Genomic DNA, 102222 nt, shown 5'->3' with positions numbered 1-102222 from the left:
GTGGCGCGTGCCTGTAATCCCAGCTACTCAGGAGGCTGAGGCAGGAGAATCGCTTGAACCTGGGAGGCGGAGGTTGGGGTGAGCTGAGATCACGCCATTGTACTCCGGCCTGGGTGACAAAACAAGACTCTGTCTCAAAAAAACAAAAAAAGAGGTAGATGGCGGGGAGGGAGAGAGAGGGAGGGAGAGACAGGAAAAGAGAGAGGGGATGTGAGAGAGAGGGAGAGACAGAGGGAGACAGGAGAGAAAGGGAGAGAGAAGTGGAGGGGGAGAAAGACAGGGAGACAGGGAAAAAGAGAGGATTACTCCTCCCCACCTGGGACTCTTCAGCTCCTTATCAGTGTCCCTGGAGGCTGGGCCTCAGGGGTGGCTCCTTGGGGACAGGTGTCCTTTCCCCCACCTTGCCCTTCTCCCCTAGTCAGGACAGAAGAAGAGTTTCTAGTCTGAGTCTTACCGCCTCCTAACCGTGTGACCTAAGACTTTAAGCCTTTGTCTTACCGAGCCTCAGTGGCCTCAGCTGTAACGTGGGGTAACCATGGCACAGGATAACTCTGAGTTACATGGACCACGTGTGGCAGTCCCTGAGCCGGGGCTGGCACTGAATTGGTGTCCAGCGGCCATTTGCCGTGGTCAATAGGATCAATAAAATGCCCGGGGTATCTGGCCGCTCGGTGGAAATTGACCCACGTGGGGCCTTTGCTGGCCACACCGGGCCCCTTGGTGAGGCTGAGGCACGTCACCTTGTCCATGAGTGGACGTGGACATGGACATGGGCTCCTTTGCTGGAGGGAACAGCTCTGTGCTGTGTCCTGGAACTGCTCCCAGCAGCTCCAGAGAGCTGATTAGCACATTTTCAAGAAATATTGCGAGAAGGTTGTTAAACTCAGCCACTGTTTATTTTATTTTATTTATTTTATTTTATTTTATTTTCTATTTTATGATGGAGTCTCGCTCTGTCGCCAGGCTGGAGTGCAGTGGTGCGATCTCGGCTCACTGCAACCTCTGCCTCCCTGGTTCAAGTGATTCTCCTGCCTCAGCCTCCTGAGTAGCTGGGACTACAGGTGCGCACCACCATGCCTGGCTAATTTTTGTATTTTTAGTAGAGGCGGGGTTTCACCATGTTGGCCAGGATGGTCTCGATCTCTTGACCTCGTGATCTGCCCACCTCAGCCTCCCAAAGTGCTGGGATTACAGGCATAAGCCACCGCGCCTGGCCAGCCATTGTTAAAAATGGAATGAAATAAACATACAAAGGTAATACAAACTCAAAATTCATCACTGTCTAATTATTTGACTAGGGTCTGCATTCTCCGGGTTATTTCCGTCCCTGGTACCCTGTAGGATGGAAATGCCAAATGACAGTGTGCTGTGCGGCTGCGTTCTCTCCCCATATCCAAGTCCAGTGATGTCATCTTGGCACCTTGAAATCAACCACGGACCAGTGCCGTGGTTCACACCTCTAATCCCAGAGCCACAGGAAGCCGAGGCGGGAGGATGGCTTGAACCCAAGAATTTGAATACAGTCTGGGCAACATGGTGAAACCTCAACTCTACAATAAATACGAAAGTTAGCCGGGCGTGGTGGCGTGCACCTGTAGTCCCAGCTACTTGGGAGGCTGAAGAGGGAGGATTGCTTGAGCCTGGGAGGCAGAGGCTGCAGTGGGCTGAAATTGTACCACTGCACTCTGGCCCCAATGACAAAAGCGAGACCCTGTCTCAAATTAAAAAAAAAAAGGAAAAGAAAAAGAAAAAATGAAAGATATGAAACAGGAGCTGGGTGCCTGCCTCTAGTCCCAGCTACTCAGGTGGAGGCCGAGGTGGGAAGATTGCTTGAGCCTAGGAGTTTGAATCCAGCCTGGACAACATAACAAGACCCTGTCTCTAAAATAAAAATTAAAAAAAGAAAAGTATGGACAGAATGTATTTGCCTAGCAGTTTTTCCGCTTGATTTATAACTCTTAAGTATGATGTGTGAGCCTTTCATCGTTTGGCCCTCATCCCAGGCCTTGTATATTTAGGGGTAGGTATGACCTCAAGTTCCAGCCTCCATATCTTCTTTTTTTTAGAGACAAGCTCTTGCTCTGTTTCCCTGGCTGGACTGCAGTGGCACAATCATAGCTCACTGCAGCCTCAAACTCATGGGTTCAAGTGATTCTCCTGCCTCAGCCTCCCTGAGTAGCTGGGACTACAGGAATATGCCACCATGCCTGTAGTCCCAGCTACACAATTTAAAAAATTTTTTGTAGAGACAGGGTCTCACTATGTTGCCCAGCCCTGTCTCAAACTCCTGAGCTCAAGTGATCCTCCTGCCTCAGCCTTCCAAAATGCTGGGATTACAGGCAAGAGCCACTGCACCCAGCCTCTGACTATATGTCTTTGTTCATGCTGTTTTGTCTTCTAAAAACACCAGTCCCCTTGGAAGCCTTCCTGGGCTGTCTGAACATGGCTGTGGTTGTTATAATTATGGGCTGTGAGCCTGATGAGGTGGGGATGGGTCCCAAGGTCGAGGCTCCTTGAGGGGGCTGGTCCCAGCCCGCTAAGAGCACGGGTTGGTGAGAGGTGGCTGGTTTGTCCCTGAAGGAGCTTATCTTGGCTGAATTCTCCTAATCCTCTTGCAGGATTAAGGAAACTCAATGCACGTCTCGTTGATAATGCCCTTTAAGGATTTAATAAGCTTTGGGCTTTCCAAGAGAAAGCCTTGGATGAGGAATTTGAAAAACTTGCCTCAGCTCCAGACTTCGCTTCTCACTCACTGGGTGACCTTGATCTGTGGCTCCATTTCTCTACCTGCAAAGAAAAGGGGTGAGTGGTGGCCTGTGGTCCCTGCGCTGTTGTGTGTCTTAGGGGAGGGCTGCACACAACAGCTGGGACTACAGGTGCGCACCACCACGCCTGGGCTGATTTTTGTATTTTTAGTGGGGGAGGGGGGGGTTTCACCATGTTGGCCAGGATGGTCTCGATCTCTTGACCTCGTGATCTGCCGCCTCAGCCTCCCAAAGTGGCTATAGTGTGTATTGGTTTGGGAAACTTCCACCCCACCCGCCCTGGGGGGAGGTAGGGCTGTGAGTCACCAAAGCATCACTGAGGCCAGTCACGGGACAGTATCCATTGGAACACAGAGGTTGGTCAGGGAAGGGCATATGGCTCGAGCCTGGCCTGTCAGAGCCTTCCTTAGAACTTTTATGAGGTCTTCCTGGATGGGTTTATTTTATGGCACCTCAATTTGGGGAGATAAGATCAAGCTGCCGTAGACACCTGTCCGCCATGTGCCCAGCACCTATGTGCAGAATGAAGTTCATGAAGACAAACGGAACAGCGATCAAGCCAGAGCCCTGGCAGCATTACTTGAGACCCTGGATCTAGCCTTACCTGACACCTACGCTGTGGGCCAGTAAATTCCCTTTTTAGCATAAAGCTGTTTGAGTGGCGTTTCTGCCACTTGGAACTGAAGGAGTGTGGATGTACCTGTTTCCAGGAAGAGGAATTGATGGATTTCATCAAATTCTCCTTGATTCCCACAAAGACTAACAAGCCCTGCTATGGTTTGAATGTCTGTCTTCTCCAACACTCATGTTGAAATTTATCCCCAATGCGGCAGTATTGAGAGGTGGGGCCTTTAAGAGCTGATTGGGTCATGCGGGCTCTGCCCTCTCGAATGGAGTAATCCGTTCATTAATTATGGGTTATTATGGGAGTGGGATTGGTGGCCTTATAAGAAGAAGAGAGATTTGAGATAGGATGCTCAGCCCTCTCACCATGGGATGCCCTGTGCCTCCCTGGGACTCTGCAGAGAGGAGTCCCCACTAGCAAGAAGGTCCTCACCAGACACAGCCCCACAGCCTTGGAGTTCCCAGCCTCTAGAACTGTAAGAAATAAATAGTTTTCGTGTTTTTTTTTTTTTTTTTTTTTGAGACAGAGTTTCGCTCTGTCACCCAGGCTGGAGTGCAGTGGCATGATCTGGGCTCACTGCAAGCTCCACCTCCCAGGTTCACGCCATTCTCCTGCCTCAGCCTCTGGAGTAGCTGGGACTACAGGCACCTGCCACCACGCCTGGCTAATTTTTTGTATTTTTAGTAGAGACGGGGTTTCACCATGTTAGCCAGGATGGTCTCGATCTTCTGATCTTGTGATCCTCCCGCCTCGGCCTCCCAAAGTGCTGGGATTACAGGCGTGAGCCACTGCGCCCAGCCGGTCACAGCTCTTTTTTCTGCTATCCCAGGTCACCGTAGTGCCGGGCGATTCTTGACCCCCTGTCCTCCCTCATGTGAACCATGCCTTTGCAAATAACCCTCCTTGAATTACCCTGATCTCAATCTGCTGTTTTCTGTTGGTGTCTCAAAGAGGCAAGAGCCACCAAAAAACTTTATGATCAAATAAAAGGTGGTGGCCCCAGGATGACCATGTAGACCCTGGGGTGGAGCAGAAAGGGTGCTGAGCTGCCAGGAGATGGGACATACTCAGGGTGTTTTTCGGGTGTGCAGAGTCACTCTTGGATACTCTCCTTCATCATCAGTAACATAAAAGTTCACCTAAAACAGCCCAACATCTCTCTGGTCCTAACTCCTACAGCATCCTTTTTTTTATTTTTTATTTTTTTTATTTTCTTGAGGCAGGGTCTTGCTCTGTTGCCCAGGCTGGAATGCAGTGGCACCATGATAGCTCACTGCAGCCTCGACCTCCTGGACTCAAGCGATCCTCCCACCTCAGCCTCCTGAGTGTCTAGGACCACAGGTCCATGCCACCACACGCGGCTAATTGTTGTGGGGTTTGTAGAGATGGGCTTTCACCATATTGCCTGGGCTAGTCTCGAACTCCTGGGCTCAAGTGATCGTCCTGCTGGGAGGATCCCAAAGTGCTGGGATTACAGGCGTGAGCCACCATGCCCGGCCTGAACATCAATTCTTGAGAGCAGCATATTTCATGTTTACAACATTAACTTTATTTTATTTCATTTTTAAGAGTCAGGGTATGGCTGGGCGTGGTGGCTCACACCTGTAATTCCAGCACTTTGGGAGGCCGAGGTGAGCAGATCACTTGAGGTCAGGAGTTCAAGACCAGCCTGGCCAACGTAGGGAAACTCCATCTTTACTGAAAATACAAAAATTAGCTGGGTGTGGTGGTGGACATCTGTAATCCCAGCTACTTGGGAGGCTGAGGTATGAGAATTGCTTGAACCCGGGAGGTGGAGGTTGCAGTGAGTTGAGGTCTTGCCACTGCATTCCAGGCTGGGCTGCAGAGCTAGACTCTGTCTCCAAAAAAAAAAAAAAAGAGTCAGGGTCTCGCTCCGTTGCACAGGCTGGAGTGCAGTGGTGCGATCATAGCTCGCTGCACTGTAGCCGTGACCTCTTGGACTCAAGCTATCCTCCTGCCTCAGCCTCCTGAGTAGCTAACAGGCATGCACCCCCACGCCTGGTTAATTTTTTGTTTTTGTAGAGATGGGGTCTCACTATGTTGCCCAGGCTAAATAACATAAAGAACGTAAGCAATCCTCTGGCCTTGGCCTCCCAAAGTGCTGGGATTATAGCCATGAGCCACCCACGCCTGGGCAGAGGGAAGTTCTTAAAAAGGAAGCCTGGTGAGATGAAGCAATGCACACAATATAACGTTCCGTGGGAATGCAGAATGCGCGTTGCTTTATGAAATGTGTGTAAAAGTCAGGTTTTGTTGGGTGAAATAAATATGCATGTGGGGGAGGGTGGGAAAGAACTCTGTCCTTAGCTAAAAGTTCACCTGTGAAGTCTTGGAGCACTTGCCTGTGCAGCTGAGGTGAGTGTGAGAGTCACATTTCACAGTACCCTCCCCACTCCCCCAAGATGTCAAAGGGACTACCTGGAAACCACTCTGTGACTCCCAACATCTTGTTCTAAGCGAGGTTTGTCGTTATCCCAGGGATGCCAAAACACTGAGAATTCCTGCCTTGTGCCATACGTGGATTAACTCCCCATGAACTTAATGTTTCCTTTTTTTTTTTTTTTGAGATGGAGTTTTGCTCTTGTCGCCCAGGCTGGAGTGCAGTGGTGCGATCTCAGCTCACTGTAACCTCTGCATCCCGGGTTCAAGCAATTCTCCTGCCTCAGCCTCCCGAGTAGCTGGGATTACAAGCGCCCACCACCACGCCTGGCTAATTTTTGTATTTTTAGTAGAGACTGGGTTTTGCTATATTGGCCAGGCTGGTCTCGAACTCCTGACCTCAAGTGATCCACCCACCTCAGTCTCCCAAAGTGTTGGAAATACAGGTGTGAGCCACCACGCCTGGCCTTAATTTTTCCTTTTTAGCCAAAGGTTGTGAGTGGTCTGATGGCTTCTGATCCAGTCCCATCTCAGTTTTCTTGGGCTTTTAAGGACATTTAATAATTGATGGGGTGGCTCCCTTCTGAGCCATCAGGAGCAGAGGGCGTTTTGGATTCTGGTGCTTTGACCTGCAGGAGGAAGAGAGCGTCTCTGGGACTTTATCACCCGGCACCCTGCACTGTATGGCCTTGGGCAAGTCATGCCTCCTCTTGGGGCCTTGGCCATCAAGTCTATGAGATGGGCCATATTGTCCAGGCTGGTCTCGAACTCCTGACCTCAAGTGATCCTCCCACTTCGCCCTTCCAAAGTGCTGGGATTACAGGCGTCAGCCACCACCCACACAGCCACCCACTTTTATCTCCCGGGAGGGCCCAACCCTTCTCCCTTTGGTTTCAATGTGAAAAATCCCAGGGGAGAATCTGATTGGCCCAGCTTGGGTCACATGGTTGCCCGGGGCCAGGAGGGTGGGGCAGCGGGATGGCAGCCACTTGGCTGGGGTGGGGGAGGAGGGGCTCTTCCTGACAAGGGGTGTCTGTCCAGAACAGAGAGGGTCCCAGCTTTTGAGTGATGGAGGGTTGCACTACGGCCTCTAGAGTCTTCTTCAGAGGGAGGAGAGAGTGCGAAGCTTGGGAGAAAAGGCTTCCAGGAGTTAAGTGGGAAACAGAGCTCCTCATCCATTCTTGTCCCTTTGATCCTCAACGGTATTGTCAATTCCATGACAACGGGAGACGCAGGCTCTTAAGTCACAAGTGATTTTCGCAAGCAACAAATTTTATATTTTTATCACTCCGAATCCTCCCAAATGACTGCTTTCTCAAGGGCTGTGTTTGGGGCCTGCAAGAGTCACCTCTAGGATCCACAGTGCCTCTAGGGGTGGGTGACACCCCACTGGTCCTGGGGCGCTCTTGGAATCTGCCTGGTGACGTCATTTCTGCTGCCGGTCGCTGCCTCTGTCTGGTTCCTGCCTCCCGCCCCCTCCGCTCCTGTCTCCTCTGCCTCTTGAAGGACATTTGCAAGCAAATTGAGCTTTGTAGTGGAGAGCGTCAGCCTCAATTTCAGTTGAAACCATCATCTTCAGCTTGAGAGGACACACAGTCACATGAACACGCACACAGTGACACACACACACACACACACCCCCAAAACGCTGTCACACACACAAATGCATATGTGCTTGGACACACACATAGACACACACAGACATATACATGCATGCAAGACACACACACACTGAAGCACACTCAGCCACAGACACACACAGACACATTCAGACACACAGAGGCGTGCACACAGATTCAGACAGGGATAGACAGATGAGCAAAGCAGGAGACAAAGGCGCCGCACAGATGGACAGACCTAGACACACACACACAAAGACACACACACAAAAAGACGCACCCACACACACTCAATCTCACGCAGATGCACGCACTTGTCAGTCAGTGCTGGACTGGTCAGTGTTTAACACGCCCAGCGTTCTGACTTGTAGCAGTTGCTAATTTCCACGGTGTCAACATTCCCACCGGTTTCCAGCTATCATTATGAGGTCAGAGTTGGGGACAGGGCACACGGTCGTCTTTGGAGCTGGGAGGAGTCGGCTCTGACACCCGTGGCCACTGCCAGGCTCACACAGACACTCACAACAATAGACACACACACACGTGCTCTGCTGTAAACTGCCACTCCCCTGGTGTCCCAGCAGTCCTGGATTCAACCCCTGGCTATGCTGTGTGTCTTTGATCACATTTCTCAACCTCTCTGAGCCTCCCATTTCTTGTAAAATGGCAAAAGCCCACCCAGGGCTGATGGAAGGATGGGTGGTCATTCGGGAGTGCCCCCACATGAAGTCTGGTACCCGGTGGTGGCTTGGCCTTGCACAGAAGAGAGACTGCTCTGTGACCATCTGCTTGGCCCTGGGGTCTGGGCACTGGGCTGGCACAGATACCTATTCAGCTGCCAGAGCCCCAGGGCCACAGCGGGCGTGTGCCCACCAGCCCGTCGGCAGCCCTTCGGCACTCTGCTGCTCTTGGGCAAGATGTGGGGTATGTCCCCTGGCCTAATTTAGGGCCCCCACCCTCTGCGACCTGGTCCCTCACGCTTCCCAGGTTTGTGTCTTGGGCTGGTCTCTCTGCCTGGAGGGTCCTGCCTCTGGCCCCTCACCCTTCTGACCATCGGAGTTCATCCTATAGCTGAGCATGGTGGTGCCCATCTGTAGTCCCAGCTACTTGAGAGGCCAACATGGGAGGATCACTGAAGCCTAGGGGTTCGAGGCTACAGTGAGCTGTGATCATGCCACTGCACTCTAGCCTGGGCGACAGAGCAAAACCTTGTCTCTACAGAAAATTTTAAACATTAGCATTAGCCAGGTGTGGTGGTGGTACACCTGTGGTCCTGGCTACTTGGGAGGCTGAGGTGGGAGGATCGCTTGGACCTGGGAGGTCTAGGCTGCAGCGAGCTATGATGGCACCACTGCACTCCAGCTGGGTGACAGAGCGAGACCCCAACTCTTAAAAAAAAAAAAAGAATCGGCTAGGTGTGGTGGCTCAAGCCTGTAATCCCAGCACTTTGGGAGGCCGAGGTGAGAGTGAGTGGATCACCTGAGGTCAGGAGTTCGAGGCCAAGGCGGGTGGATCACCTGAGGTCAGGAGTTCGAGACCAGCCTGGCCAACATGATGAAACCTCATCTCTACTAAAAATACAAAAATTAGCAGTGCGTGGTGGCACATGCTCGTAATCCCAGCTACTTGGGAGGCTGAGGCAGGAGGATTGCTTGAACCTGGGAGGCAGAGATTGCAGTGAGCCAAGATCTCACCACTGCACTCCAGCCTGGACAACAGAGTAAGACTCCGTCTCAAACAAACAAACAAACAAACAAAAAAACAAAAACAAAAAAAGAGGCTGGGCATGGTGGCTCACGCCTGTAATCCCAGCACTTTGGGAGGCCGAGGTGGGAGGATCACCTGAGATCAGGAGTTCAAGACCAGCCTGGCCAAAGTTGTGAAACTCTGTCTCTACTAAAAAATACAAAAATTAGCCGGTCATGATGGGGTGTGCACCTGTAATCCCAGCTACTAGGGAGGCTAAGGCATGAGAATCGCTTGAAACAGGGAGGCGGAGGTTGCAGTGAGCCAAGATTGTGCCACTGCCTTCCAGCCTGGATGACAGAACGAGACTCTGTCTCAGGAAAAAAAAAAAAAACAAAAACATTTACCAGAGAGATTCCACAAACTGTCTCCAAAGGACAGGAGACAAGAGGTGCGCTTCCAGCCTTCCAGAACCTTCCCTGCATCTCCTCACCAAACCTACTTCCCCTCAGCTTTGGGAAGGGCTCAGGGCCTTGCCTGTACCCCAAGTTTACTCTGCATATGGCTGTGATCTGAACTGGGGTGAGGCTGGGGGATGACCCTGTCCCCTCAGTCTGGGCCGGAGCTCCCATTTCCCAGGTTCATGCTTGGTTGTGTGTGGGCCCTGAGGGACCCTTTGGTGGCTGGGTCACAGATACAAGGTCCTGGTCCGTGAGCAGCCTGTTCACCGGCTCATGCAGTACCGGGGCCCTGTGGAGGGGACTTGTTGTCCCCCAGCCCACCTCTCTCTGGCCTGGGAGGAGTCTGGGCAGGCCCCCGCCCCAGGGCCAATTCCATCCTGTGGCATCTTTGCTGATGGAGCCGTCTCTTCCCTCAAAGGGTTTCCTGCTGCTGGAGTGGAAATAATTTCTTCTGAGATTTCAGAGGCAGAAGACATTTCTCACCTTCCCAAGAGCCCGGAGGATGGAGATTAGAATGAGTGGGGTCGTTTCAGGCCCAGGGAGGCCAAGTGGGAACCCTGTGACTGATCCATTTGTCCTGGTTCCTGGGAGGATGTCACCCAGGCAGGGCTCAGGGGAGGAGGTGGAGATTCGGGGGTCGAGGGGCTCCCACAGCCTGGGACTGAACCCCCTGCTGGGCTCCTCCACCTCCCAGCTCTGCCTCTGGAGGAGGGAGAGGCTAATCTTCCTCCAAACACTTCACGCTTCAGGAAATCACAGGCTCTCAGAGTGCAGGGCCCCTCTCGGCCGAGCGAGCGTGATTTTTCCCTGGAAGTGGCTCTTATAAGACTCTCTAAGGGGTCCCTGACCTGAAGAGAAGGTTCAACAGCCCTGCCTCGGAGGAGGAAAATGAACATTCGCTGTGCGTACAAAAATAGCTTACATGCTCAGAGCCTGCGTTTGAGGGGCGCAGGCCCGGCGCACAGGGGTCTGGGTCCAAGCCCCCGCCTCGCTGGCACTCTCAATGAACTTGGGAGCAGGTGCGCCCGTCTCCAGCAGGTTCATTCCCCATCAAGGAGGGAGAAACAGGCCATCTTCATGGGCATGGGCAAGGCAGGAAGGGCTGAGTGCAGTGAGGGCCGAATGCTCGCTCCTCCTGGATACCATGGCCCTGGCAACTGTGGGGAAGATTCAGGGCATATGTGGCCGGGCGGGAGTTGTTTCAGCTCTGCCCCAAGCAGGGAGCTGTGGTGGTGGGGTGGAGGGGGTCCTGGGGAGTCGGGGTCTAGCTGGTCATGTGATGTCTTCCACTCCCAGACTCTAGGAAGCAGGCCCAGCCTCAGGAGGGCAGACATGTTTGTACCGGGCACAAGTGGCCAGGGAATGACCGATGGCAGGTTGCTGTGACCGAAAGGAGGACAGAACTGGGACAGTGGTCTTGGTTCTAGTGGCTGCTGTGACATTGCCTTCTCCTCTCTCTGCTTGTCTCTCTCCCTGTCCTCATCCTGATCCCCACCCTTCCTCTCTCCCTCTCTTTTCTCCTCTGCCCTGGAGCCTCACTCTGTCGCCCAGGTTGGAGTGCAGTGGCACGATCTCGGCTCACTGCAACCTCCGCCTCCTGGGTTCAAGCGATTCTTCTGCCTCAGCCTCCCAAGTAGCTTGGACTACAGGTGCCTGCCACCATGCCTGGCTAATTTTTGTATTTTTAATAGAGATGGGGTTTCACCATGTTGGCCAGGCTGGTCTCTAACTCCTGACCTCAGGTGATCCACCCATCTTGGCCTCCCAAAGTGTTGGGATTACAGGCGTGAGCCACAGCACCTGGCCTAATTTTTGTATTTTTAATAGAGACAGGGTTTCACCATATCGGCCAAGCTGGTCTCAAACTCCTGACCTCGTGATTTCCCTCTGCCCTTTTCTTTCTTTCTTTTTTTTTTTTTTTTTTGTTTTTGAGACAGAGTCTCACTCCGTCCCACAGGCTGGAGTGCAGTGGCGCAATCTCAGCTCACTGCAGCTTCCAATTCCTGGGCTCTAGTGATCCTCCTGCCTCAGCCTCCCACATAGCTGGGATCACAGGTGCATGCCACTACGTCTGGGTAGTTTTTTGTAGAGATGGAGCCTCACTGTATTGCCAGGCTGGTCTTGAACTCCTAGGCTCAAGTGATCCTCCTGCCTCGGCCTCCCAAAGTGCTGGGACTATAGGTGTGAGCCACTACGCCCAGCCCCCTCGGCCTGTCTTGCCCCAAAAGGTGGGTGCCAGCCAACATGTCCTCCTGCAGGTGCCAGTCACCTTCTTCCTGAGGCCATTCCCGGTGCAGGTGCACAGCTGGGGCTGGCCCTAGGAGCGGCCCTCACCCATGATGGGTGGCAGCTGGTGGATAAATTCGGGGTTCCTGGTGCCTGGGTTGGGACAGCCACAGCAGCCCAGGGGCTCCCAAGAGGGTTGAGTTCCTCTTGCCCACCGAGGCTCCAGCTGCCTAAAGAACAGGCTTGCCCAGACCCACAGCCCTTCTCAGGTTGCCTGCACGCTTGCTTCAGGGTTGCTTTGGGGACACCCCCCTTCTGGTGCTTCCTGCTCCCAGATCACTTCTGCTAAGAGGGGTCTCGGAGGCCGGGCGCAATGGCTCACGCCTCTAATCCCAGCACTTTGGGAGGCCGAGGCGGGCGGATCGTGAGGTCAGGAGATCGTGACCATCCTGGCTAACATGGTGAAACCCTGTCTCTACTAAATATACAAAAAATTAGCCGGGCGTGGTGGCGGGCGCCTGTAGTCCCAGCTACTCAGGAGGCTGAGGCAGGAGAATGGCATGAACCCGGGAGGCGGAGCTTGCAGTGAGCAGAGATCGTGCCACTGCACTCCAGCCTGGGCGACAGAGTGAGACTCTGTCTCAAAAAATAGTAATAATAATAAAGACGCGTGTTTGTGGCTGGGAGTGGCGGCTCACACCTGTAATTCCAGCACCTGAGGTCAGGAGCTCAAGACCAACCTGCCCAACATGGCGAAACCCCGTCTCTACTAAAAATACCAAAATTAGCTGGGCATGGTGGCACACGCCTGCAATCCCAGCTACTTGGAAGGCTGAGGCAGGAGAATCGCTTGAACCCAGCAGATGGAGGTTGTTGTGAGCCGAGATTGCACCATAGCACTCCAGCCTGGGCGACAGGGTGAGACTCCGTCTCAAAACAAAACAAAACAAACAAACAAAAAAAGGCATGTTTGTATTGGAGACATTCTATAGCAGGAGCTAGGGTGGAGGCCCAGAGCACCCTGCAGCCACGACTCCTTTCACTCAGCTTACGTGAGCAGCCACTGTGTGCCTGCATCCGTGCTGGGCCCAGGGACGGTGAGATGAGGCAACCGATGACACCTGTCCTCGGGGGGTTCCCAGGGTACTGCAGAAGGCAGGTGGAGGAGCCGGCAGGCCTGAGATGAGCAGGCTCTGTGGGCCGACTGCCTGCAGCTGCATCCAGGGTCTCCTGCTATTGTGTGAGTTAGTACCTCTCTCCATGCCTCAGTTTCCTCATTTGCAACGGGCACGATAAAAGCCTCCTCCTCAAAGGGCCATCGTGAGGCAGAAATGATTCCTGTGAAGCACCTCCGGTGGGGCCTGGACCGTAGTCGGATCTCAGTCGCTGTGAGATGTCAGTGTTAGGAACAGGACATTGAGCAGGCCTGGAGCTGGGCCAGGGACCCCTGGGGAGGGCTGCAGAGAGTGGCCACCAGGCAAGGCCTGGGTGTGGCGGATTGAAGCAGGGTCTCCCTGTGGTGGGGCCTGCCAGGTTCCTGGAGAAACTGCCCTGAGTTGGTGATGAGATAGGAAAGTCTGTTAAAACGAAATGTTTAATTAATTAATTAATGTATCTTTTATTTTACTTATTTTATTTTTTTGAGACAGAGTCTCCCTCTGTTGCCCAGGCTGGAGTGCAGTGGCGTCATCTCGGCTCACTGCAGTCTCCACCTCCCGGGTTCAAACTATTGTTCTGCCTCAGCCTCCCCAGTAGCTGGGATTATGGGCACGTGTCACCATGCCTGGCTGATTTTTTTATTTTATTGTTTTTTTTTTTTGAGGCGGAGTCTCCCTCTGTCCCCCAGGCTGGAGTGCAGTGGTGCAATCTTGGCTCGCTGCAAGCTCTGCCTCCTGGGTTCATGCCATTCTCCTGCCTCAGCCTCCCGAGTAGCTAGGACTACAGGTGCCTGCCACCATGCCCAGCTAATTTTTTTTTTTTTGTATTTTTAGTAGAGACGGGGTTTCACCGTGTTAGCCAGGATGGTCTCGATCTCCTGATCTCGTGATCTGCCCGCCTCGGCCTCCCAAAGTGCTGCGATTACAGGCGTGAGCCACCGCGCCCGGCCTGGTTTTTGTATTCTTTAGTACAGACGGGGTTTCACTATGTTGGCCAGGCTGGTCTCGAACCCCTGACCTCAAGTGATCTGCCTGCCTCGGCCTTCCAAAGTGCTGGGATTACAGGCGTGAGCCACCGCGCCCGGACTAACTCTTGTTTTAGATACTGAGAGCACACGTGCAGGGTTGTTACATGGGTAAATTATGTGTCATGGCGGTTTGGTGTACAGAATATTTTATCACCCAGGTAATAAGCACAGTACCCGACAGGTAGTTTTTTTGATCCTCACCCTCCTCCCCAACTCCACCCTCAAGTAGGCCCTGGTGTCTATTGTTTCTTCTTTGTGCAAATACATATAACAGAGTCTTGTTCTGTCTCTCAGGCTGGAGTGCAGTGGTGCAATCTTGGCTCACTGCAGCCTCGACCTCCTAGGCTCAGGTGATCCTCCTGCCTCAGCCTCCCTGAGTAGCTGGGACCACAGGCGTGCACCACCATGCCTGGCTAATTAAAAAAAAAAAATAATAAGGCCGGGCACGGTGGCTCACGCCTGTAATCCTAGCACTTTGGGAGGCCGAGACGGGTGGATCACAAGGTCAGGAGATCGAGACCATCCCGGCTAACACGGTGAAACCCCGTCTCTACTAAAACTATAAAAAATTAGCTGGGCGCAGTGGCGGGTGCCTGTAGTCCCAGCTACTCGGGAGGCTGAGGCAGGAGAATGGCATGAACCTGGGAGGCAGAGCTTGCAGTAAGCCTAGATAGTGCCACTGCACTCCAGCCTGGGCGACGAGCGAGACTCCGTTTCAAAAAAAAAAAAAGATGTAGAGATGGGGTCTCACTGTGTTGTCCAGGCTGGTCTCGAACTCTTGGGCTCAAGTAATCCTCCCATCTTGAGCTTCCAAAGTGGTGGGATTACAGGCCCGCCTTGGCCTCCAGAAGTGTTGGGATTACAGGGACGAACCACCTTGCCTGACCTGCAATTTTTTTTTTTTTTATAAAAAGAGTGTCTCCCCATCACTGATGCAAACCTGCTGGAGAGCTCAAGATACGCTGCATAGTTTTCCAAAGGAACGTGCTATATTTATGTGTGTCTATTTCTGGGCTTTCTATTCTGCTCCATTGATCCATCTCTGTTTGCTTGCCAATTCCACAGGGTCTTTATTTATTTTTCTTTTAGACACCAGTTCTCACTCTGTTGCCCAGGCTGGAGTGCAATAGTGCAATCATAGCTCACTGCAGCCTTGACCTCCTGGGCTCAAGGGATCCTCCTGTCTCAGCTTCCTGAGTAGCTGGGACTACAAGTGTGTACCACAGTGCCTGGCTAATTTTTTATTTTTCATTTTTGTAGAGATGGAGTCTTGCTGTGTTTCCCAGGCTGGTCTCAAACTCCTGGCCTCAAGCCATCCTCCCATTTTAGGCTCCCAAAGTGCTGGGATTATGGGGGTGAGCCACGGTACTGGTTCCCCCACCTCCTTTTTTATTTTTATTTTTATTTATTTGTATATTTATTTATTTTTTGAGACTGAGTCTCACTCTGTCGCCCAGGCTGGAGTGCAGTGGAGGGATCTCGGCTCACCACAACCTCTGCCTCCTGGTTCAAGTGATTCTCCTGCCTCAGCCTCCCAAGTAGCCAGGATTACAAGCTCCCGCCACCACGCCCAGCTAATTTTTGTGTGTTTAGTAGAGACAAGTTTTCACCATGTTGGCCAGACTGGCCTCGAACTCCTGACCTCAGGTGATCCACCCACCTTGGCCTCCCAAAGTGCTGGGATTATAGGTGTGAGCCACTGCGCCCAGCCCTGTTTTTATTTTTATTTTTTAAGAGATGGGCTCTCTCTGCATTACCCAGGCTTGAGTGCAGTGGCTATTCACAGGTGCAATTGTAGTGCACTGCAGCCTTGGACTCCTGGGCCCACGCCATCCTCCCATCTCAGCCTCCCATATAGCTGGGACTACAGGTGTCCACTACTGTGCCTGGCTTATGCCTTGATTACTGTAGTTTTATAGTAAATATTAAATCAGTCTTCTAACTTTCTTCTTCAATATTATGTTGGCTATTCTGGCTCTTTTGCCTCTCCATATAAACTTGAAAATCAGTTTGTCATTATCCACAAAATAATTTGCTAGGATTTTGATTGGGATTGTGTTGAATCTATAGATCAAGTAGGGAAGAGCTGACATGTTGACGATATCAAGTTTTCCTATCCACGAACATGGAATATCTCTCCATTTATTTGGTTCTTCTTTGATTTATTTCATCGGACTTTTATAATTTTCCTCATATCAATCTTGTATATATCTTGTTAGTTTCATAGGTATTTCAGTTCTGAGGTGCTAATATAAATGGTACTGTGTTTTAAATTTCCTTTTTTTTTTTTTGAGACAGATTCTTGCTCTGTTACCAGGCTGGAGTGCAGAGGTGCCATCTCAGCTCACCACAACCTCCACCTCCCGGGTTCAAGCGATTCCCCTGCCTCAGCCTCCCAAGTAGGTGGGATTACAGGGCACGCATCACCATGCCAGGCTAATTTTTTTGTATTTTAGTAGAGACGGGGTTTCACCATGTTGGCCAAGATGGTATCGATCTCCTGACCTCGTGATCCAACCGCCTCAGCCTCCCAAAGAGCTGGGATTACAGGTGTGAGCCACCGTGCCCGGCCTGTGTTTTAAATTTAAGGCCAATTGTTCATTGCCGGTACTTAGGAGAGCAATTGACCTTTGTAAATTAACTTTGTATCCTGCAACCTTGCTATAATCGCTTATTAGTTCCAGGAAGTTTCTGTGTTGATTCTTTGTAATTTTCCATATAGGTAATCATGTCATCTTGGAACAATAATGAAGTCATTGGCTTTAGAAATATTCGTGTTATTGAAAAATTCAAATTATACAGAAGCCAAGAGAATAAAACAATGAACCTTATGTCCTCACCACCTAGTTTTGGCAATTGTCGACTCATGGGTGATCTTGTTTCATCCATACCTGTACAGGTACACCTGTGCCTCCTCCCCTCCACATTCCAGACTTTGAAAATCCCAGATATCATATCATACCATCCGATTATATATCAGAATCCACTTCTAAAAAAGGATGCTTTTGAAAACCATCCCATAAGGCTGGGTGTGGTGGCTCACGCCTGAAATCCCAGCACTTTGGGAGGCCGAGGCAGATGGGTCGCCTGAGGTCGAGAGCTCAAGACCAGCCTGGCCAACATGGCAAAACCCCGTTTCTACTAAAAAAAAAATACAAAAATTACCTGGGTGTGGTGGCGGGCACCTGTAGTCCCAGCTACTCGGGAGGCTGAGGCAGGAGAATTGACACTTGAACCCAGGAGGCAGAGGTTGTGGTGAGCTGAGATCGCACCACTGCACTCCAGCCTCTGCGACAGAGGGAGACTCCATCTCAAAAAAAAAAAAAAGAGAGAAAAAAGAAAACCATCTCATTATACCATTATCCCCCATTATCCCCCTAAAACAAATTAACAATGTTTCCTTAACAGCACTGACTATGCAATCAGTGCTCAAATGTTTCCAACTGCTTCACGAACTTTACAACGTTTTGTTGTGAAATTTTTCAGTGTCACAACATGTCTAGAAGAACAGCATGATGAACCCCTGCAGGCGCTTCACCTGTTTTCACTAGTTGTTGAGATTGTTACCTCTCATTATTGATGCAAGAGTTTTACTAGTAGGGACACAGTGTTTTTAGCCATTCCAAATGAGTCATTACCCATTGCTTTGATTTCTTTTTAATAGTCAAGTCTTTTTTTGTTTGTATTTTTTGAGACAGTCTCACTCATTGCCCAGGCTGGAGTGCAGTGGCACAATCATGGCTCACTGCAGCCTGCACCTCCTTGGCTCAAGCGATCCTCCCACCTTAGCCTCCTGAGTAGCTGGGACTACAGGAGTGTGCCACTATAACTGGCTAACTTAAAACAATTTTTTATAGAGATGGGGGTCTCATTATGTTGCCCAGGCTGGTCTCAAACTCCTGGACTCCAGAAGTCCTCGCATCGTGGCCTCCCAAAGTGTTGGGATTATAGGCATGAGCCATCGTGCCTGGCCAATAATCAGTCTTTGTACCAATAGGCTTATTCCAATGTCTTGGATTGTTACTGCTTTTTTTTTCCTATAAAAAAGTGGTAAATATTTTCTTTTTTTCTTGTTTCTTTTATATCCCTATAAAATTTGTAATTATTCATTTGTTTAACAAATATTTCCTGAGCCGCTCCAGATACTGTAGCTGTTTTTCATATAAATTGTATTCATTTCATTTAATTGATTACTCAGTGTTTTATGTCTTTGCTGCTATTGTGAGTGATTTCCTGCCAGTCTTGTGGTGCCTCCCCTCCACCACTGTTTTTTCTAATCTATCATTCCTGGCATGTAGAAAATGATTGATTCTGCCAGGCGCGATGGCTCATGCCTGTAATCCCAGCACTTTGGGAGGCTGAGGCGGGTGGATTGCCTGAGGTCAGGAGTTCAAGACCAGCCTGGCCAACATGGTGAAACCCCTGTCTCTACTACAAAAATACAAAAATTAGCCAGGTGCGGTGGTGGGTGCCTGTAATCCCAGCTACTCAGGAGGCTGAGGCAGGAGAATCACTTGAACCCAGGAGGTGGAGGTTGCAGTGAGCTGAGATCATGCCACTGCACTCCAGCCTGGGTGACAGAGTGATTCCGTCTCAAAAAAAAAATTGATTCATGAATATTACTTTCATAACTGGACACCTAACTGAGCATTCTTTTTTTTTTTTTTTTGAGACCAAGTCTCACTCTGTTGCCCAGGCTGGAGTGCAACGGCGCAATCTCGGCTCACTGCAAACTCCACCTCCCGGGTTCAAGCGATTTCTTGTGCCTCAGCCTCCCGAGGAGCTAGTACTACAGGTGCCTGCCACCACACCCAGCTAATTTTTTTTGTATTTTAGTAGAGACAGGGTTTCACCACATTGGTCAAGCTGGTCTTGAGCTCCTGAACTCAAGCAACCTGCCTGGCTCGGCCTCCTAAAGTGCTGGGATTACAGGCATGAGCCACCGCGCCCGGCCTCTTTTGGTTTTAATTGTGGGGAAATATACACAATATAAAAGTGACTGTTGCAGCTATTTTAAGTGAACAATTCAGCGGCATCGTGTGCATTCACGATGTTGTGCAAACCATCTGATTACATAACTTTTTCACCATTCCTAACAGAAGCTCTCCACCCGTGAAGCAAACCCTCCACATTTCAACCTCCCCCAGGCCCTGGCAAGCACCTGAGCTCCCTGGATACGCCAGACATCCTGAGTCTTCTTCAGGAATCTCTCTTGACTGGGCAGCTCTTCAATGATTTGCTTTTTTTTTTTTTTTTTTGAGATGGAGTTTTACTCTTGTTGCCCAGACTGGAGTGCGATGGCGCAATCTTGGCTCACTGCAACCTCCACCTCCCGGGTTCAAGCGATTCTCCTGCCTCAGCCTCCCGAGTAGCTGGGATTACAAGTCTCGGCTAACTTTTGTATTTTTTAGTAGAGATAGGGTATCACCATGTTGGCCAGTCTGGTCTCGAACTCCTGGCCTCAGGTGATCCACCTGCCTCGGCAGCCCAAAGTGCTGGGATTACAGGCGTGAGTTGCCGTGTCTGGCCAGTGATTTGCATTTTGAGCCATCTCTTTTCTTGCATCTCAAACAAATTCAAGGTCAAGTCTCAACTGGAGTGGATATTATACTGCAGCCCCAAGCTAGAGCCTGGATCTGGGGTCCATGCTCCTGGCCCCACGTGCCATAAGACAGCCTTCCTGCTCTCACATTTGAGAATTCGCCTCTCTTTCTTTTGAGCTCAGCCATGTGTTTATAGCTGGGGGATCTGTATCCACCTGGTTCATTTCTGTTGCTAAAACCCTCCACGTTTTTTCTCACCCTCCCACATAACCTCTGACGGCAGCCTTTCCATTTACAGCGCAGAAATAAGGGTGCCTACCTCCCCCAGACGTGAGCTGGGACCGTAGGCTGGTGCGTCGCTTCTGGAAAGTGAATACCGAATGTATTCCAGGTCCAGCTGAAACGCAAAGTCAGGCCACCACTTAAGAAGATTGGAGGGTCGAGCGTGAATTTAAAATGACTGCTAGGTAATCGCACCTTCTCTTAACTGGCCTGCTTCTTTGCTGGGTTTTATTTTAAGTGCTTCGGAGCATTTGTGTTGCTTTTGTGATCCTTCGTTCGTTCGTGGCTCTTTTGCAGCCAAGCCCTCCCCCGGCTTATGCAAATATGAGTCCCCCAGAAGGCAGCCCCCACACCAACTGCGAGGGACAGAGATAGTAAATTCCACAGTCAGGTTCTCGTTTTCGCCACCATCAGGAGAGATGAGGCCTGGAGTTCGGGGCTGGGGGCAGGGAACGAAGCCCCACCTAAAATATCCCCACTGCCCACAGAGCCCCCCGCCCCTCCGCTCCATCAGCTCTTCTGCAACAGACGGCACATGCCTCTGGACTGTTGTTACCAAACCAGAGTCTGCCCGCCTCGCACAGCAAAGCCTAATTCTGACATCAGGGCTGCAGTGAAGAGAAAATGAGGCGTTTCGCGCAGGACTCCAAACAGGGAGAATCGGGCAGCTCAGCTCGTGCTTAAAACCCAGATTCCCCGACGGCTTCCCAGTGGCTTATGGGCAAGGGTTTTTAAAGCTGGGGAGGGTCCGGGCACGGCAGCTGAGGCCTATAATCTCAGCACTCTGGGAGGCCGACGCGGGTGGATCACTTGAGGCCAGGAGTTCGAGGCGAGCCTGGGCGACATGGTGAAACCCTCTCTTTACTGAAAATACAAAAAGTGAGCTGGGTGTGGTGGTGCACGCGCACCTGTAATCCCAGCTGCTCGGGAGGCTGAGGCAGGAGAACCGCTTGAGCCCGGGAGGTGGAGGTTGCAGTGAGCAAAGATCACACCATTGCACTCCAGCCTGGGAGACAGAGCGAGACCCCATCTCAAAAATAAATAAATAAATAAATAAGTAAATAAATAGAAGTGGGATCTCTCAAAGCAGGGACCCACAGGTCATAGGAAGATTTGAAGTGTTTTTTTTTTGATGGAGTCTCGCTCTGTTGCCAGGCTGGAGTGCAGTGGTGCGATCTCAGCTCACTGCAACCTCCGCCTCCCGGGTTCAAGTGGTTCTCCTCCCTCAGCCTCCCGAGTAGCTGGGATTACAGGCATGCACCACCATGCCCAGCTCATTTTTGTACTTTTAGTAGAGACAGGGTTTCACCATGTTGGCCAGGATGGTCTTGATCTCCTGACCTCATGATCCGCCTACCTTGGCCTCCCAAAGTGCTGGGATTACAGGCGTGAGCCACCGCGTCCGACCTGAACATTTTCTAATTTGCAATTGCTTTAAGCAGGCGAAGCTTTGTCTAAAAATCTGGGATCGGTAGAAAAGAATGTTAGCTCTGGCCTGTGGACAGGACCTCCTCCAGGCCCCTCGGGAAATAATTTAGAACAAAGAACAGGGGTCAGAGTTCTGTCCTCAGCTCCCCCTTATCTGAGGTCTACCTGTCAACAGATCGTTTGGTGGGGGGGTCCAGGTTTCTGAAAAACAACTCAGGGACATATGTTAAGATGTCATCTTTGGGAGGCTGAGGTAGGAGAATGGCGTGAACCCAGGAGAGCTTGCAGTGAACTGAGATCGCGCCGCCGCACTCCAGCCTGGGTGACAGAGTGAGACTCTGTCTCAAAAAAAAAAAAAAAAAAAAAAGATGTCATCTTTAGCTGGGTGCGGTGGCTCTCGCCTGTAATCTCAGCACTTTGGGAGGCCAAGGTGGGCGGATCACCTGAGGTCAAGAGTTCGAGACCAACATGGAGAAACCCCGTCTCTACTAAAAATAAAAAATTAGCCGGGCATGGTGGCGCATGCCTGTAATCCCAGCTATTAGGGAGGTGGAGGCAGGGGAATCGCTTGAATCCGGGAGGCGGAGGTTGCAATGAGCTGAGATTGCACCATTGCATTCCAGCGTGGGTGCTAGAGTGAGACCCTATTTAAAAAAAAAACAAAGGATGGGCTGGGTGCAATGGCTCACACCTGTAATCCCAGAACTTTGGGAGGCTGAGGTGGGCGGATCACCTGAGGTCAGGGGTTCAAGACCAGCCTGGCCAACATGGCAAAACCCCCATCTCTACTAAAAATACAAAATTAGCTGGGCTTGGTGGCGCGTGCCTGTAATCCCAGCCATTCGGGAGGCTGAGGCAGGAGAATCGCTTGAACCTGGAGGTGGAGGTTGCAGTGAGCCGGAATTGCGCCATTGCACTCCAGCCTGGGTGACAGAGCCTGACTCCATCTCACAAAAAAAAAAAAAAAAGAAAGAAAAAGAAAAAGAAACAGGGTGAATGCAGATGTAATTAGTTAAGGGTCTTGAGATGAGGTTGTATTGGATTTAGGGTGGGGCTTAAACCCAATGACAGAGGAGAAGACGGAGACACAGAGAGGAGACAGACAGAGCCTGGAGCAATGCAGCCTCAAAGCGAGGAATCCTGGAGCCACGAGAAGCTGGAAGGGGCAGGAAGGATCCCCACAGAGTCCTTGGAGGGAGCATGGGTGGCCCTGGCAGGCACCTCAGTCTCAGACTTGTGACCTCCGGAACAGTGAGAGAATCAAGTTCTGTGGTTGAAGCCACCCAGTCTGCGATACTTTGCCATGGCAGTCGCAGGACATTAACCCAGCTGGCACGTGGTGGCATTGGGATTTGAACTGTGAAGGTTGATCATCTGAACTGGGTCATTCTTGTCATACTCAACTAAAACAGCGTCAAGAGGCCGGGGGGAAAAACTGACACAGAACCCTGCTCCAAAAATGTCATTCTCCGCAAGCCCCAAGGCTGGCACTGCTGCTGTAATTTGAGGCCAGTTTTCTGTACAGCTGCTGAGATAGCTCACTGCAACCCTAGGACTAATTTTGCCCACCTCCATCACCTGTCAATCAGAGCTTCCCAGGTTCCCTTCCTGGGAACCTCACTAGCACCAAGGATCTTTCTCAAAGAGCAGTATGTGCTGGATGTAGTGGCTCACACCTGGTGGCTCCCAGCACTTTGGGAGCCTTGAAGCAGGAGGATTGCTTGAGGCCAGGAGTTCAAGACCAGTCTGGGCAACATAGCGAGACCTCATCTCTACAAAAACAAATAAAATTGGGCCGGGCGCAGTGGCTCACGCCTGTAATCCCAGCACTTTGGGAGGCCGAGGTGGGCGGATCACCTGAGGTCAGGAGTTCGAGACCAGCCTGGCTAACATGGTGAAACCCCGTTTCTACTAAAAATACAAAAAATTAGCCGGGCGTGGTGGTAGGCGCCTGTAATCCCAGCTACTCGGGAGGCTGAGGCAGGAGAATCGCTTGAACCCGGGAGGCAGAGGATGCAGTGAACTGAGATCACGCCATTGCACTCCAGCTTGGGCAACAAGATCAAAACTCCATCACAAAAAAAACAGAAACAAAACACACCCACACACACATGCACACACACACAAAACAAAGAAAATTAGCTAGCGTGGGCCGGGCATGGTGGTTCACGCCTGTAATGCCAGCACTTTGGGAGGCCGAGACGGGTGGATCACCTGAGGTCAGGAGTTTGAGACCAGCCTGACCAACATGGAGAAACCCCCATCTCTACTAAAAATACAAAAATTAGCTGGGCATGGTAGCACATGCCTGTAATTCCAGCTACTTCGGAGGCTGAGACAGGAGAATCACTTGAACCCGGGAGGCGGAGGTTGTGGTGAGCCAAGATTGGGACATTGCACTCCAGCCTCGGCAACAAGAGTGAAACTCCATCTCAAAAGAAAGAAAGAAAGAAAGAAAATTAGCCAGCATGGTGGTGCGTGCCTGTAGTCCCAGCTACTTGGGACGCTGAGGCGGTAGGAGTACTTGAGCCTGGGAAATCCAGACTGCAGTGAGCTATGATTGAGCCACTGCACTCCAGCCTGGGCAACAGAGTGAGACCCTGTCTCAAAAAAAAAAAAAAATTAATTCAAAGAGCAATACGTAACATTTCCCTTGTCTGTCTGTCTGTCTGTCTGTCTCTCTCTCTTTCTAAAACCTCCGACCTCCCTTTTGTTCTTGGACATACCTAGTCAGTGTGGATGCCCTGAATTACAGTTCTGTCTTCCCAAATAAAACATTGTGTTTTCTTTATTTTTTTTTTGAGATGGGGTCTCGCTTTGTAACCCAGGCTGGAGTGCAGTGGTGCAATCTCGGCTCACTGCAACCTCCGTCTCCCGGGTTCAAGCGATTCTCCTGCCTCAGCCTCCTGAGTAGCTGGGATTAAAGGTGTGCACCACCACACCTGGCTAATTTTTGTATTTTTGGTAGAGACGGGGTTTCACCATGTTGACCAGGCTGGTGTCGAACTCCCGACCTCAAGTGATCTGCCCGCCTCGGCCTCCCAAAGTGCTGGGATTATAGGCGTGAGCCACCACACCCCGCCCAAATAAAACATTTTAATTTCAGAGATTCGTCTCTGCATTTTTCTTTCTTTCTTTTTTTTTGAAATGCAGTCTTCCTCTGTCGCCCAGGCTGGAATGCAGTGGCGCGATCTTGGCTCACTGCAACTTCCGCCTCCTGGGTTCAAGCAATTCTCCTTTCTCAGCCTCCTGAGTAGCTAGGGCTACAAGCATGCTCAAGTGATCCACCTGCCTTGGCCTCCCAAAGTGCCTGGCTCTGCATTTTTATCGTGACTTCAAAGAACCCTGATTTACCAAATCAGAGTGGACACAGGTCTTGAGCTCCTCAATACTGGAAAGAAGCCCTAAGAATCGAGCCTCTTACCTCTGCGATGCTGCATGGGAAATTCTCCCTGCTGTTCAAATAGCCCAGGCCCCTCACTGTGTCCCTGGGCCTGCCCTCGGCCTGCAGGCTAAGGCCCTAAGCCTGTGGCCTGGAAGGGGCTGCTCTGGGCAGGAGATGAGGAAGGAAAGCCCTGGCCGCTCCTTCTGGGCACACTTCCTCGACGGTGACAAGGGAGCCGCGTGGCCAGAGGGGCAGGGGCTTAGGCTGAGTGTGTTTTCTCCTTGCGGTTCAGGGCGAGGTCTGGATTTGCCACGGCTGTGACCTGCAGGGCTTGTGGCCAGCGGGCTCCCAGGAGGCCCTGCTGGGTGGTACTTAAGGGAGCGATAAATGAGATGGACTGTCTGCATCGATCCGGCCTGGGCCCCACAGAACGGGAACTGTCGGATAGATACTGTGGCTGTCCGGGAGACGGGGCCTCCTGGGAGCAGCTGTTATCATGGCTGCAGCTGACTCGGCCCCCACCACTCAGGCGGGCCTTGGCCACGGTCATGGCGGGGAAGCACCCAGGCCCTGTAGCTCAAGGGCTCCAGGCCGCCCACCCGGATCTGCGTGATCAGTTTCGCAGCGGCCCCCGGCTCCTCCTCCCGGGGAAAGGCTGGAACGCAGCAGCATCTGCTGACTTAATGGATTTGGCGGGGGGCCCTGCTCCACCGGGTCTAGGATAATCCTCTCCAAGCAGGACCAAGGCCAGGAAGTGTGTTCGTTTACTTCTCACTCTCTCTTTTCAAAATGGCTTTATTTAGGCCTGGCGCGGTGGCTCACACCTATGATCCCAGCACTTTGGGAAGCCGAGGCTGGTGGATCACGCGAACTCAGGAATTCGAGACCAGCCTGGCCAACATGGCGAAACCCCTCCTCTCCTAAAAATACAAAAATTAGCCGGGTATGGTGGCGCACGCCTGTAGTCCCAGCTACTTGGGAGGCTGAGGCATGAGAATCGCTTAGACCCAGGAGGTGGAGGTTGCAGTGAGCTAGGATCGAGCCATTGTACTCCAGCCTGGGTGACAGAGTGAGAACCTGTCTCAAAAAAAAAAAAAAAAAAGGCTTTATTGGTCAAGCACAGTAGCTCACACCTGTTATCCCAGCACTTTGGGAGGCTGAGGTGGGTGAATTCCTTGAGGTCAGGGGTTCGAGACCAACCTGGCCAACATGGTGAAACTCTGTCTCTACTAAAATTGCAAAAATACAAAAAAATTAGCCGGGCGTGGTGGTACATACCTATAGTCCCAGGTACTCGGAAAAATGAGGCAGGAGAATCACTTGAACCCAGGAGGCAGAGGTTGCAGTGAGCTGAGATCATGTCACTGTATCCCAGCATAGGCGACAGACCCAAACTCTTAGCTCCAAAAAAAAAAGACAGAGTCTCATTATGTCACCCAGGCTGCAGTGCTGTGGTGCAATCACAGCTCACTCCAGCCTCGAAATCTTTGGCTGAAGCAATCCTCCCACCTCTGCCTCCTGAGTAGCTGAGACTACAGGTGTGCACCACCATGCCCGGCTAATTTTTGTATTTTTTGTAGAGATGAGGTATCGCTATGTTGCCCAGGCTGGTCTCAAACTTCTAGCCTCAAGTGATCCTCCCGCCTCAGCCACCAAAGTGCTGAAATTACAGGTGTGAGCCGTCATACCTGGTCTGCACTTGAAGCTTTTGAACTGTTTACTGCTTGATATCCAGAAATGGCCAGATTCTTAGTATTGGTGCTTTTGCTCTTGTCACTTTGCCACCTCCTCTTCCTCTTGGTCGTCTTGGGGACTTGAACACAGGACAGAGGAGCCACGGCTGTCTTCCTGGTTCACACACTTTCCTTGTCAGGGGGCAGTAGGCTGTGTATTTGAGTTGCTAACCGCTAAGAAGGAATACAGCAATGACGGGAGGGGGTCCCTGAAGACTTAGCTAACACAGTGAAGCTGGCCGGGCACTGTGGTTCATGCCTATAATCCCAGCACTTTGGGAGGCCGAGGTGAGCGGATCACTTGAGGTCAGGAATTCGAGACCAGGCTGGCCAATATAGTAAAACCCTGTCTCTAGTAAAAATATGAAAATCAGCTGGGGATGGTGGTGTGCACCTGTAATCCCAGCTACTCGGGAGGCTAAGGCCGAAGAATCACTTGAACCTGGGAGCCGGAGGTTGTGGTGAGCCGAGGTCATGCCACTGCACTCCAGCCTGGGCAACAGAGTGAGAGACTCCATCTCAAAAAAATAAATAAATAAAAAATAAACACAGTGTAGCTGCGGAGCACGGCGGGGAACTCACAGGGAAGCAAGAGCCCCCAAGGCCTATTTCTGCAGTAAGGAAGGTGTTGGCCTAAATGGAAGAGACAGAAAATCGCCAGGTTCCCTGGGAAATGACTGTGTTCAAAATCAAACAAGCAATCTTGGTCAAAAAGACAGGGGAGCGCCTGATAGGGTCAGGCTTTGGGAGGCTGTGAGAATAGTGAGTTCAGAGTTTGCATGAGCAAAATGGTTTTACACAGTTCTGCATGGCAGATGATGGGAATTTTCTGAACAACCCAGGAGAAAATTATATTTAGATGTCATATTCTAAATACATCCTCTGGGATCCTGTGACTGTGTCTGCAAAAATGAACGAAAAATCTTTTATTTCCTTCCATTCACGGGTCCTGTCAAATATCTGTGGATCGTAAAGTGTCCCACGCTCAAGAAAACTGTGGAGTGGACCTTGAAGGGCTTCCCCACCTGTGCAGGAGGGAAGATTCGGGACAAACCGCAGGGTGGCCAGAGAGAGGAAGCACCCCACCAGGCAGGAATAGGGTGTGAAGGAACAATACAGTATGCCCTTTAAAACATACATTGGCAGGGCTTGGTGCAGTGGCTCAAGCCTGTTAATCCCAGCACTTTGGGAGGCCAAGGTAGGAGGATTGCTGGAGGCCAGGAGTGCAAGACCAACCTCAGCAACATAGGGAGATGCCCTGTCTCTAAAAAATTTTTAAAAATTAGCCGGGGGTGGTGGTGCACACCTGTAGTCCCAGCTACTCAGGAGGCAGAGGTGGAGGATTGCTGGCCCAGGAGGTTGAGGCTGCAGTGAACTATGATCATGCCACTGCATTCCAGCCTGGGTGACAACCTGGGAAGTGGAGGTTGCAGTGAGCTGAGATCGCACCATTGCTCTCCGGCCTGGGGGACAAGAGCAAAACTCCATCTCAAAAATAAATAAATAAATAAATAAATAATAATAAACAAATAAAAAATCCAATGTCTCCAATGATCAGGACCTATGATGACTCCACGGACATTAGCTCAATGGCCACATTAATGCAGGATATAGCCTGCTTGGCTTCTGCATCCATCCATCCGCAGCCACACGGCCACTTAGAGCCCAGGCTGGAATCCTGGTCTGGGACAAAGGCCAGTGATCTTTCCAACACTGCGTGCCCAGGAATCACACACGTCTACACACATGTGCACACATGCATGCAAGTGAACATGCCACCCTGGCTCCACGCCGTCCTCCATGCTTGCCAGCAGGGTGGGCATGGTCTTGCATTCAGACACCCTGCTCTGTGGTCTCCAGACTTTATTTTTATTTTTATTTATTTATTTATTTTTGAGATAGTCTTGCTCTGTTGCCAGGCTGGAGTGCAGTGGCGTGATCTTGGCTCACTGCAACCTCTGCCTCCCGGGCTCAGGCGATTCTTCTGCCTCAGCCTCCTGAGTAGCTGGGACTAATGGCACCTGCCACCACACCTAATTTTTTTTTTTTTTTTTTTTTTTTGAGACAGAGTCTTGCTCTGTCGCCCAGGTAGAGTGCAGTGGCGCAATCTCGGCTCACTGTAAGCTCCGCCTCCCAGGTTCATGCCATTCTCCTGTCTCAGCCTCCTGAGTAGCTGGGACTACAGGCGCCTGCCACCACGCCCGGCTGATTTTTTTGTATTTTTTAGTAAAGACGGGGTTTCACCGTGTTAGCCAGGATGGTCTCAATCTCCTGACCTCGTGATCTGCCCGCCTCGGCCTCCCAAAGTGCTGGGATTACAGGTGTGAGCCACTGCGCCCGGCCTGTTTCAAGCCTCTCAAGTACCTCCTGCATTCCTATCACTCAGCATGCACCCTTTCCAGGCAGCCTCTTTTGTCCAACACACAAATGTGTTGTCAGACAATGGATTCCAATTTTGGGATTGGAAAAAAAAGATTCCCATTAGTAACGCAGGGAGAACACACAATCATTGTGGGGCTACATACTAATGTGAATAAATCAGCTCCTAACAGGCTCTCTCTGTTAGAAAAGTCACCAGAAGGAAACACACAGCAGTGTTAACCCCAGGTTAGCTCTGGCACTGGCAGTTACAGGTGATCTTTCTTTTCTTTTCTTTTCTTTTCTTTTTTTTTTTTTTTTTTTTTGAGATAAAGGCTCACTCTGTCGCCCAGGCTGGAGTGCAGTGGCATGATCTCAGCTCATCACAACCTCCGCCTCCCAGGTTCAAGCGATTCTCCTGCCTCAGCCTCCCGAGTAGCTGGGATACAGGTGCCTGCCACCATGCCCGGCTAATTTTTCTATTTTTAGTAGAGATGGGATTTTGCCATCTTGTCCAGGCTGGTCTTGAACTCCTGACCTCAGATGATCCACCCACCTTGGCCTCCCAAAGTGCTGGGATTACACAGGTGTAAGCCCCTGTGCCTGGCTAGAGACTGGTTTTTGTTGTTTTGTTGTTGTTGTTGTTTTTGAGACAGGGTCTCACTCTATCCCCCAGGTTGGAATGTGGTGGTGCGATCATAGCTCACTGCAGCCTTGATCGAGACCCTGGGCTCAAGTGATCCTCCCATCTCAGCCTCCCCAGTAGCTGGGACTACAGGTGCGTGCCACTATGCCCAGCTAGGGGCAGGGACAGTTTGTGAAAAGAGCCACTTGCTGCCATGTAGGACGAGCTCTCTCTCTCCGATGACCCCATCCAAATCCTTCTGGAGGACAGGGCCTGGGGAGGGACCCGTGCTCCGAAGCCCCAAAGCCCTCTCTGATGGAAACTGCCCAGTGATGGGCACAGCTCTACGTGTCTTCATCTTTCTAGGAGCCCAGAGGTTCTTCCAGATTTGGGGTGCCTCCTTAAGAGGGACCCCCAGAACACTGACACAGTCTGACCCCTGGAGTCAGGGGGTGGGGACAGGAGCTGATCCCTTGAACTTCCTCAAAAGGAGCAGAAAGCTGAAAATAACCAGAAAAGATGCTCCCCAGAGCCTTAAGCAAAGGAGCTCGTCTGAACAAATTGCGGGTTTTTCTCCTTTGCCGGCAACACGGCAGCCACAGCCCTCAGCCCTGCCTGCGGTGCCCACCTGAAGCAAACAGAGTGACTTTGCCAACCACAGTGACGTTCTGCATTGGTGTAGGTTTCAGGACAGAATGGAGCAGCCTGGGCGCTCCCACGAAGGTCAAGAAGGACATAAATGACAGAGCTGGCCAGCGGCCAGGACGCGGGGCCCATGGTGGGTTCTGGGGCAGTGGCCAGGGACCCTCCTGGGGGCCATTTGTCAGCACCAAGGAGGCTGCAGGGACCTGACTGCGAGTCTGTCAAGAAGAGGGCCGCAGGCAGCCTGGGGCATGGTGCCATGGTCTGGGCTTGGGGGTGGATGGTGGCCAATCCCAGAACGCATCTCTGCATCTCAGAAGGGGCCCAGGGAAGCCAGGGTGGGGTGGCTGAGGGTGGGGAGCTATGCAGATCCTGGCTCTTCAGACAAGGACAGCAGGGGCCTCCCCCGGCCCTGTTCCCTCAGCCTCTGCCAGGAGCAACTGAACCCTGTCCTGCCCTGTGCCACCAGCTGGGATGAGTTACCTTGCCCAGGAGAGTCTTCTATTTGGGGAGGGGTGTTTTGTGAGCAAAGTGCCCTGAAGCCAATGGGTCACTGTGCACACCATGAGGCGTTTCTTTCATTCTAAGGTGTCACTTAGTTACGGATTTCCAGGGGACAGGTGGCCAAATTAATGACCCTGGGCTGTGAAACACTCCAATTTTCTTTCTTTCTTTCTTTCTTTCTTTCTTTCTTTCTTTCTTTCTTTCTTTCTTGCTTGCTTGCTTGCTTGCTTGCTTTCTCTCTTTCTTTCCCTTCCTTCCTTCCTTTCTTTCTTTCTCTCTCTTTCCCTTCCTTCCTTTCTTTCTTTCTCTCTCTCTTTCTTTCCCTTCCTTCCTTTCTTTCTCTCTCTTTCTTTTCCTTCCTTCCTTCCTTCCTTCCTTTCTTTCTCTCTTTCTTTCCCTTCCTTCCTTCTTTCCTTCCTTCCTTTCTTTCATTCTTTCTTTCTTTCTCTCTCTCTTTCTTTTCCTTCCTTCCTTTCTTTCTATCTTTCTCTCTCTCTCTTTCTTTCCCTCCCTCCCTCCCTCCCTCTCTCTCTCTTTCTTTCTTTCTTTCTGACAGAGTCTCACTCTGTTACCCAGGCTGGAGTGTAGGGGTGCGATCTTAACTCGCTGCAATCTCCGCTTCCTGGGTTGAAGCGATTCTCGTGCCTCAGCCTCCTGAGTAGCTGGGAGTACAGGCACGCACCACCAAGCCTGGTTAATTTTTGTATTTTTTAAAGGAGACGGGGCTTTGCCATGTTGGCCAGGCTGGCCTCGAACTCCTGGCCTCGAATGATCCACCTGCCTTGGCCTTCCAAAGTGCTGGGATTACAGGCGTGAGCCACCGTGCCCCGCCCCTAACACTCCAATTTCATAAACACCACCACAGGGAAGGAATGGTCTTAGAATGAGTAGGTGGCTGCGTGTGGTGCCTCATGACTGTATTCCCAGCACTTTGGGAAACTGAGGTAGGAGGACTGCTTGAGCCCAGGAGTTTAAGACCAGCCTGGGCAATGTACCGAGAACCTGCCTCTACAAAAAGGCATAGTAGTGGGCACCAGGAGTCCCAGCTACTTGGGAGACTGAGGTGGGAGGATCACTTGAGCCCAGGAGGTTGAGGCTGCAGTGAGCTGTGATCCCACCACTGCACTCCAGCCTGGGTGACAGAGTGAGACCCGAACTCTAAAAGAAAAAAGAAAGAATGAGGCTGGGTGCAGCGGCTCATGCCTGTAATCCCAGCACTTTGGGAGGCCGAGGCAGGCGGATCACCTAAGGTCAGGAGTTCGAGACCAGCCTGGCCAACATGGCGAAACCTCATCTCTACTAAAAGTACAAAAATTACCCAGGCGTGGTGGCACGTGCCTGTAATCCCAGATACTCGGGAGGCTGAGGCAGGAGAATCGCTTGAACCTGGGAGGCGGAGGTTGCGGTGAGCTGAGATTGTACCACTGCACTCCAGCATGGGTGACAGAGTGAAACTCCATCTCAAAAAAAAAAAAAAAAAAGGAAGGAAGGAGGGAGGGAGGGAAGGAAGGAAGGGAGGGAAAAAAAAGAGAGAAAGGACCATGTATTGCCCAGGCAGAGCCTTATGGTTTACACTCACTGCTCTCGAACCTCACTCCCTGTACCTGCTGTTATCTCCGTGGGATGCAGGGAAGCCAAGGGCCTCTCTAGCACTTTCTCCATCCTGAGGTGCTGGGCAGCTCTCTCCTCAGGCTCTCTCGGGAGCTGTCTGTGCTTGGCCACCCTCCTTCCCCGGGGACATATCAGACTACACAGTGCCTGCTTCAGAGCAGACAGCGTTTGCTGGTGCGGGGTGTGTGTGTGTGTGTGTGTGTGTGTGTGCGCACGTGTCTATGTGTGTGTGTGTTGGGAGAGCCTCTGTCTGAAGGCTGAGGTCAGGAGCTCAGAGTCAAGCCGTCTGGGGGTGATGCTCCGGTCGCCCTCTCTAGATCTGACTGGCTTTTTCTTTTTCTTTCTTTCTTTTTTTTTTGACATGCACTCTCACTCTGTCGCCCAGGCTGGAGTGCAGTGGCGCGATCTCGGCTCACTGCAACGTCCGCCTCCCAGGTTCAAGTTAGTGTTCTGCCTCGGCCTCCTGAGTAGCTGGGATTACAGGCGCCCGCTACCATGCCCAGCTAATTTTTGTATTTTTAGTAGAGACGGGGTTTCACCATGTTGGCCAGGCTGGCCTCAAACTCCTGACCTCAGGTGATCCGCCTGTCTCAGCCTCCCAAAGTGCTGGGATTACAGACGTGAGCCACCTCGCCCGGCCTGACCGGCTTTATCGATTCACCATTTTAAATGGTGATGAATCGGCTCTCCCGCGGGGGAATGGCATGATTAGGAAACAGGTCGTTGAGAGGGGAGGGGTGGCCAATAAGAAGGCAGGCGGCCAGGAGGCCGTGGGGCTACAGACAGGGGAGGGAGCTGCCGCTGGAATGGAGTCCCACTGTGGCAAGGTCACCCTCTCCCCGGAGGGAGAGGCGCCCTCCGAGACCCACATTCATCCACAGGCGGTAACGAGAACAGAGTGAAATTCCCATTGTCGGAGGAAGCCAGGTTTCTCCACGGCCTCTGTTTGCCATTTTTGCATTGGGAGTTCATTCAAACTAGCACATTGGCGAAGCTCCCGGGTGCGACCGCCCAGCCCCCAAGGACACAGTCTGACCAGGGCACCCTCCCCCACAGCTCGCCAACCCACCAGCCCCGCAGATGTCTGCACAGTTGGGAGACTTCCACCACCTAGTGGCCGTGAAGAAAACCATCCACCCTCCTCAGAGCTCGGGGTTGGGAGGAGACTCAGGCGGCTCCTGAGGTCCTGATGGTCTATCCGTCTGTGTCTCGCAGCGTTAGGGTCCAGAGAAACACAGGAAAGGCAGGGCGGGGGCGGGGAGGGGTGCAGGGGAGCTCACCTGGCCCGGCCTGCCTCCCTTGTCTACCCAGCTTGCAGGGCCTCAGCAGCTCCAGGAGTCTGACAACAGCGCTCTGGGGAGGAAAATCTTACCAAGGAAGAGTTTGTAACTGTAGCATGCTTGTAAACTAGAATATTATTATTTTTTTTTTTGGTAGAGGCTGCGGCGGGTCTCAAACTGTTGCCCAGGCTGGTCTCGAACTCCTGGCCTCAAGTGATCTTCCTGTCTCAGCCTCCTGAGTAGCTGGGCATATCAGCCCACCTGGCTAATTTTTTTTTTTTTTTTTTTTTTTTTTTTTGAGCTGGAGTCTCGCTCTGTCGCCCAGGCTGGAGTGCAGTGGCGCGATCTCGGCTCACTGCAAGCTCCGCCTCCCGGGTTCACGCCATTCTCCTGGCTCAGCCTCCCGAGTAGCTGGGACTACAGGCGCCCGCCACCACGCCCGCCTAAGTTTTTGTATTTTTAGTAGAGAGGGGGTTTTACCGTGTTAGCTGGGATGGTCTTGATCTCCTGACCTTGTGATTCTCCTGCCTCGGCCTCCAAAGTGCTGGGATTACAGGCGTGACCCACCATGCCCGGCCACACCTGGCTAATTTTTTAATTTTTCGTAAAGACGGGGGTCTTGCTCTGTTGCCCAGGCTGGTCTTCAACTCCCAGCCTCAAGCAATCCTCTCACCTCGGGCTCTCAAAGTGCTGGGATTACAGGTGTGAGCCACTGTGCCTGGCCCCTAGGATACTATTTTATATTTCTAAAGATATCTGCATTATTTATTTATTTATTTATTTATTTTTGAGACAGAGTCTCACTCTGTCGTCCAGGCTGGAGTGCGGTGGCGCCATCTCGGCTCACTGCAACCTCCGCCTCCCGGGTTCAAGCGATTCTCCTGCCTCGGCCTCCCGAGTTGCTGGGATTACAGGCACGCGCCACCACGCTCAGCCAATTTTTTTATATTTTTAGTAGAGATGGGGTTTCACCACGTTGGCCAGGCTGGTCTCGAACTCCTGACCTTGTGATCTGCCTGCCTCGGCCTACCAAAGTGCTGCGATTCCAGGCGTGAGCCACCGCGCTCAGGCAATTTTTTGTATTTTTAGTAGAGACGGGGTTTCACCATTTTGGCCAGGCTGGTCTCGAACTCCTGACCTCGTGATCCGCCCGCATCAGCCTCCCGAAGTGCTGGGATTCCAGGCGGGACCCTCTGCGCCCACCGGGTGCTTGGCTTTAAAGGTGACTTGTCCTCCCGCCCACGCCATTCCTCAGAGTCACTGCAGGACTGAATGAATGGCGAGGGCAGGCGGGCAGGAGGCTCCAGGACTTCCTTCAGAGCCCGTTTCATTTTACTTAGGGCTTCTGCTAGTTAGTACCCGTGTGCTCTGGGATGCTGGTTTAAGCAGAAAATCCCAGCTGTTATTTCCAAAGCTGGTGGCGGAGTTTAGAAGTTTCTCGACTTAACATGCACCGTGCCTCCTCACACCGAGCGCAGATCCGCGCCCTGCAGACAGAGCTGTGCGCGCCAGGGAGCCAGTTCCCCAACCCTGCCGTTCTGCGGCCCTCGGTGGACTTCGGTCCGAACTCTCCCAGGTCCCCAGGCTCAGGCACAGGCTCAGCACTAAACGCACCAGGGAAGGTCAAGAGGAGGGCGCTGAGGGGACCTCCCCGAGGGAGAGGAAAGGCAGGGAAAAGTCTTCAGATTCCCTTGAGGAAAGGTGCTTCGCCGTCGCAGGGAGCCCAAGCACATTTCTGCGCTGACCCACTAAAAAGTAATGTCGCACAGGAAGAAAAAGCCACTTCTAAAAGCAGCAACAGGGCCGGGCGCAGTGGCTCACGCCCGTAATCTCAACACTTTGGGAGGTCGAGTCGGGTGGATCACCTGAGGTCAGGAGGTTTTTTTGTTTGTTTGTTTGTTTGTTTTTTGTGACAGAGTCTTGCTCTGTCGCCCAGCCTGGAGTGCAGTGGCGTGATCTTGGCTCACTGCAACCTCCGTCTCGCAGGTTCAAGTGATTCTTCTGCCTCAGCCTCCCGAGTAGCTGGGACTACAGGGGCGCACCACCAAGCCAGGCTAATTTTTTTTTCTTTTTTAGTAGAGACGGGGTTTCACCATATTGGCCAGGCTGGTCTCGAACTCCTGACCTCAGGTGATCCGCCCACTTCAGCCTCCCAAAGTGCTGGGATTACAGGCGTGAGCCACCGCGCCCGGCCGAGGCCAGGAGTTTGAGAACAGCCTTGGAAACATGGTGGAACCTCGTCTCTACAGAAACATGCAAAATTATCCAGGCTTGGTGGTGCGCACCTGTAATCCCAGCTACTCCAGAGGCTGAGGCAGGAGAACTGCTTGAACCTGAGAGGTGGAGGTTGCAGTGACCCAAGATCATGTCATTGCACTCCAGCCTGGGCTACAGAGCGAGACTCCCATCTCAAAGAAAAAAAAAATAAAATCAGAAGCAGAAGCTGTAACAGAAACAGAAATCAGCACAGGGAATAGTGGAGTCTTGTGTGTGTCCGAGGGATGACACGATGCTCAGCGTCTGCTCAGACAGACGGTGGCTGTGAGAAGCCCTGATGGGAGAGCTGCCAGCCTGGACAGCCGGCTGTGAAGACTCCACGCCAACCAACGTCCCGCAGGCCGCACGGAGATGGGCAGGACCGAAACACACAAGGCTTGGCCTTTGATGAAAAGGAACTCCCCAAGCCAGAAGGAAGTGTGTGATGAAGCAATTCAGCTCAGAGAAGGATGTGCTTCTAGAAGAATCGCCGCATCAGCACTATGTTTAAACTCACATGCTAATCCAAACATGGACCGGCAAGAACGCAGGCGGAACAGGTCCACCGTGTCCTGGCCCACGCACAAGCGGGCCAGCTGTTCCACCAACGCAATCATTCAGCTGCGGCGACACCCGGAGGGGCTCCCCTGTGTAATGCCCCCCACCCTGGGAGAGCTGGGTTTCTTTTTGTTTTCTTTTTTCTTTTTCTTTTTTTTTTTTTTGAGACGGAGGCTCACTCTGTCGCCAGGCTGGAGTGCAGTGGGCGATCTCGGCTTACTGCAAGCTCCACCTCCCGGGTTCAGGCCATTCTCCTGCCTCAGCCTCCCGAGTAGCTGAAACTACAGGCGCCTGCAACCACGCCCGGCTACTTTTTTGTATTTTTAGTAGAGACGGGGTTTCACCGTGTTAGCCAGGACTATCTCGATCTCCTGACCTCGTGATCCACCCGCCTCGGCCTCCCAAAGTGCTGGGATTACAGGTGTGAGCCACCACGCCTGGCCGAGTTGGGTTTCTTTAAAAGATTTTAGTCAGGCTTCTGGCATTTTGCTATAATATTCTAGGTAGAATTATAGGGCAATTTGGTACAAATTAGATGTTTAAGGCTGGGCTCGGTGGCTCATGCCTGTAATCCCAGTACTTCGGGAGGCCGAGGTGGGTGGATCACGAAGTCAGGAATTCGAGACCAGTCTGACCAACGTGGTGAAACCCCGTCTCTACTAAAAGTACAAAAATTAGCCTTGCGTGGTGGTGGGCACCTGTAATCCCAGCTACTCAGGAGGCTGAGGCAGGAGAATCGCTTGAACTTGGGAGGCAGAGGTTGCAGTGAGCTGAGATCGCACCACTGCACTCCAGCCTGGGTGACAGAGTGAGACTGTCTCAAAAACAAACCAAACAAACAAAAACAAATGAGATGTTCAGCCTGTGAGTAGGCAACAAAAAAATAGAACACAGGTTTTAATTTTAAGAGAGGGGGTCTTGCTATGTGGTCCAGACTGGCCTTGCCTCAAATTGCTGGTCTCAAGCGATCCTCCTGCCTTGGCCTCCCAAGAAGCTGGGATTATAGGTGTGAGCCACCACGTCCAATTCTTTAGCGTGTTATAAAATGCTGATAGCAATGGGCTTTCAGTCAGATTTGGTGGGGGAATGTAATCAGTATGTTCACCTGAAGCTCAGGCAGGCACACACACACACACTCACAGACACACACACACACACACATGCACGCACACTGGCAGCACCAAAAACAGCTTCACCTAAAATGAAGTGTTAAGAGGAATCTATTTACATTATAACTAACTATAGAAAGAAACGATGTAGAGGTGAGGAATCAAGACAGTCTCTTCACATTCTGAACTTTAGAAAGATTTCATTTTTCTTTTTTCTTTTTTTTTTTTTTGAGACAGAGCTGTGCTCTGTCACCCAGGCTGGAGTGCAGTGGCATGATCTCTGTTCACTGCAAACTCTGCCTCCCGGGTTCAAGCGATTCTCCTGCCTCAGCCTCCTGAGTTGCTGGGATTACAGGCACATGCCACCATGCCCATGTATTTTTAGTAGAGACGGGGTTTCACCATGTTGGTCAAGCTGGTCTCAAACGCCTGACCTTGTGATCCACCCGCCTTGGCCTCCCAAAGTGCTGGGATTACAATAGGCATGAGCCACCGCGCCCGGCCTCATTTTTCTAAATTAGAGACTTTCCTAGCTGGTTATTAGGGAAGGGTAAGAACTGGTCACATCTCAAAACCCTGAGATTGGTTTTGTTTTGTTTTTGTGCTTCAGAAAAACCCACAGATTGAAAAGGTATGACATAGGTGAAGGGTTATGACCTGGGTCAGAACTAAAAGATACGTCAGAAAAACCCTATCTGCTTGGCCAATGATTATCATGATATATTTTCAGTAAGAAATAAGTCATAAAAAAGAGAATTCTATGTAAAGCAGGGAGGCGACCCAAACAGAAGTCCCACGGTTTCCCTGCACGTTCTTTTTACATCTCCAACACCACAGAGCTGAAGCCGAACGGTCCCGCCTCTCTCTTAAGTACGCTTGTAAAATAACGCATTTGGATTTCCTGCTTGCTGGCCATGGTGTCACATGTCCGTTTCTTTTTCTTTTTCTTTTTTGAGACAGTCTCACTCTGTTGCCCAGGTGAGAGTGCAGTGGCATGACTCAGCTCACTGCAACCTCCACCTCCCGGTTTCAAGCAACTGTCCTGCCTCAGCCTCCAGAGTAGCTGGGATTACAGGCACCCACCACCACGCCTGGTTACTTTTTGTATTTTTAGTAGAGACAGGTTTTGCCATGTTGGCCAGGCTGGCCTCGAACTCCTGACCTTAGATGATCCGCCCGCTTCTGCCTCCCAAAGGGTTGGGATTACAGGCATGAGCCACCTCATGTACATTTCAAACAAGTGACTCGGTCATTCCCTGCATGCAAAGGTCTGGTCTACAAAGATGTAGGGCAGGGGACACACGAAACAACAAGCCTGGCCCATCCCCACCCTTTGCCAATGTGGTTATGAAAACCACGAGCAGCGGGGCGAGGTGGCTCATGGCTATAATCTCAGCACTTTGGGAGGCCGAGGCGGGTGGATCACTTGAGGTCAGGAGTTCGAGACCAGCCTGGCCAACATGGTGAAACCCGGTCTCTACTAAAAATACAAAAATTAGCCGGACGTGGTGGTGCGTGCCTATAGTCCCAGCTACTTAGGAGGCTGAGGGAGAATTGCTTGAACCCAGGAGGTGCACGTTGCAGTGAGCCGAGATCGTGCCACTGCACTCCAGCCTGGGCGACAGAGCGAGACTCAGTCTCAAAAAAAAAAAACCACAAAAACCCCCAAACAAAAAACTAAACCAAAAAAACCAGACGAGCAACAGGGATGAGCATGTTTTCTGCCACCCCTTGTCCCGTTTCCTTGGCTAAGCTGTGGCCAAAGCACTCCCGGCCTTTTACACATGGAGCCCACTGCTGGTTGTGGAGGTAGGAAGACTCCCTCTCTCCCCTCTCCAAATGAAACCGTGCGTGGGAAGAATCACCCAGTTCTCTCTGTGGCAGGGAACGGCAGCCATGGAGCTCCTGGGTCCCCTGACAGGGGCAGGGCCTGCTGTTCCAGGGCGCCCACCACCTCCCAGACCAGCTCGCACCACCTGCCCGTTAAGCTTGGTGTTGAGAAAAGGCGGGGATGAAAGAGACCCACGTGTAACCTCCATGTGAATTACACTTTTTTTTTTTGAGACAGAGTCTTGCTCTGTCGCCTAGGCTGCAGTGCACTGATGCAATCTTGGCTCCTGGCAACCTCTGCCTCCCAGGTTCAAGCGATTCTCCTGCTTCAGCCTCCCAAGTAGCTGGGATTACAGACGTGCACCATCCCCCGCCCCACCCCCCCAGCTAATTTTTGTATTTTTAGTAGAAATGTCGTTTCACCATGTTGGCCAGGCTGGTCTCGAATTCCTAACCTCAAGTGATCCGCCCACCTTGGCCTCCCAAAGTGCTGGGATTACAGGTGTGAGCCACCGTGCCTAGCCTCTGAATTACACTTCTTACCCGTATTGTCACCTCCCTCCCGCCTGGCTTATTCAAAAACCAGAACTGAATAAAAATCGTGTTTAATTGCAGAAGACACATTTATGTTGTAGCGTTTATTGGGTGCCCACCGCTGGCTGGGCACCGAGCTGGGCGTTTGCAGGACACGCAGTCACACAACACCTCACAACAGCCCTGTGAGGTAGGGATGAGTCCCATGGAACGGTCCAGAAAACGCAGGCTCCCAGGCGCCCTGCCTGCTCCCACAGCTAGGCAGGCGGTACAGCGGGGACTGAAGCAGTTCTTTTTGACTCCAGGTTCCATCCAGCTCTTGGTCCCATTGTTTTAGAGATTACAGAAGGTTTGGTCCCAGAGTCCACTGAGCCCATTCACAACGTTTACAGGTTTTGTTTCCTATCCCCCACGCTCATCGTCCTTTTTGAAGTTTGGAAAAATACAATTTAAAAATGAATATGAGTGTACAGTTTGGAGTTCGGAAAATTAGCACACGTTCTGTTTGGTTCAGGGTCCCTCTCCACCTGGGTCACTGGCGCAGCAGTAAGAGTTCTAACGGGCAACTCAGCGGCCTCCCTCTGTCCCCGTCACTCCTGAGCATGTCTGAGGCCGCCAGTGAGGCTGGGACTCATAGGTTCGAGCAGAGGAAGAGGAGCTGGTGGCAGTGAAATGGGCAACGGGAAAGTGGAGGCGGGTAACCCTCCACAATGGCTGCTCAGCAAACACAGAAATCCTCTTCATTCTTCTCGACCAAGAATCTGCAGTCCTCCTCCCTCCTCTAGGGCGCACAGCTTAGCCCTGACCCAGGCAAGCACAGGGCTTCCCGTGGTCTGCAGGGAACGCACCTAGCCAGCCCTGCCAGGGCCACCCAAGGGGGAGTGTGGGCCGAGGGTCACAGGACGTCCGAGGCCTCCTCTGCAACTGCCTCATCTTACAGTGCGGGAAGCCGAGGCTGAGCGAGGAAGACAATTCCCAGCATCTTCTATACTACCAATCCCAAAGAAAGACAAAAGAGACCTGGCAAAGGAAATTTGAGTCTCCAAATCACCACCACAGGCAGGCACCAGAACAAACGATACTTTAACGCAGAACTGGAAATGCAGCTCACTCTTTGGTGACAGGAAACCCTAGCTCAGGGTTCCGTATCTCTTGTGCACACTTTTTCCCCCCACACTCACTCTTGCCAAAAGTGGCTCCCAGGAGATGGAGTGCACGGTCAGGTTCTAGAGAGAGCCCTCTGGCCTTGCACCACAAGACGCAGGCGTGGGTCAAGGCTGCGTGCTGCCGCGGCCCTTCTCATCCCTGCTCAAGCATAGCCCACTCTGGCCTCGGCGGTCCCCACTGTCTCAGCCTGCGTGACCGGGATCCCATTTCATCAAAGGTCCAGGACAGACAAGCAGGTTTTGAAGGAAAAGTTCAATCAGCCCACTTGCACCTCTGCCTAATGCAGATGTTGTGTGTGCCGCACACCAGCGGCTGGGAGGAAGCCGGTGTAGGTGAGTCGGACTCCAGCGTCCCCTGCATTTAGTTTGCCGTAAAGCCAACCCAGGAACACTGGGGCATTTCACCGCAGCCGCTCAGCTGAGGGGACAACTCCCCTCCAGCTCTTCGCCCAGCGTGACCATGACAACCATCTGGAAACAGGCGTCCCAGCCTTCCTCGGTTCAAAAACCCCAGCCTGCAAAGGCAGGGTAAATAGTTTTTGCCTTTTCCCTTCTATCCGTAACTTCCACCACTCCATAGATTCTAAAACCATCTCTCCTGCCATTAATGCCACTTAAATGCCCTCGACACTTTGGCTGCTGGGTGCCTTGGTTTGGAATGCAGAGTCTGAGGTACTTGAGGTTGTTTTAATTCTGTAAATATGAAAAGGGAAGGGAAGCGAGGCAAATACTGAAGCTTGCAACCACAATCTCTCATCGGTTTGCTGAGGAAATTTTCTAAGATGAAAATAGAAAGGCACATGACGCCCTGTGAAGGACGTGGCCCAGCCGCCTACTCTCTGTTGCTGTCTCCCGCTACGACCTCTCACACAGGTAGGAAGCCCCTGCGGACAGCGGGGCCAGCGAAAGGACAGCTCAGACGGCCACCACACTTGAGTTCTGTGCTTTCCTGGGCATGGGAGGAGCTACAAACTTTACTTAAAAAAAAAAAAAAATCACACAGTTTTTCAACAGGAAGAGTGAAGTAGAAGAACAGATCATTTAATTATACAAACAAAATCGCTTTCCTTTGCTCCAGCGAGTCCAGGCAACCTTTCAAGTTCATTTGCTGCCTGAAAGAAAGGTTTTTAGTATCAGAAAGAACCTCGCTGTCCTCCAATATCCACAGGGAAAACAAGATCAGAAACAAAAGTCCACCATGGAAGAAATCCCAGAGCGATCCAATTTGGAAAGAATTTAATTAACAAAATAAAACGGAGGGAAAATGGTCCAGGTGGGGCCCTAGGGAGATCGGACTTCTGTCCCAGCTGAAGTCTGCCCAGCACACCTGGTGGGCAGCCCCTGGGCCTGTCACTGCAGAACTGGCCTTGACAAGCAGACCCACTGTGCGCGACGCCACGGTTTCCTTACGCACTCGGCATTATGTACAGATATGAAAAAACCCAACGGCAGGTGGCTGGAAAGTGGCTTCTAGCTCCCCTATGCTGGCTTGGCACGTTCATGCATGCAAAGCGAGGAGGTTTTGCGGGCTTCACCAAACAGTTAATTTTGGCAAAAAGAGAAAACAAACAAACAAAAAGCTAAAATTCATAAGCAGGATTTAAAAGCCACTGAAGTGAAAATGATGTATTTCCTCAGCGTTATGGAGTTAGACTACCACTACAATCTTTTTTTTTTTTTAATAAAGTCTCTGCCATCCTCTCCCCCGACTCAGGTCAAAGTTCATAGCAGCAATGCACAAAGTCCTCTGTGAAGCCAGTGTTCTCTGCTCCCCGGGTCAGAGGTCACAGGTCAAGTTCAGTCAGTCCGAAGAATCATGGGCGGGTGCTCGCTGTCCTCATCCAGGCGCAGGGCGCTGGCCTCGTCCTCCAGGCAGGCGCCACCCACAGCACCCAGGTCGTCTGTGTAGGCTGCAAAGAGACGACGAAGTCACCCTTCAAAGGCTGGGGACACACCACAGACCCCATGACACACACTGAGGACTGTGTTTTGGAAACACTGGTGTATATTTATAAACTGAAGCCTGTACTAAGACGTTCTGAATTCTGATTGCTTTCTAATGAACTCTTTGCAGCCTTAGGCAGCTCGAGATGAAGTCATTTGTTCTCTGACATTCATAAATGTCAAAATGATGCCTGCACAGTAAACAGAGGCTCCCTCATGGACGGGCCACAAACTCTCTCAAGCTGGTTAAGAGCTCAAAAATAACACCAGGAAAAAAAATGACACTAGGAGACTCTCAGGGTGGGCTCATGAACTGGAAGTGCCGGTTCACAGATGGGAGTGGCAGCGAGCAGGCACAGCCCTGCGTGGGTGCAAAACCACAGGCTCTCCCACTGGAGTGCGAGTTGGCTTTTTTAAGAAGGTGGCTCACATAGCCAAGGCTGTGGCTGGAGGATCTCATGCATGGGTCTTAGTGCTGCCGCCGGAGGGGAGCCCATTGGCCTCATTCCCCTACAGCTTCTGCACTTCACAGGCCCAGCATGAAGGCAGTACTCGATGCAGATTTGCTGAAGGACGAAAAAGGTGGGAGGGAAAAGACTGAGGCAAAACCCTTGGCAGTACTTTTCAGGGTGGTATCTTGGCTGAGAGGTGGCCAGTCTGGGCCCAAGTCACGTGACCCCAGAGTCACCTGAGCCAGGATGACATTTTCTTTAAAAACGGAGAAAATGAGCCTGGTACGGTGGCTCATGCCTATAATCCCAGCACTGTGGGAGGCTGAGGCGGGAGAATCACTTGAGCCCAGGAGGAGTTTGAGACCACCCTGGGCAACATAGGGAAACCCCATCTCTCCTTTAAAAAAAAAAAAAAAAAAGGAAACGAAACTGAATTCAGCCTTGAGAGAGGCCTTGGGAACACCCATTTACCAACCTCGCTTATGTTCTCAGAACCAGTCCCCATCTTTCCCAGTGAGGAGCTGGTGGGGTGGCTCCGGAGCCAGCAGAAGGCAGTAGCACTCGGGGCTGTGGGGCTAATTACCTTCCAGGTTTGCGTCACGCCCCTTACCAAGTCTCGTTGGGGATGAAGGCACGTAAGTACCTTTTCCTGCAGCTGCGCCGTATGTCTGAGTGACTAAGGGGCAGTCGTGAGAGGCAGAGTCCAAGATCTCATTGGTCGTTTCCAGACTGCCGTCCAGCCTGGAGGGAAGAAAGCGACACAGCTCAGCGTCTCCACACAGGGCAGCCCTGCGGGCAGTACACACTGGCTGCCCTGCGGCAACAGAGCCAGCACACCACTCACCACACAGGACGCCAGGCATTCATCACGCCGTGGCAACTTTAATCTCGTCTATCTGCACACGTTTTTACATGAAGAGTTTTACATGGAAAGTCTAAAGAGGGAGTTATACCTAACAAGACAATATTTCACTTTTACAATGGAAGAACTAACTAATAACGAGGATTCACTATTTACAAAAAAAGTCAGGCTAGCCCGGGTGCAGTGGCTCACGCCTGTAATCCCAGCACTTTGGGAGGCTGAGGCGGGCGGATCACGAGGTCAGGAGACGGAGACCATCCTGGCTAACACAGTGAAACCCCGTCTCTACTAAAAATACAAAAAATTAGCAGGGCATGGTGGCATGCACCTGTCATCCCAGCTACTCGGGAGGCTGAGGCAGGAGAATCGCTTGAACCTGGGAGGCGGAGATTGCAGTGAGCCGAGATCGCGCCACTGTACTCCAGCCTGGGTGACAGAGTGAGACTCCATTTCACACACACACACAAAAAGCTAGGTGCAGCGGCTCACTCCTGTTACCCCAACACTTGGGGAGGCCAAGGCAGGAGGCTCACTTGAGCCTAGGAGTTCCAGACCAGCCTGGACAACCTAGCAAGACCCTGCACAAGAAAGTAATTAGCTGGATGTGCTGTGTGCCTGTAGTCCCAGCTACTAGGGAGGCTGAGGTGGAAGGATCCCTTGAACCTGGGAGGTCAAGGCTGCAGTGAGCTGTGACTGCACCACTGCTCTCCAGCCTGGGCGAGGGTGAGACCCTATCTCTAAAATAAAAAATTATATGTTGTTAGAACTTTTTGATCATTAAAAAACATGTAAGACAGAATGAAAATGCATTACTTCCCAATGAACAAATGTTAACTCCCTGTTTTCCAAGAACAAACCTGTACCTCACAGTGAGACAAGAGGCTCTCAGCCACGTGCACTGAATTGTGGAGGCCACCACGCTGCGCCCTTCCTTTCCAAATGCGAAACTCCACCCTGGGGAGGAAGGCCTGGCCTCCCAGCACCTCTCCCCCACCTAAGAACAAATGCGGCTCCCGCCACCCCTGCGTCGCCTCTGTGCCCAGTCCCTGAGGGAGCCCTGACGCCACCAGCCGCAGCCCGGGGCTCCCTGTCTTGCGGCGGCATTGATTTCACCTGGGAAAGCGAAGCTCCCGACCTGCGCGGCATGGGCCGCTGTGCTGGAATCTGCCCCTCTATGTCACTGGTTTGCAAGGAAATAAACAAACGTTCGCCAGGTGCCCCGAAAGCCCCCCGCCAGCACGGAGCAGCTCCGTGAAGCGGCCGGAGCAGACTCACCGGTGCTGCTTCATCAGGGCACACTCGCCGCCCTCCTGGGGGTCCAGGTTGTACATGTACAGGTACCCGTCGGCGGCACCCACCAACAACCGCGGGATCTTCTGAATTCTAGGGAGAATAAAGAGCAGCCAAATTCTAGACAACTGTCACAGAAACGGTCTTACTACATGGCGGCCTCACTTTTGGCAGGCGAGGAAAGAGACCCCAGCAAGATGAGCACAAGGGCAGCTGCAGGTGTCTGGCGCCCCACTGACCTCGGCTCACACGGCCAAGGCTGCACTCGTGTGCTGAGCCCTGAAGCCCACGGGAGACGAGAGCGGGATGAAACCAGTTTTGTGGCTTCTGGGATTATTATAGGTAGTCATCGTCAGAGAAGTTTTCCAGGATGCTAGTCAGATAACAAAACTGGAAAATGATGTTTAAAGACGCACGGAAGCCCAAAGCCCTGCCATCACTGGGTGTAATGACAATCTTTCCCGCACGCAGCACAGAACCTCCACAGGCCCTGTGTGTGTTCTGAGGCCAGACCCTGGAGCCGGACGGATGCCTGAGACTCGGCAAGTGCGGTTTCTGTGGCCCCAAAGGGTTAACTACGGCACACTCACGAGGTTTGACTTAACGTCTTTCATTAATACCGCAGACTATCCACAAAAACAGAACGGGAGCCCGTCTGGAAATGGACCCCCGCACAGAGCGGCAAGCCTAGTGCCTGCCAGGGGACCTCCCATCCCCGACAACTCTCGATGGAGTGTCGGCTCTAAGAAGCTGCTCCTGTTCAGAAGCACGGAAGGGGCCACAAGCCGCCAGGACTGGGCCCCTCGGCCTGAGGCACACGGGGTGGGGGACGGAGGCGCCGGCTCTACTCACGTGGCTAGCGAGCAGATGTTTTTGTGGCCGCAGAATGGCAGGCGGACCGTGGCGAAGGCTCTGCCCTGGTTGAACATTTCTGTCACTTGGGAAGGCAGGTAGCTGGTGGAGGCCATGAGCACTTTCCCGAAGTACCCGGTCCAGGTGGTGGGCTCCTCTGGGGGTCTGGAAGGAAAGGCCACCAGACACATGAAGCTGCACCCTCCCTGGGGGGACGGCCACCCCCTACTCACACAGACGCACAGCTCTGGAGCCGACAGCAAAAGTCTCCATTCTTCACAGGAAAATTAAACAGGGTTGGTTATAAGCAGACACTCAGGGCCCCAGGGGCATCACGGAGCTTCCTCTGGGAGGTGTCGGGGGAGGGGTGCTCAGGCTTCAGGGAGGAGCTACAGCCTTTGGCCACGGACAAGACGTGGCAGCTGACCACACATCCCCTTTGCAAGGGTGTGAGGACGTCTAGGGCCTAACTGATGACCCCTGCTAGGTCTCTGTAATAGAAGTCTCCAAAAACCTTGAGTATAGACCCCAAAATGTTATTTTCCCGTATCCTGTTTGTGTTGCTATTCATCTTTTTTGGGGGGGAGGGCGGGGCATGCTCCATTTGTCTTTTTAAAAATTGTGATGAAATATACCCAACAAAATTTATTATTTTTGACCACCTAAAGTATGTTATTGTTAACGCTGGTCTGAGTGGGATGTTCTTTTTAAAATTTTTAAAGACAGGCTGGGCGCGGTGGCTCACCGGCAGATCACTTGAGCCCAGGAATTCCAGACCAGCCTGGGCAACACAGCGAAATTCTGTCTCTACAAAATTTTAAAAATTAGCCAGGCATGGTGCACGCCTATAGTCCCAGGTACTCAGGAGGCTGAGGCAGGAGGATCGCTTGAGCCCAGCAGCTAGAGGCTACAATAAGTAATGACTGTACCACTGCACTGCAGCCTGGGCAACAGAGTAAGCCCCTCTTAAAAGATAAGACCCCCCTCATGCTACACATTCATTGCGATAATAAATTCTTGTGGAAGCCGTCCATGTCTCTGCTTACCCGTGGGAAGGTAAGAGACGAGCCATTCACCCTAGTGGGCTGTCTGATCACAAACGCTTTTGTCGTGAGGGGAACCTGAGGAGAGGCCATCTTCACTGACAAAAGGATGTCCACCTGGGCCCTCCATGCCCTACGCGAGGGCTCTGTCTACCCTGCGTGCTGCCTGTGGGAGAAGCTCATCTGCTGGGGCCCATCCTCCTCACTGCCGAGCCTGGATGCGGAGGTGCTCGCTCCATGGCCAGCTCCGGGGTCTTCACTGGCTAACGATGTCAGAGGGTGGGCGGGTCCGTGCTTACCTCTCATCCCGGCAGCAAGTGGGGACAAAGGGTTTTGCATCATTTTTAAAGAAACGTATATTTGCAACTCACTTTTCTTTCACAGTCTCGAGTTTGAAGATGTGCACGGTCTCAGTGTTGCTGGAGGCGGAGAGGAACATGCCGTCCATGCTGAAGGCCAGGGAGCAGATGCTCACGCACCTGGGGAGACGCACAGGTTGGGGCGGGCCACCGGAGCCAGCAGCTGCCCCAGGGGTTCAACTCAAGTGGCGGAGAAGAGTTCCTGTCACGGGCACACTTGGGCCTGCTGGTAAGTTTTATTCCCCTCTAGCCACCTTCTCAAACATTTTCCTTGAGAGAGGAAAATGTTCAAAAGGAAATACTAAGAACAATTCGTTAACACAGCTGCAAGCTTCCACATGACAAAAGGAGTAGGATTTCACTAAACCACTTTTAGCTGAAGTAGGATGGATTTATAGTCCTAAGGTGAGTAAAAGAAAACTCAGTAATTTAAGTTACAGCCATTCTTTCCACACCAGAGGGTAAATCGGCAACCTCAGTAAAGTTTAAGAACAGAGCAAAGGGCCGGGCACGGTGGCTCAAGCTTGTAATCCCAGCACTTTGGGAGGCCAAGGTGGGCGGATCATGAGGTCAAGATATCGAGACCATCCTGGCCAACATGGTGAAACCCCCCGTCTCTACTAAAATTACAAAAATTAGCTGGGCGTGGTGGCGGGTGCCTGTAGTCCCAGCTACTCGGGAGGCTGAGGCAGGAGAATTGCTTGAACCTGGGAGGCAGAGGTTGCAGTGAGCTGAGATCGCACCACTGCACTCCAGCCTGGGCGACAGAGTGAGACTCTGTCTCAATTATTTAAAAAAAAAAAAAGACAGAGCAAAACTTTCAACAGGGAAAGTGGCTCCAGTGTGTCTTAAAAATCAATCGGCATCCCAAAGCCACTAAATTCATGTGAATTTCTTCATAACCCTAGAAATACAAGATACTTTTAGCCCTGTCCGTAATAGCAAGGGGTTTTCCTGGAGTCAGTGTTGACCATGTGTATGAATTAGGAATGTTCTCGCCTTAATGCAGCATCCAGCGATGGGGGTGGGGTCAGGGAGGTGCAAACGAAACCGCCTTTGCAAAATTATGACTGAGACGGTGAACGAGATCTAGCTTTGCTGACTCCATCTTGCTTGTCATCTCCAAGCCGTCCTTGTTCCTCCCCGGGCATAGGCTGAATTAACTTTGGGAGAAAGTTTGCTTATGGTATTTTGCAGACCCTGCACTTGATGGATCCGGCGGCCCCACACAGATCAATGAACTGGCTCATCTGATCTTGTGGCCCCCAGCCAGGAACTCACTGAGTGCAAGAAGACAGCTCCGACTCCCTAACATTTCATCTCTGACCAGTCAGCCCTCCTGGCTCACTGGCTTCTCCCCACCCAAGTTATCCTTAAAAACTCTGCTCCCTGAATGCTCAGACAGACTGATTTGAGTAGTAGTAAAACTCCAGCCTCCCGCATGGCCAGCTCTGCATGAATTACTTTCTCTACTGCAATTCCCATCTTGATGAATCGGCTCTGCCTAGGCAGCGGGCAAGGTGAACCCCTTGGGCGGTCACCCAAATATTCCATTTGCCACAGGCAAAGGAATGTGAGAAAAATACGTGGAAGGCACTAGAGACGCATGGAGAAAGGGATTTAACCCAAGGATCAAAAAAAGGCCTCCTCGAGGGCGACACTCGACTTGGACTCCCAGGGTTACAGAAGCCGGCCAGGCCACCAGATCTGCCAGCTCACGCAAGACCCTGGTGGATAAAAGAGATCGGCTCTTCTGAGGATCTGAAAGTGCGGTACTGCTGGAGCCAGGACAGGGACAGTGAAACAGAATCAGGCTGGGCGGAAGGGCTGGTGCCGGGAGGCCTGCTGAACCAAGGCAGGGGCCTGGGGCTAATCCTGCAGGACAGAGGTGTGGTGGGAGATGTCAGGTGGGGTGTGATTGGATTATATTTACATTTTTCAAACAGCCTGGGTGAGAGTCTGAAGAACGGCCTGACAGGAATCCAGGGCAACAGCAGAAACCAGGCAAAGCCTGGATCAGGTGGCGTGGCGGGAGAGGCACAGGGCGGGCCCACAGGTGGGAGCTCCCTGGAGGCACCATTCAGGCGGAAGGATGCAGGGCCGAGTCCCTCTGGCTTGGGTGCCAGGGTGCTGGCGGGGGTGGCAAGTGGCGCTATTTACCAAGATGGGGAGTGTGAGGGACGAGGGGCCAGGGGCAAACTGGCCTGGTGGCTTGAGGTGCCCAGTGCCCAGCAGGCAGGAGGAATACGGGCACCTCAAGAAGGAAGCCAGGCTACACGTCCAGCCCCGGGATCAGCACACACACAGGCCACGGGGGTGAGGAAGGGGGTTGGGTGAAGAGCGGCTCCAGGGCAGAAACAGGCACAGGAGGGGAACTGGGCAGAAGCAGCAACACAGGAAAACTCCAGAAAGATGTGGTGTAAGGAAGAAGACCAAGGGACACGAGGAGGCAGGAGCTGGAGGAGCGGTGACGTTTGGGGATACTGAGGTGCACCTGCTGCACCTGTGGGGATCCCATGAGGAAAGGGGACCAGATGGCGGGAGAGTCCCCGAAAGACAGCCCCTCCTCTTTCAACAGCCACCTTCAGGGAGGGAGGTACTGATCCGAGACGTGGAGCCACAGACCTGAGGTGGGGTCCCGCCGACCACGGCCATGCGACTGAAAGTGCTCCCTAGGGCTCCAATCTGAGGCACGGGCTCCAGAGCCCGAGGCCTCCCCCGCTCTACTGTCCGACGAGGGAGGGACAGTCCTGCCTCCAAAGCAGGCGCCACAGGAGGCATGTAAGCACCGATGAGGGAAGCTTTGCAGCCTGGAGGGAGGAAGACAAGAGAACTCCAGGCTGCGGCTTCTGGGTTAAAAGAAGGGGCCAATGCCATTTGCTGAGGGTGGAGGCGGAGCTGGAGAGCTGGAACAGGTTCTCAGAGCGTGGCCTTTAAAGGGGAGGGTGTGCTACCCATGACGTCGCCGCCCCGTCCCTTACAGCAGGCTGGGAGCTGCCGGGCACTGGAGGGCCCACCTGGTTGCGTGAGCTCTTCACAACTCTCACGCTAGCTGGTGGGATCGCAAACAAAAACCCAATTTGCTTTTCTGAAAGTGCTCTTCAATTCCCATGACAAGACCGACGCCCAGATCTTACCCGGTGACCCAGCCGGGCTAGAAATGCTCGTGTGGAATTCTCCTGGGGGTTCTACTTGTTTGTTCATAGATAACATAAAACTGAAATCCAAATACAACCTCCAGAATCCATTCTGGACATTCACGTACTTTACCTCTTTACTCCTCTCCGAAACTCAAAGAGTTTTTGTCCTTCTGGAATGGAAAATACCCTAATCACGGTCCCCTGTGGAAGGAAAAGAGAAAAGAAGAATTTGAGCTGAGTTAAAACAGGAATTTCCCATCTTTCACAGCAGACTGCAAATGCGCCACACGGCTATCTCCAGGACAGCTCTGCCCTGGGCCACCAAGGAGTCTGGGGTCCCCCAGGGCCCCCCTTGAACATCATCTCCACACTTTTTGCCACGAGCATAGAAAAACACTCCCCTGTTCTATTGTTGACTTAATGTTCAATCTTCTCTTTAAACCTATTTTAAATGACTACTTACTCTCAACACTAACAGTCTTCAGGGCAAAAGTGGCATATCATTCTATTGTTCTGAGTCATCTGAAGTTTAAACTATTAAAAATAAAAGCCTGGGCCGGGCGTGGTGGCTCACGCCTGTAATCCCAGAACTTTGGGAGGCCGAGGCGGGCAGATCATCAGAGGTCAGGAGTTTGAGACCAGCCTGACCAACATGGAGAAACTGTGTCTCTACTAAAAATACAAAATTAGCTGGGTGTGGTGGCGCATGCCTGTAATCCCAACTACTCGGGAGGCTGAGGCAGAAGAATCGCTTGAACCCAGGAGGTGGAGGTTGCAGTGAGCCGAGACTGCACCACTGCACTCCAGCTCTGGAGCAAGACTCCATCTCGGGGGGGGAAAAAAAAAAAAAATAAAAGCCTGGATTTGTGTGTGGTACACGGGCAAGACCTTGTGGTCTGACGAGGCTTCGGACCCCACCAAGGTCTTTCCTGCCACTTTAAATTCAGTTACGGATCCAGAGAGCCGATTAGCTGGAAATCTCAACTACCTTATAAGGAGTCAATCCCAACTCACCAAATGGTAAGATGCACATGAAGAAAATCTTACTAAGACAAAGAACTAGGAATACAAGGGAGCTCGGCATGTGCCTGCTTTAATGGGAAGTGTCTTGAAGATGCCAACTTCCCCCAAGTTAATATCAGATCTGTGGATGATGAGACAGACATGAACATCTGGGGGAATAAACAGAGAAGCGCCAAGAAAATAACGAGCAGGACTTTGAATGCTTTAATATTAAAAGAATACTATCAAGTGATATAACGGTATTAAATTAGCACAAAAAGAAATAGACTGATGGAAAGAAAGGCCTTAAAATGGGTAGCATTCCAAATTTGCAGGGCAGGAAGAATTATTCAACATTCACCCTCCTACTATACAAATTTTAGGAGGTTCAAACTGTTAAATATAAAAACTGTTAAGAATATCTAGGCTGATGGAAGGTCAAGGTGGGCAGATCTCCTGAGGTGAGGAGTTCGAGACCACCCTGGGCAACATGGTGAAACCCCCATCTCTACTAAAATACAAAAGAATTAGCTGGGTGTGGGCCAGGTGCGGTGACTCACGCCTGTAATCCCAAGCTTTGGGAGCCCGAGGTGAGTGGTCACCTGAGGTGAGGAGTTCCAGACCAGCCTGGCCAACATGGTGAAACCCCGTCTCTACTAAAAATACAAAATTAGCTGGGCATGGTGGCGCATGCCTGTAATCCCAGCTACTCAGGAGGCTGAGGCAGGAGAATCGCTTGAACCCAGGAGGCGGAGGTTGCAGTGAGCCGAGATCATACCACTGCACTTGAGCCTGGGTGACACAGCAAGACTCCGTCTCAAAAAAAAAAAAAAAAAAAAATTAGGTGGGTGTGGTGGCACGCACCTGTAGTCCCAGCTAGTTGGGAGGCTGAGGCACGAGAATCGCTTGAGCCCCAGAGGTGGAGGCTGCAGTGAGCTGAGATCGCGCCATTGCACTCCAGCTTGGGCTACAGAGAGACTCTGTCTCAAAAAAAAGAAAGAAAGAAAGAAAGAAAAGACTATCTAAGCTGAATGCAGTAACTCATGCCTGTAATCCCAGCACTTGGGGAGGCCAAGACAGGAGAAACACTAGAGTCCAGGAGTTCAAGACCAGCCTGGGCAACATAACAAGACCCCACCTCTACAAAAAACAAAAAAATCAGCTAAGCCTGATGATTCGTTCCTGTTGTCCCAGGAGTGGAAGCTGCAGTGAGCCATGATCATGCCACTGCACTATCTCTGTGTTTGTAAATAGTAAAAAGTGGCTGGGCGTGGTGGCTCACTCCTGTAATCCCAGCACTTTGGGAGGCCAAGGCGGGTGGATCACGAGGTCAGGAGTTCACGACCAGCCTGGCCAACGTGGTTAAACCCCATCTACTCAAAATACAAAAATTAGCTGGGTGTGGTGGCGCGCGCTTGTAATCTCAGCTACTCAGGAGGCTGCGGCAGGAGAACTGCTTGAACCTGGGAGGCAGAGGTTGTGGTGAGCTGAGATCATACCACACTGCACTCCAGCCTGGGGGACAGAACAAGACTCCGTTTCAAAAAAAAAAAAAAAGCAAAAAGCAGCAGATGACCTAAGTGTAGAACACCAAGGAACTGTTTACATAAATTATGGTAAACTCATACAATGGGATAGTATACAGCTATTAGAAATCAGAATATAGGCCAGGCACAGTGGCTCACTCCTGTAATTCTAGCACTTTGGGAGGCTGAGGTTTGTAGATCGCTTGAGCTCAGGAGTTTGAAACCAGCCTGGCCAACAGGGTGAAACCCCATCTCTACAAAAAGTACAACAATTAGCCGGGCGTGGTGGCAGGTGCCTGTAGTCCCAGCTACTTGGGAGGCTGAAGTAGGAAGATCACTTAAGCCTGGGAGATGGAGGTTGCATAGAGCAGAGATTGTGCCACTGCACTCCAGCCTGGGTGACAGAGCAAGCATGACCCTGTCTCAAAAAAAAAAAAAACTGGTACTTGAGAACACTTGGTTCTCTCTGGATGGAGGGACACAAACTGAGCTTGTAACATTGAGAATTAGAGAATGAACTATTTTCTGCATCCATATACAAAAATAACCACGGCAAAGGTTTTGTCCTCTGCAGCCTAAACTTTCAGATGAGACATAATTTTGTGGCGCACGTCTACCGTGCAATACTAATTAATTAAGAGTTGTTTTGTTGCCACATGACCGCAAGATTCTTGAAAGCAGGATTAAGTCACAGGCCTCAGGGGGCCTCAGCACCTGGGACAGAGCGGGGCTGGGAAGGCCTTGCTGCTCTCACTCCACAGATGAGAGCATTCCATGTACAAGCAATCAAGGTTCCTCTTTATAGTCCAGAAAAAAAAAAATCTATTTTTATGGGCCTTAAAATTCCATCAAGTACTTTTGGGCCTTTATAAGAGCTACTAAAGAAACATTAACAGTGAGACTTTGATTAGTCAAAGGGTAACAGAATTTCAGGGCCATTTCAAAGGGAAAAGAAAAGGACAAGGTGCTATTGGGATAGTCTAGCATAATTAGAATCAAAGTCAGACTTGGAGTCTGACCCCTCTGTTGCTGCCCAGTTGGGCGGCCCCGGGCACACCGCTTAACCTTTCTGAGCCCTTGCTATGAAACAGAGAACTGTTTACCTTGCTGAGGGGAAACAAATGAGGTAATGAAGATAAAAGATCCAGGATAATTCACGACCCAGAAGTGACCCATAAGCGGTGACATCATTATTACAGAACTCGGGTGTGAGACTGAAGAACAAAGGCCCAGGCAGGAAAGCTAAGGAAGTGAGCCGACGTTTTATTGTATCTTCTCTGGTCAATAGTTTGAGGGGAGAGATGGCTTGAAAGGGGAGGCTATTTTAGGATTTCAATGAGAAGCAAAATCATATCCAAATCAAAGTAAAGGTCATCGGTGGCCAATGAAGAGCGGAGAAAACGGAGGCGGGAGAACAGACGCGACCTCAAGACAGAAGAATGGAAGACGCAACTTTCAAGAAAAGAGGAACTGAAACGAAAAGAGAGGCACAGTCCAAATGAGGAAGAGAACAAGGAGCCTTCAGTCTCCTGGGGGCCAGGGAGCCTCGCCACGCGGTCACAGGTACACGGGGACATTTAGAGGCCATCTCCTTTAAAGCCAGACATTCTTCTTACTGGAATCTCTTGAATTCATAGTTAGAAATACATATAAAACATTGATACATGACTTAAATACACTACTACCTACGGCAGCAACATATTAGAAACAAAGTCCCAAAAGGGTGATGTTGACATGAATCACAACTAAATACTGCGCGGCCATTACAAGTGTTTTTGAACTTAGACAAATGTCATGCAGAGTGAAAAAGGATAAATTATACCCATAGTAGGATCCCAATTTTGTTGACTAAAGAGAAAATGAAATACACTGAAATGTGTTCAGACTGGCTGGATAGAATTCTGTCTTTGCTTTTTCACATTTCATCACTGTCTGGGTTCTTTACTGTTATGTGGTAGTTTCATCATTTAGAAACACACTGGGTGAGCGGTGTGGTTACACACGGCACTTCTGTCTCCTCTGGACATTTCTGTATTTTCTACTACAAATGTGGACCAGCTCTCCCGTCCCAGTGGCACACTGCAAGCTCCGCTCACTCTCGGGCAGTACACGCCTGTGGCCTGACAAGTGGGTGGCTGTCTTTGCTTCTCCCGGAGCTGGTAAGTATAGGACCTTGCCTCTAAGGTGGCTGTGTGAACAGAACTGAAAAAGTCTGTGGACGCCTTGGCACCAGTGCTCCCCCGGGGAAAAGCAGACTCACCTTCTCCGAAGCCGTGGCAAGTTTAGTTCCACTTGCGTCAAAGGCCAGTGCCGCTAAAGGACTGTCGTGAGCCGGAATCATGTTTGCAGCTCTCTGAAAAAGGGACACCAATAAAGAGTGGCCACCGCACAGTGACCGCCCACGCCCCAGGGCTGACACTTGGTCCGCAAGTGCCAATTAGCTGTTCCTAAAACACCATTACGGTCCAAACAAATGCCAAACCCACTTGATTTACTGGGGCTGGGCATCCAAGGAAATGCTGCTCCAACTTTAGAAAAAGCAAAGCAATTTATCCCTAAGGTTTTCTATGTTCCTTCAAACATTCCCGTGGCGAGGAGCTCAGCACTGCTCTGAACGCCGCAGCAGATCCAGAAGCAGAATGAGCCAGACCTACTCTGCTACTGAGAAGAGAGCAGTGGGGCTGGGCGCGGGGCACCCGCCTGTAGTCCCAGCACTTTAGGGGGCCGAGGCGGGAGGATGGCTTAAGGCCAGGAGTTTGAGGCCAGCCTGGGCAACCCAGCAAGACTCCATCTCTACAAAAATAAAAAATTAGCTGGGTGTGGTGTTGCATGACTGTAACTCCTCGGGAGGCTGAGGCAGGAGGATCAATTGAGCCCAGGAGGTTGAGGCTGCAGTGAGCTAGGACTGCACCACTGCACTCCAGCATGGGCGACAGAGCCAGACCCTGTCTCAAAAACAAACAAACAAACAAAAAAGTGCAGCGGTTGTATTGCTGAGCCAAGTCAGGATGCCAGGGACACCACAGTGCTCCTCTTCAGGAAAAAGCCACACTTTAGAGAGCTATTCGAGCAGGAAAGGCATCTCACCAAATTAATGGTATCGAAGACCTGCACCTCTCCGATGGTCGCGCTCCCTGGGTACGCCAAGTAGCAGTTGTCGTTGTTGATTGACAGCGCACACAGGCCTGCAAATGACACACGGAGGACGAGATGCAAACTTCCACCTGAGAGTTCCTTCTTGGATGTCAGACATAATTCAGCATTCATTTAACAGAGCATTAGGAACAAATAATAGCTTGGATACAATCTTGTTTGCTGTGTTAGGAAAGTTCTGCAACCCCAAATCCCCACCTTAGGTGATACCAGTATTGTCAAGAGATTAAAGGCCTTTGGTTTGAACTGATCAGTAACCTCAAACTTGAAAGTTGATCAAACCAATGAGCTTATGTGGTCACATGACCAGCATCAGTAGGAAGGCAGCTTGGTTTGGGATCAATACTTTTAAAATCTGTCTCATCTGCGGAACCTATAAAAAGAAAAAATCTCTCTCACCTATAGCTATCTTTCAAGGGCAAAATCAGAAAAATGGGATTCTCTCCTCACAAGTTAGCTCACCTGCAGGGTTTGGAGGCGTCTCCCTGATCGTATGCAGCACCTTCATGTCCCGAATGTTGTGGATGTACAGGGACTCCTCCAGGCATACTATCAGCCTCTAGGCGAGAGACAAAACGAAACCAAACGTGAAGCAACGGCCAGTGCAATACCTGCCCCAATCTCCAGTTGACTGACTCCTGGACTATGACGCTCTCATTCCTTCTATTGTTATTGTATTTTATTTTTTTGGAGTCAGTGTCTCGCTGTGTCACCCGGGCTGGAGTGCAGTGGTGTGATCTCGGCTCACTGCAACCTCTGCCTTCCGGGTTCAAGTGATTTTCCTGCCTCAGCCTCCCAAGTAGCTGGAATTACAGGTGACTGCCACCAGGCCTGGCTAATTTTTGTATTTTTAGTAGAGATGGGGTTTCACCATGTTGGCCAGGCTGGTCTTGGACTCCTGACCTCAGGTGATCCACCCCTGCGTTGGCTTCACAATCTTAGTTCCTTCTAGAACACCATGCAGACCAATGTTAGAAGCGCCAAGGATACAGCTGCTTTCCATCAACAATCAAGAAGGAGCCAGGCCGGATGCACCTCTCCCTCATACTCACCCCATCTCTACTGGGAATTCTAACCAGGCCATTTAGTTTAGTGTTAGGCAAATGCTAACCTACAGCTAAGACAAGTGTGCTGTGAATAGATTTGGAAAGATTTGCTTTTTAAAACTGATGCTGAGTGCAGCACAGGTAAAATGAAAATAAGGGGGTTTTAAAAGGTCTAACATTTTATTGTGCACTCAGATTACTTTGCAAGTTCCTGCTCCATTTGGAAGAAAATGAATGTAGACATGCAGACGATGCATCGCTGAGACAACTTATGCAAGAAAGATGACCAGCTCTACATTAGTTGGACGTGAACACAATTTTTAAATGCTCAAGATATGATGTCTTATAATTTCCCATTCTAACCAACTATGTCAGTTAACAGACCACTTCCTAGTTTCAACTGCGTAAGGCAAGAACGTCTCTACTGTGACTTCACCTAGTCACTGTATCTCAGGGTGCAGCTACTGGCTGTCATCATGTCCACTCTACAGCCAGCAGCCTAATCAGCTTTCCCTGCAGGGAGTGCGGGCAGAATCAGATTGCCAGGGGTCTCCCGGGTGGTGCTGTTACCCTGGGCGTGAGCACAAGCTGGGAGACACACACACGTGCGTGAAACACGCACACATGCCACCCACCACGTCCTTCCTCTGTGCCAGACAGTCTTATTAGTTTAGGGGGAGATAAAGTAATAAATCCTTCATCTTGAATTCAAAGTTAAACTAACAATTTACAAAAGGAAAAAAAAGTCTGTAAGTTTTTTTTTTGAGACGAAGTCTCACTCTTGTTGCCCAAGCTGGAGTGCAATGACATGACCTTGGCTCACTGCAACTTCCGACTCCCGGGTTCAAGCGATTTTCCTGCCTCAGCCTCCCGAGTAGCCGGGATTACAGGTGCCTGCCACCATGCCCGGCTAATTTTTGTATTTTTAGTAGAGACGGGGTTTCATCATGTTGGCCAGGCTGATCTCAAATTCCTGACCTCAGGCAATCTGCCCGCCTCGGCCTCCCAAAGTGTGGGGATTACAGGCGTGAGCCACTGTGCTCGGCCAAATATATTTTTTTTAAGTAACATTTATAAAAGCAAAACCAGGTAATAGGTGAAAGAGACTGCCATCCACCCTCTGGGTGGGGCCGGGGACGCCTGTATGGGAGCAGTGTGGCAGAGGCCCGGGCATTTGTCGTGAATGGAATGGGCTGAGCAAAGCTGGTGGGTGAGGAAACAGAGCTGGTCTCTGTAGGCAAGGATCTGTGCCCGGCAACGTGGGGCCAGGCAGCAAGGGAATGACGGAGGGGCATGCCGGTGGGGTGGGCTTGTCCCAGAGTGCTGGAGGGAGCAACAGACAAGCCCACACCCAGCTGGGGCAGCGCTCACCTGCCTGTTGAGCTTCACAGCCAGAATCGTGTTGGAGTAGCTGTAGTTGCAGATCTCAGTTCCCTTCTTAAAGTGGCAAACCTTTAGCTTCCTTGGTGCTTTAAGGCTGACGATGGCCACTAGGCTGCTGGAGAACAATCTCTCTACAATGCACACATCTTCCGTATCGGCTGAAATCACAAAGGGAAGTACATGCGTGAACATCTCCACATGGCTATGGCCACAGGCAGAATCTGCGCTCAAAAACAAACACCTGCCTGGGCGACACGCAGGGCACAGCGCTGAGGGTGCCTGCGGAACATGTGGTCATGGGGTGGGGACAGCCCGGGGGTCTGAGGGTCTTGATTCGCTGGAGCCTCAGGAGCATTTCCACTCTAAGGATGGCCCCTCACGAGCATTCACACGAAAGACAAAGGTTCCTTTCAGTCAGTTCTGTTGCTGGATTTGAATGGTGAGTTTAGGAACCAAACTCCTAGGTAAAGTGAAAGAGTAAGGTCTAGGGGCTCCCTTAATTAAGACACAAACTACTACGAAACTGCAATTGCTTCCCCTGGGTTCCATAGACTCATGTGCTGAGCGCTAGCCTACGTGCTCGCATACTGAGGCTGGCCAAAGAATCACACATGTCCAAAGTGGCATGACACATATTTATTAAAAAGATGTCGCTATTACACTCATGTCACAAAACGCTGACATACGTTCTAAGAAATGCCCTGAAGGGGCCGGGCGCGGTGGCTCACGCCTGTAATCCCAGCACTTTGGGAGGCCGAGGTGGGTGGATCACAAGGTCGGGAGATTAAGACCATCCTGGCTAACATGGTGAAACCCCATCTCTACTAAAAATACAAAAAATCAGCCAGGCGTGGTGGCGGGCGCCTGTAGTCCCAGCTACTCAGGAGCCTGAGGCAGGAGAACGGTGTGAACCCGGGGGACGGAGCTTGAAGTGAGCCAAAATCGCGCCACTGCACTCCAGCCTGGGCCACAGAGCGAGACTCCATCTCAAAAACAACAACAACAACAACAACAACAACAACAACAAAACAAAGAAAAGCCCCGTAGGCAATTGTGTCGTGCAAACACAAATCTAGATGGTAGGCCTACTATGCCCCTAGGCTGTATGCTGTGGCCTGTGGCTCCTGGCTACAGACCTGCGCTGCGTGTGACTAACTGGATACTGTGGCCAGCTGCAGCACAGTGACAAGTACTTGTGTGTGTGAATGAAACATGGGAAAGCTGCAGCAAAAACACGGCCTGCTCCTCTCACAGGACCACCCTCGCACCCGCGGCCCCTCGCTGACCTACGCGCCATCCTGCAGTGCGACACCACTTCAAATGGAACGGGCCATAAACACAAGTACATCATCCTAAGCTCTTCACAGCATCCATTCAGTGTCTTTTCAGTTGCTTTTACCAGAAAGCTGTCATAAACCTTCTTTCTGACAACAGCAAGCGACCTTCATTCAAAAGGAACAGATGCAAGCGTCTGCCACAAATGGGGAGATGGTGGCAGGGTCGGGGGGCCAGGGAGGACAGGCTCTGTCTGCAGCTTCTCTGCTCAGCAGCATCTCAGACTAGCGGCCACCGTCTTCCAGGATCTGTCAACGAAAGGCACGATCAGGAGGGATCATGCCAGTGCGTGGACACAGGAATCTTTGTCAGCGGATACACCTCTAGCACCTGGCATGCAGCACCACTCAGACACGAGGCCAACCCAACTCAGAAGAGATGGTGCATAACCCAGAATGTCAATTATTTGCAGTAAAAATAATTTCTCTAAAGATCAGACCCTGGTTCTCTGACCAGTCCCCTCTTTCCCTCAGGAGATTGACATGGATACTAAGTCACGGCAGCCCTGCTTGCTAGGCGGTGGGCGAGAAAGAGGGCTGGGGCCAGATGCGGTGCTTCGCACCTGTAATCCCCGCACTTTGGGAGGCCAAGGTGGGAGGATTGCTTGAGGGCAGGAATTCGAGACCAGCCTGGGCAACATAGTGAGGTCCTATCTCTACAAAAAATACAAAAATTAGCTGGGCGTGGTGGTGCATGCCTGTGTAGCTGAGGTAGGAAGAGTGCCTGATCCCAGGAGGTTGAGGCTGCAATGAGCGGTGATCACGTTCCTGCATGCCAGCCTGGGCAAAAGAGCGAGACCCTGTCTGTAATACCAGTCCTGCCCCAAAAAGGAGGGTAGGACTGAATGATGATCATGGCTGGTGTCCTGAGGCTGCCACCCTCACTTCTCAAATCCGGCAGCCAGATGTGCAAATCCAGGGGCACAAGGCCCTTCCCCGGCCACTGTCTAGCCTCTCACTCTCCAGGCACCCCATTCTCAGGTAGTACTTGGTAGTATTAGGGGCTGCACGCACTGGCCCGGTTGCATCCTGTACCTGTTGCCTCTAGTAGTCACCGCGCTTACCACTGAGAATCTAGGCAATGGCTGAGAGACAGAGTTCCCTGCTGGACTGATGGTCTGAGGACAGGTGCCGTGTTTGGCCCATTCACGGCTGCACCACCCCCAGGTCTAATGTCGCCTGTCATAGACGAGGAGCTCCTTCCACACTGGCTGAACGGATGGAATGGACCTTATGACCAGATTTTGGATATTCCCCAAACTCCCCAAATGGTGTTGTTTTAAAAACATCAAAACAACAACAACAGCAACAAAAAACAAAACTCAATCTCTGTGCCATTCAGTTTCAGTGGGTGGTGAAATGCTGTTAACCCCAGTGCTACATCCAAGAGGCAGAAGTGCTCTTGGTGAAGCTCAGCGGCACGCGTCCTAACACATGTACTGGGCGTGTGTGCGGCACTGCAACCTTGGTGAGTACTGGGTGCCACGGCGACCCTGCAGGAAGGCGAGTTTAACAATCACATTCCAGTCTCAGCTCTGCTCTAATTAGCTGTAAGGCCTGATATCTACTTCCTGAATGGTGAAAGAAGAGTTGGACTCTCAGCTTCATTAACTTCAGGGTTGGGACACATAGGAAAACCTGGTATACACAAAACTGGTTTTTTATTAAGTACAATTTTATTTAAATCCACTGGCCTCTCCACTGGCCTCCTAAATCCAATCAGTGGTGAAAAGAACTTACTTCCAAATAGGGCTGCTCCTCAACATGCACAGGCTCAGTATCTGTGAACTCACCTGCTAGGTAAGGTTTCTTTGTGACCCCGCATAAACACTCACGGTGTTTTACAGCCGTCCGTAGACACATGCGAAGTGGGATTTTATTTTTTTGAGACAGAGTTTTGCTTTTGTTGCCCAGGCTGGAGTGCAATGGCGTGATCTCGACTCACTGCAACCTCTGCCTTCCGGGTTCAAGCAATTCTCCTGCCTCAGCCTCCTGAGTAGCTGGGACTACAGTTGCATGCCACCACGCCTGCCTAATTTTTGTATTTTTAGTAGAGACAGGGTTTCACCATGTTGGCCAGGCTGGTCTTGAACTCCTGACCTCAGGTGATGCACCCGCCTCAGCCTCCCAAAGTGCTTGGATTACAGGCGTGAGCCACCGCTCCCAGCCTCGGGAAAAGATTTGAGTCACATGATGCACATGTTCCTGGCTGAGGTCACACAGGGCAACGTCCTATCTTCTCGTGTTGATTCTGAAAACAACTGTCCTTTTCCTGGTCTACATAGGGCTACTGAGTGTCTGCTTTTTGCACTTTTGTGCTTGTTGTTGATTTCACTGTTGGCCCTGGCACAGTGCTGAGTGTCGTCGAGTATCCCTAAGCACAAGCAGCCTGGGATGTACCCCGCGGAGAAAGCACATGTGTGGGCTGAGTTCTATGCGAGCCGCGAGTTCAATGTTAGTGAACCAACAATCCCCATTACGTCAGCATGTCTTGAGGCAGGGAAGCACACACAAAACGAGGTTGTCTTTTGATCAGCTGATGAAAATGTTGCGACCAGAGGCCACCTACCAATCCTTCCCCTGGGAGCAACACTTCATGATTCGCTAATCCAGCGTCCCAGAGACTTACAGACTAGAACTGTGAACAACAAGAATCAACTGTATTTTTATTTTTTTTCAAAGAATAGGTTCTTACTGCTTTGCTTGGTAAAACTTGACTTATTTACTTCACCCATTCAACACAAACAGCAGATCCTACACCAGTAGAGACCATCCCAAGTATACAGTGGTAAACAGGGCAGTGCCTGCCATCACGGAGAGGAGGCCAAAGAGATGTGGGCCCAGGGCCCTGTGTGGCACCGAAACTGCCAAAGGTCAGCAAAGGAGATTGAGTAAGAGAAAAGCCAAGACCGTGTATGAGATGGAAGTCAACAGAAGAGGGCATCTGAAGAACAGCAAGCAGGTAACTGTGCCCAGCACTGCAGAGGAGGGAAGAGGAAATGAGACACGTCCCCTGAGTCTGGGAACGAGGAGCTTATATGGCGACCTTGACATATTTTGATGGAGATGTGTAGGAAGAATGGCTGAAACATGAAAGAGAATGAGAAGTGGAAAAAAACTTAGGCAACTATCTATAGGAGTTATGCTACAGGCCAGGCGCAGGGGCTCACGCCTGGAGTCCCATCACTTTGGGAGGCTGAGGCAGGCAGATCACCTGAGGTCAGGCGTTCGAGGCCAGCCTGGCCAACATGATGAAACCCCATCTCTACTAAAAATACAAAAAATGAGCCGGGCATCGCGGTGGGCGCCTGTAATCCCAGCTACTTGGGAGGCTGAGGCAGGAGCATCAGTTGAACCTGAGAGACGGAGGTTGCAGCCAGCCGAGATGGCACCACCAGACTCCAGCATGGGCAGCACAACGAGACTCCACCAAAAAAACCAAAAAAACAAAACAAAAAAAGAAGTTATGTTCTGGAGAAGTAGAAATATGGGAGGGGCTGGGGGATATGCATGGGCAAGGGAAGTTTCTGTCTTCAAATACAGGAGCTACTAGATATACTGAGATGGATTTATGGTTGAGACTGCTTGCCTGGAGGAACAAACCACTTAGGGGGCTGGTCACCTGAAGAAGGAAAGAGAAGGGAGCCCCAGACCGACAGCACCAACCTCTCTTGAAGCAGCAGCAGGTGTTAACTGTGATGGGATGGAGGTGGGAGATTTCAAAGTGAGAACAGTATGAGACGATCATCTCAAAGAGCAAGTCGCCATTAGAGGTGGTGATAAATTCCAATTCAACTGCACAGAGAAAGACTGTGCCAACCCAACAGATGCAGAAAAAGCATGAGAAAATGCAATGCTCATTCATGGTAGAAACCTAAGAAACCTGGAATTAGGAAGAACCTTCTTTCACTGATGAAGGTTAAGAAACAGTTAAGAAAATCTACAGCTGACACTGTACTTAATGGTGAAGATATTTGATCTCTTCCCGTTAAGACTAGAAACAAGGCAAGGATACCCACTCTCCTTACTTTGTGCTCGAGGTCTTACACGTTGCAGTGAGGCAAGAAAAAGAAATAAAAGGCACAAACATTAGAAAGCAAGACATCAAACAGCCTTCACTGCCATCTTAAGGAATCTATGGAGCAACTATTTAATATATGAATTTAGCAAAGTCATAGGATACAAGATTAAAATATAAAAAATTAACTATATGTTTAGGCCAGCAGCAAACTGGAAAACTCAGTGAAATAATTTTCTTTTATGATAATGTCAAAATCCAAAGTATTAGGAATAAATTTTACAAAAGATGTAAGACCTCCATACCAAAAAAAAAAAAAAAAAAAAATCACAGAATATTACCAAAACAAATTTAAAAAGAGCTAAATAAATGAAGAGATATACCATATTCTGGGTACTCAATATTATTAACGTATCAACCCTCAAACTGATCTCTAGGTCCAATCCCATCCTAATCATAATCCCAACAGGCTCTTTTGCAGACAAAGTGGATTTTAAATTTTATATGGAAAGGAAAAGAAACTAGAAAATGCAAAGCTATCCTGAAAAAGAACAAAGTTGAAGACTGACAAATAGATCATTAGAAGAGACTAAAGAGTCCAGAAACAGACTCACAGGTCACAGGACTGTAAAGCACCAAAGCAATCCCAGGAGGGAAGAAAAATCTTCTCAACAAATGATGATGGAATAGGAATCCATTAGGAAAAAAACAACCTTGATTCATACCTCACAACATACATAAAAATTAATGAGATAGATTATTGACTTAAATATAAAAACTTTAGCTTTTATGTATAGTGTTAACTATATAAAGCTTTCACAGAACACATAGGAAAACACCTTCCTGACTACAGGGTAGGCAAAAGTTTCCTGGACAGGGCCTAGAAAGCAAAAACCATAAATGGAAGGAAAAAAAAAAACAACATAAATATGACTGCATCAAAATTTAAACCATTTGCTCAAAGAAAGAAAACAGGCAAGCCACAGACTAGGAGAAATAGTCACAAAACATATCTGACAAAGGACTGGTATCCAGAATATCTAAAGAGCTCTAACAACTCTATAATAAAAAGATAAACAACCAAACCTAAAAAGCAACAAAAGACTGGAACAGACATGTCACAGAGGAAGATATATAAACGGCCAACAAGCACATGAAAATGTTCAACATCATTAGTTACCTGAGAAATTCAAATTAAAACCATGAAGTTATCATTATACACACATCAGAAGGGCTGAAAAGAAAAAAACTAGTAATATCAAAAGTTGGTGAGGAGGCTGGGTGTGGTGGCTCACGCCTGTAATCCCAGCACTTTGGGAGGTCGAGATGGCCGGATCGCCTGAGGTCAGGAGTCTCAGGCCAGCCTGGCCAACATGGTGAAACCCCGTCTCTACCAAAAATACAAAAATTAGCCAGGTGTGGTGGTGCACACCTGTAATCCCAGCTACTTGGGAGGCTGAGGGAGGAGAACTGCTTGAACCCCAGAGGTGGAGGTTGCAGTGAGCCGAGATTGTGCCACTGCACTCCAGCCTGGGCGACAGAGACTCTCTCAAAAAAAAAAAAAAAAAAAAAGTTAGTGAGGACATAGAGCAATCAGAACTCTCATACAGCACTGACAGAACCACAAATGGTATAGTCACTTAGGAGAAGGTTATGGGGGTTTCTTACAAAACTAAACACATATCTAGCCAACAATTCCACTACAATATTTATCTAAGTGAAAATATCTGTCCATTAAAAGACTTGTACGAGAATGTTCATGGTAGCTTTGTTCATAATAGCTGAACTACAAAGAGCCCAGATAACTGTCATGAAAAGAATACATCAACAACTGTCATATATTCACATACTGGGCAAATGAGACATAAGATGTGGATAAATCTAAAAAAAATGCAGAGCAAAAGAAACGTCATCAAAAGAGTAGATGCTCCATTCATATCAAGTTCTAGAAAAGACAAAACTAATCTACAGTAGAAAAAAACCAGAACACTGGTTGCCTCTTGGGGAATGTGGGCAGAAGGGAGCTGAGACTGGAAGGAAGTATGAGAGAACTTTCTGGAGTGATGGTAAACCTTGATAGGGTTTCAGTTCACAGAGATGCAGGCATTTGTTAAAACTCACATAGTGTTCACTCAAGATAGATGCATTCCACTGTAAGTAAATTTTATCTTACAAGAAAAAAACAAACATTGAACTCTACTCAGTATTGAGGAGAAATGTACTGATGCCTGCCGTCTACCTGGAAATGCACACACACACACAAAATAAAGCCAGGTGTGGTGGTTTGTCTGTAATCTCAGCACTCTGGGAGGCTGATGTGGATCACTTGAGCCCAGGAGTTTGAGACTAGCCTGGACAACATAACAAGATCGTGTCCCTACAAAAAAATCGAAAAATTAGCTGAGCATGGCGGTGCACTCCTGTAGCCTCAGCAACTCTGGAGGCAGAGGCAGGAGGATCGCTTGAGCCCCAGAGGTCAAAGCTGTAGCAAGCTATGATTGCACCACTGCACTCCAGCCTGGCAGCCTGGGTGACAGAGCTAGATGCTGTCTCAAAAAAAGAAATAAACATAAAAAAGATAGATGGTGTCTGTGTGTGTGTGTGTGTTAGGACAAGTATAGTAAAATGTCAAGGGAAGAATCTAAGTGGTGGATACACAGGTGTTAGCTGTAAAATACTTTCCACTTTTCAGTTTGAAAATTTCCTTTAATAAAATGTTAGAAAGAAAAATGATGTCTTCAGTTGCTTACGTGCAGGTGCTGAGAAGGTAATACCACCAACCATCACTTGGAAATGGTTTTTCTAAAATGTTAATGAGAAAAAGCAGAGCTTTCAGAATGCTTTAAACAGGGATGGGAGGATGAAGGCAGAAAAGCTCGTTTTTAACTGCAAATATTCATAAAAGAGAACAGTAAAATGAACCTCCATATACTCAACACCTAATCCAACAAATATTAACTTTCTACCATTTTGCTTCAATGATTTTTTCTTTATTGAAGTTTGGAAGAGAAGCTCCTTCTGACATTCACCCTAAATGCTTCAGAGTAAGCCCCTCTACATAAGTAAGGACACAGGCAAGCATCCTTCCCAGCCCCTTAATGCAAGGGAGGGATTCCTTACATCCAATACACTCCAAGTATTGAAGGTAGAACATGACCCCAGAGTATTACAGGACCACCTTGGGAAATGTTTTATGTACATGCTGGGAGCAGGAAAAACCCTTTCTAGTATTTAGAAGCCTTAGAAAAAAAGACCAATGCATTTGAATACATAGAAATTCAAGACTTCAGAATGGTGAAAAGAATCATAAACAAGGTCAAAAGGCAAATGACAGTCCAGAAAAAAAAAATATTTGCAACCCCTAACAAATGGCTAATTTGCTTTAAGTCATTAGGAGATAAATAACCCAACAGAAAAACAGGCAAACGGCAGAAACAGGTAGTTAAAAAAAAAAAAAACAGTGGCAGCACATGACTGCATGGGGGAAAAAAAAAAAAGAACTCAGTTTGAGTTGATGTAAGAATTGTAAATAAGGCCAGGCACGATGGTTCATGCCTATAATCCCAGCACTTTGGGAGGCAGAGGCAGGTGGATCACTTGAGGTCAGGAGTTCAACACCAGCCTGCCCAATATGGTGAAACCCCATCTCTACTAAAAAAAATAGAAAAATTAGCTGAGCGTGGTGACACATACCTGTAGTCCCAGCTACTAAGGAGGCTAAGGCAGGAGAATCACTTGAACTCGGGAGGTGGAGGTTGCACAGTGAGCCACCTCCTCCTGTGGGGACATGGGCAGCAGCAGAGGCAGGACAGAAACTAAGTGTGACGGCCAACTGCAAAGACCAGGTGTCCGTGGATAACTGGATGGGCTTCCTGAATCTCTAACGTCGCTGAAACCATATGCTAAACACTGAGTGTTCTGGGGGAGATAGATCTATAACTCTCATCACATTTACAAGAGTCAGTAACCAAAAGTAGGAGAGGTGGCTCTGCAAAAGGCAGAAATGAACGACCAATCACTCTGGAGTGAACATATTTTTGTCATTACTTAAGACTAATAGGCCAGGGCCGGGTGCAGTGGCTCGCGCCTGTAATCCCAGCACTTTGGGAAGCTGAGGCGGATGGATAACCTGAGGTCAGGAGTTCCAGACCAGCCTAGCCAACATGGTGAAACCCCGTCTCTACTAAAAATACAAAATGTAGCCGGGCGTGGTGGTGCATGCCTCTAATCCCAGCTCCTTGGGAGGCTGAGGCAGGAGAATTGCTTGAACCCAGGAGGCGGAGGCTGCAGTGAGCCGAGATCTCACCACTGCACTCCAGCCTGGATGATACAGCGAGACTCCGTCTCAAAAAAAAAAGACTAATAGGCCGGGCATGTTGGCTCACACCTGTAGGCCCAGCACTTTAGGAGGCTGAGGCAGGAAGATGGCCTGAGCCCACGAGTTCAAGACCAGCCTTGGCAACACAGTGAGACCCCAACTCTTAAAAAAAAATTAGCTGGGCATGGTGGTGTGCACCTGTAGTCAGTCCCAGCTATGCAAGAAGGGGGAGGATCACTTGAGCCCGGGAGGTTGAGGTTACAGTGAGCCGTGCTGGCACCACTGCATGAGTGACAGAGCGAGACCCTGTGTTTTAAAAAAAAAAACGCAGTAGTAGTAGTAGTGGTAACAGCCATAACACAAAAGGATGCACTTCGCAGTGACATTAAGTTCTACGGACCAAATCTGACTAGATCTTTTCAGGAATACACCTTTCAGAAAGCAACCTACTTTTATATATTGCTAGTAGTTTAGGTTTGTTGCCATTTTTCTAATGTATTATTTCAAGATGCTCTAATATTTTTCTATTACACTTCACATACAGATGAACTTTCTTATTTTTAATTTTTTTGAGACAGCCCAAGCTGGAGCGCAGTGGCACAATCTTGACTCACTGCAACCTTTGACTCCCGGGTCCAAGTGATTCTCCTACCTCAGCCTGCAGAGTAGCTGGGATTACAGGAGCGCGCCACCATGTCCGGCTAATTTTTATATTTTTAGTAGAGGCGCGGTTTCACCATGTTGGCCAGGCTGGTCTCTAACTCCTCACCTCAGGTGATCCACCCGCCTCGGCCTCCCAAAGTGTTGGGATAACAGGCGTGAGCCACCGCGCCCGGCCCAGATGAACTTTCAAACATATAAATATACATGGAACCCGCATACCCAGAACAATCACTTTCCAGTAAACTGAAGTACAAACCTGGCTCAGCCCTCCCATGAAATAATGGTGGACAATGGATCAGGCTGCTAGGTGAAAGATGCCATAATAATCAAAAGAAAGCAAAGAAACCAGACTGCACAGATGTATTGACTCAAGATGGCACGTCCCAGGACACCAGTGCCAAGAGGCACTCACGCTGACACTAAGAAAGACTGAACGTGGCAGGGTGTGGTGGCTCACGCCTATAATCCCAGCACTTTGGGAGGCTGAGGCGGGTGGATCATGAGGTCAGGAGATCGAGACCATCCTGGCTAACACGGTGAAACCCTGTCTCTACTAAAAATACACACACAAAAAAAATCAGCCGGGCATGGTGGCGCTACTCGGGAGGCTGAGGCAGGAGAATGGCGCGAATCCGGGAGGCGGAGCTTGCAGTGAGCCAAGATTGCGCCACTACACTCCAGCCTGGGCTACAGAGCGACACTCCGTCTCAAAAAAAAAAAAAAAAAAAAAAAAAGGCTGAACGTAAACTTTAGTGACTTCCATCCCACTGGAGGAATGAGGCCTTGCTTTTAGCACTCATTCTAGGTGGCCTCAGCCACACTTTCTGCCAAACTTCCCTCCTAGAGATTGCCTGACTAAAATCTAAGAAATTAATTACTTGATTTAAAAAAGAATGTTGCTTTTTGCTTCTGCTGGCGTGGTTTATAGTTGGCAACGATGAAGCTCTGGAGTGGGAAGGGAAGAATGAGGCCATGAAATAACTGCTTGAATCCACTTCCGTGTGTGTCTGCGGCTCCGCCAGGATGCAAGGTAAGAGGCCAGCATTCCAGCACCACAGATTTAGGCCAAGGGACGCTCGTGGTTTCTCCTCTGTAGGATACATTACTATAAATCTCACTGAAATTAATATTCCAACCAGTGCACTGCCTGTCAAATAAGACTAACGTCAGAAAACACCATTTCTCAAACCTTAAGATGCAGATGATGGCCCGTAAAGTAAATGATTAGTTTCTTGGCCAAGCAGGAAGGTTGATAAAAGATGTTATATGTCAACAGCTACACTTCCATAATCAACGCAGGCTGTAGTCACTTTTGCTGAGCTAAGGAGCAGTCTGCTTGTGCTGGGTTTCAGAACGGAATGTTTATGAGATGTTTTCCTAGCTCAGAATCCAGTTTAGCAAATGCAAAGAAAACACACAGTGCAGCTTTTGAAAAAAGCCAACTTCTAAACTTTTGTGATCTTTTACAAATAATAAACCCATACCCTTCATTTATTTTGCCTAACAGTGTAGGATACTGTTGTAGAATATTTTAGGGAAAAGAGACCACATTTTGTGCATTATGTATATTCAAAAAATGACGACAACAAAAATGCACATGGAGAAAGAAAATGATCATATGAGAGGCCGGGCGCGGTGGCTCACGCCTGTAATCCCAGCACTGATCATATGAGAGGCTGGATGCAGTGGCTCACGCCTATAATCCCAGCACTTTGGGAGGCTGAGGTGGGAGGACTGCTTGAGGCCAGGAGTTCAAGACCAGCCTGGGCAACATAGTAAGACCCCGTTTCTACAAAAATTAAAAAAAAATCAGCCAGGTGTAGTGGCATGTGCCTGTGGTCCCAGCTACTCAGGAGGCTGAGGAGGGAGGATCGCTTGAGCCCAGGAGGTCAAGGGTACAGTGAGCTATGATTATGCCACTGTACTCCAGCCTGGGTGACAGAGCGAGACTCTGTCCCCATATATATACATATATGAGGCGCCCATAAACAATGTGCAAAGCCTATCTGGCAGTTCCTGCAACTTTCAAGTTTGAAATTACAACATTGATGGTAGAAAATCTATCTTCCAGTACTGCTAGACCAAGCTTTTGTGTGTGTGTGTGAATTTTCTTTTCTAAGTAAACAAAAGAACAACAAGTAGCTGTCCATCTTGTTTTTCTCTAAGACCAGCTCTGGCCCATTCTTTCTGTAACAGCCACAGTGAGTGACAGCAAAGATCTGATTTTATGATGGATTGTTAAAAGTTTTGAGGGTAGACGTCAATACTGAGCCTGAACTAAATACTGAGACATGAAGAAACATTCTTTCCTCTGAGTCCACCTATAGAAAAATGCTAGAAAACAATCTTGACATTTCACTTAGTAGCTAACCTGTTTTCTAGAGACATTCTCTTATCTACTAAAAAAAAAAAGTGTGAAAGAGGAAAGGCAGATAATATTCTTGGAATAGAACAATGTAATAGATCAGTTTAAAGTATTAACCCTCAAAACATTCTTTGTCCATTTCATCATCTATTTTTAAGGGCCAAAGTTCACTAAGAAGAACACAGACATTCATGCACCCACCTTACCATGTTGGTCAGGAAACATCCACTCTTTATTTTTTATTATTTATTAAGACAGAGTCTCACTGTCACCGAGGCTGGAGTGCAATGGCACAATCTTGGCTCACTGCAACCTCTGCCTCCTGGGTTCAAGTGATTCTCGTGCCTCAGCCTCCCTATTAGCTGGGATTACAGGTGTGCGCCACCATGCCTGGCTAATTTTTTTGTATTTTTAGTAGAGACAGGGTTTTGCCATGTTGGCCAGGCTCGTCTTCAACTCCTGGCCTCATGTGATCTGCCTGTCCTGGCCTTACAAAGTGCTGGGATTACAGGCGTGAGCCACTGCGCCCGGCCAATATCCACTCTAAAAGATACTATCAAGACATCCCATTTTGTTCCACTAAAAATCTCTGGGAAATAAGGCACTAGAAGCCAGTAACTAAACTTCAATTTGAGGAAAAGGAAAGACCAGGTTTTGGCATTCTTCCACTCTTTATAAGCACTGGCCCCCAGCAAGGGAAAAACCTCTGTGCATTTCAAAACAGATGACTACAGTGACTCCAGCAACAATTTAACAGCACAATTCAGGCGCTTCATCTGGATCTGGACTGAGTTTCAGTCATTCGTAAAAGCCTGGAGACGGGGCTGCCCTCCACTGCAGAAACCACTGTGGGGAGCAATCCCGTGTGGCTCACGTGAAGGCAGCCAGGTGACAGGACTTCAGGAAGGCGGGCGGCGCCTGGGATAAACAGCCCTGGCTCACACCTATGTTATCGCCCAGATCACATCTCCCAGCCTCCGTGGCAGAAGAAAGGCTTTTTTGGAAGATTTAGTAAGTACCAGCAGGCAAGTCTAAGGACAAAGAAAGGAGTAAAACCTAAGCCAGCCACCAGGAGCCATGAGTCAGGGACGCTGATCATGGAAATTCTGCTGCCCCACTCTCTCCCTGCAAAGGGCCTGGGTACTTGCTCTTGGGGGCAGCAACAGGAAAGACACTGCTGGGAAGAATCAGACACATCCCCGATGGAGGTGAGGGGCACCTGCAGGCTCACCTGCAGAGAGGAGGCCAGGGCCCAGGAGCGAGTCCGAAAGGCCGCACCTGCTGGCGGGCCAGGAGAACACCATAATTAAAAGTCACCAGCACAAAGTTCAGAATCGCTGGAACCTGGGGGAGACGGAGGGTGCGGTGAGCCAAGATGGCACCACTGCACTCCAGCCTGGGCAGTAAGAGCAAAACTCCGTCTCAAAAAAAAACAAACAAAAAAGACTGCACAGAACCTACGCACACACAAACGAGCACAAGGAGGACTGGAGAGTGTGCTCAGGAGAGGTGGATGTCAATATCCCAGCTATGATATTACACTGGGGCTTTGCGAGATGTTACACTGGGAAGAACAGGGTAAAGGATGCAAGGGACCTGTATTATTTCCTGCAACTACATGTGAATCCATAACTATCTTAATTAAAAATTACGCACGTGGAAAGGGTCCAAAGCTTCCAGTCACAGTCTCCATCACAGGCTTTACTCAGCAAATACTATTTTTGCACACTGTTAAGTACACACATACATAATCTCTAATCCTGGCAATAATCTTACAGACCTGCATTATTTCTGTTTTGCAAAAAATAAAAGAAACTGAGGCCCAGAGATGAAGTAATCCATCTAGAACCACACAAAACATGACTGAGCAAGAGGCCAAAGCGCATGACCTCCCGCTGTTCCATGCGCCTCTCCGACACGCGGGCCACTTCAATGCTGTAAAATGCCAACGCGGGAAAATAAATTGTTCCTACAGGGGCTGTAAAATTTTCAATTTTCTGGAAGCCCTTTATGACAGTAATTTAGACGGTTTAAATGGCATTAAAAGGGAGAGAAGTTACAGACCAGTACACATGGTATGTGCTCATGTACTGAAGACCCTCATGAACAGAGCTCCCTCGGTACCTGCCCTCCTATGTAGGCAAATGCACAGATCAGGGCAGACGGCCACAGGTGTCACCAGTTGCCACCTCTTGGGGAGATGAAGGTGGAAGCAGAGGACTGGTAAGAGGGTGTCTGGACTTCAACCACAGCGTCTGAATTTTAGATCGCATTCCAATTCAAGTACAACTTTTTTTTTTTTTTTTAAGAAGGGGAAAAATAAAGCAAACACTTACTGCATTCATAGATCTGTTCCAGCTTATCCACAGAAGAAAGGGAGAAAAATTTATAACCGGACTTACTACCAACAGCTAGGGACCTGCAAAAAAGCCAAATTCAGAAATAAGAGCTGATACGTGCAGACAGTGACAATGTAGAAACCAGCTCCCACGTTCCCAGCGAGTTCCCAGCAAGTTCCCCGCGTGCCCTCCACAAATCAGCACAGAGCAAATCATTTCACACTGTTTGTATCAAGTGCTTGGCACAGGAAGATGCCACAAGGTCAATAAAATACAGACAATATTATTACTTAAATCCTATAAAACTTTTCTGAGGCTGGATGTGGTGGCTCATGCCTGTAATCCCAACACTTTGGGAGGCCAAGGCAGGAGGACTGCTTGAGCCCAGGAGTTCAAGATTAGCCTGGGCAAAATACTGACACTCCATCTCTACAAAAATAACATTAAAAATAAAACAATTAGCTAGGCATGGTGGTGCCCTTGTAGTCCCAGGGAGCTACTCAGGAGGGTGAGATGGGAGGATTGCTTGAGCCCAGGACAGGAGGTTGAGGCTGCAGTGAGCTAAGATTGATCCTGCTACTGCACTCCAGCCTGGGAGACGGAGCGAGATACTGTCTCAAGAAAAGAAACCAAAAAACTTTTTCTGGAGATCTAACATACAGGATAGTAACTGTAGTTGATAATAAGGTATTGTGTGCTTGAAATTTGCTGAGACAGCAGATCTTAAGTGTGCTTGTCACAAAAAGGTAACTATTTGAGGTGATAGATATGTTAATTAACTGGACTGGTGATCACTTCAAAAGACGTGTGTATATAAAACATCACACTGTATACCTTCAACAGATACAATTTTAATTACACCACAATAAAGTGGAGGGAAAATTAAAATAAGAATACTAAAAAACAAACTCTATAAAACTTTAAGTTTGGGATATAAGCACAAGGAATCAGCCTTACTGGTTTCCTCAAAACAAACTGAGGTTTCTCAAGTGGTCTGATGTGTACACACAGTATATGTCAGAATATGAGAGTTAAGTAAGCTGGCCAGGTGTGGTGGCTCATGCCTATAATCCCAGCACTTTGGAAGGCTGAGGCGGGCAGATTACTTGAGGTCAGGAATTTGAGACCTGCCTGGCCAACATGGCGAAAACCTGTCTCTACTAAAAATACAAAAATCAGTCAGGCATGGTGGAAGGCGCCTGTAATCCCAGCTACTTGGGAGGCTGAGGCAGCAGAATTGCTTGAACCTGGGAGGAGGTGGCTGCAGTGAGCGGAGATTGCGCCACTGCACTCCAGACTGGGTGATAGAGCGAGACTCCAACCAAAAAAAAAAAAAAGTTAAGTAAGTGAATTTTCTAAATTTTAAACGAAGGTATTTAAAATCGAGGTGGGCGCAGGCATCTCTCTGTGCTTCTGCAGGCCTTTACTACCCGTGGCTCCACCCCTGTGCTGTGCCATGGCTGAGCAGTGGGCTGGAAACGAAACGGACTCCAAAGCTACCTTAGAGTCTGGAATCAAAGGCCCCGTCGTTGGCTTACAAGGAAAAAGCAGAGGATTGGTTTCATGGCCTTGCGTTTATGAGTCCATACTCATCACCCGCTTCTGCGAGGAGGCTCAAGGAGCCCACAGCTCAGCAGCCCCTCCCAGCAGGGGCCTCGGGGACACCACAGAAGGGGTTTCCTCATCAGAAAAGTGCCTCTCCAGAACCCAGTTGACCAAAGAAAGCAAAACAAGAAGCAAGTCCAGCTTTCAGCAGAAGAAAGATGAGCGAACAAGCAGGAAGCACCGGGGTACAGAGGAATCAGATACCAGGATCACTTTTAACATCTGGGAGAACATGAAAATGAGGAGGTAAAACAGAAGGCTGAAACAGGGAAGGGGCACATTTCACACTAAGTATTTGTACCCCAAGATAGGATCAGGGCTATTTTAATGATCATGTGATTTATTAAAAACTTGAGATTTCCAACTACTCTTTCACACGTATGTGGAAGAAATGTATTCCAAGAAGAGTTGCTATAATCAGTATTAATCTGTAAAATCACATTGATTTATCTTAGAAGGATAAAAAGAACAGAAACAAAACTCTACCAGCTCATATAATTTTTCTTTGCAAAAATTTTTTGCTTCTTTACTATACTGAATTAGTTACATCAATTGTTGTATCAATGAAATAATTAGGTATTATTACCTGTAACTATTTTGAAAATTAATAAAAGAACCAAGAAGAATAGAGTAATATCCCTAGGCTAAAACTAAAACAAAATCTCAGCAACCCAGAACTTTCGGGAAACTGATGTTCAGGAAAACATTTTCCAGATAACTAAGGGTTGCTATTTTAAGCAGGACTCCCCCACTCCCATTTTCTGATTAAAAAAACAAATTGTTCTTAAATTGTATACCTTCCTGTGTCCTTAAAACAAGGGATGACAAGTTCTTTCGAGTTGAGGGTTTGGTGTACCCCATATCAAACAGCCAGACTGTAGTGCTAAGTTTATTTATTTTATGGTTTTTTTTTTTTTTTTTTTTTTTTTTTTGTTTTTTGAGACGGAGTCCCGCTCTGTCATGCAGGCTGGAGTGCAGCAGCGCGATCCTGGCTCACTGAAACCTCTGCCTCCTGGGTTCAGTCAATTCTCCTGCCTCAGCCTCCTAAGTAGCTGGGATTACAGGTGCCTGCCACCACGCCCGGCTAATTTTTGTATTTCTAGTAGAGATGGGGTTTTACCATGTTGGCCAGGCTGGTCTTGAACTCCTGACCTTAGGTGATCCACTTGCCTCGGCCTCCCAAAGTGCTGGGATTACAGGTGTGAGCCACCATGCCCGGCCTGTAGCACTGAGTTTATAAAAATATTTTTCCATCTCTTGTTTTGCCGACAGTTGTCACTTTTCCTCGTGACCATCCTGCCGTCATTAACAGCCCGTCCTTCCTAATTTCTTGGTGACTTGGAAACCAAATCACCAAGCTTATTAGCATTATGTATAAAATGAGCTTCGAGGGGGCTTCTCCCATGGGCAAAATTAACGAGCCTTAGTCCCTGATCCTTGGGTTAGACATCCCAGTTCTCTGCTGTGCTCCCTACACACAGCATTTGTTAAAACTGGACTTTGCCAATCAAGTTCAGATATTTGGAAGCTGATTTAGGATATTAAATACCTCAGCTAGAAGTTTAACCCCACAGTTTACAAAACTGTGCATTCCAATCCGTTAAGAAAGGGAAACAAAAATATTCCAAATATTTTTTGAGATATATATACCATAGTATGAGTACACTTTATCAGTAAAGATAAGTTGGTTTTTCTTTTTTTTTAGATGGAGTTTTGCTCTGTCGCCCAGGCTGGAGTGCAATGGCACAATCTCGGCTCACTGGAACCTCCACCTCCTGGGTTCAAGCGATTCTCCTGCCTCAGCCTTCCAGGTAGTTCCAGGTAGCTGGGATTAGAGGCATGCACCACCGTGCCCAGCAAATTTTTTGTATTTAGTAGAGATGGGGTTTCACCATGTTGGTCAGTCTGGTCTCGAACTCTTGACCTCAGGTGATCCACCTGCCTCAGCCTCCCAAAGTGCTGGGATTACAGGTGTAAGCCACCACGCCCAGCAAAAGATAAGTTTTTTTTTTTGAGATGGAGTCTTGCTCTGTTGCCCAGGCTAGAGTGCAGTGATGTGATCTCAACTCACTGCAACCTCAGCCTCCCGGTTCAAGTGATTCTCCTGCCTCAGCGTCCCGAGCAGCTGGAATTACAGGTGACCACCATCACACCCGGCTAATTTTTGTATTTTTAGTAGAGATGGAGTTTCACCATCTTGGCCAGGCTGGTCTCGAACTCCTGACCTGGTGATCCACCTGCCCTGGCTTCCCAAAGTGCTGGGATTACAGGCGTGACCACCGTGCCTGGCCTAGATGAGTATTTTTAAAGAATGGTATTAAATATAAATATGATTGATATTTTCGTCTCAACATCAACAATCAAGTTCAACACCCCTTTGGAGATTTGGCTTTAAACAATTTCAAAATTGACCTGACCATAAAATGGCAGACATACTAATGGGAAAGGCAGAGCAACAGGTAAGTAGGAGATTTTCCCTAATACATAGCTTTATTGCCAAAAAATGTTTATTTATTTATTTTTAAGTCAACAGAGTGGGATTTATTTATTTTTATTTATTTTTTTGAGACAGGGTCTCACTCTGCCACCCAGGCTGGGGCACAGTGGTGCGATCTCGCCTTACTGCAGCCCCAACCTCCTGGGCTCAAGGGATCCTCCCATCTCAGCCTCCCGAGTAGCTGGGGACCACAGGCGCGTGCCACCACACCCGGCTAATTTTTGTTTTGTGTAGAGTCGAGGTCTCCCTGTGTTGCCCAACCTGGTCTTGAACTCCTGAACTCAAGGGATCCTCCCACCTTGGCCTTGCATAGTGCCAGGATTACAGGCGTGAGCCACTGTGCCTGTCCCCATTAGTGGGCTCTTTCATTGACAAAGGGGAAAACTAGCAAATCACAACCAAAAAAATATGTATTGGCTCAATCCCCCATTTTGCCAGTATCCCCACCTTCAACTGTGCCTGGTGCCCAAACCCAGAGACCCTGCTCTACCCTCCCCAGAGAGTAGGCCTGTCCTTCTCTAGGGAAGGACAGAGTCACTGCTTTTTAAACGCACTTGAACACATCCTCCTCATTTCACGGCCCCACAAGCCCGCCTCTGGAGCCCTGGCCTGCCCATTCCTGAGCCTGGAGGGGATTCTGCAGTTTAAACTAGGTTGGTTCTCTGCTTTCTTCACTAGCAATTTGAGATCCCACTTCCTTTACCACTCGCTAGCTTCCAAACTGGCTAATATCTCCTTTCTCATTCTTTCTATCGTATGAGTTTAAGCCTTTTAAAATATCTTTTTGAGGTCAAGGGTGGTGGCTTGCGTCTGCAATCTGAGCTACCCAGGCGGGAGGATCACTTGAAGCCAGGAGTTTGAGACCAGTTGGGGCAACAAAGTGAAACCCCATCTCTACAAAAATAAAAAATTAAGAAATGTTTAAAATTAGAAAATGTATATTTTTGACATTTTACTGATTAACATTTTATTAGGGTCTGGGGATGGAACCAAAATAAATGCTTATGTTTGATCCATCATTTTTAACTGAAAGTCTCCGTCAATGAATTTAAACTTGAACATTGAACATCAAAGAGACAGTGACTGCCACTCAAAAATGAAGATGTGAGTCAGATTTTTTGCTTATTTTCCTTTTCTCCCCCTTCCCTAATCGTCAGTCCGTAAAGACTCTCCTTCTTCATCATCTTTGCGGAGAAGCCATACTTGATTGCGTGCTTAGGCGGATAGAGCCCGACACTGTAAACCAAAAGCAACCTCAACTGTGGCTGCCAGCCCAGACCTGGGAGGCCCTGGTGCCCTCTCTTTCAGGGCTATGGACAGCCCACCCCCATCCCCGCTCCCCCTCACATCCTCCACCTCCATATCCCTGTGGCCTTTCCAACTCATCAGTATCCCCAAGCAGAGTTCTCTCCTTCTCGGCTTTTTCACCACGATGTTATCACATTCACCCAGAACCCAAGCCAGAAACTGGGCGTCACCTAAGTTCTCCCTTGGCTGCATGATGCACGTCCTGTGGGTCACACAAGTCCTGATGGCGAGACAGTCTCCTTCCCACTGGTCACTGCTGTTGGATGATATCCTCCTAAGTCACCCCCTGCCCTCCTCAAACATATCCTTTGCATAGCAGGCAGAATTACTTAAAACTTTAAGGGTGAAGGATCTTAGAAACCATCTTCAGGCCGGGCACAACGGCTCACACCTGTAATCCCAATGCTCTGGAGGCTGAGGCAGGAAGATCGCATGAGGCCAGGAGTTCAACACCAGCCTGGTCGACATAGCAAGACCCTGTGCCTACAAAAACTAAAAAAAAAATTAGCCAGGTGTGGGGCCTACGCCTGTAGTCCCGGTTTCTCGGGAGGCTGAGGCAGGAGGACCGCTTGAGCCCAGGAACTCAAAGTTGCAGTAAGCTATGATCATTATAACTATGCCACTGCACTTCAAACTGTGCAACAGTGAGACTCCATCTCAAAAACAAAAACCCAAACCCTTGATTTACAGATGAACAAAGAGAGGAGAGCAGTACCTTCCCAGCACAATAAGCATAACCTAGAAGAGACATGGTGGAAGAAAACAACAGGTTTCTCCTGTTGTCTCCACACACTTCATAACATCAATTCTACAAACACAAGACTTGGAAAGTCAAGTCCCTTTCTTCATTCCATCCCTTTTAGACATGGCATTTAAAACAGACATTGCTACATCACTAACTTCCCACAAGCTGTGGTATCCACTGGAAAAATGTAGTCCTTGATATTTCCATTTCAGATTCAAGTGATCCTCTCCCACTTATTAACTGGTTCACTGCAATTTCAAAAAGCCAAAAAAGTCCTCTAACATAAGCCTTCCAAGGTGATACTTTCAGAAACCAGGGTTGGAACTAACCAGACAACAGCGCGACGGCCAAGACCAGCTGCTCTTGATGCCCCTTTCACTTCTCTAGGTAAAAAAACAAAACAAAACAAAAAACAAATGGTAAAAAACAAATAAAACTTATGCACACTTTTAGGATAGGAATCATGAAAAAGTACGACATTGGAAATCATATTACCAGTAAAGAAAGGCAGGACAGTTATAGTTTGGTATGTAACAAATACAAAAAGAATTTAAAAGACAAAAAAAAGGGAAATGACCCTATAACATATATATTCTAGTAAGTGAACTGGCTTCCAAATTTTCTCACTGCATACAGTAAATGTGAGTTCTAGACGGTCATTCTTTCACTTGCTAAAAATTGTGCTCCTCAATAAATTCTGGAGATTAAGAAGGGAGGAAAAGGTATAAGCCATAAAAGCTCTCTCCGGGAACTTCTCTATTTCTTTCAAGTGTAGATTTAAAACAAATTACCGTCATTTTAGCCCAGTCAACTTCTAGTATAATCCTAGCTTACTATTCATTCCAATTTAGGTTTACACTACATCAAGGTCTCTCTGGCAAGTCAAAGTTATGAAATCTCAAAGTAACAGAAATCTCTTGAACTGTAATAACTTCGGGGAGCATGGAGAAGTGGGTAAGTGTGAAAATGTCCAAGTGTGAAAAGGTCCTATTTCAGGCCAGAGTGACACTCTTCTGTGACACAGGGAACATGGCAGTCCAGCTGAAGTAACAGTAAAAGAGAATGCTTTTCTCTATTTGATTTCATTCTGATAGAAATAATTAGTGAAAAACTGAAAGAGTGGCCGACAATGTTTTGGAAACTCTCTAATTTATACAAGGCATAAACCACCCTACTACTACTACCATTTCTTACTGGTCTCAAAATACTGTGGCCTTGGGCTTAAAAACCAAATTAGAATTGGTTTGGGATGTGTCCTTTTCCCTATCTGGATTAACATAGTCTATTCCACTTGAACTGCAACAGGTTGTCCGAATTGTTTGTTGTTCTGGCTTTTGGTCACACAGAACGCTACAGTACTTGGGAGTTTTCATCTTTACACGTTGTTATGCTATTATTTCTAAATTCACTGTCTTCAGAATTCTACTCTGTAAACAGAAAAAAAAACAGCATGGCAGAGCAGAAAGAACATTGGAAGAGAGCTCAGGAGGCGAGATTCCACTCCTGCCCCCGCTCCACTATTAACCAATTCCAAAACCCAGACCAGCTTGGAGCCTTTCGGAAGGATTTCCTCATCTGTAGTTGGATGAGGTGATTTGCCCCTTCCGACTCTCAATACAGTCCCACTGTGCGACTGTCTTCACAGCTTTGGGGAGGTGCTATTGAGTGCCTGCTGTACACCACCCACTGAGTGTTGTCCATTCTACAATTCACTTTTAATTTCCTAAAGAATCTTACCTTCTGCTATGTTAATTCCACTCAGCCAGTAACAACTCAACCAATGACTTAGTAAGATGCCAAATGCCCCACTCCTTCTCTTTCCTCACTTCCTCTTACTCACTTCCAAGATGGCTCTCCTCCCTGCCAACCCCATAACTCACCCTTCTCTCTCCAGAAAGCTCGCTCATCTATTAACCATCCCCACAAGTCCTCCTCCCAGGCAGCATCCAACCCGTATCAGTGGGGACAAACAGCGTTCCGAATGCACGGGCTGGCATTAAGGCCTTCTCTTGCCCTGAGGATGACCCACCCGCTGGAGCTCTGAGACTCCTGGGGCACTGGTCCGTAACGCCTCTCTTGGCTCAGTTTCTCCCTAGCTAGGTCAGATGCCAAGGTTATTGCTAAGTTTGTTACTTGCTGGAGAAGACATCAAAGTTGATGTCCCAAAAAGAACAGGGAGGGCCGCGCACGGTGGCTCACACCTGTAATCCCAGCACTTTGGGAGGCTGAGGTGGGCGGATCACTTGAGGTCAGGAATTTGAGACCAGCCTGACCAACATGGTGAAACCCTGTCTCTACTACAAATACAAAAAAGTTAGCTGGGCACAGTGGCGCGTGCCTGTAGTCTCAGCTACTCGGGAGGCTGAGGCAGGAGAATCGCTTGAACCCAGGAGGCGGAGGTTGCAGTGAGCTGAGATGGCACCACTGCACTCCAGCCTGGGCAACAGAGCAAGACTCTGTCTCAAAACAAAACAAACCCCAAAAAACAAAAACAAACAAAAAAACAGTGAGAAACGAAGAAAAGAAAATCAAGAGAGAGAGAAGGGTCTTAAGACGATGAAAAGACAAGGAGAAGGGCCTGATTCAAAGGAGAGTGAGTGGGAGACGCTGAGCAAGCAGCGGGAAGAGGAGACGAGAGGAGAGGAAGCGACCCACACCCAGCGCTCCACAGGCGGCCAAGACAAGTCAAGCCCCAAAGTTCGGCCCCAACTTTGCGAGAAGTAGTTAAGTCTGAAGCCAGGGGGCCTCCCCGCAAGAGGGTGAAAGCAGCCCCCTCTCCACCACCTCTCCCGCTCCGGGACCGCAGCTCCAGGCCAGCACCCGAGGGTCTCCCTGGAGGGCGCCCCTCCCTGCACGCCCCGGGCCCGCCCCTGGGGACGCCTCTGCGCGCCTTGGCCCGCGGGGAGGCCGAGCCTGCGACGCCGCCGAGCTTGGCAGCGAGGCCCTCCCCCTAGCCCGGGTCCGACCCTGGCCTCACCCCGACTCCGACCCCCGACCCCGGCCTTACGTGTTGTCCTGGTTGAAGTTGGCGAAGAGCAGCTGGCCGGCGCCGGCCTCCCCGCTCTGGCTCGCCAGGTTCATGGCTGGGCGCGCGGCGAGTGGGCCCGGCCGGGGAGGGCGCGCGCGCGAGGGCGGGTCAGGCTGCACTCAGGGTCGGCGCCGGGCCCCGCTCGCCGCCTCGGTCGCCGCCACTCGCCACCCTGGGATCAACCGCCGCCTCATCCCGTCCCCGCTCTTGTTTATGCTCCAGAGCCGGGGCACCCGGTACGCCTGCGCGGCCCCGCCCCCGCGACGCACGGCCTCGAGCGGCGCAGTCGCACTGCGGAGGCCCCGCCCTCTCACCGCCTGCCTGGGCTTGGGTTCCGGTGGATCACGCAGGCGTGGGGACGCGTCGGGGCGCGCTGGGCCTGGCTGAGGGCGAGCGGCGGCCGCTCATGCGCATGGGGCAGAGCTGGCGGGAGTCTGTTTTCTGCGTACCCTCCTCTTAATAACACTCAATGGCCAGGCACGGTGGCCTGTAATCCCAGCATTTTGGGAGGCCAAGGCGGGCGGATCACCTAAGATCAGAAGTTCGAGACCAGCCTGGCCAACATGGTGAAACCCCGTCTCTACTAAAAATACAAGAAAAATTAGCCGGGCTTGGTGGTGTACGCCTGTAATCCCAGCTACTCGGGAGGCTGAGGCAAGATAATCGCTTGAACCCAGGAGGCGGAGATTGCAGTGAGCCGAGATCATGCCACTGCAATCCATCCAGCCTGGGCCATAGAGCGAGACTCTGTCTCAAACAACAACAAAAACAAAAACAAAAACACCCCAATGGGCCCTCCATGTGCCAATCACTGTGCTGAATGCTTCTGCGCATTACCTTATCATTTTATTATTTTGAAAGACAAGGTCTCGCTCTGTTGCCTAGGCTGGAGTGCAGAGGCTCAATCACAGCTCACTGCAGCCTCAAACTCAGGCTCAAGCGATCCTCCCACCTTAGCCTCCCAAGTAGCTGGGACCACAAATGCATGCCACCACACCCTGCTAACTTTTAAGTTTTTTGTAGAGATGGGGTGGGGGCGGGGGGGGTCTTACTCTGTTGCCTAGGCTGGTCTCGCACTCCTGGCCTCAAGTGATGCTCCCACCTCGGCCTCCCAAAGTACTGGGATTACAGATGTGAGCCACTGTGCCCAGCCACATTATCTTATTTGATGCCCATTACAATCCTAAGTAGAGAATAGTATATCTTAATTTTACAGATTTGAAAATCGAGGCTCAGAAATAATTATTAGCCAAGTGCTAGATCTGAGACTGGAAACGTCCTGTTTCTCCAAGGTCCATACTGTCTGGGTTCCTGGGACAGAATCGTCCCTTAAATTTATTCATTCATTCAACAGTATTTAGGACGCACCTCTCATGTGAACTAAATAGGCCTCCTCCTTTCCCTCAGAGAAGTTATAATGGGGAGATATTTAAATATAAATAGAAGGCCAGGTGTGGTGGCTCTTACCTGTAATCCCAGCACTTTGGGAGGCTGAGGCGGGTGGATCACCTGAGGTCGGGAGTTCCAGACCAGCCTGGCTAACATGGTGAAACCCCGTCTCTACTAAAAGTACAAAAGTTAGCTGGGTATGGTGGTGGGCACCTGTAATCTCAGCTACTAGGGAGGCTGAGGTGGGAGAATTGCTTGAGCCCCACAGGTGGAGGTTGCAGTGAGCCGAGATTGCACCTCTGCACTCCAGCCTGGACGGACGACAGAGTGAGACTCCATCTAAAAAGTAAAATAAAATAGGCTGGGCATGGTGACTCACGCCTGTAACCCCAGCACTTTGGGAGGCTGAGGCAGGTGGATCACCTGAGGTCATGAGTTTGAGACTAGCCTGCCCAACATGGTGAAACCCTGTCTCTAGGAAAAATGTAAAATATTAGCCAGTTGTGGTGGCACGGCCCTGTAATCCCAGCTACTCAGGAGACTGAGATGGGAGAATTGCTTGAACCCAGGAGGTGAAGGCTGCAGTGAGCCGAGATCATGCCACTGCACTCCAGCCTGGGCGACACAGTGAGACTCCATCTCAAAAAATAAAATAAATAAATATAATTAGAAACTCGGGGGTACAATGAGCGAATATATATATATATATATATATATATATATTTTTTTTTTTTTTTTTTTTTTTTTTGAGACGGAATTTCACCTTCTTGACCAGGCTGGAGTGCGATGGCGCAATCTCGGCTCACTGCAACGTCCACCTTCCGGGTTCAAGTGATTCTCCTGCCTCAGCCTCCCGAGTAGCTGGGATTACAGGTGTGCACCATCACGCCCAGTTAATTTTTGTATGTTTAGTGGAGACGGGATTTCTCCATGTTGGTCACGCTGGTCTCGAACTTCCGACCTCAGGTAATCTGCCTGCCTCGGCCTCCCAAAGTGCTGGGATTACAGGCATGAGCCACTGTGCCTGACCATGAATGCATATATAGAAGTCACACAACCTATATTTAAGGGACAGGGACTGTGCTATTGAGAAGGCTCCTGGAAGAGATGAGACCTGAAGTTTGAGTAACTAGTCTAAGGGCATGAAAACACTCTATATGGGAAGGGCTTGAGGATGAGGGTGTGACCTGTCCAAAGAACTCTATGTTCAGAGTGGAAAGGCAGACACAAGGCAAGATTTGGCAGGAGAGACAGGAGGTGGCCAGATCAAGCTGCGTATTGTTACGCAAGGAACTGACCATTATCTGATTATTGTCCATAAGAGCAATGGTCTGCCGTTAAAGACAGGCAGGAAAGTGGAACGATCTAATGAGTGCTTACAGAAGTTAATTCTAATTATAGGGTCAAGAACGCATTGGAAATCATTGAGGAAAGGATGGTCTTTTCAATAAAAGGAATAAGTACCCCTACCTCACACCATATTCAAAAATTAATTTGAGATGGATTACAGTCCTAGATGTGAGAGGTAAAAACAATAGAATTTCTAGAAGGAAACGAGAATGCCTTCATGATTTTGGGATAAACAAAGTAGTCTAAACAGGTACTTTAAAGCGGATGTGTTGGCTCATGCCTGTAATCCCAACACTTTGGGAGGCTGAGGCAGGCGGATTGCTTGAGTCCAGGAGTTTGAAACCAGACTAGGCAACATGGGGAAACCCGGTCTCTACAAAAATACAAAAATTAGCTGGGCGTGGTGGTGTGCGCCTGTGGTCCCAGCTCCTTCAGAGGCTAAGGCGGGAGGATGGCTTGAGCCTGGGAGTTCAAGCCTGCAGTGAGCTATGACCGCGCCACTACACTCCAGCCTGGGTGACAGAGCAAGATCCTGTCTCAAAACAAAACAAGTTCTTTAAAAAGTAGTAACCACAGGCCGGGCGCGGTGGCTCACGCCTGTAATCCAGCATGTTGGGAGGCCAAGACAGGCAGATCACGAGGTCAGGAGATCGAGACCATCCTGGCTGACATGGCGAAACCCCGTCTCTACTAAAAATACAAAAAATTAGCCGGGTGTGGTGGCTGGTGCCTGTGGTCCCAGCTACTCAAGAGGCTGAGGCAGGAGAATGGCGTGAACCCGGGAGGTGGAGGTTGCAGTGAGCTGAGATCGCACCACTGCACTCCAGCCTGGGTGACAGAGCGAGACTCTGTCTCAAAAGAAAAAAAGTAGTAACCACAAAATGAGAGATTGGCCTTCATCAACATTGAGAAGAATGGGCTATTTTCAAGAGACCATTAAGAGAGGAAGAAAAGGCAAGATTTAGAGATACATATATTTATTTTATATATATATATATATATATATATATATATATATATTTTTTTTTTTTTTTTTTTTTTTTTTTTTTTTGAGACGGAGTCTTGCTCTGTCACCAGGCTGGAGTGCAGTGGTGCGATCTCGGCTCACTGCAACCTCTGCTTCTAGGGTTCAAGCGATTCCCCTGCCTCAGCCTCCCAAGTAGCTGGGACTACAGGCGTGTGCCACCACACCAGGCTAATTTTTTGTGTTTTAGTAGAGATGAGGTTTCACTGTGTTGGCCAGGATGATCTCAATCTCCTGATCTCGTGATCTGCCCGCCTTGGCCTCCCAAAGTGCTGGGATTACAGGCATGAGCCACCACGCCCGGCCTGCAATATATATATTTTTGACAAAGGAATTATACCCAGAACTTCTGCGCATCAATAAGAAAAATATAGACAGCTTTTTTTTTTTTAACTGGGCAAAATACTTGAACACAAGCACTTCACAAAAGAGGATATCAGAATGTTAATGAGCACCTGAAAAGGTGGTCATCGTTAATACTCATTAAGAAAATGTAAATTAAGGCTGGGTGTGGTGGCTCACACCTGTAATCCCAGCACTTTGGGAGGCCAAGGTGGGAGGATCACCTGAGGTCAGGAGTTCGAGACCAGCCTGGCCAACACGGTGAAACCCTGTCTCTACTAAAAATACAAAAATGAGCTGGGCCTGGTGGTAGGCACCTATAGTCCTAGCTACTCGGGAGGCTGAGGCAGGAGAATCGCTTTAACCTGGGAGGCAGAGGTTGGAGTGAGCCGGGATCACACCACTGCACTCCAGCCTGGATGACAGAGCAAGACTCCATCTCAAAAAAACCAAACAAACAAACAAAAAAAGAAAATGCAAATTAAGGGCAAATGAGGTATTACTAAGCATCCACCAAATTGGCTAAAATTAAAGCAACTGACAATCCCAAGTGTGGATGACCATAGAGCGCAATTGGAACTCTCATACACTGTGGATGGAGTCTCGCTCTGTTGCCCAGGCTGGAGTGCAGTGGCACGATCTCGGCTCACTGCAAGATGAAAGTCTAAATTGTTTCAACCACTTTGGAAAACTTGGGCACTACCTACTAAAGTTTTGTTTTTGTTTTTTGTTTTTTTGTTTTTTAAATGGAGTTTTGCTCTTGTCGCCCAGGCTGGAGTGCAGTGGCACAATCTTGGCTCACTGTAACCTCAGCCTCCACCTCTTAGGTTCCAGCGATTCTCCTGTCTCAGCCACCCAAGTAGCTGGCATTACAGGCACCCACCACCACGCCCGGCTAATTTTGGTATTTTTAGTAGAGACGGGGTTTCACCTTGTTGGTCAGGCTGGTCTTGAATTCCTGACCTCAGGCCACCACGCACGGTCTATTTACTAAAATTAAACATATATATACCTTTTGACTCGGCCAAATGCACTGTATATGCATTTCTAGGTGCATATACAGTAGAATTAGTGCATATTTTCACTAAAAGACATAAATAAGAATGTTCATAGCTACTGCATTCATAATAAAGTGCTGAGATTACAGGCGTGATTCACCGCACCTGGCTTGGTAATGTACTTTCATACTTTCTTTAATAAGTCTGCCAATCACAGCACTTTGGGAGGCCGAGGAGGGCGGATCATGAGGTCAGGAGATCAAAACCATCTTGGCTAACATGGTGAAACCCCGTCTCTACTAAAAATACAAAAAATTAGCCAGGCGCGGTGGCGGGCGCCTGTGGTCCCAGCTACTTGGGAGGCTGAGGCAGGAGAATCGTTTGAACCCAGGAGGCGGAGGTTGTGGTGAGCCGAGATTGCACCACTGCACTCTAGCCTGGGCTACAGAGCAAGACTCCGTCTCAAAAAAAAAAAAAAAGTCTCTTTCTTTACTTACCACTGTATAGTCATGTCTCACCCGCCATGGTTATTGGTGAATGAAGATACATAAAGAGGTGCCTGAGTGAATCCTCGGGGTTCTAGACATAGTTCTCCTCGATCTCATTCTGAGCAGCAACCCAACTTTCCCTTGCTCATAGCAATCTATGATCCCAGCTGGAACAGAAACTCCTTCTCTCTCTATTGGTTCAGTGAATGAAGATCCCAAAATGACCGCGAAGTAGACTCAGTTTCCAATGGACCAGAACCACAACTCTGTTCCCTGGGATAAAACAGGGAATTCCATGGCCTGGGTGAGGTGGCTCACACCTGTAATCCCAGCACTTTGGGAGGCTGAGGCGGGTGGATCACCTGAGGTCAGTAGTTCGAGACCAGCCTGGCCAACATGGAGAAACCTCATCTCTACTAAAAATACAAAATTATCCGGGCGTGGTGGCACCTGCCTGTAATCCCAGCTACTCGGGAGGCCGAGGCAGGAGAATCACTTCAACCCGGGAGGCGGACGTTGTGGTGAGCCAAGATCACACCATTGCACTCCAGCCTGGGCAACAAGAGCGAAACTCCATCTCAAAAAAAAAAAAAAAAAAAGCGAATTCCTTGTGTGTTAGGATCTCAAACTCCAGTAAGCCCTGAGTTGGGTAGATGAAAACAAAAGTTCCTTAAGTGAGTTATTAGATGTTATATGCAAGGAAAAACTACCACCTCCACTCTTGGTTTGCAGGTGTGTACTGCATATTATTGAACAACAGCCCAGTCTTACAGGATGTGGTCTCTTAGCTGCAGTCATGACTGAGCCTTCCATAGGCTTGCTTCAGTAGCCTTCTGTAGGCCACTCTACCATCCATCTGGGTAATAGGGCACATGGTGAATCCCAAACGCATGAGCCCATTGTCAAAATTCCTTCATCTTAGTGTAAAGCTCTCAGTCAAAAGAGATGTGAATGGCTGGGCGCGGTGGCTCACGCCTGTAATCCCAGCACTTTGGGAGGTCGAGGCAGGTGGATCACTTGAGGTCAGGAGTTCGATACCAGCCTGGACAACATGGTGAAACCCCATCTCTACTAAAAATGCAAAACTTAGCCGGGCATGGTGGAGGGTGCTTGTCATCCCAGCTACTCAGGAGGTTGAGGCAGAAGAATCGCTTGAACCCAGGAGGCAGATTGCAGTGAGCTGAGACTACACCACTGCACTCCAGCTTGGGTGACAGAATGAGACTCTGTCTCAAAAAAAAAAAAAAAAAAGAAAAAAAGAAAGAAAAAAAAAGACTGGGAGGATCAATTTCTATGTTTATTCAAAGAAACCATAAACATCAGTTCCATGGGGACAATTGGGCTGGTTTCACCTCAAGAACTAAACCCTGGTCCTCCTTTTCTGGTGGCCAGGATGGGCTGGAGCTGAGAGCCGCTGCTCACTCATCCAGCTTTTGTTTAATTGCTCTATCATCTGCGTGGTATTGGGAACTGCCAGAAGGGTGTTGTTGGAGAGCAGGCTGGGTTTCTGCCAGGGACGTGACCTGCGTGTGACGCAGGAATGCACCTGCATGTCTTGGCTCACCTGGAGACAGCATCAGCTGACATTCCTGATGGCATGGAGAGCAGGAAGGATGCTCAGGGCCTTCTATCATCACTTTGGGATTCCTCCAGGTGACCGGCCCGATGCCCAGCTCAGAGAGAAGAGACTTTCTGCTTTCAACCTGAGAGCAGAACCCTCATCTGCAGGTGCGTGGAGTCTCCTTATTTGCTAGCTTCGGAGCTGAGCAATCCTCCCACAGATCAGTGCCTAAATAAACTTGTGGGATAAACAGCTGGTGTGGAGGAGGGAACTAAGGACTGGAGTGAAAGGGTACATGAGTGGAGGAAGGGCTGGACATGCAGAACACTCATATCAAACAGGTGTGTTGGGGTTCAAACCCTGGCTTGGTTCTCCGGGGATATATGACTTTACATCAGTCACTTAACCTCGCTGAGCATTAGTTTCTTTAAAAAGAAGGGCTATGGCTGGGCGCGGTGGTTCATGCCTGTAATCCCAGCACTTTGGGAGGCCGAGGTGGGTGGTTCACCTGATGTCAGGAGTTCAAGACCAACATGGTAAAACCCCATCTCTACTAAAAATACAAAAATTGGCCGGGCGTGGTGGCTAATGCCTGTAATCCCAGCTACTCAGGAGGCTGAGGCAGGAGAATAGCTTGAACCCGGGAGGCGGAGGTTGCAGTGAGCTGAGATCACACCACTGCACTCTAGCCTGGGCGACAGAGCGAGACTCCATCTCAAACAAAAACAAAAAAAAAACACAGAAGAGCTTGAATATCTCACAACCTAAGAATGCTATTAAGATAGAGTGGGGAGCCAGGCACGGTGGCTCATGCCTGTAATCGCAGCACTTTGGTAGGCTGCGGTGGTTGGATCACTTGAGGTCAGGTGTTCAAGACAAGCCTGGCCAACATGGCAAAACCCCGTCTCTACTAAAAATACAAAAAGATAGCTGGGCATGGTGGCTTGCACCTATAATCCTATCTACTCGGAAGGCTGAGGCAGGAGAATCGCTTGAACCCGGGAGGCAGAGGTTGCAGTGAGCCGGAGATCGCGCCATTGCATTCCAGCCTGGGCAACAGAGTGAAACTACATCTCAAAAAAAAAAAAAAAAAAAAAAGGCCAGGCCAGACGCGGTGGCTTATGCCTGTAATCCCAGCACTTTGGGAGGCTGAGGCGGGCGGATCATGAGTTCAGGAGATCGAGACCATCCTGGCTAACACGATGAAACCCCGTCTCTAGTAAAAAATACAAAAAATTAGCCGGGCATGGTGGCGGGCACCTGTAGTCCCAACTACTTGGGAGGCTGAGGCAGGAGAATGGTGTGAACCCTGGAGGCGGAGCTTGCAGTGAGTAGAGATCGCGCCACTGCACTCCAGGCTGGGCGACAGAGCGAGACTCCATCTCAAAAAAAAAAAAAAAAAAAAAAAAGAAAGGTACAAAATCTCAGTTAGAAAGAAGGAATGCTTTTTTGAGAGCTATTGCACAGCCTGGTGAATATAACTAACAACACTGTATAGTACATTTCAAAACTGTTAAGAGGTCAGGCGTGGTGGCTCACGCCTGTAATCCCATCACTTTGGAAGGCCAAGGTGGGAGGATCACTTGAGCTCTGGAGTTAGAGACCAGCCTTGGCAATATAGTGGGGCTCCATCTCGGCAAAACAATTTTAAAAATTAGCCAGCCATGGTGGCGCACAGCTGTAGTCCCAGCTACTTGAGAGGCTGAGGTGGGAAAATTTCTTGAGCCTGGGACGTTGAGGCTGCAGTGAGCCGTGATCATGCCACTACACTCCAGCCTAGGTGACAGAGTGAGACCCTGTCTCTAAAACAAAAAAAAAATTGTTAAGAAAATAAATTTTAAATGTTCTCACCACCAAAAAATATAAATATTTGAGGTGATGGATGTATTAATTAGCTTGATTTAATTATTCCACGTTGTATTCATAAGCCATAACATCACGTTGTACACCATAAATACACACATGGTCAATTTACAATAAAATTTTAAAAATGTAAAGAATGGCAATGGAAACAAAAAATATTGAATGGATAAAAGGAAATGCTTCCAGAATAGTGGAGCAAGAATCTCCAAAAACTCACTCCTCCATATAAGCAAAGAGAATGCTGACAAAAATGGTCAAAATCAATTTCTTCAGACCTGGAAATTATCTAAAGGCTTGCAACAATTTGAAGAGTATATGTTCAAGTAAGAGGGCTGAATCTCAGTATAAACACTGATTTTGTGCCATTTTAATTTGCTCTAAAAGCATCCCTCTCTTCCAGATCCATGAAAATAGGCTGGCTTTTAACCATGGTAGCTGTGAAAACAAGCATCTTGCCAGTCACTGGAAGAGGCAGGCTGGGCTTGGAGCTCCCTAAAAGCCCCATCCCCCAAAAACTGTCACTATTTGACTTGTCTGCCAGTTTGCTGAAAAATGCTATTCTCAAAGCTTGTCTTTATTTGATCCAAGAGTTTGCCAGTATCTGTGCAAATAGCCCTATGCCCAAGGCATTTGTCCAAAACAATCAGTGGCAATTGTTTAACATTTCAACTACCTGATGTGGTGTAACCGTGGCAAGGCAAGGGTTAAAAAGAAAAGAAGAACAAGTTTTCCTCTGCTTAGCAGCTCACTTCAAGGACAGTTACAAGATAACACTGTCTGAAAAGTTGAAGCCAAAGGAATGGGCTCCAGACATCCATACCCGGCTAATTTTTTGTATTTTTAGTAGAGATGGGGTTTCACCATGTTAGCCAGGATGGTCTCGATCTCCTGACCTTGTGATCCCCCGCCTCGGCCTCCCAAAGTGCTGGGATTACAGGCGTGAGCCACTGCGCCTGGCTTGATCAAAAATTTTTTAAAGGAATAACTGGGAAAAGAGATGCCAATAAGATACTTTAAAAAACCCCTGCTGTGTTTCTGAGAATCTAGTGGGCTACGTGCATGTACAGGGCTGTGCGCACACCCAGGAAGACCTGAGAAGGTCCTAAACTCTCACCTCTGGCTGACCTTGAGTGTCTGCACAAGAGGAAATGAAGGCTAAGGCAGAGTTGTAAGTTGCTTGCTGGAGTATTGAAAACATGCCTCAACACACACAGAGTTTGTCAGCAAATGCTGGGAAACTTAATGGTCTAAAGCATTTAAAAAGATCACTTTTTAATTTTTTAAATCATTTTTTTAAAAATATGGAATAATTCACGAATTTGTGTGTAATCCTGGCACAAGGGTCAGATAATCTTCTCTGTATCATTTTAATTTTAGTGTATGTGCTGCCAAAGCAAGTAGACGTCTAGGAATATCTCTGTCCAGTTATTAGCTGACCACTGAGATAACTAAGCAAAGTCTTCAGTGGTTGCACAGAACAAAGAACACAGATTTTACAAAGTCCAGAAAAGTCACTAAACAAACACCAGCAGCAACAAGCAACAACAACAGCAAACCCCAGGGAGTGGGGAGAGAGGAATCTGATTTCCAGAAGTGCCATATTGTTTAATTTAATTTTTTTTTCTTTTGTAGAGACAGAGTCTTCCTATGTTGCCCAGGCTGATCTCAAAGTCCTGGGCTCAAGTGATCCTCCTGTCTTAGCCTTTCCAAGTGCTGGGATTACAGGCGTGATCCACTGCACCCGGCCATAAACTATGATGTTTGCCAGGCTAGGTGTATTGAATGCATTTTGACTTATGATATTTTCAACTTAAAATGGGTTTATCAAGACATAATTCTATTGTAAGTTGAGGAATATCTGTATATGCATAATGCAAATCCCAGAAGGATAGGATTGAGAAGAGGGGGAGAAAGAATATTAGAAGAAATAGAGGGTGAAAACTTCCTGAATTCGATTTAAAAAATATTAATCTAAATATTCAAAAAGTTTGATGAACTCCAAGTACGATAAACTAAAAAACGATTAACAGCTAGGCACATGATAGTCAAAGTGTTGAAAGTCAAAGAGAATCGTGAAAGTAGCAAGAAAAGTGTAACTCATCACATACAAGGGACATTCAATAAAATTAACAGTTGAGTTGCTATCAGAAAAAATGGTCACGATCCAGTTTTCCCAGCACCATTTGTTTGCAAAGGCAATTCTTTCCCCCTCAAATTGAAACACTTGTCAAAAACATAAGGGCTTACTTCTGGACTCTTGGTTCTATTCTATTGATCTAATGTCTATCCTTATGCCAGTACCACACTGTCTTGATTACCGTAGCTTTGCAGTAAGTTTTAAAACTGGGAAGTGTGAGACCTCTAACTTGGTACGTCTGTCTTCCAGATTGTTTTAGCTATTCCAGGTTTCTTAATTTTCATAGGAATTTTAGGACCAGCTTGTCAGTTTTTGCAAAACTACAGTCAGAATTTTGATAGGAATTGTGTTGACCCTGTAAGTAATTTTTGAGACAATTGGTATCTTAATATTAAGTCCTGGGCATGGTGGCACATGCCTGTAGTGCCAGGTACTTTGGAGGCTGAAATAGAAGGATGATTTGAGTTCAGATACTCAAGTCCATCCTGGGCAACATAGTAAGAACTTCATCTCTAAAAACAAAAACAAAACCCACAACATTAAGTCTTCTGATCCATGAATATGGGACGTATTCCCATTTATTTAGGTCTGTGATTTCTTTCAACAATGTTTTGTGGTTTTAAATATACAAGTCTTGCAGTTTATTTGTTTATTTATTTGAGATGGAGTCTCTCTCTGTCCCCAGGCTGGAGTGCAGTGATGCAATCTCAGCTCACTGCAACCTCCGCCTCCGGGGTTCAAGCCATTCTCATGCCTCAGCTTCCTGAGTAGCTGGGACTATAGGCTCACGCCACCATTCCCAGTTAATTTTTTTGTGTTTTTAGTAGAGATGGGGTTTCGTCATGTTGCCCAGGCTGTTGTTGAACTCCTGACCTCAAGTGATCCACCCACCTCGGCCTCCCAAAGTGCTAGGATTACAGGCATGAGCCACTGTGCCCAGCCAATCCTATTTCTTTGCATGTCTCATAATTATTTCTTGAAAGCTGGATTTTTTTAAAAATTATTATTATTATTATCATTATTTGAGACAGAGTCTTGCTCTGTCGCCCAGGCTGGATTGCAGTGGCGTGATCTTGGCTCACTGCAAGCTCTGCCTCCTGGGTTCATGCCATTCTCCTGCCTCAGCCTCCCGAGAGCTGGGACCACAGGTGCCTGCCACCACACCTGGCTGATTTTTTGTATTTTTAGTAGAGACGGGGTTTCACCGTGTTAGCCAGGATGGTCTCAATCTCCTGACCTCGTGATCTGCCCGCCTTGGCCTCCCAACGTGCTGGGATTACAGGCGTGAGCTGCCACGCCCGGCCAAAAACTGGACGTTTTAGATAATGTATTTTAGCAACTCTGACACTTGATTCCCCCAACTCCAGTCAGGGGTTGTGGTTACTGTTGTTTGCTAGGTGATGTATTACTTTGTGACTGGGCTGAACAAGTTTCACCACTACGATCCTCATCTCACACTATGCAGACTCAGATGTCCCTGCTCAGATTTTTTCTTCCTGTTTTTACCTTTTAACTTGGCTACCTAGGGGTCGCCCCTGGGTCAGCATAAGCCACTTAATGGTTAAAGATTGTGCTTGGCCAGGCACGGTGGCTCATGTCTGTAATCCCAGCACTTTGGGAGGCCGAGGCAGGAGGAGCACTTGAGCCCAGGAATTCAAGACGGGCCTGGGCAACACAGCGAGACCCCATCTCTACAAAAAATAAAACAAATTAGCCAGTCATGGTGGTGCATGCCTGTAGTCCCAGCTACTCAGGAGACTGAGGTGGGAGGATTGCTTGGGCCCAGGAGTTCAAGGCTGCAGTGAGCCATGATCATGCCACTCCATTCCAGCAGCCTGAGTGACAGAGTGACACCTTGTCTCTCTCTCAAAAAAAAGTTGTGTTTAAGCCCCTTGGCCAGTTAGATTTTTGCCCTTTCCCACTGGACGTGTGTGTGGCTTGGAGGCTGCTATCACCATTCAGAGAATTTCCCCTTTTGCCCTGGTCAGTCAGGAACTGGTAGCTTGGCATTCTTCCTGTGATTTCTCCCGAGAAGGCGCAGCTTTGGGCAGGCAGCCTTCCAGATGGCCGGGGATGGCTCTGACGTCATCTTTAAGCCTGGCTTCCTAGGAGTCACCGCTGTGCCAGAGCGGCTTATCGTTTGTTCCGTGCTGGCCACAGCTTATGCTAAGCCCCTGGTACCTGTGACAATGGGTCTGGGTGCGTGTGGGGAATGTTTTGGGTCTACTCCAGGTGTTAATCTGATTGCTTCGAGTGGGTGCTGCCAAGCACAGGTCCACAGAATTCCTGACCACCTCCCCCCAGTTTGTCTATGATCCCGTGGAGATATTCTTGGCTCTCTCTTTCTCTCGTTCTCTCTCTCTCTTTTTCTTTTTTTTGGAGACAGAGTCTCGCTCTGTTGCCCAGGCTGGAGCGCAGTGGTGCGATCTTAGCTCACTGCAACCTCTACCTCCCATGTTCAAACGATTCTCCTGCCTCAGCCTCCGGAGTAGCTGGGACTACAGGTGCATGCTGCCACTCCCAGCTAATTTTTGTAGTTTTAGTAGAGATGAGGTTTCACCACGTTGGCCAGGGTGGTCTTGAACTCCTGACCTCAGGTGATCCGCCTGCCTTAGCTTCCCAAAGTGCTGAGATTATAGATGTGAGCCAATGTGCCTGGTCTTAAGTTTCTTTATAATCAATGGTCTCTTCAGTGCACTTTTTTTTTTTTCGAGATGGAGTCTCTCTCTGTCACCCAGGCTGGAGTGCAATGGCATGATCTTGGCTCACTGAAACCTCCACCTTCCTGGTTTAAGCAATTCCCCTGCCTCAGCCTCCCGAGTAGCTGGGATTACAGGTGCATGCCACCACGCCCAGTTAATTTTTTTGTATTTTTAGTAGAGACAGGGTTTCACCATGTTGGCCAGACTGGTCTCAAACTCTTGACCTCAGGCAATCGGCCCGCCTCAGCCTCCCAAAGTGCTGGGATTACGGGCATGAGCCACTGCGCCCGGCTTCACTGCCCGTTTTTATGTCAGGGATTTGTTGGCGAGACTGAAGCCCCTGTCCTACAGAATGTCCCGCATTCTGGATATAGCCAATTGTGTTCCTGTGGTTTCACTTAACACAAAGATGTGAATATTCTTGTCTCTTTTACTTAGAACTAGAGGAAAATCTGTTTGGGCAAGACTTCTGTGATTCCCATAGGTCAGAGGGTGTGTGTATTTTTTTCTCTTTTTTTTTTTTTTTTTTTGAGACAGAGTCTTGCTCTGTTGCCCAGGCTGGAGTGCAGTGGCGCTGTCTCGGCTCACTGCAATCTCCACCTCCCGGGTTCACGCCATTCTCCTGCCTCAGCCTCCCGAGTAGCTGGGACTACAGGTGCCCGCCACCATGCCCGGCCAATTTTTTGTATTTTTTAAGTAGAGACGGGGTTTCACTGTGTTAGCCAGGATGCTCTCAATCTCCTGACCTCGTGATCCACATGCCTCGGCCTCCCAAAATGCTGGGATGACAGGCGTGAGCCACCGCGCCCGGCCGGGTGTGTGTATTTTAGATTTTGACTTGTGCTGCTGAAAAGGTTGCACTAATGTACAGGCCTCTAACCCTGTATGGAAATGCCGTTCCCACCCCAGCCATAAGCAGAATCAACCCTTAATGTGATCTTTTAATATTTTTAATAGAGACAGGGTCTTGTTCTGTTGTCCAGAACTACTCCTGGGCTCAAGCGATTCTCCCACCTGGGCCTCCCAAAATGATGGGATACAGGCATGAGCCACCACACCCGGCCTACTATGATCTTTTAAAAATTCTTGGGCCCGGCGCCGTGGCTTACGCCTGTAATCCCAGCACTTTGGGAGGCCGAGGCGGGCGGATCATGAGGTCAGGAGATCGAGACCACCCTGGCTAACACGGTGAAACCCCATCTCTACTAAAAATACAAACAATTATTTAGGCGTGGTGGTGGGCACCTGTAGTCCCAGCTACTCGGGAGGCTGAGGTAGGAGAATGGCGTGAACCTGGGAGGCGGAGCTTGCAGTGAGCGGAGATCGCGCCACTGCACTCCAGCCTGGGCGACAGAACGAGACTCCGTCTCAAAAAAAAAAAAATTCTTTCAGTTTTTCTGAGACAGGGTCTCGCTCTGTCACCCGGGCTGGAGTGCAGTGGCATAATTATGACTCATTGCAGCCTTGACCTCCCGGGCTCAAGTCATCCTCCCACCGCAGCCTCCCAAGTAGCTGAGACTACAGGAGCGTCCCACCATGCCCAGCTAATTTTTATTTTTATTTTTTTGAGATGGAGTCCTGCTCTGTCGCCAGGCTGGAGTGCAGTGGTGCGATCTCGGCTCGCTGCAACCTCCGACTCCCCGGTTCGAGCGATTCTCCTTCCTCAGCCTCCGGAGTAGCTGGGATTACAGGCGTGCGCCACCATGCTCAGCTAATTTTTGTATTTTTAGTAGTGACAGGGTTTCACCATGTTGGCCAGGATGGTCTCAATCTCCTGACCTCGTGATTCGCCTGCTTTGGCCTCCCAAAGTGTTGGGATTACAGGCGTGAGCCACCGCGCCCGGCCAGTGATCATTTTTAATATGTGATAATTCTATTTCTGGCCACAAGAGGCCACCAACTCCCAGCATGTTGGACCCAAGGGGACCCTCCTAGGCTGGCTGACTTGGCATGGGCTCCCCTCCTGGGAGGCGGGAATGGGACTATTGTTCCGGGAAACACCTCAAGTCCCGTGATCAGGACTAGAGGAGTGGGGCGGACAGGGCAGGATTGGACAAGAGGCTGCACATGTCAGAGAAGGGCCAGGCTGAATTTCAGACCTGGTGGTCAGCTCCTGGAAATTCGAGCACTGAACCCTTCTGTGATTAAAAATGCATGGTAGTTAAAGCTGCCGGCCATCGTTATGGCAGCAGGTGTGCCTCCGAACACACTTCTTCCCCCCTCTGCTATGCACGACAGACATACACACACACACACACACACACACACAGTACAAAGATGTGGAGATGTGGCCTCTCTCTTTTTTGTTGGTGTAGTTACGTATATTTTCAGGTGCTTTTTTTTGGTTGATTGAAGTATAATTTACATACGGCAAAATTCACCTGTGTTAGGTGTATAGTTCTATACATTTTTTTTTTTTTTTGAGATGGAGTCTCGCTGTCACCAAAGCTGGTGTGCAGGGCACAATCTCAGCTCACTGCAACCTCCGACTCCCAGGCTCAAGCAATGCTCTTGCCTCAGCCTCCTGAGATGCTGGGATTACAGGCACCTGCCACCACACCTGGCTAATTTCTGTATTTTTAGTAGAGACAGGGTTTCATCATGTTGGCCAGGCTGGTCCCGAACTCCTGGCCTCAAGTGATCCACCCACCTGGGACTCCCAAAGTGCTAGGATGACAGGCATGAGCCACCTCACTTGGCCTGTTGTGGTTTAATTTGCAATTCCTCGTGGTCAGTAATGTTGTGCATGCTTTCCTGTGCTTATTTGCCATCCGTATATCTTCTTTGATAAAGCGTCTTTTCAACACTGAGTGCATTTTCTTTTTTAGAGGGGGAGTCTTCCTCTGTTGCCCAGGCTGAAGTGCAGTGGCGCCATCATAGCTCACTGTAATCTCACAGCGCTGTGTGCACAGCTGTGGTCCAAGCTACTCGAGAGGCTGAGGTGGGAGGGTCGTCTGGGAGGGTCGTCTGGCCCCAGGAAGTTGACGCTGCAGTGAGCTGTGATTGCGCCACTGCACTCCAGCCTGGGTGACAGAGCAAGACACCATCTTAAAAAAAAGAAAAAAAAAAAGGCTAGGCATAGTGGCTCATGCCTGTAATGCCAGCACTTTGGGAGGCCGAGGTGGGTTGATCACTTGAGGTCAGGAGTTCGAGAACATCCTGGCCAACATGGTAAAACCCCGTCTCTACTAAAAATACAAAAATTAGCTGGGCGTGGTGGCGCATGCCTGTAATCCCAGCTACTCGGGAGGCTGAGGCAGGAAAATCACGGAACCTGGGAGGCGGAGGTTGCAGTGAGCCGAGATCATGCCACTGCACTCCAGCCTGGCGACAGAGTGAGACTCGGTCTCAAAAAAACAAAACAAAACAAAAACCAAAAACAACAAAAAAGAAATCAATGATTTTTTTTTGTCAATAATAACCAAACACTGGAAACAGCTCAGGTGTTGATCAACAGCAGAAGGATTCAACAAACTATGGGGCACCTATGCCCTAGAAAACCACCTGACAATAAAAATAAGTGAACTACTGATGCCCACAACTTGCATGGATCTCAAACACGTTCTAAGGAATCTAGAATGATTCCATTTCTAAGAAGTTCTAGAATAGGCAAAGCTAGTCAGAACAGGCAGTGAAGATTGAGTGGAACAGGCATGATGGAACTTTCTGCGATTCTTTTTTTTTTTTTTGAGACAGGGTCTTGCTCTGTCACCCAGGCTGGAGTGCAGTGGTGCAGTGGCATGATCGTAGCTCACTGCAGCCTCGACCTCCTGGGCTCAGGTGATCCTTCTGCCTCAGCCTCCCGGCTAGCTGGGACCACAGGCACGCCACCACACCTGGCTAATTTTTGTAGTTGTTCTAGAGGCAGGGTCTTGCCATGTTGCCCAGGCTGGTCTCGATCTCCTGGACTCAAGTGATCTGCCTGACTCAGCCTCCTGAAGTGCTAGGACTGCAGGCGTGAGTCACCACACCTGCCCCATCATTTTTAAAAATGCATTTCAAAGTAGCTGGCAAACATCACGATAAGCACTTCAGCATGCATACTATTAACTAGAGTTGAATATGTGTTTACCGCTTCGTTTTTGGCAGGGGAAATTTACACGGTGCAATGCATAACTTTTGAGTGAACGTTCACTGATGGTTAACAAATGCAGACACATGTGTGAGCCAAAGCCCTTTAAATATATATAGAATCAGCCGGGCGCGGTGGCGCATGCCTGTAATCCCAGCACTTTGGGAGGCCGTGGCGGTGGATTACCTGAGGTCAGGGGTTTGAGACCAGCCTGGCCAACATGGTGAAACCCCGTTTCTACTAAAAATACAAAATCACCCAGATGTGGTGGCACATGCCTATAATCCCAGCTACTCAGGAGGCTGAGGGAGGAGAATCGCTTGAACCCAGGAGGCAAAGGTTGCAGTGCGCCGAGATCACGCCACTGCACTCCAGCCTGGGCGACAGAGTGAGACTCCATCTCAAAAAAGGCAAAAACAAAAACAACAGCAACAACTATATATATATATTCTGGCCAGGTGTAGTGATTCATGCTTTGAGAGCACTTTGGGAAGCAAAGGGGGTGGGTGGGAATGGCTTGAGGTCAGGAGTTTGAGACCATCCCAGGCAATGTGGTGAAACCCCATCCCTAGTCGAAATACAAAATATTAGCCGGGGGTGGTTGCAAGGCAGCACCACTGTACTTCAGCCTGGACACAGAGTGAGACTCTGTCTCAAAATTAAAGAAAGAAAAAAAAAGAAAAAAGGATGGATGAATGTATCAAGGGATAGATACATGACAGGACAAATAGGGTAAGATGCCAGTAGTAGCATCTGGGAGGTGGCCGTACATGTGTTCATGATACAATTCTGTTAAACTTCTCTGAATGCTTGAAAAAGTACAAGATAAAAATGTTGGCAAAATTAACTGTCAGTGATTTATCTTTCTGTCTTTTTTTGTTTGTTTCTGTTTCAGAGACAGGGTCTGGCTCTGTTGCTGAGGCTGGAGTACAGTGGCATGATCATAGCTCTCTGTAGCCTCAACCTCCTGGGCTCAAGTGATCCCCCTGACTCAGCCTCCCCAGTAGCTGGGATTACAGGCGTGTGCCAACATGCCCAGTTGATTTTTAAAATTTTTTTGTAGAGGCTGGGCTCGGTGGATCATGCCTGTAATCCCAGCACTTTGGGAGGCCAAGGTTGGTGGATGACCTGAGGTCAGGAGTTCGAGACCAGCCTGGCCAACATGGTGAAACCCCGTCTCTACTAAAAATACAAAGGAAAAAACAAAAGAAAA

At 49.4% G+C, this 102222-nt stretch overlaps 1 protein-coding gene and 1 pseudogene across 7 annotated transcripts, besides 12 other annotated features; both read right to left on the bottom strand.

The window, feature by feature from the left end:
- Positions 32481–32570: an enhancer, noted in NCBI's record as "active region_25575". NCBI's record gives its function as "activates an Ori minimal core promoter by ATAC-STARR-seq in GM12878 lymphoblastoid cells {active_cell/tissue: GM12878}" and the evidence as "EXISTENCE:reporter gene assay evidence [ECO:0000049][PMID:35858748]".
- Positions 33044–33338: an enhancer, noted in NCBI's record as "tiled region #13937; K562 Activating DNase unmatched - State 4:PromP". NCBI's record gives its function as "activates a minimal TATA promoter and a strong SV40 promoter by Sharpr-MPRA in K562 cells {active_cell/tissue: K562}" and the evidence as "EXISTENCE:reporter gene assay evidence [ECO:0000049][PMID:27701403]".
- Positions 38824–38883: a silencer, noted in NCBI's record as "silent region_17911". NCBI's record gives its function as "represses an Ori minimal core promoter by ATAC-STARR-seq in GM12878 lymphoblastoid cells {active_cell/tissue: GM12878}" and the evidence as "EXISTENCE:reporter gene assay evidence [ECO:0000049][PMID:35858748]".
- On the bottom strand, positions 39701–83323 carry WIPI2 (WD repeat domain, phosphoinositide interacting 2). Of its 7 annotated transcripts, none has more exons than NM_001278299.2 (13): positions 83063–83323; positions 80211–80438; positions 73898–73980; positions 58852–59021; positions 56897–56993; positions 56369–56466; positions 55542–55634; positions 50884–50954; positions 47626–47733; positions 46212–46376; positions 45345–45452; positions 43818–43948; positions 39716–42721 (listed from the first exon to the last, which is right to left on the bottom strand). In NM_001278299.2, the coding sequence occupies exons 5-13, from the start codon at positions 56940–56942 to the stop codon at positions 42609–42611; spliced, it is 933 nt and encodes a 310-aa protein (NP_001265228.1). In that variant the 5' UTR covers positions 56943–56993; positions 58852–59021; positions 73898–73980; positions 80211–80438; positions 83063–83323; the 3' UTR covers positions 39716–42608. The 7 variants fall into 7 exon arrangements, with proteins under 7 accessions (XP_006715748.1, NP_001028692.1, NP_001265228.1 ...); NM_015610.4 differs by having other exon boundaries at positions 80385–80438; NM_001033518.2 differs by having other exon boundaries at positions 43851–43948; positions 80385–80438.
- Positions 41450–41599: an enhancer, noted in NCBI's record as "active region_25574". NCBI's record gives its function as "activates an Ori minimal core promoter by ATAC-STARR-seq in GM12878 lymphoblastoid cells {active_cell/tissue: GM12878}" and the evidence as "EXISTENCE:reporter gene assay evidence [ECO:0000049][PMID:35858748]".
- Positions 50004–50753: an enhancer, noted in NCBI's record as "H3K4me1 hESC enhancer chr7:5262434-5263183 (GRCh37/hg19 assembly coordinates)". NCBI's record gives its function as "activates a minimal SCP1, AML or CMV promoter by ChIP-STARR-seq in primed H9 embryonic stem cells {active_cell/tissue: H9 hESC(primed)}" and the evidence as "EXISTENCE:reporter gene assay evidence [ECO:0000049][PMID:30033119]".
- Positions 54056–55255: an enhancer, noted in NCBI's record as "CDK7 strongly-dependent group 2 enhancer chr7:5257932-5259131 (GRCh37/hg19 assembly coordinates)". NCBI's record gives its function as "activates an origin of replication core promoter dependent on BRD2, BRD4, P300/CBP, MED14 and CDK7 cofactors, with strong dependence on CDK7, by STARR-seq in HCT116 cells {active_cell/tissue: HCT116}" and the evidence as "EXISTENCE:reporter gene assay evidence [ECO:0000049][PMID:35650434]".
- Positions 54398–55107: an enhancer, noted in NCBI's record as "active region_25573". NCBI's record gives its function as "activates an Ori minimal core promoter by ATAC-STARR-seq in GM12878 lymphoblastoid cells {active_cell/tissue: GM12878}" and the evidence as "EXISTENCE:reporter gene assay evidence [ECO:0000049][PMID:35858748]".
- Positions 55118–55197: an enhancer, noted in NCBI's record as "active region_25572". NCBI's record gives its function as "activates an Ori minimal core promoter by ATAC-STARR-seq in GM12878 lymphoblastoid cells {active_cell/tissue: GM12878}" and the evidence as "EXISTENCE:reporter gene assay evidence [ECO:0000049][PMID:35858748]".
- Positions 82829–82878: a silencer, noted in NCBI's record as "silent region_17910". NCBI's record gives its function as "represses an Ori minimal core promoter by ATAC-STARR-seq in GM12878 lymphoblastoid cells {active_cell/tissue: GM12878}" and the evidence as "EXISTENCE:reporter gene assay evidence [ECO:0000049][PMID:35858748]".
- Positions 82889–83538: a silencer, noted in NCBI's record as "silent region_17909". NCBI's record gives its function as "represses an Ori minimal core promoter by ATAC-STARR-seq in GM12878 lymphoblastoid cells {active_cell/tissue: GM12878}" and the evidence as "EXISTENCE:reporter gene assay evidence [ECO:0000049][PMID:35858748]".
- Positions 86212–86341: a silencer, noted in NCBI's record as "silent region_17908". NCBI's record gives its function as "represses an Ori minimal core promoter by ATAC-STARR-seq in GM12878 lymphoblastoid cells {active_cell/tissue: GM12878}" and the evidence as "EXISTENCE:reporter gene assay evidence [ECO:0000049][PMID:35858748]".
- Positions 90351–90551: a silencer, noted in NCBI's record as "peak6354 fragment used in MPRA reporter construct". NCBI's record gives its function as "represses an SCP1 promoter by STARR-seq MPRAs in K562 erythroleukemia cells {active_cell/tissue: K562}" and the evidence as "EXISTENCE:reporter gene assay evidence [ECO:0000049][PMID:32103011]".
- RNU6-215P (RNA, U6 small nuclear 215, pseudogene) lies at positions 93394–93495 on the bottom strand (annotated as a pseudogene).

Source organism: Homo sapiens, chromosome 7 (assembly GCF_000001405.40).
Source record: "Homo sapiens chromosome 7, GRCh38.p14 Primary Assembly".
Classification (NCBI taxonomy): Eukaryota; Metazoa; Chordata; class Mammalia; order Primates; family Hominidae; genus Homo; species Homo sapiens.
This window is presented reverse-complemented; position numbering and strand designations above follow the sequence as displayed.

Excerpts from the sequence above, each read along its gene's own strand:
- WIPI2 (NM_015610.4), bottom strand. The coding sequence starts at position 83,136 with ATGAACCTGGCGAGCCAGAGCGGGGAGGCCGGCGCCGGCCAGCTGCTC. Across the intron at positions 73,981-80,384 it reads GGCCGTCGCGCTGTTGTCTG|GTCCCTAGCTGTTGGTAGTA; the intron begins GTTAGTTCCAAC and ends GCTTTTTTGCAG. Across the intron at positions 47,734-50,883 it reads TTTCGGAGAGGAGTAAAGAG|GTGCGTGAGCATCTGCTCCC; the intron begins GTAAAGTACGTG and ends GCGTCTCCCCAG.